Source organism: Esox lucius, chromosome 19, assembly GCF_011004845.1.
Source record: "Esox lucius isolate fEsoLuc1 chromosome 19, fEsoLuc1.pri, whole genome shotgun sequence".
NCBI classification, from domain to species: Eukaryota; Metazoa; Chordata; class Actinopteri; order Esociformes; family Esocidae; genus Esox; species Esox lucius.
This window is the reverse complement of record NC_047587.1, coordinates 20,056,122-20,168,538: the sequence shown is the minus strand read 5'-3', so window position 1 is coordinate 20,168,538 and position 112,417 is coordinate 20,056,122. Positions and strand designations below refer to the sequence as shown.

Below are 112,417 nucleotides of genomic sequence, written 5' to 3'. Positions count from 1 at the left end.
ACGATCTGTCAAACTGCATCTCCTTTTGACTGACAGCGGTCTGTACTATAAGAAGTCACTGAAGCAATTTCGCACTCAGTCCCATCGCGGATTTTTCAAGTGTATTCGAAAGACTAACTGCTGCAATATTTCTTGATATTTGTTTGGCGAAATTGCTAGCCGATTATAGGCTACACCACAATCCTTGTTTCAGTTTTACAAAGTTTAATATATATATTTTTAGATAGTTCATTTATTCATTCATATACAGCCCCCGAGTGTCACTACAAATGAAGACCATCAGAGGGTTATAATGTAGGCCGAAAATGAGCTTCCCATCTTTGAAAGAGCAGCAGCCGCCACTGCTGTATAAACAAAAAATACAACTAGATAATATGTAAACAAGCAATACAACTACATACTATATAAAAAACAATGAAACTATATAAACAAAATACAACTACATAATATATAAACAAACAATACAAATAATTATGTGTGTAGTGTGTGCATAGTTTGTGTGCGGCTTAAATTAGTAAAATAATCTTTTATGAAAAAAAAAATCCTCCAAACATGACAATTATAAACCGTTAGGTTTGAATGCTGATTGGATAATTGCCGTTGGATATAACGACTTGGAACTTGGTTAAAACATGTTTTACTGTTCTAGTTTGTTAACCGTTTGACAATAATTGGACAAACACAGTTGATCAAATTATTTTAATGTTGTTTTCAGTGAAGTTCCCAGTGACAATGGCGTTTTTGCACAGTCAAGGCCGTTTCCATATAGCCAAACCCAATCCATTTGAGACATCTTTTAACACTACACACAGACATGTTCACGGCAGTTTGCAGAGTTAACCATATTAGCATTGCTTGAGTCATCCAGATGGCTGGAAGATGAGATCACTCTGTATTAAATTATGGGTTGGTGAATGAGTTTTGGATGTGTGGAGAGACACCAGGTGGCATGTAAAATCAACTAAACACATATATACACACCCATAACAGATTCAGATACACAACTATATAACAATAATTTACAATTTTTTTTGATATTTACAAATTAACGATATACACGTCTTACGAATTACAAGCAAGTACTATTGCTACTGTGTGTGACCTAAACAGATAGCTGGCCTATCTCCACTACACTAAATATTCATATTATATTAAATAAAATCTGAAATAAACCAATCATTGTTCTACAAGGTCACAAAGCAATTTGTCAAAACTAATTTCACTGCCATTTCATTGAAGGGAGAGTATTGAATATGAATTGTGTGTGTATATATATACACACACAATTATATATAGTAGTGTCTAGCAGCAATATATATATATATATATATATATATATATATATATATATATATATAAATGTGAAATGTATTTCTTCCCCTTGCTATCTGAGTGAATACCCAGAAGTTCTATTCATTATCTGAGGCCATCAAATAGGAATAAATAATAGTAAGATGTGAAACTTAGGAAAACATTTTGTAGTCATGGAGCATAAAGGACAGCTAAATTACATTAATGTTTGTCTACTTATCACATCTAGTTCTTTTCTTTTTGGTCGAATAGAGCACGAATGTCCAGCATGGCCTGTCGAATGTTCTGCCCAAAGCGGTATGAGTCCTATAAAGAAAAAGAAGATGTTTGCCTGATAAAGATCCATCTAGCCATTAAGTTAGTATGCGAGTGCTATATACTGTGAAGAGTTTATATATTAGTGTAATGTTTCTAGTCTCACCGTCTCAGGACTGGAGAATTTGCTGGAGATGTGGAATGTGATGAGGTTCTCTCCCACAATGATGTAAGAGACGCCATACCCGTCATCGGCCACCTGAGGAAGCAGGAGAGACATCAGTACTGGTCACTATTTCACAGAAGGATCAGACAAAGTAACAGACGCAAAGTAGCAGACAGGGACACAGTTGCAGTAGGACTTGAGGTTGTGATGCTAGTTAATATCCTACAGAATGTGTGTGTGTACATGCCTACATGCAGGTTTTAGACTCACAGGGCCAAACCCTCCCCCTGCACCCACATATCTGGGGAACTTGTTCAGGTCAACCATGTTCAGCTGCTGTTGTGGAGTCTGGCTGGTGGACAACCTCCAGGGCTCTGACAACACCTACAGGAGAGGGATGTGGTTATGTGGGGAGGTGTTAATGTTTAGGTGTCCCAGGTTTGAATCGTCCCTCATTAGGAGAGAATGAAGACCAGAAGTGTTTTGGTCCTGTTCTACAACGCTGTTTCCAGAAAGTTGGGATGCTACGTAAAATGCTAATAAAAACAGAACGCAATGATGTGCAAATCATTTATTCCTGTATGTAATTGAAAATAGTACAAAGACAACATATCAATGTTGAAACTGAGAACTGTTATTGTTTTTGGAGAAATACATGCACATTTTGAATTTGATGCTAGCAACATGTTTAAAAATTTTTGGGACAGGGGCATGTTTATTACTGGGTTGCATCACCTATTCTTTTAACAACACTGTAAGCGTTTGGGACCTGAAAAGACCAATTGCTGTAGTTTTGAAAGTGTAATGTATTCCCATTCTTGCTTGATATAGAATTTCAGCTGTTCAGTTCGGGGTCTCCTTTGTTGTATTTTTCATTTCATAATGCGCCAAATGTTTTCAATGGGTGACAGATCTGAACTGCAGGCAGACCAGTTTAGAACCTGAACAATTTTACTATGTAGCCATGCTGTATATATAATTTTACTATGTAGCCAAACCTGTATATATTGTTTAGCATTAATGGTGCCTTCACAGATGTGCAAGTCACCCATGCCATATGCACTAACGCACGCCCATATCATCACAGATGCTGGCATTTTTTAACTATGTGCTGATAACAAGTTGGATGGTCCCTCTCCGCTTTAGTCTGGAGGACACGATGTTCATGATTCCCCAAATAATTTCAAATTTTGATTTGTCAGAGCAGAGAACAGTTTTCCACTTTGCCTCAGTCCGTTTCTGGATCTTTTTTATGTACGGTTTCTTCTTTGCACTGTAGAGTTTTAACTTGCATTTCTGGATGCAGCGACGTACTGTGTTCACAGACAATGGTTTTTGGAAGTGTTCCTGAGCCCAAGCAATGATTTCCAGAATTATTTTTAATGCAGGGCCCAAAGATCACGGCCATCCGGTATTGGTTTTCGGCCTTGTCTCTTGCATACAGAGATTTATCTGATTCTTTGAATCTTTTAATGATATTACTCCTTGCTATTTTATGTTGAGAAATGTTATTCTTAAATTATTGCAGGATTTGCCTGCGCAGTGGTGAACCCCTCCCCATCTTTACTTCTGAAAGACTCTCTGGGATACTCTTTTTATACCCAATCATGTTACTGACCTTTTACCATTTAACCTAATTAGTTGTGAGTTCCACCAGGTTATTTTTTTAGCATTACACAACCTTTCCAGTCTTTTGTTGCCCCTTCTCACAGCTTTTTTTTAAACGTGTTGCTGGCATCAAATTCTAAGTGGGCAATAACATTTCTCAGTTTCAACATTTGATATAATGTTTTTGTACTACTTTCTATTGAATATAGGGCTTAAATTATTTGCACGTCATTGCATTCTGTTTTCTTTTCATTTTACACAGCATACCAACCTTTTTGCAAACAGGGTTATATTTCAAAAGTCCCAAATCACCAAATGAGGCCATTCTTGTTGTAACTAGGCCATTATCTTCTTAAAGTTTTAGGCATGAAACATCAATATTTAACTGATAATTCCAAATCTTATTTCACAGGAATATAATAATAATAATAAATTGTATTTATATAGTGCTTTTATTGGACTCAAAGTCGCTTGAATTATGATATTAATATGCACTACGATCTCATTATTCTTAAACGATCCATGTAGCCTGATTGCTGTCTAACCTGTTACTGCATTGGCCAGAGTATTTTTCTATACATTGTGGTGATTGTTCAGAAATGCTCTTTGAGTCAATAGTCCCTGCTAGTGATTGTCCAACATCTTGTCAAAATTTAGCCAAAATACAGAGCAAATATCACATATTTTGTTCCAATCATGCGCCTTATTGAGTTCTGGCCACGTGAGATGAAAATAACATAATTCAGCAACATTCCAAATTGTCCTAGCATTTATGCCATTGCAATTTCTGAGGTGTTTTTGGTCTAACAGTAGACCACTATGTTATCCTCTGCTGTTATATTAGGTTTGTCATGTAGAATAGTTAACTTGTGAATCATAAGGGATCTTGCGAGACACTGACTCAACTTCAACACAAATGTTACAGTGCACGTTATTAAACAAACATTATTTTGAGAAGTGTCTGAGATCACCCACCCGGTTTTGGCTTTTCAGGAGCTGCACCTTAATCTGCTTCAGTGATGATTTCCTTACCACAAACTTAACCACATATAGCCTGAGGTTTGAGTGAATTGTTAAATGTAAGAGTTTCTCTTATAGAACCTGGGTATATATCACTTGAGTTAACCTCATTTAACACTTAACAGTTTTTTGAAAAAAACACACACACACTCACAGCCTTAAAGGGGTGAGCTGACCTTTTTGAGGAATGGCGAGTCAATGTTGAGGTACTTGGACACAATGTAGAGACAGAAGAGATGTCTATCGATACCAGATCCTGTCATAGCCAGACGGTACATGTTTTGGTGTTTGTCGGCAGCCTTTCGAAAGAGGTCCAACCTCAGGGTATTCTACTCACAGGGACAACAACATAACATCACATATTAAATCTCCAATCATCCAGGTCAAATTCTGGAAACTACTGTGTGTGCAGGGTTCTGATCCAGTACTGCTCAGATACACGTACCGCTCAGATATACTACTAATTAGCTGTTCATCATTATGGCTAAAGGTATGTGAACATCATACCTAGTTGTCCCCCCCTTTGCAGCTATACCAGCTGCCCCTCTTCTGGGAAAACTTTCCACAAGATATTGGAGTGTCTCTGTGGTACTTGGTGCCCATTCAGCCAAAATAACATTTGTGAGATCAGAGATGGCAAACTGTTGCAAATGTTGGAAGCACTCAATTGTCTAAAATGTCTTTATATCCTGTAGCATTAAGATGACCCTTCACTGGAACTAAGGGACGTAGCCCAAACCCTGAAACATAGTCCCTAGCCTCAGCAGGGTTGAGATCCGATGACTGTGCTGGCTTCTGTATAGAGAGATAGGCCTGTGGTTACTGTGTGTCCTTTCTATAGAGAGATAGGCCTGTGGTTATTTTATGTCCTCTCTATAGAGAGATAGGCCTGTGGTTACTGTGTGTCCTTTCTATAGAGAGATATGCCTGTGGTTATTTTATGTCCTCTATAGAGATATAGGTCTGTGGTTATTTTGTGTCCTCTCTATAAAGATATAGGCCTGTGGTTAATGTGTGTCCTCTCTATAGAGTGATAGCACTGTGGTTATTTTGTGTCATCCCTATAGAGAGATAGGGCTGTGGTTATTTTGTGTCCTCTCTATAGAGAGATAGGCCTGTGGTTACTGTGTGTCCTTTCTATAGAGAGATATGCCTGTGGTTATTTTATGTCCTCTATAGAGATATAGGTCTGTGGTTATTTTGTGTCCTCTCTATAAAGATATAGGCCTGTGGTTAATGTGTGTCCTCTCTATAGAGTGATAGGCCTGTGGTTATTTTGTGTCATCCCTATAGAGAGATAGGCCTGTGGATAATGTGTGTTCTCTCTATAGAGAGATAGGCCTGTGGATAATGTGTGTCCTCTCTATAGAGAGATAGGGCTGTGGTTATTTTGTGTCCTCTCTAAAGAGAGATAGGGCTGTGGTTATTTTGTGTAATCGCTATAGAGAGATAGGCCTGTGGATAATGTGTGTCCTCTCTATGGAGAGATAGGTCTGTGGTTATTTTGTGTCCTCTATAGAGAAATAGGCCTTTGGTTATGTTGTTTCCTCTATAGAGAGATAGGACTTTGGTTATGTTGTCCTCTCTATAGAGAGATAGGCCTGTGGTTAATGTATGTCCTCTCTATAGAGAGATAGGCCTGTGGTTATTGTGTGTCCTCTATAGAGAGATAGGCCTTTGGTTATGTTGTCCTCTCTATAGAGAGATAGGCCTGTGGTTAATGTATGTCCTCTCTATAGAGAGATAGGCCTGTGGTTATTTTGTGTCCTCTATAGAGAGATAGGCCTTTGGTTATGTTGTTTCCTCTATAGAGAGATAGGACTTTGGTTATGTTGTCCTCTCTATAGAGAGATAGGCCTGTGGTTAATGTATGTCCTCTCTATAGAGAGATAGGCCTGTGGTTATTTTGTGTCATCCATATAGAGAGTTAGGGCTGTGGTTATTTTGTGTCCTCTATATAGAGAGATAGGCTTGTGGTTATTTTGTGTCCTCTATAGAGAGATAGGCCTGTGGTTACTGTGTGTCCTCTCTATAGAGAGATAGGCCTGTGGTTACTGTGTGTCCTCTCTATAGAGAGATAGGCCTGGGGTTATGTTGTTTCCTCTATAGAGAGATAGGACTTTGGTTATGTTGTCCTCTCTATAGAGAGATAGTCCTGTGGTTAATGTATGTCCTCTCTATAGAGAGATAGGCCTGTGGTTATTTTGTGTCATCCATATAGAGAGATAGGGCTGTGGTTATTTTGTGTCCTCTATATAGAGAGATAGGCTTGTGGTTATTTTGTGTCCTCTATAGAGAGATAGGCCTGTGGTTACTGTGTGTCCTCTCTAAAGAGAGATAGGCCTGTGGTTACTGTGTGTCCTCTCTATAGAGAGATAGGCCTGTGGTTATGTGTGTCCTCACTGTAGTGCTCTTGTCTTCCATGGCTCTGACAAAGGCTGTGGAATCTGAGGTGCAGGAGCGAACCGTCTCTGTCCTTCCCTCTCGGAACATACGTGTCATCGAGGCTTCGTAGGTCAAACAGAACTTTCCCTTATCCTACAACACATAAGCCACAAATACATACAGGTTTAATTGGGTCTTGTGATATGAAGTCCTGGTCATGGTGTGTCAGGTTTCTTCTAACTCTCACCCCAACTAAGGATCAGCAAAGGTTCCCAGGGTAAAAATTTAACACACACCCTGAATTGAGCCAGTTGCAGCGCTAACTGTATAAAGGCATCAGGACTGGTCCTGCTCTTCTTGATCAGGCCCTTCCCAAACTCATCAAACAGATAGCCATAGAAGTCCACGTCATCCGCTATCTCTTTGGCAACCATGTAGGAATCCTCAATGACTTCCTGGCACTGAAGGAGGATGACAGAGCAGAGGACCAACCGGGTCAGCCAAGGAATAAGCTTGTACAAACTTCTGTCTGGCCGACTGAACACAGCAACTGGCATTCATCCCCTTTCCTCTTTAATAAAGGCACTACGTTTTTCTCGTGAAACATTGAAAGCCAAACCTCCAGTGGAATGTCCCATTGTAGTTTGACAGGAGCAGGCAGACCCTTGGTGCTCTCTCCTCTGCAATGCCCCTCGTCTGTGTAGCCCAGATGGAAACAGTCTGTTGCTAGGACATACTACACCAAGACAGCAGCAGAGCAATCGTTAGCCCGAAACAGCACACATCCCAGTAAGTCAGAGTCACATTGTGTGTTTCAAAATAAAGTCATGTTTATGAATACATCAATGTTCGTATTACCTCCCACATGTGTCCCACAATGGGAGCATCTGCCCATGAGTGTTCTGCGTTAACACCCAGTTTGCCGTTAGTATAGGCAATCAGGGTGAAGGACTTGTCAAACCACCTGAGTAAAAAGGGCCTTCAGATTAAACACTGATACACATTCATCATGAAACATGTCCAGTAGTATAACATGGTGTAAGCCTAACCTACTCTCGACAATGTATCTTTTCTTCCTAATGTCCTGACTGGACCTGACTGTCATAGGACATCCTGTTTCTCACCTGTCATAGGACATCCTGTTTCACACCTGTCATAGCAGTTCCTGTGTCTCACCTGTCATAGGACATCCTGTTTCTCACCTGTCATAGCACTTTCTGTGTCTCACCTGTCATAGGACATCCTGTTTCACACCTGTCATAGCAGTTCCTGTGTCTCACCTGTCATATGACATCCTGTTTCTCACCTGTCATAGCACTTCCTGTGTCTCACCTATCATAGCACTTCCTGTTTCTCACCTGTCATAGCACTTCCTGTTTCTCACCTGTCATAGCACTTCCTGTTTCTCACCTGTCATAGCACTTCCTGTTTCTCACCTGTCATAGCACTTCCTGTTTCTCACCTGTCATAGCACTTCCTGTTTCTCACCTGTCATAGCACTTCCTGTTTCTCACCTGTCATAGCATTTTCCATGCAGCAGGGACTTGGCGTACAGGTCCAGTGACCTCAGCTTGTCAGGGTCGTAACCGTGCGCCTCATCGTCGAGAGTGAGGAAGAAGGCTGATGTCTCTATGGCATCCAGGGAAGCTTTGTTAACACCCTGGTTGAAGTACTTCAGACGAGCTTGCGCCCACGGAACTCTGGGAGAGCACGAGAGGTGTCCATTTTATCTCTGATGTTAGTGTGAGAAGGGGTGGTTGTGATTGTGTTATCCTGTGTGTGCATACAAGTGTCTTTTGTATGTATGTTCATGCCTTAGTGTGTGTGTGTGTGTACCTGTTGCCGGCTGTAAGGGCAGCCAGTTTAAGTTCCCCAGGCTGTGGCTGTGTGTTGTCATCAATGATCTTCCGGAACTGAGTCTCCAGCTCTGAGGGCGAGAGGTGACGTCCTCCGTAGTACAGCCACACCTTAAAGAAGCGGCCCTTATGGTACACCACCAGATGCTTCCGGTCACTCAGGTGCTGAACAAAGTCTGGACCGGGGTGGTGGTGGTGGTGGGGGAGGGGGTGGCACAGGACACTTCTATTGAATCGGTTTGTCTGAGATGGTTACTCAGCGATGTCTAGCAGAAAGGCTGTGTGCTCACCTGTCTCTATGCCAGGGATACGTGTGGTGTTGAACATCCTCTCCATCTGACAGGAACACATGGGCACCACCCCCAGAGCCCTCAACTAGAGAGACACAGATATCTTTTTATTTGATTATACTGTATTTATTTGTTTAATATACACATACTACATACTGTAGATATACGTATATTTGTCTTTGTGTGTGTTTCATACACTCAGATGAGTGACCTGAATATTTCAGAGTGGTGTGAATGAGGAACAGATACTGTCATTACCGGTGCAAGTTCTCCTCTTTCTAGTTTGCGTCTATACTGCAGCATGGCATGAACCACATTCCCTGCCCGCGCTGCCTGTCTGTGTGTGGGAGTCACATACAGCAGATCCTAGATCAGAACATTAATACAACATTATGAAAGGGTTACTGGATACCTATCCAACATTAATACAACATTATGAAAGGGTTACTGGATACCTATCCAACATTAATACAACATTATGAAAGGGTTACTGGATACATAATATATAATTATAATGCCATATTCTCTGAGTAGCTTCCTACCATGGCGTAGAAGTTACTGTTGACCATAATTGGATTTCTGCCTCGAAGGTAGATGTATTCTTCCCACCAATCACTCACCTGCAACAGATAAAATTAGGGAGAACTACAAATTTGTTTCAAAGAGCACTTTCAACACTCACCAAAACAGTCTTTACTAAAATTGAAGTTCAGTGTAGCCTGACATCACACATTAAAACAATCTGAATACATACATAGTTTGTAGCCCACCAGGATTTGAGGATGAGGTACTTCTGGAGTCTGGGGGACTGGTCCGTCTTGAATTCATTGGCCAGCACCTCCATCTGGTTGTACTGCTTGTCATCCAGTAGGGGGTGCACTGATTCCAGGTACTGCAAAGGTTTAGAACAATAACCATGTGATTCAAAACTGATGTAGTGTACATATAGGTCCACACAGGTCATAGTCTTTCAATCTTCTGAAGTAATGATCAGTTTGATATTGTATTTCATCTCTGCATATGACAATGGGAGAGGCCACACTGACATGCCTGGTAATAAGGTTGGAAAGCACTAGCGGCATACTTTAAATGTATTCAGTTACTTGTTTCCCGTCTAAACTTGTAATGAGTAAGGTCATTTTTGGATTATGCAAATTCAGAACTGATTTAATTATGTAACTGTTGCTTGTTTAACAGGCAGTTTGTTCCTAATCCATTTATTTTGACTTATAATAACAGTATAATATTATGACAGTATGATATGATTGAGCTATTCCTGTAAAAATAAAACTCTGATGTCAGACATTTCAATTGATGAACTTTCCAATAAAAAATCTTGCTCTGGACAAGAGCATTTACCAAAGAGCATTTATATTACTAAAATGTAAATGTAACCTTTTGGTGACACTTTGACTGACACTATTGTCATGTTGTTGTTATTGTTAGTAAATAGACATGTCATGGAAACATCTAGATGGTGACCAATACTCTACACAAGATACTGAAGTGAATCGATGGATATCCACTCAACTCTCTACTGTGAAACAAACTGTATCATAAAGGTACAAGGCAGTAAATCATCATCTAATATCTCTCCCTGTTTCTTCCTCTCTCACCCTGCGGATGGTGTCATCCACGCTTGGCACGGGTAGTCTGGGTAGGGAGGCCTGGAAGCTGTAGAGGAGAGGTCTGCGGCCAGAGAACATCTTTAACAGATTCTGAGGAGAAACAACAACGTATTCCAACAGAACCCAAGCTAATACGTCAAACTCACCTACAGCGTCACTGCGTTTTGGTCCACCAGAAGTACATGTGCTTCCAGTTGAACACTGCATTTGACATGGAGCATTGTGTCTCCTTGAAGGTTGCTGCTATACATGATTTATGTTACATTGATTTGATGGATCCTCTGTAACTCCAGGAGTGTTTTGTGGTGTGTGCAGGGCAAGGACAAGCTAAAAGGATATTTTGCAACTCTGCTTTTGGTAAAGTGTGTTTCTTATGCTGCAGCATCAGCTCTCCCCTCAACAGTAATTTGCTATTTGACAGTGGCAGAGACGTTTTCGTCATTTTGGGGAACAGGTGTTCTATGTTGTCAGCTTGGTCAGCGTAGAGGTTGTCAGCTTGGTCAGCCTAATCCAGCCTAATGAGTCAGCCAACCTTGAACACTGACCTGTTTCTGAACTATAGATGGTTTGCTGTTTCTTTAGAAATTAGAGCCATATACCAGACGTACCAGCCAGAGTTTGGTGGAGAAGCTCATCTTGCCATGGGATTCAAAGATCCAGGCGTGGTAGGAAAGCAGGGCCTTGAGAATGTACCTCAGCATGAGGATGAGAGAGAACCACAGTCCAGTGGCAAACAGTACGGCACTCAGTACTGTGTGGCTCTGCATAGTCATGTAATCACTGGAAGAACCGGAGGGTGGGAGGAGAGACGACAGACAATACTGAAAAGAAATCGAATGGCACTATGTCTGGGTCTGCATTACCACTTTACTTCACATGTAGCTACATTACTGAACCAGAAAATAGAAAGATTCTTGACAGTTATTGTCCTTCAATGGGACTTCACTTCTCATCTTGAAATTATACAAAAATACACGTAGATTTACACCAATTCTCATCAGTGTAATTTGCTCACTGACCTGACAGGCAGGGTCCTCTTGATGGTGTCTATCATTCCCATTGATGGGTCTATCCGGGCATACATGGTGCTCATGATGGCTATCACTACAAACAGCCAACTGGATGGACTAGCAGGGTAGACCCCTGTCAAAATCCCATTCTGGAAAATAGAAATCATTCAGTGTTCTCTGAAATGTTCAAGCATTTGTTCCAACACAACACTAGGCCAAAACCACCAGGTTCACTAGAAAATAGTAAACTATAGAACCAGCTGCAGTGCTGAACTGAAACGCCAACGATCAGACCCAGATTCGGTAATGACTGGAGGGCTGCTGAATGGCGGGGAAACAAACCTTAAATCTAATGGCGCGTTTTCTCCATGATGTCACTCCTGCATGGTAGATGTGTTTGAGCACCTCGCGACTCAGGTGGAGGTCAATGCCATCAGGGGTAACAGTGAACTGGAAGCCAACCGCCTGATGAGCCTCCGCCATCGCGATCACGTCAAGACAACCCTGTTCAGATTGTATTTAAATTAAGAATCCCTGCTTCTCCTGGCACAACTGAATAGATCTGTATTTTTTGAAACTTTGTAAACACTTTTCCAGATGACTGCGTACATTTTCGTTCTGGTACCCATGGGAAACAAACCCACCACGCTGGTGTTGTAAGCATCATGCTCTTACCAACTGACTAAACACAACCCCTATGTTGCTGTATAAAGGAAGTTAGAGGTGGTTTGCAAATCAATGCTAACAAGCATAATTTCACTGACTGGAAGCAAGCACATGGCAATGACAACAAAGTCTAGCACTCAAACATACAAATACGCAAGTTCTGCTCTGGGGAAAAGATAATGGATCACTGCCAAAACCCTGAACACTTTGTTTCTTGTAGTTTAGTTTACAGTACTGTTTGTTTTCATTTATACTTCAAATGTAGCATGTTATATTATTATTATATTATAATGTATTTAATCATAGGAAATTATGTCATTAAAATAAGTTGACTCAACACATCAGTACACCTGGAATAGCATCAATGCTGCTTTGTTTGGGTCAGTGGCTAATATGTTGGCTTCTACCTGAGCTTGTCTGTTTCTGCCTGTCAGTCCCTGTGTTACTCCCTCCCTCCCATGTAAATGGTGATAATTAGCTAAACACTCTGTGTTCGGCTCTTCTTTCCTGACAAACTTTCCTTTATTATTTGAGCAGCATTGCTGTGTGAGACGTACAGGGAAGATGAGGGAGGGAGGTATACAGGGTAGAGGGGGGAGGGAGGCGTATGGGGTAAAGGAGGAAGGGAGGCGTATGGGGTGGAGAGGGGAGGGAGGTAAATGGGGTAGAGGAGGGAGGGAGGCATATGTGGTAGAGTGGGGAGGGAGGCGTATGGAGTAGAGGAGGGAGGGAGGTAGGCATATAGAGGTAGAGGAGGGAGGGAGGCATATAGAGGTAGAGGAGGGAGGGAGGCATATAGAGGTAGAGGAGGGAGGGAGGCATATAGAGGTAGAGGAGGGAGGGAGGCGTATAGAGGTAGAGGAGGGAGGGAGGCATATAGAGGTAGAGGAGGGCAGAAGGCATATAGAGGTAGAGGAGGGAGGGAGGCGTATAGAGGTAGAGGAGGGAGGGAGGCAGGCATATGAGGTAGAGGGAGGAGAGAGGCATATGGGGTAGATGAGGGAGGTGTACATGGTAGAGGAGGGAGGGAGGCGTATGGGGTAGAGGGAGGAGAGAGGCATATGGGGTAGATGAGGGAGGTAGGCGTACGGGGTAGATGAGGGAGGTGTACATGGTAGTGGAGGGAGGGAGGCGTATGGGGTAGAGGAGGGAGGGAGGCGTATGGGGTAGAGGAGGGAGGGAGGCGTATGGAGCAGAGGAGGGAGGGAGGCATATGGGGTAGAGGAGGCATATGGGGTTGAGGAAGTGAAGTATTGCACAACTCAAGGCCATTTCCAGCTATGGCTTAATTTTTTTAGAATAGCTGGGAAAATACAATCTGCTATGAAGAGATGTGAATTCAGCTGTTAGCTGTTCCATCAACTCACCTGAGCACAGAAACACACCCATGTAGAGAAGTATTGAACTTCAAATGTTTGTGGGGAGAGTCTTTTTTAGGTTTCCACTAACCAGGTTTGAACTAATCTGAGAATGGATCGGGTCCATGGTCATTTCCCCTTGCTCAGATGTTGCATACATCAACCAATGGTTGCATAACACTTCATTCACTATGCTGTCAGCCACCAGATTACCATCTAATAGAATGTAACTATTCAGACATTGTAAGATCTAACATGTGTCCTAAGCAGAGGAACAAGTCCAGTATTCTGTGAAATAACGTAGCCTCCGGCTTTTGTTCTGAGATTGATTTAATGTTCTCAGACTGTATGTGGAGGTCATAAGTCTGTTTATGTTGTTGGGTTTGAATTTCTTTTTCCATGTCATATGAAGGGCATTCAGCCCAGTGGGGTAAAGTTGAAATGCCAAATATAGAGTCCGGCATAGCCTGGATCAGCATGCACCAAGACGTAGGACTGGTTTAAAAATATAAACACTGCAGACCAGGAAGAGCATGTCAGGTCTCCCACACAGCCACATAACCATACATTTTATATGGTGAATTCATTTAAACAATTAGCACGTGTTTGATAAGTGCTGTAATTACATTATCTGCTAATACATCTTATTTTATTTATGTGTCCACTCAACAAAAAACTGTAAGTGGACATATTCAAACTTTCCATAGCAATGTGCAAGTATTGTTTGTAATTACAGTATTCACCCTGTGCCCACACACAACCCTGAAAACATTTTCCAGAAGCATACGTATTGATAAGATTACACTATTTTATCTTAGAATGTAACAGATTACAGTTTTTCCATCAGCCAGATGGTAACTAACTGCTAGACTACAGTATACCATAAGTGTTTAACTAAAAGACACAGTAGTGTAAGAAATGATAAGAAATAGAAATCCAAAAACATTCACAATAATTCCATACCTTCTTGCAAATTGATTCAAGCCTAGTGATGTTAACCAGACAAAGGCAGTGACTTTTTCTCAGTGAAAATCCCTCTAGACAGGGGCTCAGTGGTTTCTATGTATGCACCTCCCCTGTGCTCTGTGATTATCCTTTATGCCCTTGAAGCGTCTGTCCTCAGGCACTGAGAGCAATGCTTTACCCATACACTTTATCCTTTCTCTCTCTTAACTTCCTCCAGCTTACTACTCTCCACCTCCCTGCTCCCAGTGACACTTCCAGATTTTTCTATCTGCAACTGGACACCCTCTAGAGCTATAGTGTAACCTCACGTGCCTGCTGACCGCTTGTCATTGAAACCCCTGCAGAGTACTCCTATAAATGTCTAAAGTTTATTCATCATTCTATTGGCGTATGATATTTTATAATGTTTTGGTGAAGGCAACAACCAGGGACAACTGTTTAATTATGTCGATATTTTATTCTGTCTGTGTGAACAGTGTGTAGTGGTTTACAAATGACCTTCCATGTCCATGTTTGTGTCACTACACCTGTAGAGACCTCCCTGTTCCTGACGGCGTTAAAGGGCATCTCATCCTGGGGTACCCTTATTTGGTTTATATCTTTGAGTGGTTTGTCAGTGAGTTTGGTTTCACACAGTTGATTTGTGCTTTGCTCATTGCTAAACAATCGAAATCAACTTACTGCTTCTTTTGGCTAGGTTTAAAAGCTACAGTAACTATATAGAGAGATCCTATTGTAAAACACATACTCTTTTTAGATTTGGCAAGGTTACTACAACATTGGAAGAAGCAATATTTGTTAACATGTTTGGAAAAATAGGGAGCAGGTAGCTTTGACCACAACTAAAGTTGCTAGAGTAGCTAGATTTTAATCACACGATTTTAGCTAGGAACAAATTCAAACAACCGGATGCTAAGCAAAGTCCATGGAGATTATACACATGCTTTTTGCTGAGCCCTAACACATTTCATTGTACTTAACTATTCTTTCAGACTATATCATCTTTCTCAACTAAACATGACCTAATTTCTATTTAAGTTGGGGTTGAATCTAGGTTTTTCCCCATCCTGGTCCTCGGGACCCAAAGGGGTGCACGTTTTTCTTTTTCCCCAAGCACTCACACACCAGTTTTAAATGTTGCCCTACCACTTACACACTTGATTGACATAATCAACCTATCATCAAGTCTTTCATTTGGCTCAGGTGTGTGAGTGCTAGGCCATTAACAAAACTGTGCAACCCTGTGGGTCCCAAAGACCAGGATTGGGAAACACTGCGGGGCCACTAGTGAATACTGTATGTGTGCAGAAGAGTATATATTGGATTTCATAAGGCAAAAAAATGCAGATTCAGATACTTTGATGTTATTCTGGCTACTGAGCATTTAGTAGAATGAATGGTTTCATCCTTCATAGATTAAACAACAAGATTTGTTTTTGTTTATTTGAAAAATATCTATTATTTAAAAAATTGAACAGATGAATACTGAGAAGGATTTTGTTCAGTAGAAAAACATAGGTTTTCTGCCCTATAAACATGTTGTGTAAGCTAATGAGGCCCTCTAAGAGTTTTTTTTAGAAACACAGACAGCTCAGTGTCAGTGGAGTGCCAATTTATATTTTTTGGAGCGTGCCCGCTACTTTCCAACCAATTGCCTTCTGCGAGGCGGGTCTTCCTCCTTGGCTTATTTTGTGAACACACATTAAAGCTGGATGATATGTATAGCATAAGTACGCCATAGGGAACCAAGTTATTTTACAGTAAGAAATTATAATGTTAGATAAAGACCAGGATGACAAACTGCAAATTTCTCTCGTCTACTACAGGATACACTACAAAAACCTGCAATTTTAAAATTCAATTTTTCATATAATTTTTTTCAGAACTTTTTCTATCGGGCATTGGTGTGGAATTCCTTTCTGACCGGTGAGTAATTGCAAAATACTATAATTGTTTTTTTACTGAAAAAATCCTACCTAGAGCAGCTTTAAATATTATAGTCTGGCATGTGCTATTTAATAATAGCTGTGTTCTGTACATCATATTTATGGAACTTCTGTAGTCATTGCATAACATTTCGTTTGAGTTATTCAGTATTCAGTATCATTTCTAATTTTACAGAAACAACCCAGCGGGAAAAAACATAGACCCATAAAACAACGCTGTTTGAGTATTTGGGACCACAACAAGTGTGTAGGCCTACCCAATAAAACAATCTCTATAAGTTCAATTGATTTTTTTATTACAGGTGGAACTTATGAACAAATAAAGAACATTTATCCACATGGATTATTCACATGAAAATCTGTTTTCACTATATATGAAGAGAGAAGAGACTTATAGAAATCTTGCAGGATACCTCCCGGAAAGCATTGGTTACGTTTTTTGGGAGGTTGAGATGAAACTGCCAAAACTCCAGATCTTGATGTTGTTTTTTAGAATTTTAAATCTAGATTCTTACAAGCAAAACTTATTAGTCCTTCATCATACACTCACAGATCTAATTTCACACTTACGTTTCACGTGGGACTTTTTTTACAATCATACCAATTTACTTTTGCTTATTTTTTTACGAACAATATGAATGCTTAACCTTTTCACAGATATGTAACTCCATACGGAAACAAATTCTGACCGGTGAGTAATTGCAATTAGCTGTTTGTTTTTTTTAAAATACTACCAACAGTAGTGCAGCTTTAACAAATTGTGATAATGATTAGGAAGTACACCTCCCAAAAGAGTAAACCAAGGCAAATTGAAAAACACCCTTGGAAATCTTTAAAAGGATTAGGACCTTTGGAAGCCCCTATTCTTCTGGCGAGCAGGGTAGAGCATAAAAGACCCTAGTTCAAAAATGTCTCATTATTTGCAGTGATGGCATTCCAAGGCTTTTTGTCCTCACATAACACCCCCACTGTTGATGAGTCTGCATTTTCCAACAAATACCAAGGCCTGAACCACAAAAAGAGCATACCTAGGCAAATGAAATTGATTAATGAAAGTTGTGTCAGAAGGAGAGATGAAACAGGGCTTCATAGCGAGTGTAGATGGGTAGAGGAGGGAGAATAGTGAGCGACAGGGAGTAGAGATCCAGCCTTACAGGAGCGTTATGTTCTATACTTGGCATGTACACCTGGTCACCCAGAACTGTCCCTTGTCCAGCTAATGCCACCTTCTCAGCCCCTTTCACCTATGACCAGATACAAAAGGATTAAATAGATTTAAACATGACAGGACCATAGACCAATATTTGTATGTGTGGTTCGAAATGCATCAGATAGGTTTGGGAAGTTCAGGAAAACATCAATGGAGATCATCAGGCAATAATTCTATATGACTCCCAGTTCCAGTTTAAATGTGATATTCTGAGGAGAAAAGAACATGTTTTGTTTAATGATTTTTTTCCTCTGCCTAAACCACTGCTCGGTTATTTTTTATGAACTAAGCAAATAATTTTTCTCAAGTTTTTCTCTCCACATCTTCTAAACAGGCATCCCAAACTGAAGTAGTGACACTAGTTTGGGAAAAGCTGGCATATGACATTAAAATGCACCTTATTGTCAGTCGGGAGAAAACTCAGCAGATGGTCTTACCTGCCCCCATTGCCCAGACTCCACACAGAATGATGTGATCACGTTCTCTGAGTTGTTTCCTCCAATCACAAACAGTTGGTCGGTGGCACCCAGGAAGTAGAGGCTTGGGAGATCAGCATCGGCTCTGGTTAGGGTAGGAAGCAGCTCAGACCATAAGTCTGGAAAAGAGAGAGAAAACGTGTGTGTGTGTGTGTGTATGCGTATGGGTCTCCAACCAATCATTAATTAGCAGCCTGCAAATGAATAGACCAACCAGTGTAAGGTTACTAACACCCAGGATGGAGACTGCTTTACCTTGCCTGGTGTCATACTGTAATAGCAGCTTTTCTCCTGTCCTCTGGATGTTCCCCAGGACATAGAGACAGGGGCCCATGCTGGTGGCCAGAGGGAGGTCATGGGACAGGGACATGGTGAACTGAAAGTCTGTCATCGGCAGAGACGAGACAAAGCTGAAGCAGAGAACACACACATCTCGGGTTGGAATGAGCGGTACAACAGCAACATAATAAAATGCATCCAGACAGGGGCAGGGTGTGGCCTACGTCCATCGGTCATCCCAGGGGTCATATCTCTCCACAGCGGTGTAGAGGGCTGTGCTGGAGTCAGGAGTCACCAGAGAGCCCAGGTACCAGCCTCCCACAGCGTAGATAGAGCCATTACACGGCACCGCACTGAAATGCCTCCTGTGCTGCAGGGAATAAACAACAAGAGAGCCAGATATTGTGGGTATGAGAATGGAAGAACTTGCAGGCTGCCCTGTATAACAGCATCTGCCGAACGATGAAAATGTAAATGTCTTTTATATGGAAGGCTTTAGGGCCAATTAGAGCATTGCGATGAGATACATTGCTTCTCTGTACCTTAATGAGAGGCGCAATAGACACCCAGGTGTTGGTGAACGGGTTGTACCGAAAGGAGGCCATTTTGAACTCCCATCCCCTCCTAGCCTGCTGCCTATATCCTCCTATGAGGTAGAGGTAGTTCAGTAGCACCACCGTGGTGAAACACCACTTATCAGCTATGAAGGGGAGCTCTGTGATGGGACGCCAGTCACTGGTCGTCTCTGACCCGTCCTGGGCGAAGAGGTGGCGGGCGGCTTCTGTTTCCAAGTCTTTCCAGGAGGTCAGGTTCTCTTTCCTCACACTGCAGAGCCGGAGGTCACCCTGGCCCCTCAGACGGATCAGTAGGGTCTTGTCCTCAGACGGCAGACGCCTGGCAATGCGTTCACATTATGGAAAATATTCATAAGATGCTTCCAACTCGAGGCTATTTTGTACATGTCGAACTAGAGACCAGTCAAGCAGGCCGACTGACTGTGGTTCGGTATGGGAGAACTGGTGTGCAGAATCTGCTATACCTGTTGACGTGAGGCAGCTCCAGTAGGTTTCTGCTGAGGTAGGAAAATACAGTTGTCTCCATCTCAGTAGAGCAGATGTTCCGGGCCAGATCCAGGTAGGACAGGCAGGTGTCTGGGGTTAAAACACTTGACAGGGCCAACAGGCAACGTGAAACAAAGGTTTCAGCTAGCAGGTAGGTGCCCACCTTTATAGAGATAGGAAGGGGGGGGGGGGGGGTGACATTCAGGACACTTAAAAAGTTTGTTCCTTTTTACATTTTATGTTTACTTGGGACCTTGGACACGGACACGAAGCCAACGGATACAATGTCCCCAATAAGATAGCATGTAATATTAGAATAGCATTTTTATTTTAAACCCTGTTTTCTCTCCCCCAATTTTGTTATATCCAATTGTATTGGTGTATCTGTCTCATCCCAACAATTCGTAACAGATTTGGGTGAGCTGAGCAAGCATCTGTGCTCTGTCATTCTTTCTCCATATCCTCATCCAACCAGGAAGTCACATGGATTAACAAATGCTCACTTACCTGACAACCTAAATTTGCTTTGCAGGTTGCCTGATCCACTGAGGAAGTCACAAGAGCACGATAAGATCAGGAAATCCCCACTGATGAGAAAAGAAATTGAAGCGTTGCTGAGTCAAATCCTGACTTGGAACAGGATGACATGAAAGTGTGATTAAAGATCTCTGCCATACACTCCTTGTCTGTGACAACCACATCATCACTGTTGAGTAGGCATGGGCAACTGTGACGGGAGGTTGCATTATCCCGGTATTCCAAAATTTTCCAGAACTGCTCCTTATAATCATTTACTTTGGCCTTTGGAACAACAGTTGAACCTTTTTTTGATTCTTCTTTTCTTCATGGAGATGTGCTGGTCAACAATACCACCATAAAGGTCATAAAGAAGGTCCAAGCATCTTCTAAATCAATTCACACAGGCCACCTTATAAAGGAAGGCTTGCATACTGAAGTTTTACATTAAGCATCTACTGTCTGGCAAGTCAGGATAATATTTTTTTTAATTAGCAGTCATTATGAACAAAGGAAATAGAGAAAACACCAGATACCTTTCATGACAACAACATCCGGGACAGTAGCCTTTTCTGGGTGTTTGGAGTCCTACTTTGTAGGTGGTTTACGCATGTTCTACTTTAGGTAACCTAGCAGCAGTACAAATTCAAACTAACCCGTTGAAAAAAGTCCCTAACATCAGATTTCAGAACACCATCATTGCTCTCAAAGTCCAATTTACACAAATGACCTTGCAAACCCTGGCAGGCTTGGGAGAGTCGAAGATTGAAATAAGACCACGAAGCACATCTTTAAGTTATTCTGCTTCTTATCAAGATGCTGGATCAACCAGGAAGTACTCACCAGCACCTACACGCTTGGAGGAGAGTGCATTCAATGGCCAACAAACACGACTGAGCTTGCAGGCACCCAACTTGCCAACTCTGGTGCTGCTTGAGTACAATCAGGCAAAGCAAGGCTTGTTTGGCAGCAAAACTGACCAGGTTTGCATCTCCCCCCAGGCCCCGAGGCATAGTTGGTATTCTGCAACTGGGTAGTAGTAACATGCAGAAAACCCATACCCTTACGAGAGCACAAATCAGTGAAGCATAAATCATCAGAGCACACGTCAGAATTGGGGCTAGCAACAATTGATATGCCAAGATGTACAGAACAAGATGTATAGAAGCACTAATACAAGCAAGTCATAGCAGAGGACAGGTTGAGCTTTACCACAATGTTTTTAAAATCATGTTTGAAAGTACATCAGATGGCAACAAGATCATGTTGAAATGCAATTTCATCAGGTAAGATGAATACACAGCTGGTGAGAGAGGCTTACAAGGTTATAGGGGGGCAGGCGTTTGTGTAATAACAGAGAGTTAGAATGACAAATGCAGAAACAAGCAAGGTCTGTCCCATCAAATGGTTAACAAGTTAATGGGTAGTTAATAACCTGAACAAAGTTCCTGGAGAAAATGGCTAAAATGGCTTTGGGTTTGTGTTGATAAGTTTAATAACTTTTACACTAGCAATGGTTACTTTTACTCTGATACAGAAAGACCACCAGGCTCATCATCTCCCAAGATCCCAGAGTCATGGGTTGGTCACGATGCTACAATCTAAGAGTCAGAGACGGTTTAAGAGAGTCATAACCAGGAGAGAGACTGGAAATACAACTCTACCAGCAGATTGTTTACTCACCAATCTGCCCAGCACATTGATCTGGATCCCACGACTTTGAAACTTCCCAGGCAAATGCAGGTTCTATTCTTTATCATGGTTAGGTACTTCATTCATATACACTACTAAATGATTTTGCCCTTTGACAATGTAGAATCAGTACCACAGCCTGTACAACAGAGTCCGGATCCCTTTGACCCACATAAAAACTAGTCAGTTTCAGCCAGGCCACGGGGAAAATTGACTGTGATGAGCCATGGACGTGGCTTCAAGAGTGGGTTTGGAGAAAGGCTTGGAGAAAGGGTTTAGGAATTACAGCTCTTTAATATGTAGCCCTCTGTTTTTCAAGTACCAAAAGTAATTGGACAGTTGACTCAAAAGATGTTTCATGGACAGGTGTGGGGTATTCATCCAGGTATTCCTGTTAATTCTTTATCAATTAAGCAGGTGAAAGGTCTGGAGTTGATTCCAGGTGTGGCATTCACATTTGGAAGCTGTTGCTGTGAACCCACAACATCCGGTCAAAGGAGCTCTCAGTGCAAGTGAAACAGGCCATCCTTAGGCTGCAAAAAAATACTATCAGAGAGATAGCAGGAACATTAGGAGTGGCCAAATCAACAGTTTGGTACATTCTGAGAAAAAAAGAACACACTGGTGAGCTCTGCAACACAAAAAGGCCTGGACGTCCATGGAAGACAACAGTGGTGGATGATTGTAGCATCCTTTCCATTGTAAAGAAAAACCCCTTCACAACATCTAGCCAAGTGAAGAACACACACCAGGAGGTAGGCATATCATTATCCAAGTCTACCATGAAGAGATTACTTCATAAGAGCTAATACAAAGGGTTCACCACAAGATGCAAACCAATCATAAGACTCAAGAATAGAAAGGCCAGATAAGTCAAAAAACATCTAAATAAGCCAGCCCAGTTCTGGAACAGCATTCTTTGGACAGAAACTAAGATCAACCTGTACCAGAATGATGTAAAGAAAATATTATGGAGATGGCTTGGAACGGCTCATGATCTGAAGCATACCACATCATCTGTAAAACACGGTGGAGACAGTGTGATGGCATGGGCATGTATGGCTTCCAATGGCACTGGATCATTAGTGTTTATTGATGATGTGACAGAAGACAGAAGCAGACAGATTAATTCTGAAATGTATAGGGATATTTATGTCTGTTTAGATTCAGCCAAATTCAGAGAAGTTGGTTGGAAGGCGCTTCACTTTACAGATGGACAATGACCCAAAACATTCTGCGAAAACTACCCAGGAGTTTTTTTTAAGGCAAAGAAGTGTAAAATTCTGCAATGGCTGAGTCAATCACCTGATCTGAACATGATTGAGCATGCATTTCACTTGCTGAAGACAAAACTTAAGGCAGAAAGACCCACGAACAAACAACAACTGAAGACAGCTGCAGTAAAGGCCTGGCAAAGCATCACAATGGAGGAAACACAGCTTTTGGTGATGTCCATGTGTTAGAGACTTCAAGCAGTCATTTCCTGCAAAGGATTCGACAAAATATTGAAAATGAACATTTTATTTATGATTGTGTTCATTTGTCCATTTACATTTGAGCCCCTGAAATAAGGGGACTGTGTATGAAAATGGTTGCAATTCCTAAATGTTTCATACACTATTTTTGTTCAACCTGCTGAATTAAATCTGAAAGTCTGCACTTCAACTGCATCTCGGTTATTTAATTTCAAATCCATTGTGGTGGCATGCAGAGACAAATATTTCCGGACCTAACTTTATATGAGATTTCCAATATGGCATTGCAATATCATTTAAATGGTTGGCTGTGTGTTATAAAGGCACAACGGTAAATACATCAGTAAGCCAGTGGTTCTAACCTAGGATGTTGACAGCATGAGTCCACAGTAAGAACCAAAAAAGACATTTCACCCATGAATTTCAAAACCATTAAGCCATTCTTTCTGTTCATAAATGTTGCTGCTAGTCTTAGCTGACTGGAACATAAATCTATGTCATAGGTAGAATGAGCGGGAGAAAGATCAAAGTCAGTAAAAAGAGTCAGACTTCTGATCAGTACTTTTCTGGCATCATTACACGTACAGATGAATCACTGTGACATATGCATTACGAATGATTGTGTCATCCCTGTGTGTAAAAAATAATGTACACGTAAAGAATTAAGACACGATAGTTCATATTCAAGTGCTGATGGGTTGTTAGGCTTATTCAAATATTGTTATTTAATGCATTAATTTTGAGTCACAAAAACCCAAACGGCGATCTATACTATTGGGTTTTAGATCTGCATTTCAAATGCCTGTAAACAGGAACACATTTTGGGTGAATTTCCTGCCTCTGTGGACAGTTGAGGTGATGTGGCTGTATTTTCCTTTTGGCTTGTTTGTTTGGTTTACTGTATGTAGGTTCTGATATTTGTAGCCAGCCTGTCCTAATCCTTCTTTTCTCTGACCAGATTTGATACCTAGTCTAATGTGTGGCAGTCTGCAACTCCAACCACAACACTATTTAACAATGGGTAGTCAGACACTCAGTCATCAACATTTGCTCTTCTTGGCCGGCTCCGCTTACACTGTTTCGGGCAAAAACGAAAAAATGCATAATAATTTATTTCCTATTAGCCTTCCCTATAACCCACTTGGATATGTTCGCCCAACTCCTCCTGGGTAACTGCGAAGTCATTCCGGAAGCAGAATTCTAAGAGAGCGTGGAAGACTGATGAGGGAATATGGTCCAGGAGAATCCGTCTCTCTGTAGTCTCTCTCATACTGGACTGGGACAGGGCCCTGAAGTACTCACTACACTCAGACAGGCGACCCAGGTCCACCTTATACACAGCGATGGAGGAACAAAGCACAAACATGGAAGGTTAGCCCTCTCATTATGTCAAGTAATAATATGTAGGACTTAAAATCAAACACTGTATTTAAGCTCAAAGCGATTTATAGGGATAAACACCAATGTTTCGGGATCAGTGAGCTTTCAGGGTTGAATACGAACACCCTGAAGAAGGCACATTAATGCCAAAACATTGGTGTTCAGCACTATTAATGCCATAGAGATTAAATACACAATGGTACTTTTTATCATAGCTATTATTGTGCTTTAGTTAGCACCATACTGTGCAGGGATGATGCCATAACTTACTTAGTTGCATTCAACTTACATAGAAGGTATGTGTGCTGGTCTGGACTGTAATCATGGTTCCGCTTCCATCTCCAGAGTGATAGATACGGTTCACCTCTTTGGTCTTCCACTCCTCAGGCAGCCTTTCATACAGTCCATACCCTGAGTTACATGGTGAGGTCACTAAGCTGTGTGGAACTGAGAAGGATGTTCCCCACACCCTCCCTAAAGCATACTGCAACCACCTGCATATCCACAGCAGGACCACTGACACACGCCGTCTGAGAAGACTGATCATCCCAAAGAGGGTTTTCTACCAACATAAAAACAATTAACATTGGTCATATATATTTCTATCTTGTGAGTAGACTATCAGAAAAAAAATCTATGATTGTGTTGGATTAGTTGAAAGCAATGTTAATTTAAATTAAATTCTATTTGATCTTCTTTTTGTCAAAAGAAAAAAAACAGGGCCTGACTGGGCACTATAAGAACTATTAAACAACTGGCTGCCAGAGAGAATTTAAAGAGAACTTATAACTATACACTAAAATGATCCAGAGCATAATGGAAAACTGTAACACTGAACCGGCACATTAGACTCATTACACACTTTACTCTCCCTGGTCCAACAGCTCAGTCACGTCTTATAAGATAAAGTCTTAAGGCAGCAGCATAGTGACCTGAACACTACAAACCAGGACACACAATAGAAGTACACATTAAAAGAAATTTACCCACAGTACCGGTTTCTTGGACCTCTCACAATGACCTACCACACGTACATTCAGAGCAAACGGTCCTTCTCCTCCGTAGATAGCCCAGGCCAGACTTGCATGGAACTCAATGCAGGAAAACAGCTCTAAAGGACATCTATTTTAGGCATCACAGGGACTCATGCCTAATTTCAAATCAACCCCTAACCATGGGTACTCTAAATATCCTCTACCATATTGATACACAAATTTTTTTTATGTCATAGTGAATCTTACATAGATATTCAATGTAGCAATTGTGAAGTGTTTAATCCATAAAGACTTCACATCCATTGGAGCCAGGGAACAATTTCAAACTAACCTAGTCTGCTGGTTTGTAAACTTGACTCCACTAAATCCCCTAAATTATGGGTACCATTAGTGGAAACTCTGGTTCCTGAAAAGTTATTGATTTCTACAGCATGATCAATAAGTGAAAATTACTGTTGCCATTGAAATTAGATACAATCTCTAATAATGAATGAATGAACAATGAATCAGGTACTTAGTATATTTATTAGCAGTAATAATTCACAGCAGTGCAAGTAGAACATGATAAGGTTTTGTATTCAGTGAGGTATCATTAAAATAATAAGTTAGACGTTGCACATAAAAGAAGAAAAAAAGGTAATGGACAGTTTTCGGTAAGTACTGTGATTCTTGGTCTGAAATTGAAAAACATTCAAACCATGGGCATAGGGAAACCATGACAAACAGATCCAAAGTAGTTTTACCAGTAATAGAACAGATTTCAAATACCAACTCATGATAGAAAATGTAGATAACAAACCTGAACCTATGCTCTTATCTGAGATTTGCAAACAACACAATCATGACTTAACAACTAAAAGGCTAAGTCCAATTTATAATCAAAGAAAGCAAATTTTAAAATAATTTAGACTACTTATATATCTACATGCTAATCTGTCATGACAAACATTTGTAAAATGACCCCATTGTGGTCAAATTGGGTAAAATGAAAACAGAAACAGCCCACATAGTTTAAATAGACAAAAATATAGTTTAAATAGACAAAAAGGTCAAACTTGAAATTCAGGACCAATATAACCAGAATCTTTAACAGAGAAAGTTCTAAAATAACATCTGGTTTGAGAATATAGATCTCTTCTCTCTTTCCTTGACAAGGTTCCAATTTTCACAAAGCTCTTGAATGTCAACATAAAAGATTGCGAGTGACTTGTTTTAAATGAATAAACACCAGTCTGTTCCATAATGCAACCTAATTTTAAACTAAAAAAAAAATCACCATTACTCAACATAACTGCAGCAACAGAAAAACGACATGACTTGAATGAAATGCTGTGTTGTGATCCTGTCTGCAGATTACTACACATACTGTGTTGATGTGGGCATATTTTAGCATATCTTTGATATCGGTCTAACTGCACCACAGTGAAACCAAAACACACTTTGGCATTCAATCAGAATGGGTAAGGATAGGTCTAAACTGAGGGATGGGGTAAGATTCAAAATAACCGGTAATAACTGGACAGTTTTGAGATGCAACTAGACTCTGCCACACTGCTTTGAGTCCAGGCAGTAGCACCCAACTCTTTAGGCAGAACAAACATGACATGACAAAACAGACAACAGAAAATAAGAATATTTGGACCCTGAAGTTAAAGGTTTACTGAAGCACAGCAAAAAACATTTCAATTACTGAGTTAAAAAAGAACCCCTGGAAAGTAACTACAATAACGCCTATGAATACTATACAGAAGAATCTGACTAAATTACTCAAAACATACATTTATGGAATCAGTAGATGGTAATGCTAATGTAAACAAAACATGTCTTGCTGTGCTTTTTCATAGTATTTCAGTTTCATTGTACGGTGGGGAGAACAAGTATGATACACTGCCAATTTTGCAGGTTTTCCTAATTTTCCTAATTTTGCAGGTCTGTAATTGTTATCATAGGTACACTTCAATTGTGGGAGACAGAATATAAAACAAAAATCCAGAAAATCACATTGTATGATTTTTAAATAATTAATTTGCATTTTATTGACATGACATAAGTATTTGATCACCTACCAACCAGTAAGAATTCCGGCTCTCACAGACCTGTTAGTTTTTCTTTAAGAAGCCTTGTTCTCCATTCATTACCTGTATTAACTGCACCTGATTGAACTCGTTACCTGTATAAAAGACACCTGTCCACACACTCAATCAAACAGACTCCAACCTCTCCACTATGGCCAAGACCAGAGAGCTGTGTAAGGACATCAGGGATAAAATTGTAGACCTGCACAAGGCTGGGATGGCCTACAGGACAATAGGCAAGCAGCTTGGTGAGAAAGCAAAAACTGTTGGCACAATTATTAGAAAATGGAAGAATTCAAGATGATGGTCAATCTCCGTCGGTCTGGGGCTCCATGCACAATCTGACCTCGTGGGGCATCAATGATCATGAGGAAGGTAAGGGATCAGCCCAGAACTACATGGCAGGACCTAGTTAATGACCTGAAGAGAGCTGGGACCACAGTCTCAAAGAAAACCATTAGTAACACACTATGCCGTCATTGATTAAAATCCTGCAGCGCACGCAAGGTCCCCCTGCTCAAGCCAGGGCATGTCCAGGCCCGGCTGAAGTTTGCCAATGACCATCTGGATGATCCAGAGGAGGAATGGGAGAAGGTCATGTGGTCTGATGAGACAAAAATAGAGCTTTTTGGTCTAAACTCCACTTGCTGTGTTTGGAGGAAGAAGAAGGATGAGTACAACCCCAAGAACACCATCCCAACCATGAAGCATGGAGGTGGAAACCATTCTTTAGGGATGCTTTTCTGCAAAGGGGACAGGACGACTGCACCGTATTGAGGGGAGGATGTATGGAGCCATGTATCGCGAGATCTTTGCCAACAACCTCCTTCCCTCAGTAAGAGCATTGAAGATGGGTCGTGGCTGGGTCGTCCAGCATGACAACGACCTGAAACACACAGCCAGGGTAACTAAGGAGTGGCTCTGTAAGAAGCATCTCAAGGTCCTGGAATGGCCTAGCCAGTCTCCAGACCTGAACCCAATAGAAAATCTTTGGAGGGAGCTGAAAGTCTGTATTGCCCAGCTACAGCCCCGAAACCTGAAGGATCTGGAGAAGGTCTGTATGGAGGAGTGGGCCCAAATCCCTGCTGCAGTGTGTGCAAACCTGGTCAAGAACTACAGGAAACAAATGATCTCTGTAATTGCAAACAAAGGTTTCTGTACCAAATATTAAGTTCTGTTTTTAAAATAAAATGCAAATTAATTACTTAAAAATCATAGAATGTGATTTTCTGGATGTTTGTTTTAGATCCCATCACTCACAGTTGAAGTGTACCTATGATAAAAATGACAGACTTCTACAAGCTTTGTAAGTGGGAAAACCTGCAAAATCGGCAGTGTATCAAATACTTGTTCTCCCCACTGTAGATAAGTGCATTTTGTGAAATGTAGACTGCTTTACTGTTACTTGTCCATGCTAAGCTGGGACTAAATACAAGATGGACGGGGTAGAGTATATTCTAAATCAAGTTCAAACAATCCATTATATTTAAAGCCACCTTAGACTCTTTAGTTGGTGTTTTACCTGATTTGGTTTACCTGAACAGGTTAATCTGCCTAGTAACTATGATTCTGCTGTCAGTTTCAACAACTCCCTTCATACAATCTGAATAAATTAACCAAACTAAGAAAAGCTACAAATAACAAATACATTTTTGGGGGGGTCATCAAGGTCCATCGCATACAGGAATAATCAGCAGATCTCAAAATTACAGTTGAATCCAAGAAATCCATCTATTCTTTTGAAGATGGAAGTTAGGAATATAGCTTTTTCTGCTTGAAGTAGGCATCAAACCGAGACTGGGCATAGTCCTGAAACAAAAAAGATGCTGTATAAGACACTACAAAAAGCCCTTCTAATGGATTAAACTATGGTTTACCCCCTCACAAGATTAAAAACTTTAAATAATTACAACAATATGGCTTTAGAGCTAAACACGTCTTTGAGTCTAATAATTTTGTCAACATCTCCAAAATGTTTCCTTTGAATTACTACCATATGCATTTCATTTTTGTTCTGTAACACCTGCATTTAGCACTATCTATATATGCTAATTCCCACAAATGTAAAGGGTAAAATATCAACGCATGGTAGAAAATTCAACCATTCATAAAGCAACCAAAGCCCTTTCAGTTTTATTGTCCAATTGCGGTTGTTTTCCCTTTGTAAGGGACCTTACACCTGTCTCACAGGACTGTCTCCCAGGATTTGTCAGTAAAGGGTAAGGGTTGCCTAGCAGAGAGCTCACTCCAGTAGGGGTGAGGCTGCATTCTGGGCATTGTTCAAAGGGTTGACTGTGACAGATATCTGCTTTGATTAGGTAACCTTTGTATTCCACATCACTCAGAGGAAAGTGTGTGCCTGAAGTCAGGGTCCACCTTCAGTGTTCCACCTGGCTGGCTTGGGCTGTGACTGTATGGCCCTGTATACGCTGCACCAAATTTTTGGGTCTATAAACCTGGTCTCTTGAAGTGGGGAATGAGGTACAAAACCTTGTAGGCTGGCTGACTACAACAAACTGAAAGGCTTTTGCAAGTCTATTTAAATCAAGGGGTCTTTCATTCAAAATAAAGTTTTGACTCGGAAGTCAGTAGGAGTTAAATAGATTATGTTAGCCAGACTATACTGTTTATCCAGTTCATAAAACCTGCTCCACAGACAGACAGAGAATAAAATATACATGAAAAACCATGTGAATGACAAGGATATATGTTAAAATATACTGGAGCTCCATAGTATTATTTCATATGATTGAGGTAAAGTCTGGGAGAAATCTCACATTCTGTCCAGGGTCCATTACTACTAAAGTCTACTTGAGCACTTACCATGTAACCAAACTCGATTTTGGATATCCTGGCTTGAATGATGGACCACAGGCCCCAGAGGAAGTGAGAAGCCAGGGCAAACCTGTAGGACAACCAGTCATCCTTAAAGACCTGCCAACATACTGACTCCCATGCATGTGGATAGCAATGAATATGGAAAATACCTCTGGTGAGATATCATGGACTTTAAGCACTACATTGCTGGTGGCAGAGGGGTAAATCACATCCAGTTATGTAATGCGGTGGCTTCCAAAAAAGTGCTCATTTCAAAAACCACCAAATTCAGTTGAGTGAAAGTCTACACACCCCCCCTCTTTTGCTGTCTCAAAATTAAATCTAAAAGAGGATTTTGAAAGGGAAGCAGACAGCCTAGTGGTTGGTGTACTGGGCCAGTAACTGAAAGATTGCTGGTTTAAACAAACATTTTACTATGTCTTTGCACCCATGGGTAATGTACTTAACGCAGATTGCAGTAGTACATCGCTCAGGATAAGACTAATTACTAACATGTTAATGTATGTAATAAGACTCAATGTTTAATCCTACTGCTCTACCCACGATATTGGTCATTTTCAAAGGGAAAATACATGATTGAATATCTTTATAACTACTAAGAAATACAAAATGAGCATGTATTTATTGTGCGTCTTTATATCCCAGAGCTATTACTTTGTGAAAAAACCTTTCACAGCCACTACGGCAGTGAATTGTAATAATTTTCTACAAACTATTCAAAACACTTAGGGCAACATATACTAGAATTATTTCTCCGATATCAAACCATACATTCTATTTCTTAGGCAGATTTAGGTCAGGACAAAGACCAGGTAAGTTTTCTATGGAGTTCTCTCTAATCAATCAAAAACACTAATAACATGAGGCTGCCACCATATACACTTATTAACTGACAATACAAAGGGATCAACATCACATTCCTTTCATATTACAAAGTGAAAACAAGGAAACCACTCCAAATCACACATTATGTTTGAAACATGGCAATTGGGTAAAACTAATAGTTATTTAACTTTAGAAACAAATTGTTTGGGAATAGGTTGTGAATATTTTGAGGTAGTAAAATGCGAAGACTGTACAATGTCTGTGTAGACTTCTACTATCCACAGTATGTTTGCAAAAAGAAGAAACAGGGTCCCCTACCGATTGGCTTCAAACAGCATCTGTTGCTCTATACGAGCTTGGTCCTCATTCATGGTGTTCTCTGAATAGCCTCCAGCTTCCGCCAAGTAGTTACGAATAAAATGAAGCTGCAAAACAAAAATAAAACAGAAACACCTTCAGAGATTAGGTTATCTAGCTTTGAGCAATAAATTAACTATGCATTCATAATTATGTCAATGTTTTAGAACACTTCGCAGACAAAGATTAAGTTTAGCCACAAAAAAAGGTTCTCCATTGACCTTGAGTTTTTTTTTTCCATAAACTTGCTAAGAAAAGTAAAAAAGAATGACTGCAGTTTCTGGCGACTGTTTGTGTTCAGGCTGGTTGGATGTTTGATATTTGACCCGTCAAATTGCCTTATAATATCAAACATCCAACCAGCCTGAACACAAACACAAACTGTCACTTTCTGTTGAAGTCAAACGTAACCTCATGAACATGTCGTAACAGATGGCGAACAAAACATAACTGAACTAAACAAAGTGGAGTTTGAATGACAAATCTAAATATCTTGTATGTCCTAAAGTTGCCATCCAAATGTTTTGTCTACTAGCCATATAAATGCGATATTGGAAATGACAGTTTTTATACATTTTGTATTATGATTATTATACTGTAATTGGTTTTAATACAGATGATACTAATAGTGGTTCCTTACATCAAACAATGCAATTATTTATTTTATATTTTAACATGGATGCACCCATCCGATACTGGCAGCAAATCTACGTAAAGAACAAAATGTATTGTCCTAACAATGTGCTGTAAAAACATGAGTTGGTGACCGGCAGAGCGGAAATATGCAGGCCATGCCTAGCAAACTCAACAACAACCACAATGTCAGCATCCATTCAGATTGATGGCTAAATAGCAATCCAACTTGTGCGATGCTGCAGCCTTTCATTAGTACTGCCTTGAATTGATTAGCCAGAAAGCCTATATCCTAAAACACAAGTTATTATAATGCCACTCTGAACATGCTGTGAAATGGATGACAAGCAAAACAGCATTGGATCGGTTCTATGTGTTAACAGATTCTCAGCAATTCAGTCCTTAAAATCGACAATGAAAAGGTACTATCGGTGCATTCCCATATTTCAGTCATATAGCAGATGCTCATATCCAAAGGAGTTACACTTAGTGTCTTTATTTTTTAAGAGGTTAATGTTAACTGTGTCAATGCATTGGAGGGTGTTTTCCTGTAGGTGTGGCCAAGGTTGAAATCACCTGTTGTTCCCTGCTTGGGTAGTTGTCAGGTGTATATTTGTAGAAGGGCCACTGGTTGTAGGTGTAGTCATAGCACCACTCACAAAAGTGGTTCCCAAAGTCAAATCCCCTAAACAACAAACAAAACAAACAAATCACAGCACCACATAACATGAGGATATACAATATAGTACGATTCAGTAGCCAATGTTGTTAACATCAAGCTGTTTGTTTGGGACTGATATGTAAATGGCTATAAGCGTACCTGTTTAATAGTAAATGTAACACTTTAACCAGCGATTTTTGTTGAATGTTAATGTATATACAATAAAGGCCTTTACCTGTAGTTGTAGCTGCTATATTCAAAGTCAATTAGCATGAGTTTATCGGTGGAGTGGTCTCTGTTCTCGAGCATCAGAATGTTACCTAACAATAAGAGTGTTTTTTTTAAACTTATTATAGGTCTCATTTGTGGAAGAGATATTGATCAAGGAATTACAATGGTTTAATAACTCCAGTGATGGACTGTTGAGCAAGTCCAAATTAGAGGTGAGTATAAAATTATGCATTTCTAATGGGGAAAGCATATATAGAAATGGGGAAGAAAGTAAGTGTGAAGAAAGAGTTGGGTGGAGATCGAGCAGAAAGAGAAAGGGAGATAAATAGAGGGGGAAGAGAGGCAGGTGGGTGGAGAGACCGGTAGAGCGTGGATGACAAGCCATGGAAGACAGGATAAAGAATGAGAAACCAGCTAGATCGTTACCTTCTTGCACATCATTATGACAGAACACAACTGGCGATGGGGTTGCTGCCAACAACACTCTGTCAAAGAGAGAGACAGTAGAAAGGGAATGGCTTCATCTCATGACAACGACATGGCATTGGTATACTATATGCACACTTCAACTTTGAGTGAACCACTGGGAGCAGAGTGTACGGTCATGTCAACAGCTCATATCTTATCTCTCTGTACAATCTTATGGAGACAAAGATGTATTACTGATTACATAACATACTTTTCCCTTTACTATCTGTAAGACGTGATTACTTTTCTCTGGATTACTCCCTCACTCCACTAAGTGTATGATCAGGACAATAGTCACATGAAGCAGTAAGTACTGGTCACCATAGCTTGGCAGGGAAGTAGGTGGTGGGATTGTACTATTGTTATGTCATTCGTGTTCTTGGACTCCAGGAGTGAAGACAGGTAATGACTTATGTAGATATGGTAATGCTAAACTCTAAGCTATTTATAAATGGCTACACTGACATGTACAGAATGTACAACCCCGTTGCCAAAACAGTTGGGAAATTGTGTAAAATGTAAACAGAATACAATGATGTGCAAATCATTTAAACACTATATTTAATAGAATATAGTACAAAGACAACATATCAAATGTAAAAACTGAGACATTTTATTGTTTCTTGAAAAATATATGCCCACTTTGAATTTGATGCCAGCAAAATGTTTCAAAGAAATTGGGATTTATAAATAAAGTTTCTCAACGAAAAATTGCAGAGTTTGGGGATCTCATCATCTACGGTACATTATATCATTAAAAGATTCAGAGAATCCGAAGAAATCGCCGTACACCAGGGACAAGGACGAAAACCAACATTGGATTGCTGTGATCTTCAGGCCCTCGGGAGGCACTGCATTAGAAACAGACATGATTCTGTAGTGGAAATCACTGCTTGGCCTCAGGAACACTTCCAAAAACTAATTTTTGTGAACACAGGTTGTCACTGCATCCACAATTGCAAGTTAAAACTCAACCTTGCAAAGAACAAACCATATATAAATAAGTTGCCTTCTCTGGGCCTCAGCTCATTTAAGATGGACGGAGATGAAGTGGAAAACTGTCCTGTGGTCTGAAAAATCTAAATTTGAAATTATTTTTGGGAATCATAGTGGTACTGGTACTGTAATGGTACAGTACAGATTTGTATACTATTGTCCAGGTTGTTTGAATTGAAAATTAAACAATTACTTGGATAAGGCATAGATTCTCAGCATTTATTTTAGGGTATTTAAGTATTGGTATCACTATGTAGAAATGTCTACTTTGGCAAAATTATACTGAGATCATATGAAGACCAGCAGTTGACATGGGTTGAGGCCAATTAACTTGGGAGTTTGATTTTAAAGTAGATTGTTAATATCAGAGCAGTGGAAACTTTTCTGCAATTTTCCCTAAAGCTTCCTTGACATCAGGCAAGGCCATCAGTCAGGTCACTGTGGCCAATCAAGCTAGCTTGAGTCTAATGTCTTCAGCAGCTTAAACTCAAAATAACATGGAAAATGATGAATTGTGTGATTGAAAAAATATAAATAGGCAAGAAACATGAAAACTAGTTTCAGTTTTCAGACTTCTAAAAATGAATCTGTTAACATTCTGAGTAACTAGGCTACAGTGCCAAACCTATAAATGCCACAGTGCATGTTGCTGAATCAAATTTGAAGGGATTTGAAATCAAGCTATGACAAAATACTTCAAGAACACCAATGGATTGTAGTCATATTAGAGAGTTGGGAGAATTATGAATTCACAGCCAGCCCACTTGGGCAAGAAAGGAATACATTTTTGGGGAGGGCATTTTGGCCACAGGGGGGCATTGATGGCCATGGTTGCTGGTGTCGCCCTGAAATTCCATCCCTGTTCGCCAGCCATTCCATACTCCCCATCCAGAGCCATTCCTTTCCATTCTCAAATTCTAACCTGACACATCATTGCCTTTTCTGCCATTCCTATGCCCCACATCTCCTGACTTACCGGAGACTCTCCAGCTCTGCAGGGAGGTTGTACTTAATCAGCTTGTTGAATTTCTTGATATGAGCCTCACGGGTGAACTTCAAGTTCATCACCTGATTCATGTATCTGACACACAACAGCAAATAGAGCATCATTAAGCATTCCAAAACAACAAGTGATACTATTTGAGAAGAGGTAACCTGAAATCCATTATTTACTGTATACAGTACTCATCTGTCAACACTGCAGGTTTTTACTTAAGATCATGAGAGTCCTATTCTATCCTCACCTGTCAATGGTCCCAAACAGCCACTTGGGCTCCTTGTTAAATGGCATAACCATCCCATGGAAGCGGGCCAACTTTGAAGCAATCTCAGCGGAAAGTTCAGGAACAAAGAGCTGCTCTGTACGAAGACGTTTGCTCTGGGAAATAACCACACGTTTATAGGCCTTCACACACAAGACTCCCTGTCAAATATTTGGCCTCTCTGTGCTGGGCCTTTCTACAACATTAGTACAAAGAGATGCAGTTGACAAGCCCTGCTCTGGTTGTTCGCCATAAATCAGTATAAAGACCCCCCCCCCCCCCGATTCACCCTTGACACTAGGTAGGCAGCCAGCTTGCTAGCCTCAAATTAATATCCATCATTCTCTCCTTTACAGTACGATAAACACAACCAAAGTTTGTTACATCTGCCTATTTGTTTCTGCTGTGTGCTTGTTTTTCTGTACCGGCATGTATTGTTCCAGACGTCCCTCAGGGAAGATTCCATACAGCCTGGGTCCCAGCGCTCTCTCTGCCAAGATGGCAAACATCACGCTCTCCAGGACTAGTGAATCGACTCCCTACACACACAGTGGTTTATTGTTAGCTTGTTGTATTCTGTACAGCAGGTTCTGGCCTTGTAATGGCAGAATGAGACATTTGCATTGTCAAGGTCATGAATTCCTTTGGAGTTTTCAAACCCCTTAACTATTACCACATTTTGTGGCAATACAAAGTGTGATTCAAAGGGATATTACGGTGATTCAAATGTTAAATATTTCTAAAACAAACGAAAATGAAATCACTGATAGTAGCAATTACAGCAGTATTGTACCTAGGGTCAGCTCTGCAGCAGTCTGGGGAGTATGTTTAGTAAAACATTTTGTCAAGAGGTATGGTCCAAACAAAACATATTGCTTAAAAAAATACTGGGTCCGGCCTTTACTGTAAATATGGTGAATATCCCTATTAACCCAATTCAATTTTTAAACCCACTAACAGATTTGGATTGCAAACAAAACATTGTGATACTTAGGCTAATGTCTTGACCAAAATATATGCTTGTTACATCCATATAACTTAATATTTTAAGCCAAGACATTCAGACATTCAATTAAGTTAAGGATGTTTACGTGCTGCTACTTTCTGCTGGTCAATTTAGAAGTTGCACTAAACTTTGGCGTCTGATCCCCCAGATATTCAGTGACCATAGGTTTTCTGTGCTTTTTTATAAGTACAGTTCATATACTTAGTTTAAAGTTTAGGTAAGAGACTAAGAGGTGGTAAAATAGTCTGCACATTAAGTACTAGGGTCCGCTGGATTTTCACACAATTCCCAGTTGATTAATAGCCAGTTGAAAAAAAGGTCTTCATCACCAAAACAATCCCAATGTATTTTTCACATATTATGTAAGACATCATTTAAAGAACATTTTTTTAAGCCTCATCATAAAACTGCTAAACATCATAGACTTTCTTACCAAAATCCGATACCATAGTCTGATGTATAAAGCAAGGAAGTTATAGAGGTCAACTAAATAAAGACAACAGCTAGACATACTACATTAGCCATCTTGAATAACAGTGGGTATGGCTGGGTGTCTGACCTGCAGGATGGCCCCGTACACTCGGAGCAGGACCCTGCGGGGTTCATCTTCAATAGTCTGGGCATGGTCTGGCAGACTACACATGTACAGCAGGTTACTGAGTCCACCACTGCGGAAGTGAGTGTATTAGTATGAACCAATATAAATGCTTATATTAACTCACTAACCCAAGACATGTAAACAGTATGAAGAAAAAAAAAAAAAAAGGGATATTAATCAAAAACATTACGTAAAATATTATTGAAATATGACTTAGTCCCACTTTTATGAGGAGTTCTAACTGATGTTCGTAGATGTGAGTAGTCACTCCACATTTAAATTGATTTCAGATCTCCAATCATTCTTGGAATGTTTTCGTAAATGTACGGAACCGTATGTAGTGGGACATCGCTCCATTCTTCAAGAGGAAAAGCCTATATTTCTTGGAGGGATTAAGGAGGTGAAAATCGAACTTGCGCTCTGTGCCCCAGGCATTTGCCGTCATCCTTATTTTAGCAGTGTGAATGAGGGCAATATTGAAATATCATAATTCAAATATAGTCCCATAATAATAATTACCATCTAATTTTGTTCCTCAAAAAGTCCTGTGAATATGAAAGAACATTGAGATGTGCATGAAGAAGTGTTTTTTATTCTCAGTGGATGTGTCACATTATCAAAGGGATCATGTCACTCACTGCATAACATTTACTGTTATGAGAAATGAGGATCTCAGCACCTCTCGCTTCTACATCAGAAATGGGGCCTGAGAGAGAATCTCACAGTAAAAGAAATTCACCCTAGACACTGTTGCACTTTTTAAAAAAGTATCTACTTTGGCCTCAAAAAATAACCATTTACCAATTAATTTCAACAAGTCTGTGAATAATCGGAGACAAAGGGCCTTCTATGCCAACTGTTACACACGTTAGGGCTGGGTGATGAAACAAAAAAAAAAGACCTATAGCGATGACAGAATGCCTGCTTGACGAAGTTCTCCAAGGAACGTAGCCCCACATGTAGAACATTTGATATTAGATTAGCTAGTTGGTTTAGTACATTATCAACTAGGTAGTTGGTTTAGTACATTATCAGCTCCACTATCAAGTCATTCTCATGTACTGAATTCTGATTTCAATGCAAAAACAAGTGACTAGTCACCTGTATTACAATTTTTTTTATCCAAAAAATTGATACAGACTGCAGTTTTTAATTGTTCTCAACCTGGGTATACATTTGATGTCTGATGACGCTTTTAGTGGAAGCGGGGGGTACATTAATTGTATATGATTTTTGTTATTCAATTTATTTAAGTCAATTGTTAACAGTTTGCATTCTTACAGCACAGAATACACTATATGTAATCAGGTAAGTCACACCGTGAATACCGGAGTTATTTTGGAAACTTAATTCCACCTAACAGACAATATTATTTTAACATATCAGTCAGCCAGCCATGGGATAAGCTAACCGTTAAAACCTAGTAGAGGAGGCAGCAAGCCGTCTTGGATTTTTAGAGTAACGTTACGTCACGGCTTACCTGACAATGCTGATGCGAAAATCCGCCTCGGGAATACTCTTCCATGAACCCGAGAGAAAGTCTCGGCACCAAGCGAACGCTCTGCTTTTTGTGTCCCGGTCCACCTCCTCTGACCGCCCATCTCGGTACGATTCCTCTTCAGAGTCATGGTCTCCGTTTGTTCCACGCGGACTCGGAGCCCTGAGTTTGCTCTCATTGATGACTACAGTGTCCCCGAACCCAGCCTTTTTATTCGCCATAGTTGGACCAGTGTTTTCCGTCGTCAGAGTGGGAATGTATCTCGAACAGGCTTCCTTGTCTGATTTCACAAGCGCCCCTTCACGGTGACTCTCAATCACATTTCCGCCTGACTGCATCTTAGTCTAGTTCACGTGGGTGGCTCGTAGTTATCGAAATGCAGTCCCAACTCGCTGTGTCAGATTCAGTTAGTTAGCCAGCCTTGTCGCCTAAATTAACTCGAATTAGAAGACATAGTTATCTAGCCGTTTACTAACACTGGCATCGCATGAAACTGTCTAAACAAACCGATAGTGTAAATAATGTCAGTGACGCGAACTTAACAATTACGGAATGAATAGCTACTGTAGCTAAATTGGTAACAACGGTACAGGGACTCTGTACCGTACTTTAACGGTATACGACGCAGGTGACTTCCCTAAAAATAATGTTAACTATCTTGTTAAAACGGGGTGCATTTATACACGAATTAACCACCTAATATACAGTCAATAATATACATGTAATGTCACCTCAGTAATAAAATACATGTGAATATACTGTCATATATCTACCAGCTAGTGATGGGTCGTACGCCAACAAACGGCTCTTTTTGGAGAACCAACTTGGGAACCGAATCGCACTGCTGAAAGGAGCCCTTAATTTAGCTCCTTGATCCTCACATTTTTTATTTCTCTAACATCGATCATTTTCAGAAAAAATGCCACATCTATTCCTGAATATCAGCACTGCAGGATAAATAAATGCTGTGTAGATATTTCTGTTCCACACGCATTTTTTCCACTAGGACAAAAAAAAAAGAGGTTGGACCTACATCATGTCATTAACATTTAAAAAGCCTTTCCAGGTCATGGGTTTTTGGAATTTTTCAAAATAAAAGTCACACATCTGTTAGTCGAAAAGTAGCATAAAACTATACATTCATGATTGACAAAAAATAGAAATACTCTCTAACCAATAACAATAATTTATATTTTTTCATTTTTTATTTCCATTTCCATGATATCTGGGTTTTAAAACATGTTGCAATGTGAAATACAAGCAGCCAAGGTTAATCACTTTATGTGGAATAAATATTGGCTCATAATTAAAAAACGATTCTATAGTAAATGCATCCTAGAAAATACTCAGGAGAGTGTGTAGTATCAAAATATGTTGTGAAGTGTTGATGGCTTTTACTCTGCCTTTTACTCCGCCTTTTACTCCGCCTATAACAATGGCCACAATGCAAATTATTGTATATGCGTTACTTATTCCTTCATAGCAAATAGATTCTATGTGCTGAAGTGAATTTATTCTAGAAAATACTCATTGCCTCATAGCACAAAAACGTTTCTACATGCTTCAATGAATTTATCCAAGAAACTACTCAGGAAAGTGTGTAGGGTCAAAATATATTGTCAAATCATTGTATAATGGCTGGCTTTTTACTACACCCATATCATTTGTCACAATGCAAATCACTGTATATGATTTACATGTTGCCTATTAGTGAGAAATCTATTCTACATGCCATAGGGAATGTATCCTAGTAAAAACTACTATGCAATATTTTTCTATGAATTAGATAATGATTTTCAGATGCAAATAAATTGCAATTATATATAACAATTTGATTCACATTTCACTGCAAAGTATGAATACTCCTACAGTGGGTATTTGAAACACTGCCGATTTCTTACTTACAAAGCGTGTAGAGGTCTGTCATTTTTATCATAGGTACACTTCAACTGTGAGAGATGCAATATAAAACAAAAATCCAGAAAATCACATTGTATGATTTTTAAATAATTAATTTGCATTTTATTGACATGACATAAGTATTTTATTACCTACCAACCAGTAAGAATTCTGGCTCTCACAGACCTGTTTGTTTTTCTTTAAGAAGCACTCCCATTCTCCACTCATTACCTGTATTAACTGCACATGTTTGAACTTGTTACCTGTATAAAAGACTCCAACCTCTCCATGGTCAAGACCAGAGAACTGTGTAAAGACATCAGGGATACAATTATAGACCTGCACAAGGCTGGGATGGGCTACAGGACAATAGGCAAGCAGCTTGGTGAGAAGGCAACAACTGTTGGCGCAATTATTGGAAAATAGAAGAAGTTCAAGATGATGGTCAATCTCCCTCGGTCTGGGGCTCCATGCAAGATCTCACCTTGTGGGTCATCAATGATCATGAGGAAGATGAGGGATCAGCCCAGAACTACATGGCAGGACCTGGTCAATGACTCTGAAGAGAGCTGGGACCACAGTCTCAAAGAAAACCATTAGTAACACACTATGTCGTCATGGATTAAAATCCTGCAGCGCACGCAAGGTCCCCCTGCTGGGAGAAGGTCATGTGGTCTGATAAGACAAAAATAGAGCTTTTTGGTCCAAACTCCACTCGCCGTATTTGGAGGAAGAAGAAGGATGAGTACAACCCCAAGAACACCAACCCAACCGTGAAGCATGGAGGTGGAAACATAATTCTTTGGGGATGCTTTTCTGCAAAGGGGACAGGACAATTGCATCGTATTGAGGGGAGGAAGGATTGGGCCATGTATCGCAAGATCTTGGCCAACAACCTCCTTCCCTCAGAAAGAGCATTGAAGATGGGTCGTGGCTGGGTCTTCCAACATGACAACGACCCGAAACACACAGCCAGGGCAACTAAGGAGTGGCTCCGTAAGAAGCATCTCAAGGTCCTGGAGTGGCCTAGCCAGTCTCTAGACCTGAACCCAATAGAAAATCTTTGGAGGGAGCTGAAAGTCTGTATTGCCCAGCGACAGCCCTGAAACCTGAAGGATCTGGAGAAGGTCTGTATGGAGGAGTGGTCAAAATCCCTACTGCAGTGTTTGCAAACCTGGTCAAGAACTACAGGAAACATATGATGTCTGTAATTGCAAACAAAGGTTTCTGTACCAAGTTCTGCTTTTCTGATGTATCAAATACTTATGTCATGCAATAAAATGCAAATTAATTATTTAAAAATCATACAGTGATTGCGTCACTCACATTTGAAGAATACCTATGATAAAAATTACAGACTTCTACATGCTTTGTAAGTGGGAAAACCTGCAAAATCAGCAGTGTATCAAATACTTGTTCTCCCCACTGTATGTGCTGTTGTTCTCAGATTGTTTAGTATGTTTCACATGATATCCAGGACCCTGATCTTATATAAGAACACCCAGGACATCCATTCCAGGCAGTGCGTGAGGGAGGCCTGGAAAATGTCCTCACCTCTGTGTGTCTGACCTACCAGAATCTGTTCCCAAACTTTGAGACTTTTGAATAGCTTGTCAGTGGCTACCCACACATACCCACAATCCTTTGAAAGTTGTGCTTTTTTCCCTCAATGTCCTTAGCAAGGTTTTGATCAAAAGGAAAGCCAAATCGGGGAGAGGCACTATACAAATTGAAATATTTCCAGCAACATGCACTATCGGGACTTTTGTAATGGAATACATGGGTGATGTCAGCGTCATCTCTATTTGTCATTATATCTATGACACACATTACTCACATGCACACATGTACTCACCGCATATGTAGCTCCTATGTTCATACCAATGTGGTCAATTGTATGGTTGGTTGGTAAAAAGCCAGAAACCCTTACACAGGCTTATAGTATGCCCTGTGATTTGACAAAATATTTTGACTCTAGAACAGGCATGGGCAACTGGAGGCCCAAGCAGACCCCACCCCCTCTTTGTGCAGCCCTCAGAGGAATTTAGAGAACAGTAAAAGGATGCATACACACACAAAACATTTAAAAATATATATATCATGTTTGACCTTAAATTAGTGGTGAAGTATTGGAACCAAAATCTATGCTGGAAACAAAACATGAAATTGACTTATCTTTTGCATGTTCTCATATAAAACAATAATTTCAGAATCTCAGAAGGCTGTTGTGATGTCTTTTTAAGTGTAGCTGAGAGTGTACTGATGTTTGAGCCATAAAACACTTGATGATACCTATTACAAGTTTCTGTACAAGCCAAAGTATCAAAGTAGTGAAAACAGCCAAAAATACCTATAGCATGCAAAAGTTTAATTTGTTTAATAACACAGCAGCAAATGTGCTGAATCCCGGGAGAGATGAGCAGAGCGGGAAAACGGCACATTGATCAATATTTAAAAATTGTCCAGATATATGTAACTAGCATCAGACCTAGTGTACTTTTAATGCATTTGTTAATAATTACAATGGCCGCCTGTATCTGGGATCTTGTCCTTTTGGTCATGACCCAAAGCTCATGACCATAGGTGAGAGTAGGAACGTAGATTGACTGGTAAATCGAGAGCTTCGCCTTGCGGCTCAGCTCTTTCTTCACCACGACAGACCAATACATCGACTGCATTACTGCAGAAGCTGCACCGATCCGTCTGTCAATCTCCCGTTCCATCCTTCCCTCACTCGTGAACAAGACCCCTAGATACTTAAACTCCTCCACTTGAGGCAGGCACTCTCCACCAACCTGAAGTGGGCAAGCCACCCTTTTCCGACTGAGGACCATGGCCTCGGATTTGGAGGTGCTAATTTTCATCCCCACCGCTTCACACTGGCTGCAAACCGTCCCAGTGCATGCTGAAGGTCCTGGTTTGAAGGGGCCAACACAACAACATCATCTGCTGCCAATAGCATAAATCATCACCAACCTTTATTTTGAAATACTTCACATTTCATGACCCGGAAGTGCTTGTTTAATGTGGATATATGTGTCAGAGATAATGTAGTACTAAAGATTCTCATTCAGCCCATACAACTGGATATAATCACTTTTGCTATCTTTCTTTGCTATTCATATACAGTGATTGTATAACCCACATACAGTGATATGACGAATAGTGTGGGCAGAGTAAAAAGCCAGCAACACTTGCAATTAAACAGTGTCCCATGATTTGACAAAATAAAATTGTCTCAACAATAGACTATGATTGTTCCCCTTTTATCAAGGCAGGTGGAAGAGCATTTCTGACTTAATGAAATTGTTTGGGATGGCATGAAAATCTATGTTTTTGCATAAAGTTATTGTAATCAAGAATGTTAAGTGTTTAAGTGAACATACATTTTTGTTGAACCAATCTTCAAAAAGGAGAAATCTCATAAAAAATTCGGGAAGTACTGCTGTTTAACTGGTTTGCATTTAAATATGCAAATAGTTTGAAGTTGTTAGTTATACACATACATATACATACACTCACCTAAAGGATTATTAGGAACACCTGTTCAATCTCTCATTAATGCAATTATCTAATCAACCAATCACATGGCAGTTGCTTCAATGCATTTAGGGGTGTGGTCCTGACTTCAAAACTTCAAACTGAATGTCAGAATGGGAAAGAAAGGTGATTTAAGCAATTTTGAGCGTGGCATGGTTGTTGGTGCCAGACGGGCCGGTCTGAGTATTTCACAATCTGCTCAGTTACTGGGATTTTCACGCACAACCATTTCTAGGGTTTACAAAGAATGGTATGAAAAGGGAAAAACATCCAGTATGCGGCAGTCCTGTGGGCGAAAATGCCTTGTTGATGCTAGAGGTCAGAGGAGAATGGGCCGACTGATTCAAGCTGATAGAAGAGCAACTTTGACTGAAATAACCACTCGTTACAACCAAGGTATGCAGCAAAGCATTTGTGAAGCCACAACATGCACAACCTTGAGGCGGATGGGCTACAACAGCAGAAGACCCCACCGGGTACCACTCATCTCCACTACAAATAGGAAAAAGAGGCTACAATTTGCACAAGCTCAGCAAAATTGGACAGTTGAAGATTGGAAGAATGTTGCCTGGTCTGATGAGTCTCGATTTCTGTTGAGACATTCAGATGGTAGAGTCAGAATTTGACGTAAACAGAATGAGAACATGGATCCATCATGCCTTGTTACCACTGTGCAGGCTGGTGGTGGTGGTGTAATGGTGTGGGGGATGTGTTCTTGGCACACTTTAGGCCCCTTAGTGCCAATTGGGCATTGTTTAAATGCCACGGCCTACCTGAGCATTGTTTCTGACCATGTCCATCCCTTTATGACCACCATGTACCCATCCTCTGATGGCTACTTCCAGCAGGATAATGCACCATGTCACAAAGCTCGAATCATTTCAAATTGGTTTCTTGAACATGACAATGAGTTCACTGTACTGAAATGGCCCCCACAGTCACCAGATCTCAACCCAATAGAGCATTTTTGGGATGTGGTGGAACGGGAGCTTCGTGCCCTGGATGTGCATCCCACAAATCTCCATCAACTGCAAGATGCTATCCTATCAATATGTGCCAACATTTCTAAAGAATGCTTTCAGCACCTTGTTGAATCAATGCCACGTAGAATTAAGGCAGTTCTGAAGGCGAAAGGGGGTCAAACACAGTATTAGTATGGTATACATGCCCATTTTGAATTTGATACCAGCAACATGTTGCATAAAAGTTGGGACAGGGGCAACAAAAGACTGGAAAAGTTGTGTAATGCTAATAAAAAAAACATTTCACAACTAATTTGGTTAATTGGCAACTGGTCAGTTACATGATTGGGATATAAAAGGGCATCCCAGAGAGGATGAGTCTTTCAGAAGTAAATACGGGGAGAGGATCAACATTCTGTGAACAACTGCGCAGGAAAATAGTGCAACAATTCAAGAATACAGTTTCTCAATGTAAAATTGCAAAGATTTGGGGGATCTCATCATCTACGGTACAAAATACCAATAAAATATTAAGAGAATCCGGAGAAATCTCTGTACGCAAGGGACAAGGCCAAAAACCAATATTGGATGGCCGTGATCTTCGTACCCTCAGACGGCACTACATTTAAAACAGACTTGATTCTGTAGTGGACATCACTGCATGGGCTCAGGAACACTTCCGAAAACCATTTTCTGTGAACACAGTACGTCGCTGCATCCAGAAATGCAAGTTAAACCTTTACCATGCAAAGAAGAAACCGTACATGAACAGGATCCAGAAACATTGTCCGTCCATGTGAGCTGACAACTCCACCCCATTTTTCAGTTTCTGCCCATGCCTCTGGAAGGGTCTGTGTACCGCCCTGCCTCTGAACATGAAACGTTAAACCCAAATGAACCTGTTTGTATCAAGGGCTTGTTTCTATCCTCCAAATCTCGCTTCCTCTCCCCACTTTGTATTTATTCCTGGCTTCTTTCCTTCCTGCCAATCCAACAATGCCACCTCACTCTCTAATTACCAGCAAATTGGACACCGGTGCCCTCTATAGGAATACAACTAAATAAAGTTGTCTTTATTTAAAGTTATTGCTAGGCTAATCTTTAATGTCATCCAGTAACGTTTTCACCAAAACTTTAATGCTCTGCATAAATTACTGGTCTCCTCTGATAAATGTTGTATATAAATATCACCAGCCACCTTGACTACCTTATGCCTTTGTGTATTCAAATAGACTACAATATCACTTTGCCTGTAATTAAAGTAGCCAACCTTATGCATTTAGACATAGGCATTTGGTTGAGGCCAACCATCAATCAGGAAAGCTACAGTTCACATGGTCCCACCTGAATCCCATTCTGAACCACATATTACCTTGACAAGCTTAGGTTTGATTCAGTGTTGGATCAAATGCCTGCACATCCTGCAGCCCTACCTGAGATTGATAAGGGATCAGGGAAGATCTGTACAAATGTCCAAAATTAGGGTCCTGCTCTCAGAAGCTTTAAGTATCTCAGATCTGGATCTACCTGATTTAATCCATAACTTGGTATCCTTTAAGATCACTAGTCATGACATTAAAAACCTACTGTGAAGTTGTTTAAACCAATCTGTTAAGAATCTGCATTCAGTATCACCCAGGACACAACGAGATAGTCAGATACACCAGCGCAGTAAACAGTCAAAGAACAAAGAGAGCAGCTGTGTCTGGACTTTGCAGTCTCCCTCTTCATGTTCTCCTTCTGACACGAGCACACAGTCGGGGCAAGTAATGAGCACAACAACTTGTAGCACAAACCTCCTCTCTGGTGTAAAGTATCTAAGAAATACTGTATTTACTCAAAAATAATATTGATTATTATTATTAAAATAAATATTACTGTTGCAATGCAATAGGTTTAAAGTGCAAACTGTCATGTTTCAGAACTAGGTTTTTTAATCTCAGATTTACCATTTAAAATGTCTTTGGTGATACAAATAGAATGTTAAATGACTTACTTCGTATGTGCTAGAACTAGCTAATTATCTTCTGTACACATAAATGTCTTGTTAACAGGCGTGTAGAAATTAAGCTAAAAAGAGCAAATGTACCTGTACACAACATGTCCTTGTAAAAATAACAATTTGCTAACATCCCTCATTTCAGTCATGACCTTGAAAAAGGTCTTTGTGACCAAAACATGTCATGTCATTGGAGGTTTGACAGTTCTGTCAGTATCTAAGTGTTTGGCATCTTATCCACCTAGAAATGATTGTCAGAAAATACTCAAAATCATTAGGTATAAGGATTAAAGTGCACATTCAGACAGAATGTTATTTGGCCTAAATCTTGATTAGATACTCTTTTAGACAAACAATTAAACACCAAAATTTGACTAAATCATTTTCTTTGTTATAAAGGCACCAAATGTGACACAGAGGTTAATTCATTTACCAGGAAAATATTTAGATGAGGAGTCACGAGACACTTGGACACAATAACCAAGTTATTGTAAGGTTTTTATTTTTCATTTTTCCACCTCGAAGATTTCAGTTTGTTTTTCAATTAAATTGTTCACATTTTAGGTCACATTAAAAGTGGAAAAAGTTCTGACATGATTTATCTTTGTCTCGTTCTTTTACATCACAAAAACCTGGCATTTTAACAGGGGTGTGTAGACTTTTTATATCCACTGTATATAATACACAGCTTATATTTAACTCACTTACCCAACAAGACATGCAACTAGGGATCTCTTTACAGTCCCCAAGCCATGAACAGAACTGACAAAATACAGTATTATATTGATACATTACAATATAGATGACAACATCTTGAAAAAACACATTTAGTATTAAGGCCGCTGTAAAGAGACATACACAAACACGCATTCTAACTAACAAAATCACTTTTCTTTATTTTGTCTACATGCTCATGTTTTTATTCAATGTCTGTTGAAGTTTGATTTTCTGTCATACCTACATTGTCTGATAATTATTACTCCCCAGAAAAACTATGTTTAGCCATGACGTCAGCTTCTAATTATTAGTCCAGCAGATACATGTTTATTTTATTGTGAAGGTAACTATCAGTAAAATAACATAAAAGTTAGTACATTTGGGCATTTCTTCCCTATGATGAAACTTTTTTTTAATACATTTATTTATTTGCTCCAATCTCAGTGTGACGTCCTGGCACTGAAATCCAACTTCCTCTCACCCTCACCTGGATCACGGACATCTGTTCCTTGTTATTTCCCTCCCCTGTGTTCCTTACCACTGTCCCTATTTAGGTTCCTCCTTCCCCATTGTATCTTGTCATTGGTCAATGATATGCTGGGTGATATTGCCTTGAGAGACATTAAGTGAAAGCATGCCAAGTTGGCTGTGCACTTTGGCGAGTTAGGATTGCAAACAAAACCTTTTATTTAGTCTAGCCAGGATTAGTATAATACTGAGCAGCAGAAGCATATAAACTGTGTATTTGCTGGTTGCAAAAGCACCCGTGGACAACACCTTCCCCAATAATCTGCACCGTTGTTTGCTGATAGCTTCACCAGAGAACACTAAATAATGAGTGTCATTAAATATAGTTTTGATGATGTGCAGGTGCAGTGCTAAAGCCACTGCCTACGGTAATGGTTAACTGCATCATTGTGAGCCCAGGGGGCTCATTTAACAGGCATGCATACACACCAATCTTTATGTAAACCATAACTGTAATAATTTACACATAAAAGTGTCTGATTAATCAATTTGAACGTTTGCTTGAGAACGTTCCTGAATGTAAGCACTGTTATGACAAGGGATGGACTGGGACCTAAAAAGGCCCTGGACTTTGACCAAAACCAGCCCTCCTCCTCCACCGGCCAATGCACGTGTCCACTACAAACAGCCCCACAACGCTACCTAGTTTCCATCAAACCTAAAAATTATATAATCATATGGTATAATTGCTGGTATACTAAATGAGACATAGAAACACTGTCTGGCTGTTCTGATAGGATTTGAAAATCTGTTACAGCAGATGACAGTGCTAACTGCTAAGCCACACAGTAAAGTAGCAGAACAATAAAGCAGAACAAATTTAAATACAATATGTCCTTGGTAACTTATTTGAGGAGCAGTTTTCTCAGCAGGTAAGTTTTCTCTCCTCCTCTGCAGCTTACATGGGCCTACAAATAACCTGAACATTAACTAATTAATCAATCATTAATAAAAGATAACAGTGCTGTGTCAAGGACTGACTAATATAAGTAGCAGAGCATAAAAGATACATTAACCCGTTGAATGTAATGTAAAAATGTTATTTGATTTTCAAGTTTAGGAATTGGCCTTGAAAGAACTATGACTAGCTGCATTGCAAGCTAATTGAATTAACTTGCAGGCTGGCACCATGGCAACTATTTTACTCTAGTTCATTAGCGACCTACCTTATATCTATTGCCCATTACTGATGTTTTCTTATTTACTCTTTCTTCACAATCCCCATCATTGCCTAACACTTCTGCTATTTTGCTTGTGCTAGTAGTAGGCGCACGTTCCTGACTCTGCTCTGCAGGCACTGCTAGTACCACTAGTGTTAGACCCAGCCGGGCCAGGTGGTGCGACACCCTCGTCTCTGTAGTGGGGTTCATTTTATAGATGTGGCTGCAGTCGACTCTGGGGACCTTTTTGTCCCGTGGATTCTCATACCCACGTTTCCATGTTTGTGTTTATCAATTCTTTCTCTGTACTTGTTTCTCTGTACTTGTTTCTCTGTACTTGTTTCTCTGTACTTGTTTCTTTGTACTTGTTTCTCTGTAATTGCTCGCATTAATTTTCCTCTCGCTGTCAGCGTGGGTGATGGGGAAAGGGCGGAGTGGCAGTGAGACCCAGTCAAGAGAGGAATAGATCAATGGGCCCGTGGCGGAGAGAGTGGGTGACGATCCGTTGGGGCGGCCACATTTTGAAATCTGCCCCGTGTGGCCCACTGGCCCACATGGTTATCATACCAAAATATCACAGATCTTATTGTAGCCTACATAGTCCAAATCATCATAAAAAGTTGCCAAACTGAAATAACTATTTGGGCGTTGTATGTTAAATTGTGCCCTCTGAACTAGCTGTGTTGTTCAGAATCAGACCCACATTTGTGCATTTTTGTGATTGCTGTGAACTCACATTTCTACCTGAAACTATGCCAGTGGCTCTTGAGAATTGGTAACCTTTTTGGTCACCAAACTGGTTAGTAAATTATATAGCAGGTCAGTCTTGTATTCATGTGTGATCTTGTGTATGTTTGACCGCTGATTTGACAGGTCTTTCTGACCGATGCACTGCATGTCAGTTTTGCAAGTATACACAGTGTGAGGTCATTCACCCAGACAGCCTACCTTTTGCTCACTTTATCTACCCCCATGTGAAAACAAAATAACTTGTGTTTTATTTGAATTCATTAGAAATAAAATAGATTAAATAAATAAAATAATTTATTTACATTTGAAGGCAAAATAAGAAAGTTTTAAGGCAAAATTGGAAAGTATTTCCCTTAGCACAGTATACATATGTCATATATCATATTTATATGTTGTTTGAATGCAATACATCCACACAGCAGAAAATAATGTCTCATCTGATATATGGTTACAATTGTAATTAACAAATATACAAATGATCCTTTTGTGGCATTAATACAAAAACCATAGCCAACATACATATTAAGGAATCCAACAAGTTTATTTCTGATGAAATAACAGTAATATTAACAACAAACTTTTATTTACTTTGAATAGTCTTCTATTATAGGATCCGTGACAACACATTTGATTGGCTAAAACCTGAATCTTCAGAGCTAAAGGGGAAACAATCCAATGAGCAGGGGGCGGATTTCCAATAAGTAAATAATGCTTCCTCCATTATAAAAGTGGGTGAAATACCTTCATCCTTCTCACAGCATCCAGGCCACATTGCAGGTCACCTGTTTTTAAACTGTGGCAATGAAGTGGAGTGTAGTTTGTCTTGTGGCAGTGGCCATGCATGGCTGTCTGTCTGATGCTCAAAGTAAATATCCACCGATTAGACCGTTGTACCCACCCAAGAATAGGAACCCAGTGAAGATCCAACCAAAAGAACTCATCCAGAGTAAGCAACAATTTGAGACACCACTGGATTGGACTTATCCTGCTAATCCAGTGCCAGAGGCCAAGGTTTATGGGAGATCAGAGAGAAGAAGCCCTGTGGCTGCCAATTCAGTGGTCATTTTTTGCAATGAGAACATGATCCATGTCGAAGCAAAGCAAGACCTGCTGGGGATTGGAGAGCTTATCCACATTGATGACCTCGTTTTGGGAGACTGTGCTCACACTGGATTTGACAATGCCAATAATGTGATCATCTTTCAAGCTGAACTTCAGGCCTGTGGCAGCTTTCTAACAGTATGTATTATAATGATGAAAAAAGACTTTTGAAATATTTGTATTAAGCAAAATGACTATTTTATTAAGCTAAAGGAAAGAATAACTAGAAATGGGTCCTATGGCATAACAATCCAAGTGAAGATATTTCATTACCTTTCTGTACCTGATTTTCATGTGATTATGCATTCACTTTTTGCTGTTTCTCAGATGACTGATGCCTCGCTCATCTACAGCTTTATGCTAAATTACAAACCCAACCCTCTGACATCCACCACCATCATCAGGACAAATGACGTTTCCATAACTGTTGAGTGCCACTATCCAAGGTAGGAGAAGCATGGCTGTGTCCAAAAAGTAAAGTGATCCTGACTTTGGTATATATGCAGTCCCAGTCAAAAACACACCTACTAATTCAAGGGTATTTCTTTATTTTTACTATTTTCCACATCGTACAACTCCATTTCCAAAAATGTTGGAAAGCTGTGTAAAATGTAAAAATAGGATGCAATGATATGCAAATCATTTAAACCCTATGTTCAATAGAATAGAGTACCAAGACAACATATCAAATATTGAAACTGAGAATTGTTGTCTCTTGAAAAGTATATGCCCACTTTGAATTTGATACCAGTAACCATTTTCAAAAAAGCTGGGACAGAGCCAACAAAAGACTGGAAAAGTTGTGTAATTCCAAAAATAAACATGGTGAAACATCTTACAAGTGATTAGGTTGATTGACAACTGGTCAGTAACATGATTTGGTATTAAAAGAGCATCCCTGGGAGGATGAGTCTTTCACAAGTAAAGATGGGTTGGGGTTCAGCTGTCTGAGAAAGACTGCGCAGGTAAATAGTGCAACAATTTAAGAATAACGTTTTTCAATGTAAAATTGCAAAGAGTTTGGGGATCTCATTATGATACATAATATCATTTTAAGATTAAGAGAATCCGGAGAAATCTCATGTACGTGTGGGACATGGCCGAAAACCAATATTGGATGGCTGTGATTTTCAGGCCCTCAGACGGCACTGCATTATAAACAGACACGATTCTGTTGTAGACATCACTGCATGGGCTCAGGAACAATTCTGAAAACCATTGTCTGTGAACACAATTTGGGCAAAGAAGAGGCCATACATAAACCATACAAAAACAAGATCCAGAAACACAGCCACTTTCTCTGGGCCCAAGCTTATGACGCAAAGTGGAAAATTGTCCTGTGGTCTGACAAATCAATGGATCAAATCAAACGAATCATGGATGCCACGTTATCCGGGCTAAAGAAGAGAGTGACCATTGTTAATAGCACACCGTGTTTTGTGGATTTGGAGAAGGCATTCGACTGTGTCCCTCGCGGCATCCTGTGGAGAGTGCTTTGGGAATATGGGTTCCTGGGTCCTTTGCTAAGGGCTGTCAGGTCCCTGTACGACCGAAGCAGGAGCTTGGTCTGCATTGCCGGCAGTAAGTCAGACATGTTCCCAGTGCATGTTGGACTCCGGCAGGGCTGCCCTTTGTCGCCTGTTCTGTTCGTAATTTTTATGGACAGAATTTCTAGGCGCAGCCAGGGGCCGGAGGGTGTCAGGTTTGGGGACCACACAATTTCATCTCTGCTCTTTGCGGATGATGTTGTCGTGTTGGCCCCTTCAAACCAGGACCTTCAGCATGCACTGGGATGGTTTGCAGCCGAGTGTGAAGCGGTGGGGATGAAAATCAGTACCTCCAAATCCGAGGCCATGGTCCTCAGTCGGAAAAGGGTGGCTTGCCCACTTCAGATTGGTGGAGAGTGCCTGCCTCAAGTGGAGGAGTTTAAGTATCTAGGGGTCTTGATCACGAGTGAGGGAAGGATGGAACGGGAGATTGACAGACGGATCGGTGCAGCTTCTGCAGTAATGCGGTCGATGTATCGGTCTGTCGTGGTGAAGAAAGAGCTGAGCCCCGAGGCGAAGCTCTCGATTTACCGGTCAATCTACGTCTCTACTCTCACCTATGGTCATGAACTTTGGGTCATGACTGAAAGGACAAGATCCCGGATACAGGCGGCCGAAATGAGCTTTCTCCGTAGGGTGGCTGGGCGATCCCTTAGAGATAGGGTGAGAAGCTTGGTCACCCGGGAGGAGCTTAGAGTAGAGCCGTTGCTCCTCCACATCGAGAAGGGTCAGCTGAGGTGGCTTGGGCATCTGTTTCGGATGCCTCCGGAACGCCTTCCCGGGAAGGTGTTCCGGGTCCGTACCACCGGGAGGAGACCCCGGTGAAGACCTAGGACACGCTGGAGGGACTATGTCTCCCGGCTGGCCTGGGAACGCCTCGGTGTCCCCCCGGAAGAGCTGGAGGAAATGTCTGGGGAGAGGGAAGTCTGGGCATCCCTGCTTAGACTGCTGCCCCCGCGACCCGGCCCCGGATAAGCGGAAGATGATGGATGATGGATGATGGATGGAATATGAAAAAAATAAAATAACACAAATGGAATCATGTAGTAACAAAAAAGAGTTAAACAGATTAAAATACAATTTATATTGTAGATTTTTCCAAGTAGCCATACCTTGCCTTGATTCTTCAAAGTAGCCCCACTTTCAACCAGCTCAACCAGCTTCATGAGGTAATCTCCTAGAATGCATTTCAATTAACAGGTGTGCCTTGTTAAAAGTTAATTTGTGGGATTTATTTTGTTCTTAATGTGTTAGGATGAGTATACAAAGGGTGACAAGGTAAGGTGGGTTTTCAAAAGACCATCAGTATGTCTATCAGGCTCATGCGCAGACCCCAGGGGGGACATGCATTGTGCCATCGGATTGCGTAATGCGCCAAACGTCTGTTCTGCTGCCTGCGTATATCAGAGGAGCCCTTTTATGTAATTTTAGACCATGCTCCTTGAATGGTCTGTGCACGGCCCTGATGTCTTTGCTGTAGTAGTCCATATTAAGACAGGAACCGCTATATAAAAACTCACAATAACCTGGTTGCATAAGTGTGAACACCCTTAAACTAATACTTTGTTGAAGCACCTTTTGATTTTATTACAGCACTCAGTCTTTTTGGGTAGGAGTCTATTAGCATGGCACATCTTGACGTGGCAATATGTGCCCACTCTTCTTTGCAAAAGGGCTCCAAATCTCCTGTGCAAAGCCCTCTTCAGATCACCCCACATATGTTAAATTGGATTGAGGTCTGGGCTTTGGCTATTCCAAAATGTTAATCTTCTACTGGTGAAGTCATGCTTTTGTGGATTTGGATGTGTGCTTTGGGTCATTGTCATGCTGAAAGGTGAACTTCCTCTTCATCTTCAGGCAAAATTGCCTGGTATTTGGAACTGTTCCTAATTCCCTCCACCCTGACTAAGGCTCTGGTTCCAGCTGAATAAAAACAGCCCCAAAGCATGATGCTCCCACCACCATGCTTCACTGTGGGTATGGAGGTCTTTGGGTGATTTTGGAATTTTGGCCAAAAAGTTCAACCTTTGTTTTATCAGAACATAACATATTTTCCCATAGCCCATTCATATAGCCCAACATAACCCCATAGCCCATTCATATGAAGAATACAGGAGATTGTTGTTACATGTAGCACACAGCCAATACTTGACAGAAATTCCTGCAGTTCCTTTAAGGCTTCTTGGAAGCTTCCCTGACCAGTTTTCATACATTTTGGAGTGACACCCAGTTCGTGGTAATGTTTCTGTTGTGCCACATTTTCTCCACTTGATGATGACTGTCTTTGCTGTGTTCCATGGTATATCTAATGCTTTAGAAATTATTTTGTACCCTTCTCCTGACTGATATCTTTCAACAATGAGATCCATCTGATGCATTGGAAGCTCTCTGTGGACCGTGGCTTTTGCTCTGAGATGCAACTAAGAAAATGTCTGGAAAATCCTTTTATTCTCATTTTTCCCCTCCAAGATTTCAGTTTGTTTTTCAATTGAAATGTTCCCATTATAGGTCACATTAAAAGTGGAAAAAGTTCTGACATGATATATCTTTGTCTCATTCTTTTACATCACAAAAACCTAGCATTTTAACAGGGGTGTGTAGACTTTTTATATCCACTGTATGTCAGTCAATCTGGAAAATTTCAGGACTTTTTAAAGTCTTATCATGCGCGGTCTCAAATGCTATCAAAAGCTATGATGAAACGGGCACTAATGTGGACTGTCACAGGAAAGGAAGACTCTGAGGTACCTATACTGTAGAGGATGAGTTAATTTAAATTGCCAGTCTCAGAAATCAACAATTAACTGCACCTCAGATTGCAGCCCAAATAAACGCTTCACAAAATTCAAGTAACAGACACATGTCAACATGAACTGTTCAGAGAAAACTATGTGAATCCGGCCTTCTTGGTTAAATAGCTGCAAAGAAAGTACTACTGAAAGACAGCAATATGGAGACATTTCTTGCATGGGCCAAGAGACACAAGAAACTGACATTAGACCAGAGGAAATCTGTCGATTCCAATTCCAAATTTGAGATTTTTGGTTCCAACTACCGTGTCTTTGTAAGACATAGAGTAGATGAATGGATGATCTCTGCATGTGTGGTTCCCACTGTAAAGCATGGAGGAGGAGGTGTGATGGTGTGGGAGTGCTTTGGTGGTGACACTGTCTGTTTAGAATTCATTCAACCAGCATGTCCATCACAGCATTCTGAAGCAATATGTCATCCCATCTGGTTTGCGCTTATTGGGACTATCATTTGTTTATCACCAAGACAATGACTCAAAACACACCTTCAGGCTGTGTTAGGGCAATTTGACCAAGAAGGAGAATGATGATGAAGCATCAGATGATTTTCACAATCACCCAACCTCAACCCAATTTAGATGGCTTGGGATGAGTTTGACAAAAGTGTTAAGGAAAAGCAAGGGCATACGTGGGAACTCCTTCTAGACTATTCCAGGTTTAATGGCTTAATTTTGTCATGCAGTACACCTTGTGGAAGCATCTTCATTTGTTATGTTCCTCCACTAATTTATTCAGGTTTTTCACCCATCTGTAAAAATAGTTATACTGTATATCCAGATTTCATTGTTTTCCACATGTATGATTACTCAGTTAAAGACAACAGATTTCAAACACAATGTTTTATTTACAGTCTATAAAACAATCCATCTCTCTTTCAGGAAACACAATGTGAGCAGCATGGCCCTGATCCCAACCTGGACCCCATTTTCATCTGCTAAGTATGCAGAGGAGTTCCTGTACTTCTCCCTGAGGCTTATGACTGGTAGGTAAGGATAAACTGTAGACAGGGTTCACTCCACTAAGAAAAAAATGCTTGAGAAAATGCAGCTACCGTACAAATCATGTCAGACCATTTTAACTAGATAAACGAATGGCTCATTTTTCAAAAGTAAGTACACTACCATTCAAAGGTTTCGGGTCACTTAGAAATGTCCTTGTTTTTGAAAGAAAATCTAATATTTTATCCATGAAAATAACATCAAATTGATCAGATCAGAAATACATTGTAGACACTGTTAATTTCATAAATGAGTGTTGGAGCTGGAAATGGCAGATTTTATGTGGAATATCTAAACGGGTGTACAGAAGCCCATTGTAAGCAAATATCAGTCCTGTGTTCCAATGGCATGTTGGGTTTGCTAATCCAAGTTTATCATTTTAAAAGTCTATGTGATCATTAGAAAACACTTTTGCAATTATGGTCCAGAACTGAAAAAATCTGGAGCATCAGCAATTTTGATAATTGGCCTTCTAGGCAGAGTTGCAAAGAAAAAGCCATGTCTCAGACTGGCCAATAAAAATAAAAGTTTAAGAAAAAAGTGTTGTGGACTTAAGTCTGAGGTGTTTACTTCACCAAGAAGAACATTTGTGTATTTTCCAAGAAACAAAAACCTTTTCAGTTTCAACATTTGAATATATTGTCTTGTTACTATTTTCTATTGAAAATAGGGTTCAAAATGTGCACATCATTGCATTCTGTTTTTCTTTACTTTTACTGTGTCCCACAATAAAATAAAATATTCTAATAAAAATAAGAATATTTTGTGGACCATTCCTATCTCTACAGTATTCCACCAAAATAACTTCAAGGTGATGGCGATTTGTCTTATTACATGATTTGAAATGTGATTGGTTTTCTAAACACAGTTACAACCCCCATTATAATGGTGTTTTTCTTTCCCAGAGAAATCATCCACTTAATGTTCATTTAAATATTGTTGGTTTCTATTATTTCTTTAAACGTGTAAAAAATATTTGGCTTGTTTTCAGTCTTTACACAATCAAAAACTAAATATTCAGTAAGGGTGTTAAGATATTTTATATGCACTGTCATTTTTAGTTTAAAAGCAGCCTTTACATTTTTATGACACTAATGTTGGTACGCATCGCAAATATAATGTTACAACTTCTCTTGGCAGCCGACTGGCAGTATGAGAGGGACAGCAACGAATTCTCATTGGGTGATATTTTGAATATTGAGGCGTCTGTCATGCAGTACTTCCACGTCCCCCTGCGTGTCTTTGTGGACAGCTGTGTGGCCACTCTGGAACCCAATCCAAATGCCAGTCCAAACTATGCCTTCATTGACAACCACGGGTAAGGGGAAATGTTCAGTAAATATCTGTAAACAATGTTGCTACATAATTAGGATTTTTTTCTTACATCAATTGAAATCTCTCTGAAGACTACTTTGGTCTACTTTGGTTTATTTTATTCCTTTTAATTTTTTATAATGTAAAAACAGTGTCTGACAACCTTTTCACATCTCTCTAAAAATGATTTAATAATTGAATTATTTCACTTTATGTCAATTTAGAATTTTCAAACCACCCCTTAATTAAACCCTCTTGGCCTTCTCATTACCAAAACAGCTTAAAAGTTCAGATTACATTCTATAAAAAAATTTATAATAATATTGGAGGTATTTTAAGTGTTATGTGCAATTCAGGCCTTTACATTTGAAGACTAAAGGTAAAATATAATACACATTGATTTGTTCATTAACATCCGATTCCTATAAAAACTATTTGATAATTTAATTTATTCACTTTACAGGCTTTCAGAATTCTCAAACACCCAGTTAACCCCAATCGGCCTTCTCATTGACAAAACGGCTTAGAAGTTCAGAATAGTGTTAGAATAATATATTTCTATTGTTCAACTCAGGCCTTTATATTTGGAGACTAATGTAAAAATATATATTTTTAAATAGATTTGCATTAATGAGCATTTTGAGGAAATTGAGGTAAAATGCATAACATCTGATAAAGATGTATAGCGTTTATCAGATTTTCACACCCAATTCTGAGAGTGGGAGAAGCCTCTTTTGCAAAAAGGTCAGAGCAATGTTGAACACAAAAGCAATAAACCACAAGGGCAGGGTTTCTTGGTGGGAGAAAGTGTAAAAAAGCTCTGTTTGAGAACAGATATGGCACAGCAGGGCAAATTAATATTTTGACGTCATAGCTGCAACGACTACATTTCCATCTAGTGACATATCAAGGAGCCAACAGTGAAAACTGGATAACACAAGAGGAGAAGCAGACACCTCTGATATCCAGGAATGGAGAAAGAAAGGTTTAAGTTGTTAAACACTAGCCTAAAATGATAATAAAGTAGTCTTTGTTGTTGTGCAATTTAGCATTAAGGATATATATTTGGGAGATCTTTTCGTAGTAACATGTTAAAGAAATAATTGGATGGGTGCAGTCAGTCAGAGTGACCAGTAGCTGAATCAGATATGTTTTTACATTTTCGTAGCTGATCAATAGGCAGTGGTCAAACCAACCGAACAAAAATTAGAGATGATTCTAAAGGTGACTAAATGGTTTTTGGCTCTTAAGGATTTCAGGCTGAAATGTTGCAGAGAATACTGAGGGAAGATGTTTCCTTTTAGGCTTCTGAGAATAAGTAGGCAGTTGAAGAGACACTTTAATGTTAGAGGAAACAAGCATTTTCATATGTAAATGTATATCCATGATAAATATAAAATATATATGAATTAATTACAGAGTTTATAATCTGCATTAGGTGAAAACAATGCAACTTTAAACAACATTTTGCAACCATCCACAACACCAAAGTTGATGTAGAAATTCTATATTCCAGAAACATAGTTGACACTGCATTCCTCACAACAGATGTGCCACATTTCTTTTTTTGTTTTATTGGTTTTCCTCATTTTCCATTTTCCAACAGTGTAGTGACCTTATCTTTAATAATTCACCATATATCAAAACCAAAACCCACTCCTTTTTCTACTGTATAGTGAATGTATTTTTAGCTTTATGCAAATCCTTGACTGGAACATCTAGCACGTAGGCTTTACAATGAGGATCTACCCTGTTTTTGAGTTGTCCATCAAACAATCAATGAGTTCACAATCATGTTAATAAATGTGAGCCCTCTTAAAGCTTGTCTTGTCCACTGCTACCCTGTCCCTGCTCTTCCTGTCCCCCACAGGTGTCTGATTGATGCCAAGATCACAGGTTCCCACTCCATGTTTATGGCTCGTTCAGAAGACCACAAACTCCATTTCCAGCTGGAGGCTTTCAGATTCGGCAGTCAAAAAACGGGTAGCCCATCTCAAATCTACCACAAACCCAGTAACCCAATGACAACCCACAAAAAAACCCCGTACATATCTCCCAGGGCCAGGGGGACCAAACATCCTCATGACAGCACCCTGGGTAACCAACATCTTCCCCGTGAACAAAACCCGGATGGCAGAACTCCTGTTGATATCACAGCTCACACATCTCCTCCTAAGCAACATGACATGGTGAGTAAATCCATTCAATTTCATTCTACTTTATTTATCGTTCATGGGGGAGTCATGGAGGTGGGCAGAAAGAGTACTACAGAAGCATGTTAGATTTTATTGTAGATATTTTATACTCTTTTGCTAGTTAGTTTGTCTAAGTGGTGACTGTAACATTAACAGTGTTCTCGGTGAATCCCAACAGATCTACATTACCTGTCACTTGAAGGCAGCCAGAGTTTCCATGCCCATTGACTCTAATTACAAAGCCTGCTCATTTGTTAACACGTAAGTGCGTTTGTTTAACACCCGGGTCAAATAAATGTTACCTTAATTTAATCATTTTTCTTTAAATGTTTAAAATGGCATGACTGCACATCATGCGACATATGACGTTATGCTCTGTCAATACTGTAACACCTGTTTGATTGTTTTCTAGGTGGAGAGAGGCTGGCGGGAATGATGGAATGTGTAACTGCTGTGACTCCACCTGTGGCACCAGGAATGCCCGTGACGTCACCAGGCCCAAAACACCGGCATGTATGTATGAGGAACCAAAGCCCTAATTTGCTTGATAACAAGAATGTGACAACCACTGGCAGTAATGTGTTAATGTCAAAACTATTTGAGGAGAATACATTTGCATTTCTCAAAGGTTAATGCCAGGGTTTGCTGGTCTCCTGAAATATATTTTGGAAAGTTTTTAACATTTGAGAGCAGCTTAGCAGTCAGTGGATGTTAATGTTCTTTATTCATAGGTAGCTGACTGTGTTGTCCAGCAGCTGAAGGTAGATAATAAATATAGATAATGACTCTCCTGTCCTTGTCTGTGCTCTCTCCTCAGATACATGGGAAGGAGACGTTCAGCTCGGTCCCATCATTATCTCAGAGAAAGTTATGTGAATTCAAACCCTGCCATTTGCATGACCATTAAAATAAACATTGTTGATGGTTCATCCTCATCTGTGTCTTCATTCCTGCTGTTGATGCCATGCATTCATTAATGAAAGGGGGAAAAATTGTGAATTTAATGTCTTGTTGAGGTTGAGCTTGTGGTGGTGGATCGACAGGCTCACAGAAGACTTGTGTGAAGATGTCTGCCAAGCTCACAGAGGACCATGTGAAGATGTCTGCCAGGCTCACAGAGGACCATGTGAAGATGTCTGCCAGGCTCACAGAGGACCGTGTGGAGATGTCTGCCAGGCTCACAGAGGACCAGGTGAAGATGTCTGCCAGGCTCACAAAAGACCATGTGAAGATGTCTGCCAGGCTCACAGAGGACCGTGTGAAGATGTCTGCCAGGCTCACAGAGGACCAGGTGAAGATGTCTGCCAGGCTCACAGAGGACCATGTGAAGATGTCTGCCAGGCTCACAAGGGACCGTGTGAAGATGTCTGCCAGGCTCACAGAGGAATAGGTGAAGATGTCTGCCAGGCTCACAGAGGACCAGGTGAAGATGTCTGCCAGGCTCACAGAGGACCAGGTGAAGATGTCTGCCAGGCTCACAGAGGACCGTGTGGAGATGTCTGCCAGGCTCACAGAGGACTGTGTGAAGATGTCTGCCAGGCTCACAAAAGACCATGTGAAGATGTCTGCCAGGCTCACAGAGGACCGTGTGGAGATGTCTGCCAGGCCCACAGAGGACCATGTGAAGATGTCTGCCAGGCTCACAGAGGACCATGTGAAGATGTCTGCCAGGCTCACAGAGGACCATGTGAAGATGTCTGCCAGGCTCACAGAGGACCATGTGAAGATGTCTACCAGGCTCACAGAGGACCATGTGAAGATGTCTGCCAGGCTCACAGAGGACCGTGTGAAGATGTCTGCCAGGCTCACAGAGGACCATGTGAAGATGTCTGCCAGGCTCACAGAGGACCATGTGAAGATGTCTGCCAGGCTCATAGAGGACCGTGTGGAGATGTCTGACAGGCCCACAGAGGACCATGTGAAGATGTCTGCCAGGCTCACAGAGGACCAGGTGAAGATGTCTGCCAGGCTCACAGAGGACCAGGTGAAGATGTCTGCCAGGCTCACAAAAGACCATGTGAAGATGTTTGCCAGGCCCACAGAGGACCTGGTGAAGAAACAGAGGTTAAAGTTCTGAGTGTGACAGAGCGGCAGACTCAACTGGCTAAGGGACATGTGGTGTTGATATCATGCTTCATTTCCAATGGGCGGACAAAACCAATCCATAGAGGGATGTTTTTCTAAATACACTGAATTTGTGTAAATAAATTATAGTCACATTGTTAGAGTTTTGTTCAAATTTGGTGATTTTTTTTGTGCAATTTCTTTATGTATTTCTCATTACATTTACTGTGTGGAAAAGGATTAGTGTAACAAATGTGATTAAAAGATGCCAACCAATTGATGCTTGATATAAATTCCTTGCATGCAATGGGAATAAATTAGTGTCACATGGCTACATTGCAGTCAATGAAAAAAGATGAGCATGAACTCATTTATAATTGAGTCAATTTAAATTTCAGTGATTGAGAAATCTAAGAATTAACTAGTTGTTGTGTGCCATGTCACAAGAAATTCATTGTTCAGAATGACGCTATGTTATTCGGTTAATTTGATAAATAAAATACTTTGACTTTGATTTAGAGATAAGTTAATGGGTACAGTAGGGTTAAACAGATGGCTATAAGGACAGACAAATAGTATACAGGGATTAGGGTAGAATAACAGGCAGGCAGTTTGGCAAAGGCCAATTTGTTAAATACAATTGAATAATGAATGCACCCCTCTAGTCATTAATTTACTGTAAGGTAAACCTTGCTAGAATTCCACTTTTAAGAGATAAGGTGCTTTTGCTTTTATATTATAAAGTTTCTGCAGTTATTCATGTGTTTATTAATAATTAGAACAACAGTGGTGAAACATGGCAGAGAGTTTTTGAACACAAAAAAGGAGACAGCGATAATCAGAGACATGGAGTGGAGCGCTATGCTACTGAAGATGAGGTCAAGTGCTTTGCCCCTTATGCCTTGATGATACGTCAACAATTAGCCTGCTGCAAAGTGAATGCAGTTCAAGGGACAAAAAAGGCAGTACCTGAAGTAGATGGCTTTATAGCAATAGACAATGATAGCGTTATAGCATTAAACCAAATATTAATACTGAACCGCAGAATTCATATTTGGTGGAAGCACTTTGGTAATAATTACCGCTGTGAGATTATTGGGCTAGTCTCACAGCAGTAAGTTTGCTTTCCAGTTCCTTGGAGAGTGTCAATGGACCACGATCCCCATTTTTTTATTTTATTTGACTGGGCAATATAAGGACATTTATGTTTTATTCCTTTGCTACCACTGAAGCTTTGACCGTGTGCTTCAGGTCTTTGTCATGCTGAAATGGTAACTTCCTTCCCAGTTTCAGTTTTCTTGCAGAAGGTAGCAGTTCTTCCTCAATGACTTTTCTGTACATTGCTCTATTAATTTTCCCTTCTATTCTGACATCCCTTAATTTTCCCTTAATTTTCCCTTCTATCCTGACATCTCTGTGAGATGTGACTTTAACTGGCTAATAAAAATATTTATTATAAATTGAAAGTTTGTTGATTGTATTACTATTTATAGAACATGTACAGATGGAAAATAGGACTCTCAAAATAAAGTGTAACCAAAGAAAAGATTAAGATAGGCAAATTAACACAGATACTGGACAGAAGAAGATTGGAAAAAAGGTGTTATGGACAGAGAAATCTAATTTTGAGGTGTTTGGATCACAAAGAAGAACATTCATGAGACGCAGACCAAATGAAAAGATGCTGGACGGGAACTTGGCCCCATCTGTCAAGCATGGTGAAGGCAATGTGATGGTCTGGTGGTGCTTTGGTGGTGGTAAAGAGGGAGATTTGTGCAGGGTAAAAGGGATATTGAAGAAGGAACACTATCACTCCATTTTACACCATGTCATATTTTGTGGACGGCACTTGACTGGAGCCAATTTCCTCCTACAACAGAACAATGACCCAAAGAACAGCTCCAAACTATGCAAGAACAATTTAGGGAAGAACAGTCAGCTGGTATTCTGTCTTTTATGGAGTGGTCAGCACAGTCACTGGCTCTCAACCCTATTGAGCTGTTGTGGGAGCATCTTGCCATTCCAATCAAGCCAATCCAAATTAACTGTAAAAGTCCCATTAAAGGTGTGGAGCAAGGTGTGTTGGTAAGTGGAAAGAAATACTCAGTTAAATGTTTGAAACTCTGCGGCACTGAAGTGCTTAGACCTTCTAGACACTGCAAAGAAAATAGGGGTGCTGTTTTAAACTTTTTAAACAGAACCAGACAAATAATGAATGAAGGTTTTAGGATAGTTGCATATGGTGGATGTCCAGGAAGCTCAGGGTTATTTGGTCATTTCACTAACCAGTTACAAATTATTAACTGACTAGTTTCACCCAGCAGAAGCCCTTGTTATGAAGAAAGAGTTTTTGCTGATAGAGCAGGGTGCTGAATTCAAAACCATGCAGATGTTTAATATCCTTTTTGTTATACTTTGCAGGTGGATCCAAATCAAACAGATAATCTGTAATCTGCTATTTTGCTATCCAAATTTGGATTGAGTTGTTTTATGCTTTTGAACTTTTAAAAGACATTATCTAGAGGAAGTCCTTATAAATATCCCAGAATCCAGATGGTGTGCCATATTGACATCTATTGCCCTATTGCCATCTACTGGGAGAGTTAGTATACTGTATGTCAGAGTAATATAATTTTTAGCCAATGAGAATGCTAGGTTTTTCAACAACAAAACAGGCATAAGAATGAGCTGGATACTTTAATGCTTTTTAATTTTAATTTTGCTAACCTGCCTTGTTAGTTATCCTTAACAAATCATGACTTGCCTTATGGACAAATCTAGTGACCCACTTTTAGACAGACACAGTCACCTATACATGACAGGACCTGAGAGATTAACTGCATGAGAGATTAAGTGCGCAGACTGACCCCAGTCCATAAATTAACTATTCTGATTTCAGCTATGGGAAATGGTTAAATGCATAGACATAAAAGAACAGGATTAAACAGCATTAAAGAAAGATGATTCCCCATATAGAATGAGAAATGTATACATGGGCCGTCTGCTAAATTACTTAAATGTAAAGAAACCTAAATGTACAGTGGACTTTATACAACCCACCATTCTCATCAGTTGAGAAATAAATATATTCTATCACATTAAAAAAGAAATGCAATGTTTTGTTGCTATTATCTGTTTGACGCTGAATGGATTGTTTTCATTATCTTCCATGAGAAAATCATAGCGGCTGGTCCTTGGCTTATTGTCGTTGCCAAAGAGTATTGGTCTAGTCATCTGTTCGGCCCACCCTCATGCCTTAACGCGCTGCTCTGCATGACCTGTCCCTTTTCCGTTATCGTTATACAGATTGCGCACCTCCCCGTTGTAACTGACGACCCCCCCCCCCACCCTCCTCCCACACAGCCCCGCCGTCTTCGTATCACGTGGCATCATCACAGCGGCAGACATTTGTCGAGGCAGGCAACGGACTGCGGGTGTGTGGCTGGGCTGGCCGCATAGGTACAAGATAGGATTTTTTCTGTGTTATTACCGCAGTCTACCTTTCCTCTGTTCTCTGCCATTTTCGGGCCGTAGTGGATAGCAGCTCTAGGCAGATTGGATGGTGATGCTGAGTACGCTTATCTGATTTGGCTAGGTCGAGGCCAGGGTGATCTGGAACAGCGTGGCCATAAGAGGGAGAGTCAGAGAAACCGCACTGGTCGTGAGTGCGTCCGTCTGTCGCGCTCTGTGGTTGTGAATGGACTGCGCTTCATCAGTGATTCTCTGCAGTCACATCGAGTCGTTTATAGAGGAAGATGGCGGACAGGGCTGAGATGTTCTCTCTCTCCACCTTCCACTCCCTCTCTCCTCCAGGCTGCAGGTAAGACAACAAACCACAAACGGAGCAACGAAGGGCGGCCGCGCGGAGTGTGCTCGAGAACTTAGATGGATGGATGGAGGAGGGGATATAGGCGGATGCGAGAGAATCTGGTCAACCATTAGTGGGAAGGCTACGTTTATCTGTTCAGTGAATATTACCATGTTTTATCACTGAAACGGATAACATGACACACTGGATGCTGATGATGGTACTCTGTCGTCTACGTAGGTTTGGCACTGCACGCAATGCGTAGCTGGTGCTGATGCTGAGTTGGTTTCTGTTTTCTTTTTGTCTCGCGTGGTGTGGGTTTGTATTAAAAGAATGTTGATCTACACACAAAACAAGTAACTCTGTTTTAGTGCGAAGTAGTGAGAAGAGGAATCATCACAGAGGACACGCCATAGATTTTTGTCACGTTAGATTTCCTGCCTGGCTTGCGCATTCTCTCAATTACCTCAGAGGGAGCGGGTGTAAGGCTCACGCCCTGTTGAGACAAACAGCCTGAAATGGTGCGGAGCTGCATTAGGCCTAGGTTGAGAGGTTTAATTTAACATCCGTATACGCCAGAATTCTTATTCTCCTATTGTTGATGGGATTGAATAGGTTGATTTTTATGGTGTGCTCTGATTTGTTGTTAATGTAAGCATATAATATGTGCATTCTCTGACCGTTAGACATCACTTGATGCAATTCGACTAATTCTCTAAGATTCACAATGATATGGTCCTATCTTTGCTAAGGCCGTTGTCAGTGGTTCTAAGAAAGTGTGTGTGGCTGTTAAGCAAGTTATTGAGCAAGTTAATTATAGTTCTGTCCACTATACATCCACTATACAGTAAAAAAATAATATATATATATATAACTAAAAATGACATTTTGTAAATTAATATTACAGGTCATGATAGTAGGCCTATACTTCGTCTCGCTAATATTAGATGGATACAATGTATGATTGTAGTAACTCATTTCATTTCAGTTTCATTAATGTGAACGGATTTTTTATTCTTAAATGAGAAATGAGTTAGAAGGTGGGGGTGGGGGGAGGGTCATGAGGGAGAGGTCTAATAGATAAGTTGGCTTACAACCACTACATTGCAAATGATGCTTGTGCATCTAGGGGCAGATGGCTGTGTGTTGTTATTATGAATCTAAAAAGTCAGACTGCTGTAGCAGAAAGCAAAAGCTACCATGTAAGTGATTATAGATTGCTTGTTTCAGCTCTTTGTAACTTGTTACTGATACCTTGTCTTATTTTGAGGTGTTTTGACTGATGCCACGTTAATGCTAATACAGTTAAAATTAAATAGCTAGCTAACCAACAACTGTAACAGTGAATTTGACCAGGGTTCAAATCTTACTAGCAGACTAGCCCAGGGGTCACTCAGAGGTCAGTGCAAATGTCCGTCACTGACCGGGATATTAGTTAGTACTTGAAAATGGTGGCCTCGCCTCATCACATTCCAGCAACTCCTTGAGGCAACTTGGTTGCCTTGGTTTTCTGTGAGCGTAATTGAGGGCCAGAGTGCATTCCTTCCACCACATAAGCATTCTGGCATAGGCTTGAGCGAGCGGTGTTATAGAACAAGAACGACAATGGATGTGTTTTGGAAGGCACATATCTCTACATTGACTGTCTACATTGACTACATTGACTGTCTCTACATTGACTACTTTGCGTAACAGTTTTAAAAAGTAGAAGAAAGCAATGTATTTGAGGGATATCAGGTGGTCAATGTTGGAGTATATTTATGTTTTCTATAAACATATGGTGAAGAAATAAAATTGTAAATGTTGTCAAGTTCCAGTTGTTTAGCCCTATAATTGTGCAGACACTGGTTTAGTTACTAAACAACCACACGGTCTGTAATCTCAGTTACCAGAAATCTCTTTCAGAAAATGAAAAAGTAAGGAGTGAAACAGAAAGGAATTTCGAAGCATACACTGGTTAATTGTATTTTATGGGTGTAGTCCAGAATCCTCGGTGAGAATTGAGAGCTAGAATGCAATTCCATTACCCGAAGGCAATCTTAATTCTCAACCCAGACCCTCCTTTCTTCCTCTCACCTGCTACACAACTCATGTAAACAACATTGTGAATGACCTTGAGGTTCAGGCAAGAACATGCAGTCCAATGAGAGAGGCAGGAGGAGAGGAAAAAGAAAGGAATTAACACTACAAGCACAAATGACAACCATAACTTAGTGACAAGGTCAGACGACAGTGGAGGCCTCAGTAAATAGGATCTGGCAGGTTTGTGTGTTTGTGGATGTGCTTGCATGCATACCTGCCAGCGTGTGTGTGTGTGTGAAAGTTAGAGCTTTGGAGAGCAAGTGAGAGAGAGGGCAGTGCTTTTTCATGAATAAAGCATGGTCACAGGATTTTTTCCCCCCTCTTCCAAACAGGAAATCATATTTTCAAGCAAGGTGGTGGAACCTTGGTTTAAATTATTTTGCTATTAATGGGAGGTCTTTTAAGAATGTTTCTGTTATTTCCTTTTCTTTCTTTGCAGAGTATACCCAGCAAACCACAAACATTCAGACACTAGCTTGCATTCCTTTTAGGAAACTTATATATCATAAGTTCTCTAGACAAATGGGCTCTGATAAGATTCAGAAACAATGCTTTTAGTTTAAAACCAAATTCAGTTTGGTTAGTTGGATTCCATATGATTTGGTGCACTAACATTCATTGCATAGACAATATTATCTTTCCATACTAAATTCACATTTGATAGTGATGGAGGTGCTGAGCTTAAGTTTATGTGAATGTGTGTTTGTGTGAGTGCGTGTGTAATATAGGCAACTGAACTGATCCATAGGACAGACTGAGCATCTACAATTTGTTGCCATATTGGAGGCAATTTAGGTTTGTCCCCTCACATTTCCTCTGAAATCCTCATCACAAAGAACTCTTGCAGAAATGTCAAGCATACAACTTATTAATTAAAAACAATGGCATATAACAAGACTGGACATTTACCACATTTATATAGATTTACCAAGAAAATGCCTATGAGCTAGGAAAGAAGCCTTCAAAAGATCATTTCCAATGTGTTTTCTTCCTTAATAAATAAATTAAAGGTAACTTAAACATTTTTATAACTGTTTACTGTTTAACATGTCATATCACATTCAATTCTTATGAGCTACTATTATGTATGTACATATCAATATTTATGAATTAGCAATGACAAAAAAACTGAACAGGAATATTCTTGCAACGTTCCCATTAAACATCTCTTAAACATTGATGTAAACAGTTTGGAAAACATGGTAACCACATTTTGAGTAAAATGTTTAATGTTAAGGGGAATGATCACTTGGAATCCTTCCATGAAAACGTGACCACAGCCAGGTCTACAATCTTGTCCCTGACATCCTTGGACAGCTCTTTGTTCTTGGTCATGGGGGAGAGTTTGTAATCTGATTGATTGCTTCTGTGGACAGGTGCCTTTTATACAGGTAACTCCCTTTAAAAGTATGCTCCTAATCTTAGCTGGAATGGGCTACAAGACCATCGCCAAGCAGCTTGGTGAGAAAGTGACAACAGTTGGTGCGATTGTTCGCAAATGGAAGATACACAAAAGAACTGTCAATCTCCCACAGTCTGGGGCTCCATGCAAGATCTCACCTCGTGGAGTTGCAATGATCTTGAGAACAGTGAGGAATCCGCCCAGAACTACACAGGAGCATCTTGTCAATGATCTCAAGGCAGCTGGGACCAGAGTCACCAAGAAAACAATTGGTAACACACTACGCCGTGAAGGACTGAAATCCTGCAGCGCCTGCAAGGTCCCCCTGCTCAAGATAGCACATGTACAGGCCCGTCTGAAGTTTGCAGATGAACATCTGAATGATTCAATGGAGAACTGGGTGGAAGTGTTGTGGTCTGATGAGACCAAAATTGAGCTCTTTGACATCAAATCAACTCTCCCAGTTTGGAGGAGGAGGAATGCTGCCTATGACCCCAAGCACACCATCCCCACCGTCAAACATGGAGGTGGAAACATTTCGTTTTTGGGGTTTTCTGCTAATGGGACAGGACAACTTCACCGCATCAAAGGGACAATGGACGGGGCCATGTAAAATCAAAACCTTCCCTCAGCCAGGGCATTTAAAATGGGTCGTGGATGGGTATTCCAGCATGACAATGACCCAAAACACACGGCCAAGGCAACAAAGGAGTGGCTCAAGAAGAAGCAAATAAAGGTCCTGGAGTGGCCTAGCCAGTCTCCAGACCTTAATCCCATAGAAAATCTGTGGAGGGAGCTGAAGGTTCGAATTGCCAAACGTCAGTGACAAAACCTTAATGACTTGGAGAAGATCTGCAAAGAGGAGTGGGACAAAATCCCTCCTCAGATGTGTGCAAACCTGGTGGCCAACTATAAGAAACGTCTGACCTCTGTGATTGCCAACGAGGATTTTACGACCAAATACTAAGTCAAGTTTGCAGAGGAGTGGAATACTTATTTCACTCATTAAAATGCAAATCAATTTATGTGTTTTTCTGGATTTTGTTGTTGTTATTCTGTCTCTCACTGTTCAAATTAACTTATCATTAAAATTATAGAATGATCATTTATTTGTCAGTGGGCAAACGTACACAATCAGCAGGGGATAAAAAAATAAATAAAAAAAGGCCCTCACTGTATCTATAAAATACAACAACTCTACCAATTGCTGCTAGGTCACACTGTTATACATATTACTGCCATACTTGCCATACATAAATGTTCAGTAATACTACCCAGATTGCTGCTCTATCAAAATACTACCCAGCTTGCTGCTAGTTTACAGTACTCTTTTTTTAATTGCTGCTAGTGTACAGTGTTGTGTTTATTGTTGCTTTATTTTATTATCATTTTCTGTCTAGCTATATTTTTGCTTATATACTCTTCTTCTTAACTTTCACTACGTAGTTGTCGGTTGTACAGGATGAAATTCATAAGAGTTTCATTGTACAGGACGATGCTGTGTTGTTCAGTGTATTTGACAAATATACCTTGAAACCTTGGAACACTACATTGTAACTGATTAGATTCAACTCTCGCTAATACCCATCTCAATATCAAAATGGATAAAAAGCAAAAACTGTGAAAATAGCTTTTTAATTTTAACTATTCTATTCTATTTTCATTAAAATAAAATAAAATGCTGTTATCTTTACAACCAATCAGTGTTAAAAAAAACATTGATTGGTTGTGTCAGGTCCTGGATGGATGTGAAACAAGGCAGCAGGAGGAGGGAGCTGGAACATGGGCCTGGGTGGATGTGAAACAAGGTAGCAGGAGGAGGGAGCTGGAACATGGGCCTGGGTGGATGTGAAACAGGGCAGCAGGAGGAGGAAGCTGGAACATGGGCTGGATGGATCAATCAATCAATCAAATTTATTTATAAAGCCATTTTTACAACAGCAGTTGTCACAAAGTGCTTTACAGAGATACCCGGCCTTAAACCCCAAGGAGCAAACAACAGTAGTGTTGAATTTCTGTGGCTAGGATGGATGTGAAACAGGGCTGCAGGAGGAGGGAGCTGGAACATGGGCTGGGTGGATGTGAAACAGAGCAGCAGGAGGGAGCTGGAACATGGGCTGGGTGGATGTGAAACAGGGCTGCAGGAGGAGAGAGCTGGAACATGGGCTGGGTGGATGTGAAAGAGGGCAGCAGGAGGAGGGAGCTAGAACATGGGCTGGGTGGATGTGAAACAGAGCAGCAGGAGGAGGGAGCTGGAACATGGGCTGTGTGGATGTGAAAGAGGGCAGCAGGAGGAGGGAGCTAGAATGGGCTGGGTGGATGTGAAAGAGGGCAGCAGGAGGAGGGAGCTGGAACATGGGCTGGGTGGATGTGAAACAGAGCAGCAGGAGGAGGGAGCTGGAACATGAGCTGGGTGGATGTGAAAGAGGGCAGCAAGAGGAGAGAGCTGGAAGGCATTCACCAGAGCAGGGTACTGCCACACAGTATAAGAGGCTTAAATAAAAACACACATTTTAGTCTATCAGCTTTGTGTCTGGTTCTATCTCTCTCCCTCTGGCACTTCCCCATTTCTTTATTCCTTTCTTACCCTCCCTTTTACCCCGTACTGAATTAAGAATTACCATGACAATTGTACTAAAATTGTTTTGGTCTTTTTTCACTTTTAAGTTAAAATGTGTAATTGTTTGCGAAATCCTTTGTGATTCAGTTGTGTCAAGAAGAAATACTTAATGTTTTTGTGGTTTATAGTATTGTGTCTCATTGCTTTTGCACATTCATCAGACTCCACAAAATGAAATGTTTTTTTACCAGAGCCCACTCATTTACACTGGTTGGAAATTTTGGGTCACAAAGAAAAGCTACATTTTTTGTCACCATCAAATTGACCTGAAATTAAGTGTAGACATTGTATACAGTGTTAATGTTGGAAATGACCATTGTAGCTGGAAACGGCAGATTGTTTTATGGAATAACTACATAGGTGCACAGAGGCCCATTATCAACAACCAATGTGTTCCAATGTCATGTTGTGTTTGCTAATCCAAGTTTATCTCTTGTACTGAGAAATGAAGGCTATTCCATGTGAGAAATTGCCAAGAAACTGAAGATCTCCTACAACACTGTGTACTACTCCCTTCACAGAACAGCTCAAACTGTCTCTAACCAGAATAGACGTGAGAGGCCCTGGTGCACAACTCTTCTGTCATAATTTCATTTTAGCAGATAATAATACTGCGGTGCGTTGCTCCAAAAGGAATCAGTAGTGTAAATCAAGGCTTGCTGATGCAGGTCTCCACCACTAGGCCAAAATCGCTTGGAAGCTGCCAGGGGCGGAGGCCAATCTGAGCGTAATCAAAGTCCTTCTTGACATCAGCTCATTACATAGACTCTCTGTCGCCAATACCCAATCCCGCATTTTTTGCCAGAATCAGAGAAATGTTTAATGCCTGTATTGCATCTGTGCATTCCTAAAAGTCACATTGAGTGCTATTGCGAATGACACTAGTTTGGATAGTTCTGATGTATATAATTTTTTTCATTAAATGCCTCTGATTCTCTTGAAAATATTGGAAACATTATAAAATAGGCTAGCTGTCACTTCCTGACATGGCTTGCCGTAAGTCCTTGTGTCGCACATCATTCTACTCCAGGCTGTAAGTGGGACAGTCTGAGGCTGGCTCAGTAATTGACATCGTTTCATTGGAGTGGTCCAGGAACCTCTTATGGCAAAAATCTGATGAGAATCCTCTATGCCAGCCACCCACATTTTATCTCAATGTAGTAAACAATTCCCTATGGAACCTTCAATGTGGATTCACTGTGCATAGCTGCGTCAGTATTTGCAAGACGTCATCATTACCTACTGGGAATGATGGAGTATGGTGATGTGACCACTTCAGTGCTGACCATTTGGGCCTTTGTCTGAACTAAATCTTCACCGCCTCTCTCCACCCACAGGGAACCATGGTTATATTCATAACCCAAAGTTTGTGGGCTATAACACACTTTAACATGTGCATTTTTGGCTGTGAAAGCAGTGTGGCAAAAATACAATGGATTGGCATGGTTCTTAATGAGTTAAACATGTGATCATCAACTCTCCCAAACCCATTGAGAGTTGTTGCAATGAGACAAGGCCCTAGATACAATGCGATATAATGTACTTGAAAAAGAGAGAAAAAGTAGTATATAAAATAATATATATAAATATATAGTTGCGATTAAGTTTTTTCATAGCCAACTTTGAGGCTTACGGATCTGGGCGCAAATTCTATGTTATGATGACCATGTGTCAATCTGTGGAATCCTTTACTAATGAGCTTTTATCCTAATCAGACATGCACTCACACACACCCACGCACACAAACATGCATTCATATGCACACACCACACAAATTGCTTTATGGACCAGCTTGAGCTATCTAAAATGGCCTCCTTGATCTTAACGTCAGTAATCAAGAGTAATTTGAAGCAAAAACACACATTTGCAGACCCATGCAGAAAAACAGTTTTTGATTTCAAGTTGATTTCCTGCAATTATATACCTTTTGCTATAGGGACAAACTTGGCAGGTTTTAATGTGAGAATTATTACATTCTATTTTTATCAATCTTTTAACTTGGTGTTAGATGCTTAACAAAATGTAACAGATACATACAATGCAATTAAAATCTTGCGATAAAATGCTTTTAATTGTTGAATATCACATTTACATTTACATTTTAGTAATTTAGCAGGCACTCTTACCCAGAGTTTCTTACCCAAGTTAACAGTTCTTAATTAGCTAAAACTGGAAATGACTTTTGCACCTCATTCTATTTTTCAGTAATGTAGAATTGCAACTTTGCCTCCCACCTAAATGATCAGAAGAATTGCCCTGGGTAGTTGATGTTCTAATGAACACATTGATTGCCATGAGTGATAGATGTTTTCGATTGGCCAAATGTGAAGGTTTGGGGTGGTAGAGCTCTAATGTTGTCATGTTGGTCAGACTTAGACTGCAGTCGCAAAGCCCACTTGGTTGTTTGCGCGGTCGTAGACAGAGTAGTACTCCCTTAGGAATACATCTCCCAGAATCCACAGGGGCTGTCCGTTTTGGGATGGCAGGTAGGTGGGGGTGATGTCAACGGAGCACACCAGGTACCCACCCTGGTTTGTCTGGGGAAAACAGGAGGACATTGCATGTTCAGGTCATTATACTGACATATGGCTTACTGACACACTCAAGGGTTATGAACCAGCTTACTGACACACTCAAGGGTTATGAACCAGCTTACTGGCACACTCAAGGGTTATGAACCAGCTTACTGTCACACTCAAGGGTTATGAACCAGCTTACTGACACACTCAAGGGTTATGAACCAGCTTACTGTCACACTCAAGGGTTATGAACCAGCTTACTGTTACACTCAAGGGTTATGAACCAGCTTACTGTTACACTCAAGGGTTATGAACCAGCTTACTGACACATTCAAGTGTTATGAACCAGCTTATGGACCTTTACTATCCAAACATCAATCAAAGATGGTAACACACACCTGTCGGATGTATGCAGATGGTAACAGGGGGAAGCTGACTCCATTCATGACGAAAGTGAGAGTAGGCAGGCTGTTGATCTGGTTACAGTTCACTGCATACTAAAACAACAACAACAACAAATTCACAGACATTAGTGGGATACATTCTTCCTGTAATGGTTACTTCAGATTTTTCCTTGCTTCTGGATTACATTGGTTCATGATGTCAGGTTTTACTGTTCTCCCCAGCATCTACCTTCTAGGTTTGTAATGGTTTAGGGTGTCAGTTAGGATTGTGTTGTATTAGTTTATCTCTGTTCTGTACTGGTCTGTTCTGGTTAACTCTGTACAGATCTGTTCTGGTTAACTCTGTACAGATCTGTTCTGGTTAACTCTGTACAGATCTGTTCTGGTTAACTCTGTTCTGTACTGGTCTGTTCTGGTTAACTCAGTTCTGTTCCTGGTCTGTCCTGGTTAACTCTGTACAGGTCTGTTCTAGGTGACTCTGTACAGATCTGTTCTAGTTAACTCTTTTCTTTACTGGTCTGTTCTGGTAAACTCAGTTCTGTTCCTGGTCTGTCCTGATTAACTGTGCACTGGTCTGTTCTGGTTAACTCTGGTCTGTACTGGTCTGTACTGGTTAACTCTGGTCTGTACTGGTCTGTTCTGGTTAACTCTGATCTGTCCTGGGCTGAATTGGTTTCTAGTGGTTTTCTGCTACCTCTCCATACTGGTTCTGCTGGACTCCGATGGACTGCATCATGGTTCCCAGGAACTGGCTGGGTGCAGTCAGCATGGAGGTGCCTGTGTCCACGATGGCCTGGCAGCCCTGACTACACCATCCTGTCTCTTGACCATTGATCTGGAACCTGGAGATATACAATAATTATGAAAAACAGACAGACTGAGACTAGCATTAACAGTTTCCTTAGAAAGCTTTAATAGGGTTTTTCACCCCATATGTTTCAGGCTCTAAGTAGTTTTGGTGTCATTGTTTGGTTAATGTTGTCAGTGTGTTTGTTTGGTGTAGTTGGTTCTGACCCTTGGATGCCAATCTGCCAGTACGTCTCGGCGGTAACGGGGATCCAGTTGAGCTGGCCCTCATACTTCGACTGGTCCACTCCTCCAAACGACAGCTCACTGCCCTGCTGGCCGCCCCTGCACACATTTTGTTTTAAGCATAGTTCTAAAAGTGTAAAAAACTAAGATAAATACCACACCAACCAAGTGAATTATTACTTACCTATAACACTGCCATCAGCCAATCAGAATTCAGCTTATCAGAATTCAAACTGCACGGTTTATAAGTAAGCTAGAGTACTGACCCGGTCAAGTAGAAAGCAAATATGTCGGACTGCAGAAGATTCTGAGACATCATGTTGTCCATGACTGGAGTCACTTGTCCGACTGCGAGAGAAGGGTAGGACAGGCCCAGGATACCATCGAATTGAGCCGAACCAAAAGGCACAGTTGGTTCATTAGTGCTCAGACCAAATTCCTGGTCAGTGACGACGATACCACCAACCTACGGAGGTGACAAAAAACACAAACACTCAGTGTCACGGAAACACTTCATGTTCTGTTGTGAGTGTTCTGTTGTGGCTCAGTGCTGCTTATAGTGAGGTATAACTGTAATAGAAGTTAATATTTGTACGGTTGCGAAGGTGAGACTCACATTGACTGTGTCATATCCAAAGACTCCATAAAGGCTGCCTGCTCCATAAGGCAGGTAGAAGGACTGGCCATTGTTTTGGAAAGTGGATGACTGCTGGGGGTCAAACCTTGTATGGGCATCTGCAGGAGGGACATAAACTACTTTGAATGTACTGTTCACAAGATAGTTATTCGTAGAAGTGTACAAATGTGATAATGGAGGTAAAAATCAGTGGTGAGGGTGGTAGGGGATGTACAGTTAGTTAAGCGTCTTGATGAGGAGGTAATACACATACTACGTAGTTGTAACTGTTGCTAGTTGTTGCATTCATGTGTCATGAAGCATCCAGCTGTACTCACTGCATGCCGCGGTGTTGCAGTAGGTGGAGTCGACCCACAGGTTTGAAGAGCCAGTGTCAAACAGCACCTGGAAGGACTGGGGGGGGGGTTCCAATGCTGATGGCTCCGAAATATGTCGTCTGGAAAACACAACAGGGATACAGAGATAGGACAGAGGTGCTAATAATCCATCCACTAAAGAAGATGTGGAGTGGTGAAATAGCTAAATAGTGTAGATCATAGAGTTAGTTGTTATCTTGAAATAGTTACCTAGATAGACCTGGATGAAGAATATGTACATTAGCCTAAAACTACATTTCCTTCTGATCTAGAATTTGAAACTAGACTGATTTGGCCGTAGACCTAACGTACAGAACATTGCCTAACATTCCAGACTGTACATTGGCTGGTGTTCTAAAGCATGCACTCACGTCAGCGTAGTTGTTGATGTACATGGTGGAGGAGCCGTCCAACTCTGGGTAATATTTAAGGGCAGGGTCTTGGTAGGGCAGGATTTCGCCTTTCTCCCGCATCTTCTCACGGATTGACTTGCGCTTCACCAGAGGGACCCTGGGAAACAAGCACACAGATGCAGTCAGATTGTGTATGGAGTAAAATGTTACAAATGTAAAGAGACTGAAATAGATGCAATTAACAAAACTATGAGAGATAGTGTTTCTACAGAGAGCAATTAATATTTTGGACTAGATGGAATGAAAAACTGAGAAAGAATGTGATGACCTATACTTTTTGAAGTGAAAGTGTGGTACCATATGTACTGGTGTTAGTACTAACCTGACAAGTCCCTCAGCAAAAACGGCAAACGCCAGCACAATGACGAGACACTTCATGGTCACTGCTGAAGTCCAAACCGATGGATGAGGCTTAGCTTGAGTGGAGACTGTTCTTATATACTGTACCAAACACACATATGGCAAACATGTATGCAAGTGGGTGTGATATACAGTTGGTGTGTGATGTGTGTGTTTGTGTGTATATCAGACTTGGGGAGGTGACTTTCTGTTCCATTTTCCACTGACTCCACATTATCTTTTCATTCTGCAGTAAAGCCTTTACTCCACTGCACCGATAACAGCACCTAACAAACACTACTATTAGTTTATTGAAGTTTTGTAAGTGGAACCAGATTAGATATAGTGTTATGTCTAACGGCATGTAGAAATACCATATGATCTGTATTATTCAGTAATGGAAAACATGAACTTTAATTCTTCTTCAGTTCTGATTAGGTTTGCTTTACATCAATATTATTTTACGAATAAAATTAAATATCCTTCATCAGCAATAGATGTGGTTCTAAGGAAACAATAGTGGTTCTCTGGAAACATTACAAGAACTGCTAATATTAATTAGATATGTTATTCAATACGCATGATAGAGAACATCTCAGCAACTGTCGCGTGAAGCTACAGTGTGGGCTGTTCTATTTAGTGGGCTTGTCGATTGTTTGATTGATATGGTCACGGTCAACCACATTTGTTATAGTTGACTCTTCAAAATCCTATGTTTTCTTTTTAAGAACCTGTTCATTTGTAGCTGTAATCAGTGGAGAGTTGTAATGACATTTATTCCATCCAATTCTAAAACCTGATTTATACAGATTCAAATACTGTAGTTCTGGACTCCCAAAGACCTGATGTATTATCCCTAGAACATCTTAATTGCATGTTTGCAATGTTTACATGTTTGACTTCAGGAATCAATGCAGGTTGAAAACCTCATCTTGCTCCTAATGTAATAATAATGTAATCATGGGGTGGCTGCATCATGCTATCTGAATGCTTCTCTGCGTGAGGTCAAGGAAAGCTTGTGAAGATAGAGGGCAAAATGGATGCTGCAAAGTACAGAGAAATCCTAGAAGAAAACCAAGTCTGCAAGAGACTTGGGAGTTGGGAGAAGATTCAACATCCAGCGTCAAACAGCACCAATGACCCCAAATACAGCCAAAGCCACACTGGTGTCGCTTAAAAACAAAATGGTCCTGCAGTGGCCCAGTCAAAGCCTGAACCTCAGTCCAAGTGTGAATAGGTGAAAGGAGTTGAAAATTGCTGAAGCTTCTTGGCTTCAATACCCTATAAGTCCCAACCTTTGGGTCTTTTGCAGCGGATATTTCCATTGTTTGGCTGTGTCATTTAAAATCCCATAGCAACAATATAATAAGCACTTAGTGTTAATCAGTACTATAGATATAACACACAGCACACTGAGATATGAACACTTATCCAAGGTCAAGAATAAGAGTTTGCACAAAAATACTGTAGTTATCCTGAAATTGACTTTGTCGTCGTGTTAGATAACATAATTCAGACAGAAAACACCACATATTAGTTTAGATATTTATTGGAGAACTTATACATGCAAGTCTTACATGCATGTCTTGCTCCTCTTGGTTAACTCATTGCCACCACATGATCGTGTATACGATAATACCAACAATAACATAACCTTGATGTTATTAATGCATTTCCCATGGCAATGACCAAGGTACGCAGTACCGACCCCCCAACACTGCAAAACCACTGCTAGACACTACCTCATATCGGAGCGGCATCAGATACCAGCTTCGCCCGACACACATACATGCGCTTTACTGAGTAGTTAGTCTCACATAACACACTGCTAGGTGATAACACACCACGGGGTGCCTCGCCGGAGCAAGATGGACCAGCTATCTTGTTAGGTGGGAATAACCCTACTTAGTGGTGCGTCACCCATGCGAACGCTCTCAGACCGAGTATTCATTCTCACATAACACACTGCTAGGTGCCTCGCCGGAGCAAGATGGACCTTGTTTGGTGAGATTAAACCTACTCGGCGGTGTGTCACCCAAACATCGCCCTCAGAAACATCACTCCCATCTGATGCAACCGGGTGCCTGCCGGAGCAAGATGCACCAGCCATCTTGATGGTGGAATACCCCACTTGATTGCCCCGGCAGAAGTCGGTCCCCCAACACCGCATGCTTGCATACGAACCTGCAGAACCGTCGCCACAAGAAACAGTTGACCCATGACAATCAGTACACCCTGTATACCCAACTGTAGTCATAGAATGATACACACAGTATGTGACATAACAAACAGTACTCTCGACATAGTGGTCTCAGCATCAGTGAAAACAAAGCCATTGATCCACAAACTCTGAAATCAGCAGTTGCACGACTTGACATACGCCCAGCCTCAAACCCCGAAGAGCAAGCAACAACAATTATGATGATGTGGCCAGGAAAACTCTTTAGTAAGGTCAAAACCTAGGAAGAACCTAGAGAGGAGCCGGACTCCGAGGGGTGGCCAGACCTCCTCTAGCTGTGCTGGGGGAAGAGTATAGAGTACACGGCCATTGGCCTCAGCAACAACATGCAGACAGGCCATGTCCAGAGTCTTTAGCTGGAATCCAGATCAAGCACACCGCCAGGTGGACGGGAAACGGAATGACCAGGAGCCGGAGTGACCCAGGAATTATTGACGTAAGCTGAGCGGGAAGATCTGAACCAAGAACATTTCATTGGATCGCTAGCACCGAAGTAGAAGAGCAGATCCCAGTCACAAGTAGTCGCCATCATTGCAGCGAGACATGAAATCAAAAGAACAAATGCTTCAACAACCAGTAATAGGGAAAAAACGTGAATGCAGCCAAACACACAGACATGAAGCCAACCTGTTAATAGTAAGATAAATCTACACTGTTCTACGGAGTAAGCACGTAGATGGTTTGGTATGATGCAACCTCTGCACGGGACTTGCATATCGCACAATAATATACATTTGGAAGCTCCAACCTGTTGCAAAACAACCTCTGCACTATATCACTGCTGTAGTAACATGATTGAGAGTATAGATCCCGGTTCTAGATTTAACTTCCCATCACTGCAGCGCTGTATCCCCGGTCCACTGCACGCTCTAAAGCGCAGTGAATTTGGAGGGCACACAATGTCGTGATTAGACAAGGTCAAATCCCACAATCAGAGATCCCAGAACACCCCTGCAAATCCCCAACAGAGCACGAGCACAGCCTCAGCTCCACTGAGAGAGAAGTGGTACCCAACACATTCGACAGGATAACAACTGACAGAGCGACAACGACACCAGAACTAAGCAGGCAAAGACAATGCCACTCACGGCAAGGAACCATCCAGTGAGCGGGAGCCCCCACATAGGAAGCATCCATTGTGACAGACGGCCAGATGCAAAAGACCTCCGCATCGGAGAAGCGCAGTCGGAGTAAAACCGACCTGAAGACGCCAGCCGAGCAACATCCAGCACGCCTGCCACCAAAGACACAGACAGTTGAGGAGCACTCAACGACCAGACGTAGATGTAGCGAAGCAGCATTCCTGAATTAGCATAACTGCAGGGAAAACATTTGTCGACACCCAAAACAAGCAGGTACATCACTGCATCATGTATGTTTGTACGCACATGTACAAGCACAAACATGCATCCAGACATGGAACACACAGAATACCAGCCACGTGATGACACGATAGCGCAAGAGAGCACAAGCTTCATCCCGTACACCAGGCATGAAGCTCCGTTCACAGTAAACCTTTGCACTCCGTTACTCTGCGTAGATGACATTCATTGAAGAAAGACAAAATCGGGTGGCCCTCTAGCAGCTGAAGCCTGCCAACACATTCCTACAAATGTGGTAAAATTCCACTAGAACATAAATGACGTCATTTGAATACAATGTTGTTACAGACACACACAGGTGAAAATGGCAATTAAAGGTGAATTTCCCAAACCTGCAGCTTTTTAAATTACAAGTAGTGTCGGTGTATAAAAGTCAATGAGTTTGTTAGCTCTCACGTGGATGCACTGAGCCATGGGGAGCAGAAAAAAAGTGTCAAAAGACCTGCGTAACAAGGTCATGGAACTTTATAAGGAGGGAAAAGGATATAAAAAGAGATCCAAACACTTGCAAATGCCAATCAGTACTGTTCAATCACTTTTTTAGAAGTGGACAATTCAGGGATCTCTTGATACAAAGCCAAGGTCAGGTAAACCAAGAAAGATTTCAGCCAAAACTGCCAGAAGAATTGTTTGAGATACAAAGAAAAACCCACAGGTAACCTCAGGAGAATTACAGACTGCTCTGGCAAAAGATGGTGTGGTTGTTTCAAGGAGCACAACATGACGATACTTGAACAAAAGTGAGCTGCATGGTCGAGTTGCCAGAAAGAAGCCTTTACTGCGCCAATGCCACAAAAAAGCCCAGATACAATACGCCTGACAACACCTTGACACGCCTCACAGCTTTTGGCACACTGTAATTTGGAGTGACGAGATCAAAATAGAGCTTTATGGTCATAGCCACAAGCTCTATGTTTGGAGAGGGGTCAACAAGGCCTATAGTGAACAGAATACCATCCCCACTGTGAAGCATGGTGGTGGCTCACTGATGTTTTGGGGGCACAGAGAATCTTGTGAAAATGTGTGGCAAGATGAATGCAGCATGTTATCAGAAAATACTGGCAGACAATTTGCATTCTTCTGCTAGAAAGCTGTGTATGGGATGCTCTTGGACTTTCCAGCATGACAATGACTCGAAACACGATGCCAAGTTGACCCTCCAGTGGTTACAACAGAAAAAGGAGAGGTTTCTGGAGTGGCCATCACGGTCTCCTGACCTTAATATCATCAAGACACTCTGGGGAGGTCTCCAACATGCGGTTCATGCAAGACTACCAAAGACTATAATAAATACAGTCAAATTTTTATAAATATAAATATTTATATGTGAACTGAAAGACAAATGTCTGTGAGTGGATTGAAAGCAAACATTTACAGTTGTAAAGAAGCATAAAAAGACATTCCTCAGCCAATGAGTACTGTCCAGCTTAGGTGGCAGGGATGTCGGACTGGGTCACCTCGTGAAGAAGCAGAACAGCTTGGCAGGATGTGCGTGAGAGGACAAAAGTTATTGGGGAACAGCATTTGGAGCGCTAATAATACCATTAATACTCCCAACGGTTATTTTATTCCTGACCACCTGCAGTAATAGCAATAGGTTGAAACCTCACTGATTTGTGAATTTGAGATGATGTAGCGTTACGCTTCCAGTAAAACATGTTTTACTTATCCTGCTTCATAGTGTCAAGGCTCTTTATACAGTACATCTGAATTATCCTGTCCTCACTAGAAAACCTGCAATGCAGCATTTCCCTTCTGTCCTCACAGTATCTTTCTACTTGAGAGCTTAAGCCTCTGTTGGAACTAACGAACCACAAATATACAGATGGTTTATAGAAACCTAATCTCAATCGCCCAGAAGTAATCAAATGAAAGTTGGTAATTTCCTGTTTAACTTCTGGGGGTAATGCAAACAACAATTGTTATTACTGATGTGTTAAAGAAGGAATCAAAGTGTTTGTCATGACCAAAATGATATTTTATGTCTATATAAATGTTTAAAATATACTGCAGCCAATTCGGACTTTACATACTGTAGAAACCATTTACCGTCTGCACAGGTTTGAAAACTGCCACACCACTTCAAGTATCCCTTCTCCTAGCCCTTGATTCATCCACAGAAACAAATCAATAACGAAAAACCAAAATCAGGCAGTATGTGTGTGTGTGTGTCTATATAATTTGCATTTGCATCTATAATATCTGCCTTTGTGTGGACAGCAGACAATACCATATACAGTATACCCTGGTAGGAACGCAGTATATCTGGAGGTACCGCCTCTGTCCTACAGTGTTTACTCTATGTGAGGATTAACTTCCTCCCTCCTGTTCTTCCAGGCCTTCCCATGACATCAGTCTGGAGGAGTTTGATGATGAGGATCTGTCTGAAATCACAGATGACTGTGGAATAGGACTCAACTATGACTCTGATCCCTACGAGAAGGTAAAACACAAACACATACATGCACGCGCACATACACACACTCACACACATGCACAAACACCCATACCGGTGTAATGTATTGTAATGTAAGGTGAATGTACAATTAAAATACATTTGCAATTAAAATACATGTGTATTTATATAGTGGCTATACTGCAAATATCATTAAACTTGCTAACAGCTGCAAACTACTGCTGCAGACTACGGTTTTACAACTTGAAATGTTCTCAAAGAAGATATAAAAAACAAATCACCCTACCTTGTTAGGTTCAAAGGAAATTGTCAGTCTATTTGGGTGTCTCTTTGTGGTTGTGTGTGCCTTGGTTTTGATGGACAGTTCCTGTAGGTGACTGCTACTTCCCCAAGTGGTTAGTAGAATAAGAGAGAGATCAAATATAAGAGAGAAAGATCCACTCCCTAGTTTAGCCATTGAAGGTGATAACTGCCAATTAGTGTGTAGTTGGCTCTTTTAAGCATCAGTGTATACATTCCTGTTTGACCACCAATCACATTACATTAGTGACCTTGTAGAGACACTTAGCTCAACCCTCTTTCATTTCCATCAGTTCCATAGTGCGAGGAGAATACCAGTGGTACTGTACGGTTCTGTAAAACTCGGATCCAGTCTAAGGAGCTATCTACTTTCTTCCTCTTTATATAATTCTATTTTGCACTGTCCCATGTTGTTGCACTCTTTCTTTGTCTATATTTATCTATGGAATCTATCTAATCTCTATTTATCTATCTCTCTTTCTGTTTCTGTCTATATCTATCTATGAAATATATCTAATCTATATCTATCTCTCTCTCTCTCTGTCTGTCTGTCTGCCTGCCTTTCTCTCTCTGCCTTTCTCTCTGCCTGCCTGTCTGTCTTCCTGTCTGTCTGTCTGTCTGTCTGTCTGTCTCTCTCTCTCTGCCTGTCTCTGCCTGCTTCTCTGTCTCTCGGTCTGTCGGTCTGTCTCCCTACTCTCCTGAGGGATAGGGTAAATGTTTTATTTGTGGCTCTGGGCCATGGCTGCAGCAGAGGTTGAATGACCCAGTGCAGTTTGCTGCTATGCAGAGACAACCTACCTCATCTCTCATTATTCTCTTCCACTTTCTCTTCCTCCCTCTTTCTCCCCTCTTTCCTCCATCTTTCTTCCCTCTCTCCTCTCTTTCTTACCTCTGTTCCTCCCTATTTCACTACTTTCTAACCTCTCTACCCTCTCTTACTCCCTCTTTCTCCAATTTCTCTGGCCTCTCCCTCCCTCTTTTTTCCACTATTTTCCCTCTCTCCTTGCTCTTTCCACTCTCCCTCATCTGCTCATTACTTCCCTCCCTTCTATGCAGAGATACACCCAAAATCTCCAACCGTCTCCAGTCTTACTCTCTTCCTCATCCTCCCCTCTCCCATCCCCACTTGGTGTCTAGAGATACAGTGATGAAACAGAAAGAGAGTTTGGTTCTCCTGCTGTTAAGCTTCTCCCTCATTGATCCAGCAACAAAAAAAGCCCCAAAGTTGAATTTTTACAGTCATATATTTTAACTCCCTTCCTACAAAAACATTTGTCACAGGGTGCATTGAAAAGACACAAATATACAACCTTCTACCAAGATGAAGGAAAAGCTTTTATAGTAGCATCTAACGTCTGCAACATAATACATTTTTAAAAGCAGATCCCTCAGTGGTATCGGCTCTGACTGCTCAGTCCACAGAAGAATGGTTGTAATGTCAGAGACACTGTGGTGTATGACAGAGGCAGTGTGGTGTATGTCAAAGACAGTGTGGTGTATGTCAGAAGCAGTGTGGTGTATGTCAGAGACAGTGTGGTGTATGTCAAAGACTGGTGTATGTCAAAACAGTGTGGTGTATGTCAGAGACAGTGTGGTGTATGTCAGAGACAGTGTGATGGATGTCAGGGACAGTGTGGTGTATATCAGACAGTGTGGTGTATATCAGACAGTGTGATGTATGTCAGAAACAGTGTGGTGTATGTCAGAGACAGTGTGGTGTATGTCAAAGACAGTGTGGTGTATGTCAGAGACAGTGTGGTGTATGTCAAAGACTGGTGTATGTCAAAACAGTGTGGTGTATGTCAGAGACAGTGTGGTGTATGTCAGAGACAGTGTGATGGATGTCAGGGACAGTGTGGTGTATATCAGACAGTGTGGTGTATATCAGACAGTTTAATGTATGTCAGAGACAGTGTGATGTATGTCAGAGACAGTGTGGTGTATGTCAAAGACTGTGCAGTGTATGTCAGAGGCAGTGTGGTGTATGTCAGAAACAGTGTGGTGTATGTCAGAGACAGTGTGGTGTATGTCAAAGACAGTGTGGTGTATGTCAGAGACAGTGTGGTGTATGTTAAAGATTATGATGTATGTCACAAAATGTGTTGTTTATGTCAGACAATGTTATGTATGTCAGAGACAGTGTGGTGTATGTCAGAGGCAGTGTGGTGTAAGTCAGAAACAGTGTGGTGTATGTCAGAGAGTATGATGTATGTCACAAAATGTGTGGTTTATGTCAGACAGTGTGATGTATGTTAGAGACAGTGTGGTATATTTTAGAACCAGTGTGGGGTATGTCAAAGATGGTATGGTGTATGTCACAGAATATGTGGTGTATGTCAAAGAGTTTGATGTATGTCAGAGACAGTGAGGGGTATGTCAGACAGTGGGTTGTATATCAGAGACCGTGTGGTGTATGCCAGATTGTGTGGTGTATGTAAGAGACAGTGTGAGGAGTCAGACAGTATGGTGTATGTCAGACTGTGTGATGTATGTCAGAGAGTGTGGCGTATGTCAGATACAGTGTGGTGTATGTCAGAGACAGTGTGGTGTATGTCAGAGACAGTGTGGTGTATGTCAGATACAGTATGCTGTATGTCAGAGACAGTGTGGTGTATGTCAGAGACAATGTGATCTATGTCAGAGACAGTGTCACTCTGTATTACGTTACATAATCTAAGCTACCCCCATCTCAAAGCACGTTGCCCAGCCACACAGGAACTAATCCAGCTGACATCGGACAGGCAGTCTGGATTAAATAGTGCTAGAGAATGATTTGTGTGTGTATGTGTGCATGTGAATGCGGGTATGTGCGTTTTTTTTGTACATTATTTGGTTAGGTGATTGTGAGTTCACAGCCTCAAGCCAGCACCAGCTGTTAAGCCTCTCTCACACAATCAGTGAAATGGTTTCTGTTTGTATACTAACATATGTTTATGTGTGTAATAAGGCAAAATCTATGTAATGAGATGTGATGTGGTCATTCTGTACTGGTTTTAGCCCTTCCTTTTATGTTTAGGAATGTTTTAAATGTTCAACAGCTGAACAGAATTAGACAAAGTCAGTTAGCTTTGATATGACTTGCAGACTCTTTTCAACCTCCAGGTTGTGTTCATGAATATTAGCATGGTAGTTTTAAACTAGCTGTGTTGCTTCGTTAGCTTTGCCAGTGATACTCTTTTCTACGATTTATCTTGGCCTGATCCTATTTACAAGTATTAAGTATGAACAGGTAGATGTAATCTAGAGTCAAATCTGTTCATTTTTAATCTGTAGTTATCCTTCTCTGGATATCCACAAGAATATTAAAACAACAGTAATAAATTGCAGTCAATACAGTGCAGTTGAGTGTTGGTAGGCCTAGACAGAACAGGTATTTGGTGGTTGCAACCTTTTATATTAATGTATTGATGTATGCAAACAGATACAAATGAGACAAATTGTAATTACAAAATAAAAATAAGAAAATGTATGAATACAGTGTACATTCTAAAAAAAAAAGAACGTTCACCACAATGCACTAATTTTGTAGGTTCCAATATAATGTTTTATGTGCTATAAAATAGATTTTCTAAATTCTAAACATTTTGAGAATCTTCATCTACAAAAAAACGACAAAGTTTCTGAGTAAATAAACTGCTTAAAATGTCTCAGATCTTGGGTCACTACGAGCCACTGGAACAGCTTCAGTGTGCCTTGGCATAGATCCTACGGGCCTCTGGATGGGACTCCACTGGTGGGATGGAACACCATTCTTCCAAAAGATATCCCTTCATATGGTGTTTGGATGACAGTGGTGGAGAGCGCTGTCTAACACGTTGGACCAGAATCTCCCGTAGGGGCTCAATTGGGTGGTCATAATGTTTTGGTTCGTCAGTGTATATACATATACAGTGCCCTTCACTAATATTGTCACCCTTGGTAAATACGAGCAAAACAGGCTGTGTTAATTTGCTGTTTATCCTCTTGGTCTTTCTTTCAAGATTTTCACAAAAATTTAACCTTCAACTGAAGTAAAATTATTGAAAAAAATGTATCCTGAAAATATCATGAATGTTTGTATTTTTATTTTTTTTAGTATTAAACACTGCCCAACATCTCCCTTAATGCTTCAGTGGGAAGCAAACAATGGTTACTCCTCATTCAGATGCTCTACTGTCCTTCAGCGTTATAAACAAAGATAAATTAGTAGAAAGAAAGAAAAAGTGAGAAAGAGAGATAAAGAGAGAGAGGGATGAAAGAGGCAGTCCACTGAAATCAGAGAGGAGACAACAGCGTATCAGTTCCATGACTCAGGCCATGGCATGAACCACTGACAGATCAGATATGGGTATGACCCTCTATCTTCTATCTTTCTGTCCCTCAGTGTCTATGTTTCTGGAAGTGATATATGCCCCTGAACACAATGTATTATGCATAGTATGACAGAACAAAGGGTTTTCGGACAAATGTGGTCTGTGGGCTTGTAAACATAAAGGTAACACCCAGAGGGAATTAGGTCACTGCTGGCATTAGAAATAGAGTTAGGGAGTGGAGAGAAGCCATTAGTGTTCTTAATCAATCGCTCCATGTCATTGATCAACCAGGAGGTAATTTATATTGTGGTTCCTCTCAATCGTTAAAAGCATTTTCTGGAACTGTGGTTAACAGTACCAATAACAGAAAATGATGCTGCTCCTCCTGAAACAGTGAACACACTCCCAAAACACCCTGCTAGCCACGTAGTCTTTCTGTCAATTCCAGCTACAGTAGCTATTCTACCTACTGTTTCTGTTAAGTAGTGGCTTTCTATATTTATCAGAAAACCTCACCCTGTCGAACCAGGGTACATTTAAGGCCACTGGTCTGTTGAGTAAGCAGTATGGCTACCAATTAGCTCCTGGTCCAAGTTGGTCCCTGGATGGAAGACCAGATGCTGCTGAGTGGAATGTTTAAGAGGACCTTGCCATACATATGGTGCTGTGAAACAGGTTTCCTGACTCTGTGCTCACTGGATCCCATGGCACTTATTATAAAAGTAGTCATGGTAACCCTGGTATACTAATAAATAGCAATTGATTAACCTCCTTAAAATATGGCGAATGTACAGCAGGCTTGGACCTCCCGAGAAACTGGACAGTGTCTGTACTGTATCTATCATGCCCCTGATTTCCCACGGGTTTTATATTGACTGTGGGATTTAGTTCCTCTGGTACTAACGTTTAACAGGCATCAGCAGTCCTGTGAAGCGGATATGAAAGTGGGCTTTGATGCTTTCATTAAAACCCCAGTTCCGAGAGAGATATAAAGAAATAGAGGGAGAGTAGGAGAAATAGAAAGCTGAAGAAAGTGCTGTGCTGTTTAAATGCAAAGTGGATAGCTAGAATAGTTCAAGACCCGTGTTCTACCTGTTTCCCACTAATAGTGAGTGGTGTCGTCATTCTTACTGTAGCAACTAATATAGTATATAATTTATGTTTGTCACTTGGAGACAGTGATACTGAATGGTACAGAGATTATTAACAAACTTTATGACAGTAGTTATATTAGTCTGGAGAAAAGCGTGCAAACAGCAACGCACACATAGAAACACAAACATAGGTTATGGTTTGTTTTACTACCATATCGGGTAGTAAAATATATATTTTGCCTGACCCTATCCCCTAAACTTAACCCTAACACGTAAACGCTAACCCAATTTATTTTTCTGACCTTTACTCCATTGTAACTTTTAACCTCAGCCTGACCTCCAAGCTTAAAATATTTTGGTCCTCCATTTTCCTCTAGACCTACTGTGATGCATTATCAATCCACTTCCATTTCTTTTCTTTCTTTCTCTCACTATCTCTCTCTCAGCCTACTGCAGTGTGTTGAAGTGTGTTTGCACGCAGATAAGACACTGCAGTGCATGATCAAAGGATTCTGTACATTTTTCTTGTTACGTGCTCTGAGCCAAACTGACCCACAACTTTCAAAACACTACTGTATATGGAAGCTGGCTCCAGGGTGGTTACTTTTGTTCATACTAGCATTTCACAAGCTCACAGTGTAAAAACAATGTCTGCAGTCCCATACGTCACTCTCATCCTCTCTTTCTCCCTCAGGACTGTCTAATTCTGGAGAAGAGCGACATGCACCACCCTGTCTGCTCCTTCCAGGATGACTTCCAGGAGTTTGAGATGATCGATGACGAGGATGAGGAGGACGAGGACGATGAGGACGAAGAGGAGGTTGACCCTGATGCCCTTCCTTCTCCCTCCGCTTCCCCTCCTCCTTCCCCCACTCTGGGCACGGGGAAGAGCCGGCCGACCACCCTGAATCTCACCACCACTGTCTCACAGGTACACACACACGCAGACCCAGGTAGCGGGATATCTGAGGTGCCTTTTCAGTTCCTGTTGGACTGTCTGTCTATGCACACAACTGGCTCACCCAGGGAGACTGTGGTCGAGCTAACGCAGGTTCAATGTCAGCCGGTTATAATTCTTATAATTCTATAATTGAACCCCATTCGATGGTTGTACATTGACATTTTTGTTGTGATAAATGTCAGCCTCAGGTTTCCTAGCTAGCGAGTGTGGGGCATGGTGTAGGCTATCTGTTGCTGGGTGTGGTGAGGGCTAGCGAGTGTGGGGCATGGTGTAGGCTATCTGTTGCTGGATGTAGTGTGGGTTAGCTAGTGTTGGAAAAAGTATGGGCTATCTGTTGCTGGGTGTGGTGTGGGCTTGCGAGTGCTGGGCATGGTGTGGGCTAGCCTGTGTGGTGTGGGCTAGGGTAATTTAGGCAGACTTTGAAGAACCTGTATTCTCGCCCATAACGGTAAAGGCGAGAATGTCCTTGAAAATAGCAGCATTCTGATACATGGAACCAGAGACAGTGCTCAGTCCGGTCCATAGCAGTGAGTTTCCCCTGGAGCTTGAGGCCAGTCCAGCGCTGCTGTAGCTGCATTTGTCTGATACCGAGGAGCGATGTCTGTGATGTTGGATGAGGTATTCCATCATGGGTGAAAGAAGGCTCAATCACCATCCAAGGATGTACCACAGCGCACACACACACACACACACACGTACATAAACAACCATTTTCACATTTAACGCTAGACTACTTTCTAATCTCTTTTGCTCTTTGGTAAAGGATGCTGCTGACAACTCCCCCCCCCCACTCTCTCAGGACTCGCTGAACAACAACAGCAGTCTTTCGCCAAAGAAGGGCAGCTGGCAGGACTCTCTACGCAATCCCACCTCACAAGGTGAATACTGCAATAACGTTAAACCACTGCTAACACCCAGCTGCTTATTTCCTCTTAAATGCACTAGCTTTCTAAGAAACAAAGGTTTGTATTATTATTAACCTACAGTACAGGGTATTGGCTTTAGATGCTGTACCTTTACATTTGACAGTAAGCTGTGGTCCTCTGCTTGCAGGCCGTCTGTCTCCAACCCACTCTTGTCTGGAGGATGGGAGCCACGTGACTGGCCAGTGCCCCTCCCAACCAATAATCCAGGCCCCTGGGTCCCAGAGCAAAGGTACACCCCCCAAACAGACAGGGGAGGTTGGACACCCCCAGTCCCCCTGCAGACCCCTCCTCTGCGACATGGAGGGCAACAGACGAGAGAGGCCCGAATACGGTAACAAATGGCATGACGTCCGCCAGAGGTCTTGTCCCATAAACAAGTGAAAGCATAGTTATCCTGTCCTCCAGTCTAAATACAGACTTTGGAAACTCAGTTCAATATTCTGTAAAGAACGGTGTCTATTTTGCTGCATAGGATTCCCAGTCCAGTTGTTGAGAATACTGATTTGGAGTGTTCGGAGCCAACATGACTGTATTTTTACTGCCATACCCGCTACGTGAATTCTGGTTAAAAGCTGCATTTGCTCAAATGTTCACATAAACAATAGTATCTCTCTATTCCTCTTTGCTTTCTCCTATCTCACTCTAAAATATCTATGCATATTTTTCCACTCTCGCATCTCCTCTCCCCTCTCCCTGCCTGCCTCCCTCCAACAGGCTCTTTCGGTCAACACCCAGGCTCTGACGAAGTCTCAGGTGACCCTTCAACTCTCACTTCCAGGGTGCCCTCCATGGAGGACCACTCCCAGTGCTCTGATACCGAAGTTGACCATGACATTAACAGCTCCAACCCCAACCACAAACATTTGCGGTCCTGCACATCCACCCAGCGACGCGCCACGGACACTTACACTGTCACCACTGAGTCCGGCCTGGACCAAGAGCTAGAGAATGACCCGGACGGGACCAGCCGATGCCTGTCCTCTACTGCTCCTATTGGGGGGAACGACGGAGCTGACACCCCTCTGTCAGATGAGGAACTAGACAAAGATTTCGACGTAGAGTTTATGTGCAAGGAGACCTATGACATGGTGTGTAAGGAGAACCAGAGTTCAGTCTACGTTGAGTTCCCCTCCATCGAGCCTTCTGAGCTGGCTTCCTTCTCCAGCTATATGTCATCCAGCCACTCCGATGTTCTCGACCAATCCCGAAGCAGTGACCAGAGTGAGCGTCCGGTTGCAGCCAATGAGGTGGCCAACAACTCCACCTCTCCATCCTCAGACCCGGGCATCGCTGACATGAATGCCAAGAGATGCTACGCCACCTCAGACCAAGATCAGGACTTAAGTTCCCCCGGGTCGGACTCGGACATCGAGGAGGAGCTGGAGGCAGCATTCGCCTGTGGAGGGCCTCTAGTCTCCAACATGATCTCCTCCATTTCTGAGACAGAGCTGGACCTGACCAGTGATGACAGTAGTAGTGGACGCTCCTCTCACCTCACCAACTCCATCGAGGAGGCCAGCTCGCCCACCTCTGACCAGGACCTAGACCCAGACACCGAGCTGGAACAGGACAGCGGCATTGTGGGAATGAAGGCGGCGCTCCTCCTTAGCCAGGCAGACCCCATCAAAGAGTGCTCACCCCTACCCTCTCCTTCACCACTCCCCTCCCCCACCATGGCAACCCCCTCCCCTGCCGACTCCCCCGTCCTGCCCCCGGAGCCCTATGACGACGGCCAGGCTCTCATGGGCTTACAGAACGTGGATGATGATGCCTTGCTGTATGGGCACCAAGCCGACCCTGATGAGACCCTGCCCCCGGCCCAGCACTGCGAAGACAGCATGTCCAGACAGATGCTCCTTCAGATAGAACCAGACCACGGCCTGGAAAGCTTCAAACGCTCTTTCTATCTGCCAGTAGGACCTAGACTTATGCCCGGTCACGCCGATGACTATGACGGCAACAGTGAGTCAGAGTCAGAGAGCGAGGACGAGCTGAGCGAGAATTCAGATTCTCCCTGGTTGCTAAGCAACCTGGTGAACAAGATGATCTCAGAGGGCTCTTATCCAATCAGCTGTCCCGAGGAATGTTTTAAGAGATCAGTGTCTGTCTCAGACACCATCTCGCCTTCCTCAGACATCGAGCCAGACACGTTCCCAGAAGCCACAAACAATCGAGAGCAGAAATTTGAATTGAAAGGATCGGTGGAGGAGAGCAAGGACGGGAAGGGCTTCAGGAAGGAGGGGAGGACGAGAGACCAGAGGGATCAGAGTGAAGGGAAAGTCAACCCTCCCTATGGACCGTGTCTTTACATGAGCAATCCCAATGCTGACACCATCAGACCTGTGATTGTTGAGCGCTATGGCAACAGGCAATCCACGGAAAGCAACCAAACTCAGAACTCTGAGAAAGACTTTACCAACCCTAAGTCAGGCAAAAACACCAAGAGGAAGGATGAAGAAGAGGAGGGTGAAGATACAGTGGAGCCTGATAACGACCTGATGATGCTGGAGGGCAGGAAGGAACTGGACTCCCCTAGCCTAAGTGACAAGGACGAAGGCCGCGAGACGGAGGCCAAGCCTAGCAGACGCTCAACAGCCTCCCTGGAACGCATCACTACGGTCAAACACAGCCTGACCCTGGACATCCCCACGTCCCAGACCAACAGATGCTTCAGCCTCACCTACTCCACCGACAACGATGAGGAAGAGGAGGAAGAGGAGGAAGAGGAGGGAGACTCCTCCCCATTCCTGAGCTGCCTGAGGAAGCAGTCATCCTATGGCGGCAGCAACCATTACCTGGACAGCTCCCCACCCATAGACGAGAGCGTCCGGGACCTCCCTCTACCAGAGCAGGACCTCCCCCTGTCGGAGAGGGAAGTCCCTCTACAAGCCCTGCGGTCGCAGCCAGACCATGACGGACTGGCGTACGACTCCATGAAGTACACTCTGGTGGTGGACGAGAACACGACACTGGAGCTGGTCAGCCTCAGGAGGTATGGCAATGCAGAAAGAACACTTCATTATGGACGGACATCATTCAACTGACAATTTGAAAGTCATAAGTAGTGACCTGTTTTGAGTAAACTCTATAGTGTACTAAGGGAGCAGTTATGTAGTCTTCCTCTACGATGCCATGATGTAACGAACCTTTGTGAACCGTGGGCCTCTCCAGGTGTACGTCTGTGCTGAGTGACGACAGTGAGTTATCTACACTGTGTGATGATGATCCCCTGGGGACGGAGGAGGTGGGGTACGTTCGGGAGAACGAAGGGGTGCGGCCAGAACTTCTCAGCTCATCAGAAGACTCTTCGCCTGAGGCAGACATGCACTTCTCCAAGAAGTTCCTCAACGTCTTTGTCAACAGCACCTCCCGATCCTCCAGTAAGTAACTTAGGCCCGAGTATTCATTTAAGCTCTCCCAAGCTGAAGCATGATGAAATATCACTGAAGTATCACCTTCTTCTTTCACTTTATTTCACTAACAAATGGCCACCTGCATAATTAAGAGGCTTTTACAAATGGTAAGAATGAGAATTTCCTCATGAAGTTGTTTTGACAGATGCAGTTAGATTAATGCATCCGTGTTCTAACTGTCTGTGTGTGTTCACCTGTTCAGGCACAGAGTCGTTTGGTCTGTTCTCCTGTACCATCAACGGAGAGGAGAGAGACCAGACACATAGGGCTGTGTACAGGTAAGTCAATACATAATTACACCTTGTCCAAACCAGACATATGTCCCCATCACATGCTGTCCCAACACAAGCCTCAACCATCTGTGAACATACTGTAATAACATATGACCATATTCAAGTACACATGAAACGTTCATGGACAAAAATATCTCAAATGTATTTGCCCTGGCGAAAAACATATATATATATAATATATATATATATTTATATATATATATATATATATATATTTTATCAACTTCAAATGCATAGTCCTTTTTTGTGAATATTTGCACAATGTTTTGGTCAGAAAAAGTTCTATACTCCAGTTATCAATCCAGAGGTAAAAGGAGAAACTTTTCGCCAGTAATCTTTTAATAATGATGACATGGGATAAAGAATGTGTAGTAATTGCTGAATTACCAGTGGTTTGGAGAGAGGAAGGAAAGAAGAGATAGACGGAACGAGAGTAATGGGCCTGGTGTCATGGTTACTGCTCCCTAGTGACACCTCAGGGGCAAAGCTATACTCACACCAGCTTGCTACCACCTGGGGCTCACTCTGTCGGCCCTTTGTGTCTCGTCTCCCATGTCCTCAGTAACCAAATCCTTCCAGTTTCCCTAACCCCAACATTCCCCTCCCCCTTAATCTCCTCTCGCCTGTCTTCATCCTTCCTTTCCTAAGTGTGTTTCTGTTGTTTCTGCAGCTAACAGCCTCTCCTCTGGGAGTCACCTGATACCCAAACAGATGATGCTTCTCCCTCACTGAAACCCAATGTATGTATTTCGGCTCTCTGGTGTCCTGCACCCTACAGGTTTATTCCCAGACATGTGGATGAGTTGGAGCTGGATGTAGACGACCCTCTGTATGTTGAAGAGGAGGAGGATGACTACTGGTACAGAGGCTACAACATGCGGACGGGAGAGAGAGGAATATTCCCTGCATTCTACGCCCATGAGGTCATAGGGCAGCCCAAGGAGTTTATGGGTAAGGGACGCCTTAAATTCACTTATATTATATCTAGTAGGATCAAAGTTCCCTTCACATACGAAACGTGTGTGTGTGGTCGCAGTGTTTCATCACTGGAGACACGTAACCTGAACAGCAATGAGATCAAACCGATTGTAGGAATGTCCCTTCCTATGTGTGTACTTCCAATAGGAGTAAAGAGGAATCCCGCCTGGATGGACAGTTTCAGTGTTCAGTTTCTGGGATCTGTGGAGGTGCCCTATCACCAGGGCAACGGCATCCTTTGTGCTGCCATGCAGAAGGTAAACAGGAACCAAATGACTCTGGGTTGGAGAAAGCTAAAGGCCTAAAATCCATATACTCTTAGTTAGAGGGCTTCCTGATTCCCAAGTCAGGTTCTGTCTGTGACATTCCAATCCAACACCCAGAGTATTTTGCCTGAGCTAGAACCAGATCTTAATTGTGTTAGATATGTATCAGGGCATTACACGGTTTAACGTTCTACAAAATTAGTGCTAATGACATCCCTCATCTAAACAGTTCAAAGATCTTGTAACCAGATCAGATCCCTGGCAGTCTTATTTGTGTTCATTAATGAATAACTTTAGTATGAATTAGACAGTTTCATACTAAGTTATAATATTGAATTCTCTCATATTTCTCTCTCTGTGTCAGATTGCGATAGCAAGGAAGAGGACAGTCCATGTGCGGCCCCCCTCTCTGTGTGAGCTTGAGATCAGTCTACAAGGGGTTAAACTGGTGATGAGTCTGGAAGACGAATACGACACTATGGATGAGGTGAGAGATGAGGGATGAGAGATGTTCAAGAGTCAATGTTTTTTTCTTATTTGCTGTTGGTAACATAGTAAACAAAATGGGTGATGTAGTACACAACTGGGTAACGTAGTACACAAAATACCGGCACATGCAGGGGGCAACTCAGCACTTTGATGTTTGGGTGTTGCCTACGGGCCAGAGTTGGTCTGGGAGACGTTACTATATAGACGAGTTGGGTGTGTGAGGAACCAGGAGTCTCAAAGGGATGAGTTAATGAGTGGATGTCATCAGCATTATTTTCAACAGACAGGGAAGTAGTGGGTGGAAGACCAAGGAAGGAGGAGAAGGAGGCAAACAAGAAGAAGCTTCTCATTTGTAAGGATAGTAGAAAGTGGCTGAAGCATTCGGTAAAGCGGCATGGGATGTGAAGAGTGGGGATAACAAGACTGAAGAGACCGAATTAGGAGACAAAAGGGAGAAGGATTCTGCAGACGACAGCTGACACAGGAACGATGAAAGGATGGTACATTGCCATCTGGGTATGGGCAGAGTGGGCAGGTTTGGAATGAGGGAGAAACAGAAACAGAGACTACGGAATGGACAGAGACCTGGAGAAGGGAGAGTTAGGGGAGTGGAAAGATGTGACATTGTTGATGGGGGCGGGACATCGGCGCAGGAAGAACAAAGGGCTTTAATAACAGAACTAAAATGTAACAGAACTTAAAACCCAGAAGAAGAAAACAAAACAGAGCACAGAGGAACGAAATCCAAACAAAGACCAACAAGACACATGAGGACAGTAGGAAGTTAAAAAGGGACATGGATATGGAACCCAGATGAGGACAATAACAACAATGAACTGGTGTCCCTGCTGTAAATGAGGGAGGGGGGGGTGTGTTGGGACCCTGAGCCAGGAAGTGACAGAATAATAAAATCAAAAATCAAAATAATTAAAAGACTTTGGAAGGTTCAAGTCACCCTGTAATGTTGGTTGAGAGCCTCAAGGTGTCGAGCTCATCGAGGACGTCCCTAAGGGCCTCGGGTAGATGATGAAGATGACAACAAGAAACTGAAGGGTATACTGTAGGCTGCAGTAAAGGCTGATATTAACATGCCTTGTTGACAACTGATGAATAGTTCCAAATGCTGCTGGAGACCAGAATTCCACCAGGGTTGTGTAGGCAGTCGACATTAGAACAGCAGCAGCCACCAGGGAGGAAGTATCTGTTCAAATTACAGGAAGACCAGTGAACAGGGATAGAAAAAACACACTGTTGACAGCAGCAGAATTGCAACATGAGGTTAAAACCCTTGGTACTCAAGTAAGGGAGTGACGGGAGCCTTTCTGTCTTTTTCCTCCCTGAAATAACTCTGCAAAACAACTCTGTTGACAAAGCTACAAAAATAAGTGTCAGATAAGACAAAAAGAAACACACAGGTAAGACACTTAAGTGACCGTGCTTTCTGCTTTCTCCTCTAAACCCATGGGTTAGAGAGGTGCATTGAAAAGGAGTCTGAAACCACCACATAATATATTAGTCTCTCATTCCCTTGTCTCTCCCTCCAGTTTGACAGATGTAGTCACTTCTTCCAGATGAAGAACATCTCGTTCTGTGGATGTCATCCCAAAAACAACTGGTATGAGAATGCATGTTGAGGGTACATTGCCGTCCACAATTAAACGTACAAAAGAAAGGCAAACTGCTATAATTTTATTATCACTTGTTTATTAAGACCTTATTTCTCCGTCTATTTCTCCTCAGCTACTTTGGCTTCATCACTAAGCACCCGATGTTGAACAGGTTTGCCTGCCATGTCTTTGTCTCCCAGGATTCAATGCGGCGCGTGGCAGAGAGTGTTGGGTGAGTCAAACACGGTACCTCAGAGTCTGCCTTTAACAGATGCTCTTATCTGGGTCAACAAAGTTAAGATGCAGTAAGGGACTGGTAGCGGCATCTTGCTTTAGCACAGCTCTATCTCCCAATCTCTTTCATTACTGTTCATCTAAAAAACGGTAAAACCGCAGTCAGAATTATAATGGTGGAAACCATAGCCTACTTACCAAGACCTTTAGTTTAGCTGGCATGGTGCTGAGAAAAAATGCCATTAAAAAGTAGTGAGTCATTCCCTCTGAGAGAGAAGCCAGCAGAGACAGAGTGTGTGTGTGTGCTGGGGGTTTATAATGACCACAGTTCCTGTCCTGTTAATCTTGTGTGAATCGGGCATATTGGTTATACATTATTAAAGATGGCCATGGTTCACTGTGACATAACAGAGTAGAGGGCAGAGCAGTGATGGGCTGGAATGGTCTGGAGTGAGACAGGGCTCGCAGACACAAAGGCTTAATCACAATACCAGAAAGATATAGGTGAATGTTAACTAAGCTGACTCCCATCTTGGACTACAACCACGACGTTGGTCTGGTCGAGAGTTTTTTTTAATTTTGGGAAATGTGATTCTGGACGTTTGTTTGCTAATATATCGGGGGTTTTTTTCTGTCTCTAGACGGGCTTTCCAGGAGTATTATCAGGAGCACCTGGAGTACGCCTGCCCCACCGAAGACATCTATCTGGAGTAGAGGAGGCAGGAAGCAGAACATGTTGCCATAACTACCACCTCTTTCTTCCTGCTGCTGCTTGTGTAGGTTCATGAATCTTACCACCAGGTGGTGCTGGTGGCTCTTCATCTCTCCACCAGGAGGGCGCTGGTGGCACTTCTCTCCATTGTAAAATACTCCTATATCTCTCAAAACTGGAATGTTAATTTCAGTATGCAGTATGCTATGTTTTATTTATTATTTATTTATCATATTTATTTGTTTTCTGGATTGCCTCTTTGATAAAGAAATAAGAGGCCTGGCACTAATTTAGGTATCATGTATCCTCAAAAAAACAACAACAATTATTCTATTCCTACTGCTGCAACTTCACATGGTCCAATGCATGGCTAGGAGGGTGACGCGCACAGACACATAGACTTTTTAAGACACGAAAAAGGTCAACAGTGAAAAGTACACAGATCACATTATTGGGTCAGGTGTGGTTTGGTGTAAATATGTATTTGTTCAACATCACAAACTGCTATTCTACTGATAGTGACATTGGAAGTAGAGCGAGAGTACAGTTCTCTGTCTTGGTCCAAGCTAAAACCTGTATTGTGTACAAGACATAGTTTGTTCTGTAAATATATGTATAGGCATTAGATAAATACAGACGTCTCATCCGAACAATGTAAGTAGCATCCACAACCAATAAACAGAAAGAGATAAACAGGAAAAATAAATTGATCTGAAAATAGGGACGATGTTTTAACCTAGTGGTAAGCAAAAGGTTTGTTGGGAACGACATGTTGGAGTGAGATTCCCTTTCACTGGTTGTGGTATGGGGTGTATGCCTGGGTCTGTTTCCCTTCCCCTAGCTTATTCAAAGTCCACCATCTTGAAATTCATAATTTTTAAATGTACTGGCATCAAATCTTTAAGCACGAGACAGATGAAAATGAGGTGTTGCGCCGCACTTTGCACTGCAACAGATGTAAATAGTGATTCCATCATATTTCTTTGCACCGGTCCATATCTCAGTGTGTGAACCCAGAATACGAGCTAGGGTTAGGGAACAGAGGCCACAGTGGAATGAAGGCTCTTCATCATGTTGGTCGATTTGACATTTAAAAGGTTCTGACTTGATCTAATAGTAAGACCTGCCCACCCATTGTCCAGAACGGTCACAATAGCTGTCTGCTTTTGGAGAACAGCTCCTCGAATTAAATCTCCAGTTAAAGCAGAGTGGCAGGAAGAGGTTTCTATGGCAACATGAGTGATAAGAATGATTTAGAGCTTCTGGACTTTCAATAGTATTATAGAAACAACCAGCGTTATCTTTGTTTCCCATCTGATTTAAGTTTCCTGATGTATAGATACCTACACATCGTTATAATCACTCTAAATATCAGGTCAAACAAAGGAAGGGCCTCTCTAGGAGATATACTACCACAGCTCCATAGTAACACTACTTTCTTATAGAAAACACCATTGTACAGGTGTGTGTGTGTGTGTGTGTGTGTGTCTGTGTGTCTGTTTGTGTTAATGAGACCACTAAGAATAAGGCCCGATTGGGCTTGTTGACTGTCCAAGGCAATAAGCACAGTAAAGTCATGAATGAGATAATGAAGACAGAATGTAGTGGTGCCCTTCATCTCGTGTCCCTCCATTTTCTCTTTTAGATGTGTCAATTCTAAAACAAGTGCTGAGGGTTTATAATAGCTTTGTAAAATGCTTACTTTTGGTCTGACTACCACGGTTTTAGAAGTTGACTTTACAATGTCTTCTGCCTGAAACCTGAGAGGTGTACTTCACTAGTACTCCTAGATTTCATGACTATACTCCTAGAAGTCATTGGAAATCTACATGGGTTGAGATGATACATTCTACAGTTGTCTTTTCCACTTCAATTAGCATACTGTAGCCAACAGTACAGCATCAAATGAGTCTAGGGGAACTGGGAATCCCCTTCACCAGCTGAGTATAGTTGCTTCTACATCGAAATACACAACTTCTTGTACTGCTTTTATTCTTCAACAAATATTAAACAGCAAAGGTTTTTGGTGGAGATGATAGTATTGTTGATACACTGGTGATGAGCTGAGTCATGGGACCTTCAGGCTGACCGGTCTGTTAGTGACTGGGGTGTAATTAGGAGAAAGGAGTGGATGCAGTCTCATCGTGTATCGCTGTTGGTTCGATCCTGTAAATACTAGAGTCCAGAAGACAGTGTCCTTAACTGAGTATGTTATTGAAAATGTCAAATGACTAATTCACAAAAAGTTTACCACAAGAAAATCACAGTCGAAGAGAACATTTTTATCTGTTCTTGTTTTTCTTTGAGCCTGTTGCGTTTAACCTGACAGCAATGTTAAAGAAAAGCCTAGAACTATATCCAACACATTGGACAACAACTTGGGGAGGATCTCTACACTTTTCTACAAATACAGGAAACATGAATGCAGAGTTTAGATGGAGTGTTAACATTTTAACTTCCAAAAGCGGTAGTCTTGTCTGTTAAGTACATTAGAAACCTGTTTTTATTCAACCCGTACTTCATGGTCGAATTCCAATGCCTTGGCTTTTTTCAATTCTCTATAGAAAACAGAACCACACGTGGTGGTTCCCTTCGTCTTCACATCAACCACTAAGGTGACATTATCAGTTCTTGACATTCACCCCACCGACATGCTTCAGCAGCACCCCTTTTAGGCATATGTGGCATGTGACATCATTATGGGACACTTTGACCTTGCTGATGAGACACAACAACCCAGGCACTGGCCAATCCACCGATAGAACAGAGGTGTTGCGATGAACCAATTAAAACAGAGCTTTTAGAGTCAGCTTTCATACAGAAACCTGTTTCTTCTTATCAATGCAGTCCATTGCTTTGAGCTCCAGCTGTGCTCCATCTCTTACCTGTACCAGTTTGTTTTGTGTCTTTGTTTTTTCTATCTTGTAACAGCTTAGTTGAGGTCCGTCTATTTTCCCTGATAGCTACATTACACCAACAAACTCCCAGGATAATCTAGTCTTGTATAGCAGCTCAGATATCAAGTTAACAGTTAATATAAACTTTGGACTTTAATACATAAACAAGATTCTTCACTGTATAACTAGAGCATCAGTATGTGACAGAAATAAACATATCTATCTTGTATCTTTAAAAAATGAGGACTTGTAAAAATCAATAAGAAAAAAAAAAGAAGAAAAAAAAACACTGCCTTGTCATGGGTTTGGTCTTATGAATAAAATATATGCTTGATGTCCAAATGGGTCTGTCTCTTTCTTTTGCCGATGTGATTTTGCTGGGTCACAATAACAATATCAGTCATCAGTTTTGTAGTGCATGCTAAACCAAGAGACTTGTGTTGTTCAAATAATGGTGTCAACTCCATTCCAGTCAATACCAAAAGTCAACCCAATTCAAAATGTTGTCATTTGGTTCCACGTGGTGGTTGGTCTTTCCTAAAACAAGCCAGTGTTGCCCTGGCAACGCTGGTTTGTCCACATGAGGGCGCTGTCTTGTAAAGAATAACATGGTGCAACGGTACGCAAGTGGGACAGTGTTCATAAATACTCAATAACAAGTGACTAAAATAATTTTGCACTTTGAGACACAAGTGCTAAACTGGTTAGCTCATGTCATCCACCACCAATATGTACTATATATTGAAGAAATCTATTTTGTAAGAAAACCTCTGTTGACCTGTGTTTAATCTTGTTTATTCAAATATACAGGTGCATCAAATTTTAGCAGCAAAGTTCATTCTTTCTAATTTTTTTGTAATTCAACTCTAAATGCTACACCTTCATATATTCTAGATTCATTACACAAAGTGAAAAAGCTCAAGCCTTATTTGTTTCAATCTTGATTATTATGGCTTACTGCTCATGGAAATCAAAAATCCAGTACCTCAAAATATTACAATAAAAAATGCTGCTGACTTGACAGTTGTCCTGAAGACACAGTACATTTAAAATTTTATTTGGAAATCAAGGTCCCAGAGTCTGGAGGAAGAGTGAAGTTTCCACAGTCAGTGATGATTTGGGGTGCCATGTTATCTGCTGGTGTTGGTCCACTGTGTTTTATACAGAGTCAGAGTCCAGAGTCAATGCAGGATATTTTAGAGCACTTCAAGCTTTATGGAGATGCTGATTTCCTTTTCCAGCAGGACTTGGCACCTGCACACAGTGCCAAAACGACTGGGAACTGGTTTGCTGCCCATGGCATTACTGTGGTTATTTGGCCAGCCAACTCGACTGACTTGAACCCTATAGGGAATCTATGGGGTACTCTCAAGAGGAAAATGAGATACACCAGACCCAACAACACAGACGAGCTGAAGGCCACTAACAAAGCAACCTGGGCTTCCATAACACCTCAGCAGTGCCACAGGCTGGTTGCCTCCATGCCACGCCGCATTGATGTAGTAATGTGTGCAAAAGGAGTTTCTATCCCAATATTTACAATGGGTGGTGAGAAGAAGATAATGAGAGATGAGCAGAGAGATGAGCAGGGTGTCGAGCGTAGCTGTTTAAAGTGTTGAGGGGACTTGATTTGGGTGAGAATAGTCTTGTTAGTCTTTATGGTACAGGTGGATGGTTGCGGAGGGCTAAATCATGGTCAAAGTACAGTCCACATGTACAATTAATCTGTCCATTGCGGGTGACTGTGGTAGGAGGGATCAGTGATGACACTTCCTTGGCCTGGAGTTACGCAGGAACTTTCTTCTGACACTCAATACCTTATGAATACACAGAGTATGTTTACAGCCAAGTGCAAGAAATAAGGATGTAGAGAGGACGCAGGGTCTAGGGTGGTTATTTCTCTTGGGTGGCATAATGACAGACAGATGCCACTTCAGGTATTCAATTTAATGTCAAATATCATAAAATAGTTATTGTTTGAACCAATACATGCCAGTATTTTTAAAAAACAGATATGGCCTTTTCATATGATTTGATAGTACTGTATATTGACTTAAAAAAATATTTTTAAATGGATTGCATTAAATGTAATTGAACAAATGTGCACAACATTACATTCAACCAACTCTTGGTACAACGTGAAACAGAATAAACCAAGTGCCCCATCAATCTCCCATTAACTATCACCATTGCTTGCTACCAAAGACATGCAACATTTTTATTATTGATTGTGTCAATAACAGGGCTTTGAATTTAAACAACTAACCCAAGATCTTGTGTGCAAGTTAGCAATGAATATGGATACACAGTAAAACATTAATTTTTTTTAAATCACAGTATTTTCATGTATTAGTTAGCAACACAATTTGTCTAACTATGAAATATGATTATCACAAGCAGTTCCCTTATTCCATCATTTAACACGTGCATACGCATGGTTGAGTGTGAATTACCAACAGTTTCAAGCATTAATCCATATAATAAATCGCACTGGAAATGACCCCATCCAGGGTTTAGGAACAGACAAGTGCTTAAACTTGATTGATAAATGAGGCCACAGGAGAAAAGGGGGGTTTGCGTAGGTAATTATAGGAATATTGGCAGTTTCTATTTCAAAAGCAAACAAACAGTGAAGAGGCAATTTGCTGACAAACAGATTACCCAAAATACAGCCAAATGATGGCAACGAGAGGTATATTTTAAGGTGGGTGTAGCTTGAGCCTTGCTACCTAAAGAACAGTCTGCCCATACTTTCAAATTATACTAAATAAAAATATAAAAGCAACCCGTAATGTGTTGGTCTAATGTTTCATAAGCTGAAATAAAAATTCCCAACAATGTTCCCTACATTGGGGGGGGTGGGGGACGTTATTTAAATGTCAGATCCATACTGTAGATTACAGTCTACTTGTTGCAATAAACTGAATTCCTCATTTGAACTGTAACTCAGTAAAATCTTTGAAATTGTTGCATGTTGTGTTAATATTTCCATTCAGTTTAAATTTGACTAAGTTATCCACTGTTGAAAGTAACCCTGTAGGAAGTGACCCTGTTTTACTGAACTTATTATTATATTATACCTTATTAAAAAGATAACGCTACAAAGCCGGCATCTGAATATAACTCCACCTAACCAATACACCAACTGGGGGAGTCCCAAATTTTGGTTCACATTTGACAGTTTCAATTCAATCTTGCAGCATTTTGATTACTGGTAATAATCAATAAGCCCAAGGCTACATGCTAGGCTACTAAACTGAACTATCACCACGGGACCGTAACAAAGATAATACTGTTTCCTTGTTACAGAATCTGCACAGGATTGAGTGCTAGAACTGTATACAAGGTAACACCAAAGGTAAAGACTGATGAACAGGTGCATGTTCTGGTGTACTTGGTGTATACAATGTACTTTCTAAATAATTTATTTATATTCAGTATTATTCGCACATTATTTTTGGTTGTGAGTGTTCTCCAATCTTTCAATTGTACTGTATAGGCCAGGTTTTCACTGAAACATTTCACAGTTTACAGTATTCCTACAACTTCTTGTAGTTTTTTAATTGGTGGCAGACAAACTAATTATTTACTTTTTCTTAGCAACAGCCTATAAAAAAAAAATTGTGGAAAAACTACAAGAAGTTGGTAAACATTTTGTATGGAGCATACATTTGTGCTTGTGTTTTAACCGGGGCTTGGTAGAGACAGGTTAACACAGATATATTGCCATATCACTACAGAATTCATCAGGGTTAGGTTTCTGCAGATGGACAATTATTTCTCTCTCAGTTTAAAAAGCCTATCAATTCTGTATAGACTCCTCCCAAAATGAATAGCAAATCAACAGCACCATCTACATCATCTGAATCATTATTGCATGCAAAGGACATACGACCAAATACTTAACTTGAGTGCTATGTGTGGACATTAAAAACAGTCTGTCCCAAAACCTAACATGAGTGCTATATGTAGACATTAAAAACAGTCTGTCCCAAAACCTAACATGAGTGCTATATGTAGACATTAAAAACAGTCTGTCCCAATACATTTGGTGCCCTGAAATAGGGGGACTGTATAAAGTGTTGTCAGTATGTGATACAAATATCCTCCAATTAAAGCTGAAAATCTTTCCCTTCATAGTTACTGTTCGATATAAAATCCTAACTTTTGAAGCAAACAGTCAAAAGAATATTAAACCTTCACTGTCCCAATAGTTCTAGAGGCCACAGAGTTTCTATGGCAATGCTGTCAAGGCCTGGGGTTTTCCCAGTATGTAAATGATCCAATGGCAATGTTCATCCGGTGTCATTCTTAAGACTGTTTTAGTATAAGTGTTACTGAAGATTTAGGGTACATTAGCCACACTGGCAACAGGAAGGTTTTGGGGTGCATTGCGGAGTGCAGCAGGGCTCTAGATTAGGGTCGATACCTTTCTCGATCTGGCTTTCACCAAACTCCATGGATGCTTCAAACTGCTCCTTGACTGCCTGTATCCTCAGCAGCAGGGCCTGCAAGTCAGGTCGTCCCAGCGGGGACAGGGGGTAGTTCTCACTGGGGTCAGACTCCAGGTCAAACAGAAGGGGGGGGTTATGGGGCTTCAGAAGGGAGATGATATGACAGTCATGGTCTGGGGTGGTCTCACTGTGGCCTGCACCTGGGTGACAGACAACCAGGGAAGATGTGTCAGACAACCAGGGGAAGATGTTTCAGAAACAGAAATTTCATATACAGACTAGCTTCCATGTTAGCATTTTAGCTTTAGCGCTTTCAAGAATGTATCTTGTTGGTAATATGATAGCTAGAAAAGAGCACAGCAATCATATACAAAACTCAGGAACACACACAGACAGGCACACTTACCGCGTGTGTAGAAGTGGGCCTTGTATTTGCCCAGCCTGAGTGCAAACAGGCCATAACTTTCACTGGGATCAGTAGGGTAGAACATCATGGCCTCTCTCTTGCTCTGCGACACAGGAAGCAATGGGAAAGTGATGCTCATGATTAACAATTAAAACCAAAAAAACGTTGTCAGGGATAACATCCCTGCTTCTTCTTGGCTAAGTCTTTAATGGTGTCCCGTGTTGCTCATTTGGTAGAGCAAGTGTGGTGGGTTTGATGCCCACATAGGGTAATGAAAAGCCTGTTCTCCATGCTATAAATCAGAACGGATTACAGTGTGGGCTAAATGGCTTCAATGTTGAGCGGAAAAACTCTGCACACCTAGATTGTGCAAAATGTTTCCAATTAGTCTTTCCAAATTTCTTCAGGCTCTGTCAAGGCATTGGGAGTCATGGCTAAGTAACAATTAAAAGTATCACCCAATATTTTAGACAGGTCCAACCTGTACGTTGGCCACCTCTTCACTGTATTCTAGGCAAGCAAAGCAAGTGTAGATTTGGTCTTGTGTTATGGGTTAGTGTATGTACACATACACTGTATATATATTATAGCTTTTTTTTAGCAGGCTGTAAAACATCATACAGCACAAAATGGATGACACAGCACACAAAAACAAAAAAAAATGTGGGCATGTCAGCGCCAATTTCAAATGAACTGGCTGAAATAATACAGTTCCAGCTAGAAAATGTATGAAAGGCGACTGTGAAAGTAAACTCTTTTATACCTGCCCGTGGTTGATCAAGATGTCGGTCATGTCCACTCCGTCCAGCTGCACATTGGGTAGTTTGGCCCCGGCCAGCTTAGCAAGGGTGGGCAGGATGTCAAGGGTGCTGGCCAACTCATGGGTCACTCCTGAAAATTTGATTCACATTTTCCAATTCTAGATAAAACGGGGGACAAGCAAAATGTGTAAACAAAAACTAAAAGCCGTCCCATATACATTTTCCAGCAGTTTAATAAACCTAGCAAAATCAACTGAGAGGGACATTTCCCCTGACAGACCTGGTGTGATGATCCCAGGCCAGTAGGCAATGGCAGGTTCTCTCATACCCCCTTCATAGGTGGTTCCCTTACCACACTTCAGAAGACCAGCATTACCCCCCCGAGACATACGCATCAACTCAGGCCTAGGGGAGAGGAGAGGGAGGAAGGATTACCCGGGTGACATATGAAAGGTTTTCTACATTCCCATTGGTTGTAGCTCCACTAGCAGACACAGGTACACAGAGTGAAGGCTTCTATTTCTTTATATAGAGGACACATCATTAGTAAATAACCCTGAGCATGTGCATTCATGTGTGTCAATGACATGTCCTACATAATAAGTTGTAAAAATGTCAAAATCTACCTAACTATTTTCTGGCATATTCATTCATTTCATTTTGTCAGCCACAAATTCCACAGCGTCGTGGTTATAGGCTATTTACTGAACTTTGATAATCCGATCAGCATGAATACTTTATAAAAGAAAGTGCTGAACTAAATTAATGAAAGTAAATCTCCTACATTCAATTTCCATTTATAAATCTACAATGTCCAAAGTTAAGCTTTAATTCATAATTTTCTGGGATATGAAATGTTTGTAACACAGTGCAGACTACTGAATTCAGCCACTAATGTAGTGGTCTCCATAGCTCCCCATTTCCATACTGGAAGGTAGGCTTTTTACAATTATCGGCAGATGAAGATCATGAAATCCTCACTACAGGAACAATATGTAATGGAGCGGTGCAGTAGCCTCATTCAGGTCCAAAACATGATAAAAGACTGAAATGTTATAAAAGCTAAATATAATTACACGGTGCAGTAAAACACACTGATATAGACCAGTGATTGGATTAACGGCAATGGACAACCCCATCATGAAGTCAACTGCTGCTTTGAGCAAACACCCGCTTTTCATTTGCAAAAGCAATCCAGCAGACAATTGTTTTCATTTTAATTTGTTAAATCTATATTTAGCACATTATTTTCATTTTAATCTGATTCTTTCTGATTTAATGAAATGCATCATTTGAAGAACAAACATTATTGTGGCAATTAATACCTTGCATTTAATCAGTAAACAATACTTTAATGTTGACAAAATTAAGAAAATAGTATTGATCAGAAGCCTAGGCAGCACCAGACAATATCCCAAATAAGTTAATACTTAATATGAAAAAGTGTTTGTTTTTATGCACAATACCATCTTACCAATACAGGAGGCAAATTCTATTAAAACCATTAAACAATGCTGCTGTGCATTTCAAACTGAATAAAGGCATGCTCTGCAAAAACATTCTGAACCCAGGGGGGTAAATCCTTCCCAGAACTCCCTGCCATGTTTAAACCTGGCTGGCTACTTTTTCAGTTTGACTGGCTATTCCAGGTAGTTAGAGAAAACACTGCACCAACGTGGTCCCTACCCGTTATCTGATGTGAACAGTATGAGTGTGTTGTTGAGGACTCCCGTCTGCTCCAGAGATGATAGCAGGTTCCCTACTGTATTGTCAAACTCCAGCAGAGAGTCACCGAACGGACCCCTACGAGACTGCCCTGCTGCTGCTGGCCCTGCAAACTGGGGGTAGTGTGTGTGCTGGAGAAAGGACAGAAAAAAGAAGGGGACATAGAAGGTACTCTTCACATGAAAATGTGGGTCCACCCCACAACCTTTGACCTGGAAATTATCGTTAGCTTAGAACACAGGAAGGGTAGCTAGTAGAGATAGTAGTGATGCTCACATGAGAGGGGTAATAAAGGAAGAATGGTTGTTTCTTCCTCGCAGACTGGGTGATGAAGTCTGTGGCAAAGTCACTGTAAGCCCTCTCAAGATCCAGGAAGTCCACAGGCTGCTGCTTGATGACCTCATTGTACATGAGGGGGATAGTTACCACACCAAGGTCACAGTGTCCAAAACATTTAATGTCCGGAGGAAAACAAGTCAGGTTCTGACAGGGTCCCTAAAAAGAATAAGAGGCAGAGAGAGAAAAGGGTAGAGTGATGAGAGAAAGAGTCAGAAGGCAAACAGATCAAACTGAAATTACTCAAGTTATTTCTATCTGTTTGCTGGGGCAATGTTCAGACAACTGAGACCCAGACAATATACTAGCAACTACCAGTTAACAAACAATCCCCTAACTAAGCACATCTACCAGTGAACACAAACCATGTCATGGGAGTAGGGGACCCCCAAATAGTAGTCAAAGCCTTGTCGGGTGGGAAGGAACGTGCCGTTCAGCCCCAGCCCAAGGTGCCATTTCCCCATGGCTGCTGTTGCATAGCCCAAGGGTTTCAGCACTTCTGCTATTGTGGTCTCGTTCAGAGGCAGACCACCCCGGGAACCAGGGTAGAACACCCCAGGGTACACCCCTGATCTCGTCTGGTAACGGCCAGTCAGTAAAGATGCCCTAATGGGAAAAATAATTAAATTTCAGCCATTTAGCAGACACTCTCACTTTACAACTGGTGCATTTATCTTGAGATGGCTAACTAGGAAGTTATTTATTATCAACGGCTAAAATGCCGTTTATAATATTTACATTGACATTATAGAATATTTTGTGTACAGCAATTACAAAATAGCACAATTAAGTCAACCAAAATTACACTTTATAATTCAACATTTCATGCAATTGTTTTTTAATCCAGGAGGGACCACGGCATTCCGCTTATTGCCCCTGTTCCGCAGACGAGGTAACCCAGAGCGAGACATCGCACTGATAAATGTTTTTGACCAGGTCTCATTTAGGTATCACCCCTCTATGGGGAGTAACTGGCAAAGTGTATATACATTCTATTGTGAATAAAAGCCTGTAACACAACAAAATGTGGAGAAAGTGAATGGGTCTGACAACTTTCTGAAGGCACTGTATGGAAATGTGGTTACATTACAATGTAAAAACGGAGGCTGAAAGTGAAAAACTTCTGAAAATAATCTTTCAAATTGCTTTAAAGGAGGATTGAATTCTGAAACCATGATGTGAAATCGATTTTACCTCGTTATACTCAGTCTTAGTATGTCAGAATGTTAAGGGATTTATAGACATATGCCAACTTGAGAACAAAATACTTCCACCGGTTACATCGGCATTCATGACAAAACGCCTTACTAGCGAACCTGTAAAATAGTTTTTCCACCACAGATTCCGTTGGAGATTTTTTGTATAGTTAACTACCTTGAGGGGCTGCAGACGGGACTTGTGCAGTAGAAGTCGGTAAATCTGAGGCCGTCAGCCGCTAGTCTGTCCAAATTGGGTGTGAGTGAGGTGGGATGGCCGTAACATCCTAGGTCGCCGAACCCGAGGTCGTCCGCAAAGAGCAGGATGAAATTAGGAGGGGAGCCCGAACAACTTGTAACAAGCAGGTATACTACGAATATAAGATGTGCAACCTGACACATTCTGACTGACTGCTACGAGTTCATTAAAATTCCATTTGGTTATCCAAACACTTCCGCGCCTTGCTAATCATTTCACAAGATTGCTCTCCGTTTATAAGGAAGAGTAGCTACAGTTGTTTGCATATTCACCGAAGTTATGTGAAATTCGTTGAGTTATATTGAGGAAATAGCTGCTTAGCTCGACCATTATCATTCTGATGGCTACACAACCAATGAGGAACAAAACATAAAAATCATGTGACTATCAAGAGACGCACGCAACTGGCGCGTATGAACATCGTCACCAGTGTGCCAGTATTGGAACAATTATAATTCAAAGTCCCTGTTCTCCCGCAAGGTGTCAATAGATCCCTACTTTTAACCTTACAAAGGACATAATTACTAAGTTACTAACATTTATCACCGACGTAGCTGGTGTTAAATGGTATGTAGGCAGTATTTAGTA

The 112,417-nt window shown here is 41.2% G+C and overlaps 6 protein-coding genes across 17 annotated transcripts; 2 read left to right on the top strand and 4 right to left on the bottom strand.

The window, feature by feature from the left end:
* Nucleotides 1–684: 684 nt before the first annotated feature.
* On the bottom strand, nucleotides 685–25,604 carry cpt1b (carnitine palmitoyltransferase 1B (muscle)). Of its 8 annotated transcripts, none has more exons than XM_034288345.1 (27): nucleotides 25,589–25,604; nucleotides 24,844–24,965; nucleotides 24,316–24,504; nucleotides 19,470–19,654; nucleotides 18,973–19,324; nucleotides 18,655–18,800; nucleotides 18,407–18,561; nucleotides 18,113–18,270; nucleotides 17,620–17,709; nucleotides 11,872–12,033; nucleotides 11,539–11,678; nucleotides 11,128–11,299; nucleotides 10,508–10,609; nucleotides 9,646–9,783; nucleotides 9,434–9,511; nucleotides 9,150–9,257; nucleotides 8,892–8,976; nucleotides 8,582–8,777; nucleotides 8,260–8,445; nucleotides 7,604–7,709; nucleotides 7,365–7,481; nucleotides 7,042–7,206; nucleotides 6,764–6,898; nucleotides 4,537–4,689; nucleotides 2,003–2,116; nucleotides 1,733–1,825; nucleotides 685–1,617 (listed from the first exon to the last, which is right to left on the bottom strand). In XM_034288345.1, the coding sequence occupies exons 2-27, from the start codon at nucleotides 24,877–24,879 to the stop codon at nucleotides 1,537–1,539; spliced, it is 3,642 nt and encodes a 1,213-aa protein (XP_034144236.1). In that variant the 5' UTR covers nucleotides 24,880–24,965; nucleotides 25,589–25,604; the 3' UTR covers nucleotides 685–1,536. The 8 variants fall into 8 exon arrangements, with proteins under 8 accessions (XP_034144236.1, XP_034144234.1, XP_034144233.1 ...); XM_034288343.1 differs by having other exon boundaries at nucleotides 24,844–25,116; nucleotides 25,589–25,603; XM_034288342.1 differs by having other exon boundaries at nucleotides 24,844–25,116; nucleotides 25,541–25,599.
* Nucleotides 25,605–28,917: 3,313 nt separating this feature from the next.
* On the bottom strand, nucleotides 28,918–40,008 carry chkb (choline kinase beta). The gene is made up of 11 exons (XM_010890399.3): nucleotides 38,980–40,008; nucleotides 37,461–37,569; nucleotides 36,321–36,434; nucleotides 35,878–36,011; nucleotides 35,610–35,714; nucleotides 33,596–33,654; nucleotides 33,174–33,258; nucleotides 32,854–32,962; nucleotides 31,606–31,712; nucleotides 30,448–30,529; nucleotides 28,918–29,433 (listed from the first exon to the last, which is right to left on the bottom strand). Exons 1-11 carry the CDS (start codon nucleotides 39,333–39,335, stop codon nucleotides 29,377–29,379), a joined length of 1,317 nt encoding a protein of 438 aa, XP_010888701.2. The 5' UTR covers nucleotides 39,336–40,008; the 3' UTR covers nucleotides 28,918–29,376.
* Nucleotides 40,009–51,292: 11,284 nt separating this feature from the next.
* On the top strand, nucleotides 51,293–61,448 carry LOC105022192 (zona pellucida sperm-binding protein 3). The gene is made up of 8 exons (XM_010890398.5): nucleotides 51,293–51,791; nucleotides 51,981–52,099; nucleotides 56,889–56,992; nucleotides 58,149–58,326; nucleotides 60,193–60,511; nucleotides 60,696–60,778; nucleotides 60,930–61,030; nucleotides 61,335–61,448. Exons 1-8 carry the CDS (start codon nucleotides 51,354–51,356, stop codon nucleotides 61,391–61,393), a joined length of 1,401 nt encoding a protein of 466 aa, XP_010888700.4. The 5' UTR covers nucleotides 51,293–51,353; the 3' UTR covers nucleotides 61,394–61,448.
* Nucleotides 61,449–65,980: 4,532 nt separating this feature from the next.
* On the top strand, nucleotides 65,981–103,020 carry mapk8ip2 (mitogen-activated protein kinase 8 interacting protein 2). Of its 5 annotated transcripts, XM_020040295.2 has the most exons (16): nucleotides 65,981–66,040; nucleotides 66,177–66,401; nucleotides 84,152–84,257; nucleotides 90,611–90,847; nucleotides 91,641–91,755; nucleotides 91,931–92,134; nucleotides 92,518–94,795; nucleotides 94,975–95,183; nucleotides 95,309–95,323; nucleotides 95,419–95,494; nucleotides 96,288–96,460; nucleotides 96,635–96,744; nucleotides 97,118–97,240; nucleotides 98,787–98,857; nucleotides 98,983–99,081; nucleotides 99,725–103,020. In XM_020040295.2, the coding sequence occupies exons 2-16, from the start codon at nucleotides 66,337–66,339 to the stop codon at nucleotides 99,795–99,797; spliced, it is 3,954 nt and encodes a 1,317-aa protein (XP_019895854.2). In that variant the 5' UTR covers nucleotides 65,981–66,040; nucleotides 66,177–66,336; the 3' UTR covers nucleotides 99,798–103,020. The 5 variants fall into 5 exon arrangements, with proteins under 5 accessions (XP_019895854.2, XP_019895857.2, XP_019895858.2 ...); XM_020040298.2 differs by having other exon boundaries at nucleotides 65,987–66,401; nucleotides 91,677–91,755; XM_020040299.2 differs by having other exon boundaries at nucleotides 65,987–66,401; nucleotides 91,931–92,032.
* LOC105022190 (gastricsin) lies at nucleotides 74,845–78,287 on the bottom strand. Its single transcript, XM_010890392.4, is given in 10 exon segments — nucleotides 74,845–75,030; nucleotides 75,411–75,509; nucleotides 76,111–76,258; nucleotides 76,431–76,547; nucleotides 76,715–76,914; nucleotides 77,065–77,183; nucleotides 77,403–77,487; nucleotides 77,489–77,521; nucleotides 77,813–77,951; nucleotides 78,177–78,287. Coding segments are annotated over 10 exon segments (1,161 nt in total). The 5' UTR covers nucleotides 78,233–78,287; the 3' UTR covers nucleotides 74,845–74,865.
* Nucleotides 103,021–104,896: 1,876 nt separating the features above from the next.
* arsa (arylsulfatase A) lies at nucleotides 104,897–112,198 on the bottom strand. The gene is made up of 8 exons (XM_010890391.5): nucleotides 111,749–112,198; nucleotides 110,740–110,980; nucleotides 110,315–110,533; nucleotides 110,000–110,169; nucleotides 108,594–108,718; nucleotides 108,316–108,443; nucleotides 107,553–107,655; nucleotides 104,897–107,346 (listed from the first exon to the last, which is right to left on the bottom strand). The coding sequence occupies exons 1-8, from the start codon at nucleotides 111,970–111,972 to the stop codon at nucleotides 107,048–107,050; spliced, it is 1,509 nt and encodes a 502-aa protein (XP_010888693.1). The 5' UTR covers nucleotides 111,973–112,198; the 3' UTR covers nucleotides 104,897–107,047.
* Nucleotides 112,199–112,417: the final 219 nt, after the last annotated feature.

Bases quoted from the DNA above. Each gene is read 5' to 3' on its own strand.
- cpt1b (XM_034288343.1), bottom strand. From the start codon at position 25,101: ATGATCAGTCTTCTCAGACGGCGTGTGTCAGTGGTCCTGCTGTGGATA. The intron at 7,482-7,603 runs GTAATACGAACA...GTCTTGGTGTAG, and splicing joins TTGTGGGACACATGTGGGAG to TATGTCCTAGCAACAGACTG. The intron at 6,899-7,041 runs GTGTGTGTTAAA...TATGTGTTGTAG, and splicing joins TGCAACTGGCTCAATTCAGG to GATAAGGGAAAGTTCTGTTT.
- chkb (XM_010890399.3), bottom strand. From the start codon at position 39,335: ATGCAGTCAGGCGGAAATGTGATTGAGAGTCACCGTGAAGGGGCGCTT. The intron at 36,012-36,320 runs GTACAGAAAAAC...GTTATTTCCCAG, and splicing joins GTCTGGAACAATACATGCCG to AGCAAACGTCTTCGTACAGA. The intron at 29,434-30,447 runs GTAAGTGCTCAA...TTTTTGTTTCAG, and splicing joins AAATCGAGTTTGGTTACATG to GACTATGCCCAGTCTCGGTT.
- LOC105022192 (XM_010890398.5), top strand. From the start codon at position 51,354: ATGAAGTGGAGTGTAGTTTGTCTTGTGGCAGTGGCCATGCATGGCTGT. The intron at 56,993-58,148 runs GTAGGTAAGGAT...TTCTCTTGGCAG, and splicing joins CTCCCTGAGGCTTATGACTG to CCGACTGGCAGTATGAGAGG. The intron at 60,779-60,929 runs GTAAGTGCGTTT...ATTGTTTTCTAG, and splicing joins GCCTGCTCATTTGTTAACAC to GTGGAGAGAGGCTGGCGGGA.
- mapk8ip2 (XM_020040295.2), top strand. From the start codon at position 66,337: ATGGCGGACAGGGCTGAGATGTTCTCTCTCTCCACCTTCCACTCCCTC. The intron at 94,796-94,974 runs GTATGGCAATGC...GGGCCTCTCCAG, and splicing joins GAGCTGGTCAGCCTCAGGAG to GTGTACGTCTGTGCTGAGTG. The intron at 95,495-96,287 runs GTAAGTCAATAC...TGCACCCTACAG, and splicing joins ACACATAGGGCTGTGTACAG to GTTTATTCCCAGACATGTGG.
- arsa (XM_010890391.5), bottom strand. From the start codon at position 111,972: ATGTGTCAGGTTGCACATCTTATATTCGTAGTATACCTGCTTGTTACA. The intron at 107,656-108,315 runs GTATAAAAGAGT...CCTGTGTCGCAG, and splicing joins TCTTGATCAACCACGGGCAG to AGCAAGAGAGAGGCCATGAT. The intron at 107,347-107,552 runs GTAAGTGTGCCT...TCTGTCACCCAG, and splicing joins GGCCCACTTCTACACACGCG to GTGCAGGCCACAGTGAGACC.